At 54.2% G+C, this 133317-nt stretch overlaps 45 protein-coding genes across 45 annotated transcripts in view; 23 read left to right on the top strand and 22 right to left on the bottom strand.

Annotated features, from left to right (window-relative positions):
• The window catches only part of A1O7_00573 (uncharacterized protein), a gene marked incomplete at both ends in the record, with an annotated part of 3174 nt that extends 35 nt beyond the window's left edge, over nucleotides 1–3139 (bottom strand). The window contains one exon of the mRNA XM_007754614.1: nucleotides 1–3139. This exon is cut by the window's left edge and continues 35 nt beyond it. Within this exon, the coding sequence (XP_007752804.1) occupies nucleotides 1–3139 (3139 nt within the window).
• Nucleotides 3140–3538: 399 nt separating this feature from the next.
• On the top strand, nucleotides 3539–4140 carry A1O7_00572 (sorting nexin-3; the record flags this gene model as incomplete). The annotated part of the gene is made up of 3 exons (XM_007754613.1): nucleotides 3539–3664; nucleotides 3730–4054; nucleotides 4112–4140. 3 exons carry the CDS (start codon nucleotides 3539–3541, stop codon nucleotides 4138–4140), a joined length of 480 nt encoding a protein of 159 aa, XP_007752803.1.
• A 1850-nt stretch (nucleotides 4141–5990) lies between these two features.
• Nucleotides 5991–7751, bottom strand: A1O7_00571 (uncharacterized protein; the record flags this gene model as incomplete). The annotated part of the gene is made up of 1 exon (XM_007754612.1): nucleotides 5991–7751. One exon carries the CDS (start codon nucleotides 7749–7751, stop codon nucleotides 5991–5993), a length of 1761 nt encoding a protein of 586 aa, XP_007752802.1.
• A 3283-nt stretch (nucleotides 7752–11034) lies between these two features.
• A1O7_00570 (uncharacterized protein) lies at nucleotides 11035–14481 on the top strand (the record flags this gene model as incomplete). The annotated part of the gene is made up of 1 exon (XM_007754611.1): nucleotides 11035–14481. The coding sequence occupies one exon, from the start codon at nucleotides 11035–11037 to the stop codon at nucleotides 14479–14481; it is 3447 nt and encodes a 1148-aa protein (XP_007752801.1).
• A 6005-nt stretch (nucleotides 14482–20486) lies between these two features.
• On the top strand, nucleotides 20487–20774 carry A1O7_00569 (uncharacterized protein; the record flags this gene model as incomplete). Its single annotated transcript, XM_007754610.1, has 1 exon — nucleotides 20487–20774. A coding segment is annotated over one exon (288 nt), but the record flags the coding sequence as incomplete, so codon positions are not given.
• A 364-nt stretch (nucleotides 20775–21138) lies between these two features.
• A1O7_00568 (uncharacterized protein) lies at nucleotides 21139–22440 on the bottom strand (the record flags this gene model as incomplete). The annotated part of the gene is made up of 3 exons (XM_007754609.1): nucleotides 21139–21254; nucleotides 21302–22318; nucleotides 22374–22440. The coding sequence occupies 3 exons, from the start codon at nucleotides 22438–22440 to the stop codon at nucleotides 21139–21141; spliced, it is 1200 nt and encodes a 399-aa protein (XP_007752799.1).
• Nucleotides 22441–24433: 1993 nt separating this feature from the next.
• A1O7_00567 (uncharacterized protein) lies at nucleotides 24434–26697 on the bottom strand (the record flags this gene model as incomplete). Its single annotated transcript, XM_007754608.1, has 2 exons — nucleotides 24434–24714; nucleotides 24918–26697. The coding sequence occupies 2 exons, from the start codon at nucleotides 26695–26697 to the stop codon at nucleotides 24434–24436; spliced, it is 2061 nt and encodes a 686-aa protein (XP_007752798.1).
• Nucleotides 26698–27902: 1205 nt separating this feature from the next.
• On the bottom strand, nucleotides 27903–29589 carry A1O7_00566 (uncharacterized protein; the record flags this gene model as incomplete). The annotated part of the gene is made up of 2 exons (XM_007754607.1): nucleotides 27903–29532; nucleotides 29558–29589. 2 exons carry the CDS (start codon nucleotides 29587–29589, stop codon nucleotides 27903–27905), a joined length of 1662 nt encoding a protein of 553 aa, XP_007752797.1.
• A 278-nt stretch (nucleotides 29590–29867) lies between these two features.
• On the bottom strand, nucleotides 29868–32210 carry A1O7_00565 (ribosome biogenesis protein ERB1; the record flags this gene model as incomplete). Its single annotated transcript, XM_007754606.1, has 1 exon — nucleotides 29868–32210. One exon carries the CDS (start codon nucleotides 32208–32210, stop codon nucleotides 29868–29870), a length of 2343 nt encoding a protein of 780 aa, XP_007752796.1.
• A 299-nt stretch (nucleotides 32211–32509) lies between these two features.
• A1O7_00564 (uncharacterized protein) lies at nucleotides 32510–32974 on the top strand (the record flags this gene model as incomplete). The annotated part of the gene is made up of 1 exon (XM_007754605.1): nucleotides 32510–32974. One exon carries the CDS (start codon nucleotides 32510–32512, stop codon nucleotides 32972–32974), a length of 465 nt encoding a protein of 154 aa, XP_007752795.1.
• A 179-nt stretch (nucleotides 32975–33153) lies between these two features.
• Nucleotides 33154–33955, bottom strand: A1O7_00563 (uncharacterized protein; the record flags this gene model as incomplete). The annotated part of the gene is made up of 2 exons (XM_007754604.1): nucleotides 33154–33757; nucleotides 33810–33955. The coding sequence occupies 2 exons, from the start codon at nucleotides 33953–33955 to the stop codon at nucleotides 33154–33156; spliced, it is 750 nt and encodes a 249-aa protein (XP_007752794.1).
• A 367-nt stretch (nucleotides 33956–34322) lies between these two features.
• A1O7_00562 (uncharacterized protein) lies at nucleotides 34323–37289 on the top strand (the record flags this gene model as incomplete). The annotated part of the gene is made up of 1 exon (XM_007754603.1): nucleotides 34323–37289. One exon carries the CDS (start codon nucleotides 34323–34325, stop codon nucleotides 37287–37289), a length of 2967 nt encoding a protein of 988 aa, XP_007752793.1.
• Nucleotides 37290–38059: 770 nt separating this feature from the next.
• On the top strand, nucleotides 38060–39993 carry A1O7_00561 (imidazole glycerol phosphate synthase hisHF; the record flags this gene model as incomplete). The annotated part of the gene is made up of 3 exons (XM_007754602.1): nucleotides 38060–38182; nucleotides 38322–39827; nucleotides 39895–39993. The coding sequence occupies 3 exons, from the start codon at nucleotides 38060–38062 to the stop codon at nucleotides 39991–39993; spliced, it is 1728 nt and encodes a 575-aa protein (XP_007752792.1).
• Nucleotides 39994–41295: 1302 nt separating this feature from the next.
• Nucleotides 41296–42243, bottom strand: A1O7_00560 (1-acyl-sn-glycerol-3-phosphate acyltransferase; the record flags this gene model as incomplete). Its single annotated transcript, XM_007754601.1, has 1 exon — nucleotides 41296–42243. The coding sequence occupies one exon, from the start codon at nucleotides 42241–42243 to the stop codon at nucleotides 41296–41298; it is 948 nt and encodes a 315-aa protein (XP_007752791.1).
• A 504-nt stretch (nucleotides 42244–42747) lies between these two features.
• A1O7_00559 (ubiquitin thiolesterase) lies at nucleotides 42748–45132 on the bottom strand (the record flags this gene model as incomplete). Its single annotated transcript, XM_007754600.1, has 1 exon — nucleotides 42748–45132. One exon carries the CDS (start codon nucleotides 45130–45132, stop codon nucleotides 42748–42750), a length of 2385 nt encoding a protein of 794 aa, XP_007752790.1.
• A 504-nt stretch (nucleotides 45133–45636) lies between these two features.
• On the top strand, nucleotides 45637–48111 carry A1O7_00558 (uncharacterized protein; the record flags this gene model as incomplete). The annotated part of the gene is made up of 2 exons (XM_007754599.1): nucleotides 45637–45659; nucleotides 45747–48111. 2 exons carry the CDS (start codon nucleotides 45637–45639, stop codon nucleotides 48109–48111), a joined length of 2388 nt encoding a protein of 795 aa, XP_007752789.1.
• Nucleotides 48112–49167: 1056 nt separating this feature from the next.
• On the top strand, nucleotides 49168–50607 carry A1O7_00557 (AGC/PKA protein kinase; the record flags this gene model as incomplete). The annotated part of the gene is made up of 3 exons (XM_007754598.1): nucleotides 49168–49797; nucleotides 49851–50104; nucleotides 50154–50607. The coding sequence occupies 3 exons, from the start codon at nucleotides 49168–49170 to the stop codon at nucleotides 50605–50607; spliced, it is 1338 nt and encodes a 445-aa protein (XP_007752788.1).
• A 1082-nt stretch (nucleotides 50608–51689) lies between these two features.
• Nucleotides 51690–52112, bottom strand: A1O7_00556 (uncharacterized protein; the record flags this gene model as incomplete). Its single annotated transcript, XM_007754597.1, has 1 exon — nucleotides 51690–52112. One exon carries the CDS (start codon nucleotides 52110–52112, stop codon nucleotides 51690–51692), a length of 423 nt encoding a protein of 140 aa, XP_007752787.1.
• A 622-nt stretch (nucleotides 52113–52734) lies between these two features.
• A1O7_00555 (lectin, mannose-binding 2) lies at nucleotides 52735–53637 on the top strand (the record flags this gene model as incomplete). Its single annotated transcript, XM_007754596.1, has 2 exons — nucleotides 52735–53130; nucleotides 53191–53637. The coding sequence occupies 2 exons, from the start codon at nucleotides 52735–52737 to the stop codon at nucleotides 53635–53637; spliced, it is 843 nt and encodes a 280-aa protein (XP_007752786.1).
• Nucleotides 53638–54350: 713 nt separating this feature from the next.
• A1O7_00554 (histone) lies at nucleotides 54351–54900 on the top strand (the record flags this gene model as incomplete). The annotated part of the gene is made up of 3 exons (XM_007754595.1): nucleotides 54351–54360; nucleotides 54544–54789; nucleotides 54845–54900. The coding sequence occupies 3 exons, from the start codon at nucleotides 54351–54353 to the stop codon at nucleotides 54898–54900; spliced, it is 312 nt and encodes a 103-aa protein (XP_007752785.1).
• A 988-nt stretch (nucleotides 54901–55888) lies between these two features.
• A1O7_00553 (uncharacterized protein) lies at nucleotides 55889–59539 on the top strand (the record flags this gene model as incomplete). Its single annotated transcript, XM_007754594.1, has 1 exon — nucleotides 55889–59539. The coding sequence occupies one exon, from the start codon at nucleotides 55889–55891 to the stop codon at nucleotides 59537–59539; it is 3651 nt and encodes a 1216-aa protein (XP_007752784.1).
• Nucleotides 59540–60565: 1026 nt separating this feature from the next.
• Nucleotides 60566–61655, bottom strand: A1O7_00552 (syntaxin 16; the record flags this gene model as incomplete). Its single annotated transcript, XM_007754593.1, has 2 exons — nucleotides 60566–61583; nucleotides 61633–61655. 2 exons carry the CDS (start codon nucleotides 61653–61655, stop codon nucleotides 60566–60568), a joined length of 1041 nt encoding a protein of 346 aa, XP_007752783.1.
• An 855-nt stretch (nucleotides 61656–62510) lies between these two features.
• On the top strand, nucleotides 62511–62907 carry A1O7_00551 (calmodulin; the record flags this gene model as incomplete). Its single annotated transcript, XM_007754592.1, has 2 exons — nucleotides 62511–62604; nucleotides 62660–62907. 2 exons carry the CDS (start codon nucleotides 62511–62513, stop codon nucleotides 62905–62907), a joined length of 342 nt encoding a protein of 113 aa, XP_007752782.1.
• A 359-nt stretch (nucleotides 62908–63266) lies between these two features.
• Nucleotides 63267–64383, bottom strand: A1O7_00550 (uncharacterized protein; the record flags this gene model as incomplete). The annotated part of the gene is made up of 3 exons (XM_007754591.1): nucleotides 63267–63361; nucleotides 63424–63528; nucleotides 63582–64383. 3 exons carry the CDS (start codon nucleotides 64381–64383, stop codon nucleotides 63267–63269), a joined length of 1002 nt encoding a protein of 333 aa, XP_007752781.1.
• A 603-nt stretch (nucleotides 64384–64986) lies between these two features.
• Nucleotides 64987–66913, top strand: A1O7_00549 (replication factor A1; the record flags this gene model as incomplete). The annotated part of the gene is made up of 3 exons (XM_007754590.1): nucleotides 64987–65279; nucleotides 65328–66761; nucleotides 66817–66913. The coding sequence occupies 3 exons, from the start codon at nucleotides 64987–64989 to the stop codon at nucleotides 66911–66913; spliced, it is 1824 nt and encodes a 607-aa protein (XP_007752780.1).
• Nucleotides 66914–67701: 788 nt separating this feature from the next.
• A1O7_00548 (NADPH2:quinone reductase) lies at nucleotides 67702–68709 on the top strand (the record flags this gene model as incomplete). Its single annotated transcript, XM_007754589.1, has 1 exon — nucleotides 67702–68709. One exon carries the CDS (start codon nucleotides 67702–67704, stop codon nucleotides 68707–68709), a length of 1008 nt encoding a protein of 335 aa, XP_007752779.1.
• Nucleotides 68710–69691: 982 nt separating this feature from the next.
• On the top strand, nucleotides 69692–70891 carry A1O7_00547 (uncharacterized protein; the record flags this gene model as incomplete). Its single annotated transcript, XM_007754588.1, has 1 exon — nucleotides 69692–70891. The coding sequence occupies one exon, from the start codon at nucleotides 69692–69694 to the stop codon at nucleotides 70889–70891; it is 1200 nt and encodes a 399-aa protein (XP_007752778.1).
• A 1549-nt stretch (nucleotides 70892–72440) lies between these two features.
• A1O7_00546 (uncharacterized protein) lies at nucleotides 72441–72785 on the bottom strand (the record flags this gene model as incomplete). The annotated part of the gene is made up of 1 exon (XM_007754587.1): nucleotides 72441–72785. The coding sequence occupies one exon, from the start codon at nucleotides 72783–72785 to the stop codon at nucleotides 72441–72443; it is 345 nt and encodes a 114-aa protein (XP_007752777.1).
• Nucleotides 72786–73684: 899 nt separating this feature from the next.
• A1O7_00545 (uncharacterized protein) lies at nucleotides 73685–75196 on the bottom strand (the record flags this gene model as incomplete). The annotated part of the gene is made up of 1 exon (XM_007754586.1): nucleotides 73685–75196. One exon carries the CDS (start codon nucleotides 75194–75196, stop codon nucleotides 73685–73687), a length of 1512 nt encoding a protein of 503 aa, XP_007752776.1.
• A 456-nt stretch (nucleotides 75197–75652) lies between these two features.
• On the bottom strand, nucleotides 75653–76759 carry A1O7_00544 (uncharacterized protein; the record flags this gene model as incomplete). Its single annotated transcript, XM_007754585.1, has 2 exons — nucleotides 75653–76372; nucleotides 76406–76759. The coding sequence occupies 2 exons, from the start codon at nucleotides 76757–76759 to the stop codon at nucleotides 75653–75655; spliced, it is 1074 nt and encodes a 357-aa protein (XP_007752775.1).
• A 446-nt stretch (nucleotides 76760–77205) lies between these two features.
• On the top strand, nucleotides 77206–77538 carry A1O7_00543 (pre-mRNA-splicing factor ini1; the record flags this gene model as incomplete). The annotated part of the gene is made up of 1 exon (XM_007754584.1): nucleotides 77206–77538. One exon carries the CDS (start codon nucleotides 77206–77208, stop codon nucleotides 77536–77538), a length of 333 nt encoding a protein of 110 aa, XP_007752774.1.
• Nucleotides 77539–78367: 829 nt separating this feature from the next.
• On the bottom strand, nucleotides 78368–79522 carry A1O7_00542 (uncharacterized protein; the record flags this gene model as incomplete). The annotated part of the gene is made up of 3 exons (XM_007754583.1): nucleotides 78368–78423; nucleotides 78481–79050; nucleotides 79093–79522. 3 exons carry the CDS (start codon nucleotides 79520–79522, stop codon nucleotides 78368–78370), a joined length of 1056 nt encoding a protein of 351 aa, XP_007752773.1.
• Nucleotides 79523–80989: 1467 nt separating this feature from the next.
• Nucleotides 80990–82596, top strand: A1O7_00541 (uncharacterized protein; the record flags this gene model as incomplete). Its single annotated transcript, XM_007754582.1, has 3 exons — nucleotides 80990–81283; nucleotides 81344–81595; nucleotides 81673–82596. 3 exons carry the CDS (start codon nucleotides 80990–80992, stop codon nucleotides 82594–82596), a joined length of 1470 nt encoding a protein of 489 aa, XP_007752772.1.
• A 371-nt stretch (nucleotides 82597–82967) lies between these two features.
• On the bottom strand, nucleotides 82968–84848 carry A1O7_00540 (uncharacterized protein; the record flags this gene model as incomplete). The annotated part of the gene is made up of 4 exons (XM_007754581.1): nucleotides 82968–83497; nucleotides 83556–84321; nucleotides 84386–84410; nucleotides 84538–84848. The coding sequence occupies 4 exons, from the start codon at nucleotides 84846–84848 to the stop codon at nucleotides 82968–82970; spliced, it is 1632 nt and encodes a 543-aa protein (XP_007752771.1).
• Nucleotides 84849–87042: 2194 nt separating this feature from the next.
• A1O7_00539 (uncharacterized protein) lies at nucleotides 87043–89367 on the top strand (the record flags this gene model as incomplete). Its single annotated transcript, XM_007754580.1, has 1 exon — nucleotides 87043–89367. One exon carries the CDS (start codon nucleotides 87043–87045, stop codon nucleotides 89365–89367), a length of 2325 nt encoding a protein of 774 aa, XP_007752770.1.
• A 3095-nt stretch (nucleotides 89368–92462) lies between these two features.
• A1O7_00538 (uncharacterized protein) lies at nucleotides 92463–93498 on the bottom strand (the record flags this gene model as incomplete). The annotated part of the gene is made up of 2 exons (XM_007754579.1): nucleotides 92463–93076; nucleotides 93138–93498. The coding sequence occupies 2 exons, from the start codon at nucleotides 93496–93498 to the stop codon at nucleotides 92463–92465; spliced, it is 975 nt and encodes a 324-aa protein (XP_007752769.1).
• Nucleotides 93499–95100: 1602 nt separating this feature from the next.
• A1O7_00537 (uncharacterized protein) lies at nucleotides 95101–97536 on the bottom strand (the record flags this gene model as incomplete). Its single annotated transcript, XM_007754578.1, has 1 exon — nucleotides 95101–97536. One exon carries the CDS (start codon nucleotides 97534–97536, stop codon nucleotides 95101–95103), a length of 2436 nt encoding a protein of 811 aa, XP_007752768.1.
• Nucleotides 97537–98201: 665 nt separating this feature from the next.
• A1O7_00536 (uncharacterized protein) lies at nucleotides 98202–99287 on the bottom strand (the record flags this gene model as incomplete). Its single annotated transcript, XM_007754577.1, has 1 exon — nucleotides 98202–99287. The coding sequence occupies one exon, from the start codon at nucleotides 99285–99287 to the stop codon at nucleotides 98202–98204; it is 1086 nt and encodes a 361-aa protein (XP_007752767.1).
• Nucleotides 99288–100477: 1190 nt separating this feature from the next.
• On the top strand, nucleotides 100478–102211 carry A1O7_00535 (uncharacterized protein; the record flags this gene model as incomplete). The annotated part of the gene is made up of 3 exons (XM_007754576.1): nucleotides 100478–101572; nucleotides 101625–102025; nucleotides 102076–102211. 3 exons carry the CDS (start codon nucleotides 100478–100480, stop codon nucleotides 102209–102211), a joined length of 1632 nt encoding a protein of 543 aa, XP_007752766.1.
• Nucleotides 102212–102561: 350 nt separating this feature from the next.
• Nucleotides 102562–103542, top strand: A1O7_00534 (uncharacterized protein; the record flags this gene model as incomplete). Its single annotated transcript, XM_007754575.1, has 2 exons — nucleotides 102562–102932; nucleotides 103002–103542. 2 exons carry the CDS (start codon nucleotides 102562–102564, stop codon nucleotides 103540–103542), a joined length of 912 nt encoding a protein of 303 aa, XP_007752765.1.
• Nucleotides 103543–104327: 785 nt separating this feature from the next.
• Nucleotides 104328–105632, top strand: A1O7_00533 (uncharacterized protein; the record flags this gene model as incomplete). Its single annotated transcript, XM_007754574.1, has 1 exon — nucleotides 104328–105632. One exon carries the CDS (start codon nucleotides 104328–104330, stop codon nucleotides 105630–105632), a length of 1305 nt encoding a protein of 434 aa, XP_007752764.1.
• Nucleotides 105633–106605: 973 nt separating this feature from the next.
• A1O7_00532 (adenylate cyclase) lies at nucleotides 106606–112885 on the bottom strand (the record flags this gene model as incomplete). Its single annotated transcript, XM_007754573.1, has 2 exons — nucleotides 106606–106860; nucleotides 106922–112885. The coding sequence occupies 2 exons, from the start codon at nucleotides 112883–112885 to the stop codon at nucleotides 106606–106608; spliced, it is 6219 nt and encodes a 2072-aa protein (XP_007752763.1).
• A 1549-nt stretch (nucleotides 112886–114434) lies between these two features.
• A1O7_00531 (uncharacterized protein) lies at nucleotides 114435–117531 on the bottom strand (the record flags this gene model as incomplete). Its single annotated transcript, XM_007754572.1, has 2 exons — nucleotides 114435–116663; nucleotides 116719–117531. 2 exons carry the CDS (start codon nucleotides 117529–117531, stop codon nucleotides 114435–114437), a joined length of 3042 nt encoding a protein of 1013 aa, XP_007752762.1.
• Nucleotides 117532–118965: 1434 nt separating this feature from the next.
• Nucleotides 118966–120315, top strand: A1O7_00530 (uncharacterized protein; the record flags this gene model as incomplete). The annotated part of the gene is made up of 1 exon (XM_007754571.1): nucleotides 118966–120315. The coding sequence occupies one exon, from the start codon at nucleotides 118966–118968 to the stop codon at nucleotides 120313–120315; it is 1350 nt and encodes a 449-aa protein (XP_007752761.1).
• A 7251-nt stretch (nucleotides 120316–127566) lies between these two features.
• On the top strand, nucleotides 127567–129213 carry A1O7_00529 (uncharacterized protein; the record flags this gene model as incomplete). Its single annotated transcript, XM_007754570.1, has 1 exon — nucleotides 127567–129213. The coding sequence occupies one exon, from the start codon at nucleotides 127567–127569 to the stop codon at nucleotides 129211–129213; it is 1647 nt and encodes a 548-aa protein (XP_007752760.1).
• Nucleotides 129214–133317: the final 4104 nt, after the last annotated feature.

Raw genomic sequence — 133317 nt, 5'->3', positions numbered from 1 at the left:
AATTGTTCCAGTCTGTGAAGAACCCAGGTAGTATCCGGCACTTCTTACTTGTCAACTGTTTTACTCTCGTAGAAGCATACACGTCGACAACAGTCTTAGTATTCGCTTGATCGGCTTTGACCAGTGCCTTCACAACGAGTATGCTGGACAAACTGGCCACATTTGAATGCGCATTTGAAGATTCAAAGCCTGCTTCCTCGTGAAGCGACCCAAGGACGTCAACTGCATGTTGTGTTTGAGAACCAGACTGAAGCTCAGGAGCATTAGGTCCTTTACACCGTGAGCAGAATTGCTGAATGATATTGCAAGAGCGCTCAGCCAGTTGTTTGATATGGGTCGTTCTTGCAAGTTTCAGTAACGGCAGGAGCAAGTCGATGGTCAAGGGGTTTTGCTGCTGGTGCCTGAAGTACGAATCGATGAGGTCCAGGACACGGTTCTTGAAATTCACAATGTTTTCCTTGGCATCTCTTGCATCCTTCTTCTTGTTCTTCGGATGTTGCTCGTTGCGGGCCCGGAACACTTCGGCGAGCTTCATGTCCAGCTCCATCATCTGGTCATCGTCCATATCCTCGTCGGACGAGGTGTCTGATGCAGCTGCGAGGTCATCCTGGTTGAGGCTACGGGTCCCCAAGGCCGAAGCGAGCGCGGCATCGAATTTTGCAAGTTCCTCATCCTCCTCTTCACCAACGGATTCTTCGTCCGAGCCTGACTCGTTGTCCGTGTCCTTGTCAGAACCCTCGGATGCTGGATTGGACTCGACTTCCACGTCAGAATCGAGTCCGTCGACATTTGAGTCCGTGTCGGATGCTTCGCCGTCAACCATGTCAACATCTTCGGCTTGAAACATCTCTTGCTGACCCAACAGATTCTCTTTTGTTTCAAGAACCCGACACAAAGCTTCGAGGCCATCGCCGGTAAGATTCGGCGCGAAAGCTTCAAAACTCTGGATTGTAATGCGCCTCAGCAACTTGGATGGTCTAGACGCGAAGCTGAGGAGGATTTCCACAAACGCATCCGCCGGTTCTCTTCTGTCAATAGGCGACTGACCATTGGGCTGTCTCGCATCCCATTGACCATGATACTCAAGCACCTCCTGTAAGAGTTGGACTGCCTCCGTCTCGCCGCTATATATTTGAAACAGCAGCATGCAATACAGCAGTCGCAAGGCTTCATAGAACGACAATGATGGGACCTGGGCTTGACTTGTCCGTAAAATCGAGGTAGTCTGCTCAGCCGCTGAGGTCTCTCTGCTTTCCCGCGCAGTAGCAGACAGTTTTTGCCAGGCGGTCTGCACTATTTCCTGGACATCATCGGCGAAGGAGGTGGCCATGTCTATTCCCAGGGTCTCTAGATGATGGACATGGGAAAGAACAGTTTGCAAAACCTGGGACCCGAGCGATCCAAGCTTGAGTGCTTGCTCGAAGCCTAGATCGAGACGTTCTTTCGCAAAATGGCGAGCCTGTGGCTGGAGAATTAGTTGAAAGTCGAGCGTCTTGGTGGAATTGATTGCAGTTGATGAGACGCAGACTTCTCTAAGCCATGACTTGAATATCCCCATAACCAGAGTCCAGTCATCTTCTTCAATTTCGCCCGAGCTTGTCCACTGCGCTTGTTCCCATTGTCGAAGCCTAAGCGAAACCATCTTCCACTGTATCGCAACCACCGTTTTCTGTAGAGATAAGGTGGTTTTGCCGTCTTCTTTCGGAGACATCTCTGTCACGAGCTTGTCAAGGGCGGAGTTGGCATGGCCAAGCACAAATGGGCCTACGGCGTCAATCAAGTTGTGCAGAGTTTTGGACTTGGTCATTTGGTCAAAGTCGCCATAGGAGACACTTTGCAGCAGAGCCTGCATGTAAGAAGCGGCGACAATCCCAGCATCGGGCCAGGGCGCAGGATCTGTTAACCGGCGTTGAACGCTTTGAGTCACTCTCTCTGCGGACTTCTTAAGAAGCCGCTCTGAGCCTTTGAGTGCATCAGCTAGGCGCCGGGTCGCTTGTGGAGTGAATGTGTAGAGCAAAACCTCCCGAGGCGCTGTTTCAAACACCTTCCTCCACAGGCCGAAACCCCAAGCCCTGCGTTCCGCGCTGGCTGATTCCGCGAAAAGGCTCTCGTCGACGACAGTCTTCCAGAACTCATCGAATGCGAGCTTTTTACCTTCAGGCGTGGGCTTCTTGCCATTAGCTCCCTTCTCCCCTGTGCCTGGTGAATTCCTGAAGACTTCTGCAAGAACCACATCCCAGGCAAAGTGAAGATTAGCGGACCATCTAGCTGAGCCTTGAGCGCTCAACTCTGAGCTTTGCGGGCCTTGCTGGGCCCGTGCGTCCTTGAGAATATCAGCAAGAACCTTGACATCTTTTCTCGCCAATGGGTCACGGCTCTTCCATGCCGATACGGGCAGCCTCGCCTTGGGAAACCGCCTTGTTACCGCAATCCATATAGCAACTCCTTCGGGCGTTCGTATAAGCTTATCGGCGATCAGCTTCTCAAGCGAATGCACTGCTAGATTCTCCGGCAAGTTATTGTGTTCGTGCGCGATGCAGCTGTATAGTACCCAGCCACATTCTTGCCGAACCCATGGCTTCTTGTGAGCTAGGCTGCAGAGCAGCTCAAGTAAGTGATCGAAATGGGTTTCTTTCCCTTTCTGAAAGAGAAGATCCGACTTCAAGATGGCCTCCGCACCAAAGACTCGCCCGAAGTAATGATCGCGCTCATCTTGACCGGAAGTGCCTTTCTCCGGTGCACTTTGAGATTCAAAGATGTCGATGATGGCCGATACAGGTATATTTTGCAATGAGTCTCGAGTAGACGCGAGTTGAGAGAGGAGCTCGGTGAGAGCAATCGAGAAGCCCAGGCGAGCTGATTTCCGGCTACTGCAAAGGCCGCGAAACAGTCGGGTCAAGATCGTCTTGGTTTGCTCGTTGCTGGTGACTCCAGGCTTGTATGCTTTGGTCAGCAAGGTGTGGGCGGCCGCCAGGCGGACATTTTCCTGCTCGTCTGCAAGATCATTGTAGACTTTGACAAGCTCGACGTCCACTTCTCTTTTTCGCTTCTTTGACAAGTGGCGGGCCGCTTGCTCACTCGGTATGGTGGTCTTCCCTGGCTCAGTGCCAATATCCCTCTTCCGCTTTTTTGACGACATATCTGGCGGGTGTACTTGGGAGAGGAATGGCGATCTCTCGCATGCAAGAAAACTTCACGTAAGAAAAGTTGTACATTAAACGTCCCGAAACGGCTACTGTGTCTTGGCACACTAAAGTGATTCCGGCTTTGATGCGGGGCAGCTGCTGTCCAATCAGGCTCACTTGCCTGACTGTCAGGCGCGGGCAGGAATCTTCTCGACGACAGGAAGCCTCGAGTGACAGAGGACAAGAAGCAAACCACGTCCATAGTGACAGTCAGCACAAACAGCTATCCCGCAGACTCCTTCATCACATCTTTCACACAAGGGTATCGACACATAACACCACCACCCCGGCCAACGCACGCGACACATCACCTTGTTCAGCTGCCCGCGTCCCTCTCTGCAAACCCCACAGTCATGCAGGCCTTACCAGAGTCGCGTCAACAGACTTTCGAGGAGATCTATGGTCCTCCAGAAAACTTCCTAGAGATAGAAGTACGCCGAGCCCTCATTGCCTCTGGTGGACAGTATGGGGCGAACTTCGTTCGCTTGTAGTTACACGGCCCGGCACACCCGTTCAGAACGATACTGACATTTGATCTAATCAGGTCAAGAACCCACAGACTCACGGCTCCTCCCCGCGGAACATGTACACCTCCTACGAGATCCATACACGTACCAACATTCCCGCCTTCAAATTGCGTCACTCTGTCGTCCGCCGCCGCTATTCCGACTTCGAGTACTTCCGCGACATCCTCGAGCGAGAGAGCGCTAGAGTCACAATTCCTCCATTACCAGGCAAAGTCTTCACAAACAGATTCTCGGACGATGTAATTGAGCACAGGAGAGAAGGATTGCAGCGCTTTCTGCAAATTGTGGTGGGACATCCACTGCTGCAGACGGGGAGCAAAGTTCTTGGGGCTTTCATACAAGGTATGATCAGAGTAGCGATGCGGCCGACCGAGAGAAGCTGACCCCAAGCACACATAGATCCGAATTGGGACCGGAATGCTTGGTGAGAAGCCAGGCGCAAGCCCCGTTCAACCCAACACCGAAACAACTACCAACCAGGGAAACAGAATGAGGAACGACATGACGAACAGAATCAGGTCTCAGCAGCTGTGAGTGAGCAACGACAGGTCGATGCGCGATATGAGACACTACCAAAACCAAAAGCCCTCCTCCCCAGGCTCCCCGTGTTTAGGTGGGGTGCGTCTTTACGCTAGGATTTCTTTTCAATGCCTTTCCTTTTGAACAAAATTCAAGGTCGGTGGTATCCTTTGTTTGCTTGGCTCGTGAGGTGCAAAGGAGTTATCAAGCTTGTGATCATTAGGAAGTGCTGTCCAGGTTTGCAATTCCAATTGGAATATTGTCACTGTGCAGATCTATCTCGAAGACGACCCCGGATTGGTGAAGATTGCAAGTCAGAAAAGCCCCTGCTAAAGTTGAAATGGCGTGAGCATGTCAGCCCACTCCGACGGCAGACTCAATGCTAACCAAAGCTGGCAAATCAAGGACACTCAAAGTGAGTCCACCAGGACCTGTCTCATCTGAATTGCTTCCCATTCAGTAAACCGCAAACTTTTCCAACGTTCCCGTCAGCCCGTCAGCAGTGTACAATACTATGAGTGACTCGATCGCACTGTCTGGAAATTCCAGGTCCTATTTCCGCATCACAATCCTCACATCATGGCTCTGCGCCCTTCAATGCCACTGCCATCAGGTCACATCTATCTCTATGCTTTCTTAGGCCATCTCATCCAGCTATGCATGCGCAGAGTAGTGATATCCTAGTCGTTAGATCACTAGCTATACGGACCTTACGGTAAATACTCGCGTGTTCTCTCACGCATGTGGCTTGAATACTCGAACCCATAGTTTCTCTTCTCTCGCACATGTATCTTTAATACTCAGACTCACGGTTTCTCTTGTCTTGCTTCGTGGCTTCTCACCAGGTGGACTTGCCAGAATATGGGAGCGACCTCGCCCATCGTGCCTGAAAGGGAAACGGTGTTTTCATATCGAAACACTACCTAGGTACAGTTGTAGAAAAGCCTCAAGAGTGTGTGAAGATGATGATCAGTCTAAACTATCCGGGGTCGTTGAGCGGTCTCATATAGAGCCTCTCGGAGCTTGCCATCAGCAAACAGCCACCGGAAAGGATGTTTTGCACTGACCAACGGAAAGTGAGTCGTGTTGAGGCTCTTGTCTTTCAACTACACTTTGCACAGAAGAAAGGCGCAGACGAGAAGAACAAGATGAGTCCCAGCCCGTTTATTCGCCGCATCTCCTCAAAGCGAAGGCCTTGAGCCAAAATAACAAAACTTTTCCCGTCCAATCAGCCAGGCCCACAGCAATGCATGCAGACATGCTCTCTCGTATCAAAAGCCCGTGTCTATCTAAACAGATGTATTTACCAGTCCCATGCTTCCAGCGAAATCAACAAAAGGGGTATCATAAGAAGCCAGCAAGTTTTCCCTTTCCATTCCCGATCCCATCCCCATACATGTTTTCCTTGATCCTCGAGGCCGTCAGACATCTGTGCATGTCCTGCGTGTCCATCCCAACATCCGTCCATCATGAGAAAGCTGTAACCAATAGGTGCAAGAAAACAATGGCAGCCAGTCCGTGAGACCCATTCAAATTCCCAAATTCCAAAGATCCCTCCAATATCCCGTCACCAGAGGTAGCATAGAGCCTTCCAGGCAAGAGAGATCCTCCCAACGACCGTGAGCCCCTTAGACTGGTTGGCCTCCGATCCAGAAATGTGTTGTGTATTAGTCAGAGATTAGTCGGGAGATGTCAATCCGGGGCACGGCGCTCCATCTTGTGTATCAGCAGACTTCTGGGCGACTTTCTGTGTGGCGCTTCATATCCCGATTTCGTCCCACTCGTGTAGGGGTGGCAGCCGATTATCCTCCCAATCCATATCGTCATCGACTTCAAGAGTAAAGCTCGGTAGCGTTACCCCCACTTGCTGGTCTCTTTCCCTGTCCCTGTCCTTCTCTTTCTCGGCTTTCTCCTTAGTAGGCTCCATATCCATGTCGTCGCTACGGAGCAGCATTGTCAGTGAGCTAGCGGAGGTCGACGATTTCACCTTGCCACTGACTGCCCTCGTTGAGTTTGATGTGCTCGCTTTGACAGGCATTGCCGCCGTGATGCTGTTGTGAACCAACGACGGCGGGTTCTTGGCTGCAGGTACAGCACTGGCCGGGTTAGGAGTATCAGGAGTGCCTGCGGAAGAAACTGCGAGCTTCTCTGCCTTCTTGACCTCCGATCTCAACGGCGCAGTTTCAGCATGCTTGTACCCATCTGGAAACTTATTTCTTATTCGATCTCGAAGGTCAGTAGCCCGTCTATGCGCCAGGTCGAGCTCAGGGTCATCGTGAATTGCAGTCCACTGAAATCCATGCCTGGCCACACCCTTCAGTAGGCTTTCATCTTCGGCGACTGTCCAAGCCCGGCGCTTACGGCGCTGTTTCGGAGGATGGCCTTGTTCAAGGGGTGACTCACCCTCCGCGACTTTCATTGGTGAAAGCGAAGGTCCTTCACCTTCCATGGAAGCGGTTTGTTCTGGGACAGTGATGGTGGTGCTCGCATTTGTTTCTGACCTGGGAAACGAATCATTGTTCGCACAGACACGATATCTGTCTTTCAGGTCGACCGAACTCCGTTCGCTGAAATTGAACGATGGATCATCAAGTATTTCCTTCCACTTGCCCCTCCCATATTTCTTCACACCAGCTAGAAGATCTCTTGTCTCACTGTCACTCCACTTCCGGCGGGCACGGCGGGGCTTGTTGTCTTTCCAAGGGACCACAGAAGGAGTCAATGGCGTAGTGGCTGGGACAGTTTCGTTGACTGGAGTTGGTTGCGTAGCTACAGTTTCCTGCGCAGAGGGTACTTGTTTCTCAACCACCGTGGCAGGTGGAGCTGTCCAATGTGCTGAGTCTGGATCCGACTCAGTCAGCATATCCTTGACATGGATTTTAGAAGTGGTCGTGGAACGGGGAGCAGCAGGTCTGGAGGCAACGTCGATAGATGGTAGAAGAGCCGCAGATGGAGGAGGCTCGTGCAGTCCTGTGACCATAGCCGGTAAGAGAGGAGCAGGCCTGTTTTTTCGGTCTTCCTTTTGAGCAGGACGCGGGAGATGCCTTATCATCTCAAGAGCGACAGCCTCGCCGTCAGCGTCCAACCTCAACCGTTTCTGAGCATGGCCGTGTTCCAAGGGTGACGGAGCCTGTATAGGCGACTTCTCGACTACAGACAAACTGATGAAGGAGGGCAAGTGGGTAGGGACCATGTCCGGGCCGTCATTGGCTTCCAGCAGCTCACTGATGGCCAGATGCGGCTTCTTGGCCTCCCTCGCCAGAAGCACATCACTGGGAGTGATCTTAGGTGCCCGCCTCTTCTCAGAGTCATCTTCGCGAGGACCGGTGCTCTTGGTTGCTCTGCTGTTGCTGTGGATGTTGCGCGCAACAGGCTCGAGAGGTAGAGGAATATTTGCATGGCGACTTGGGGCAGGGTTTCGAAGAGGAGCAATATGGAAGTCGGTCAGTGCAGGCAAATCGGTGATCTGAAATTGAGGGTCGTCAAGGAGGCCGGGTAACGGCTCGGTAATACCGTTCATGCTGAGTGTGGAAGGTCATCGCAGATTGGGAATTGGCGAGGCGGGAGTGAGAGAGAGGTGAATAGAGATGACGAGTGTGAAGCGCATTCGTGCGAGGGAAGATGTATTTAACGTCCCCTCCAATCACATTGGGAGGGTAGAAGCAGGTTGATGGAGGCTTGATGGAAAAGCTGATGGGAGTGAAGTCAATAACGAGGATCGCCTGCGGCTCGTGATGCTCTTCCCATGAAGTTCATGACGCTGCGACGAAGATCAAGTCGGGAGTAATTAACGAAAGCCGTCCAGGGTTCCGGCTCCACCTGATAGGAGCGGTACCGAAACTCGCAAAGTAAAGAAAGAGCTTGGCAGGAAGTTCCCCGACAACTTGTCTACAGTGGATCAAGATGATTTTGCAGGGTTCTGTAACTACATCTCGACTTGTATCCATGCTGCGGCCGTCTTACACCAGACAATTTCACCATGAATCACGAGGAAGAGAAAAAGGATGTCAGTGTGGCTTCTTCGGTCCACCATCAGGTCGCCCTTCGGAACCCTCGATCAGTGCGTCCTAGCTTTAGACCCACACACCCTCAAACGATTTACGATCGAGAAAGATCGCCTGTGGTGATTGAAGGGCAAGCAGCCAGGTTTGGTACACCAGTCATCGAAGAGCTGCCCGATAAGAGATGTCGGCCGCCTCGCGACAATCACGTCAATAGGTCCCCAAAATTCTCGGACCTCGTACTCGTGTCTGAAACAGCAAGCAGTTGCCGTGTCCAGCAATCTCGTCTCTGGGCGGCAGTTGCGCGATGGTCAGACTGGTGAAGAAAGATCCGCTCCTGTGATGGAATGGCTGTGCAGATCCCGAAAGATCTCGGAATACCTGATCAGGGAGCTCTCCTTGTAAGCCCCAGTTCCTCCCGCTCTGCCTACAAACGGCTTGATAGACGATGGCCCCAGGGTAGGCTCAAATATGTCCTAGGTACGAGTATGTACGTGCTCACCGCTGCTAACGAGCATGGCTGTACGAGTGACTGTCCAAATGCCTGAAGGGCCGGCGTCCCTCGCTTCCAATAGCTTGGAAAGGGGCGCGGATCGAGGTGCGGGAATCGGAGTTCAAGTTCCTCGTTAACACGAACTAGTGGCATGCCACACCACAAGCTCGTCCGCATAAGCAACATCTGGGAACGCCATTGATGCTTGTAGCTCTCAACGCCTGAAAGGTTCAATTCAATATCAGAGGCAAAACCCCCCACGTGGTTGCGTTCCTCGAACCTGTTGCACAGTTCCTGGCTCAAGGATGGAATGTTTATTGACGGTCGTCCAGCTGAAAAACAACTTTTATGATGTAGTCGAGGAGTGTAGTTTTTGCGCTCCGAATGCTGACACTCGGCCTCGGTACAGAGTACCTAGTCTGCATATGCCGGTCCCAATCCTACAGTCAACGCAGTGTGCAGTTGTACCTCGTACTAACCCGTCAGCCCAGGAGGATCAATGTCTCTATGGGCTGTTCAAGTCTTTGCTGTATCTCTGGCAACTAGGCATTCCGCCTGGGTCTTGTGGACTACAGCGGTTTCGTAGGTTTGTCGAAGTTAATGCCGGACAGCTTGAATCCTGAAGCTGCAGCCCACCGGGAGTGGTGATGGATGCTACCACGTGACCATTAGTTGTAGCTTGGCACAGTCCATGCGATATCGCGCAATATGAATAGGTGCATCAGACACATACGGAGTACAGAGAGTACTGATCTTGGAGTCTACTGACGAGTGCAGTTGTAAGAGTAGCTGTAAGAGTCTGTCGACGACGACGAGCTGGGCTAAATGCGGCTCTCAGGGGCTATTTTCCGGCTTCAACCAATATGGTCCGCGCAAAAATGGGCAGCACGGAACAGCTCACGGGACAATTCACAAGCACACAGGCGCTCGGGCCAAGCAGGTGATACTGGATGCCTCGGGGTCAGACTCCACATAGAGGTACGAGTAGCTTTGAGGTAGAGCAACATGGTTGGCTGCGAACGTCGGGCGCCAGTGTTTCAGGTTGTCCATCACAACCATCAGCCTCCAGTGCCAGAGGAGTGCGAAGAACTATTGCATGATGCCCTCGTGCTTTGCTGTGAGAAAGCTCGATTAGTGCATGTCCATGCGAGTCTTGCACTTCCTCAGTCACGTCCGGACGCTTGGAGTTCAGGATCATTGAAGGAAATTGAGCGCATAAGTGACACACAGAAGTCGTTTCATGGGGAGTAGCTTGGATGGGCTCGGTGGTTTTGAAAAAGCGGGATCAGAGCAACGATAGGCCACAAGGACATCAAGGGCCGCCGGGCAGCTGGCATAATCCTTCTTCGCGGCTCATTCCTTGTGTCGCCCGTGTCCCATTCCGGTAACAAAGTCGTGCTGGGGCGAAGGACATCGCATTGGAGAAAACTTGAAATGCGAGCTGCCACTGGCCAGCCAGCCTGCAAATGCCAGGTCTCGTCGACCTGATTTTCGTTATGGCAATGATCTGTTCGTCCCTGGCGGGTTTGACGACACTTTGCGTTGGAGGAAGAAGCGCAGTACTAGGTACATGCAATTACTCGTGGAACTGGCCTCGCGGGTGCAGCTCAGCAGCAGAATCTTCAGAAGGTAAAGGTGACTAAACCGAGACGGTGCTTGTGCGTCGAATAGTCGAGGTTCTTCCCCGTACTTTGCATAGCAGCCGTTGACGTGTGTCGCTCTGCATCTGCGCAACCCGAACCTCACTTTACCTTTACTTTCGCACTTGTGCCCCTAATCCATCCACCAGACTGCTGCTTCATCTTCCTGCTCTCTTTGCCCTCACTTACGTTTGCATCTTCGACCAACCCCTAATTCCCCTTCAGCCCTGGAGAGCTGCTTTATTCACTTCTCTCTATTCCATCCTTTGTGTTAGTACGGCAGTCCACAGCCTCTCCTTCTCCAACCCGCGCCCGACCGCTCTTAAAAGTAATACCCTGGTTCCCGAGCTGCTCTCCTCCCAGCACGAACGACCTTGACGCGACCCGGGCCTTGAATATACCGAGTGCCTGCTCTCTCTCCTTGCGCACGGCAGCCCAGCTGGTATAGCTGTGACTGCACATCCTCGTCCGCCGCCTCTCCGAGCTGATGGTCAGACAACCCCTCGTGCATCTCAATATCACTCGGAGCACACAACGTTATACGAAAGATTGACACTTACTGCCCTATTCGCTGAGGCCTTTACGAGAAAGAGTTGGCTCTATACATAATTTTTCGAAGCAGTACAAAAATCTACTTGATTACAGTCCGCGGGCTTCTGAGAGCTCCCCATGGCTCCTCCCACCACAAGGCCAGACGGGCCTCTCAATATAAACCTTTCGGGACTGTCACCCATCGCCGAGCCTCCCCAAGTGCCCACCAGCAAGTCTCCCTTCGGGAGCTCTAAATCCTCGTCTGGGCTGGCTGGCTTGTCCAGTGCAAGAGTTGGAGCTGGTTCTCCTCTGCACGAACAGACCTCACGGCTCTTCCCCAAACGTACCCGTGAACTACAATCTCAGACTGGTCTGACCCCGAACATCTGGGGCCCTCCTACCAGCGGCACTTCCACACCTCTCTTCGAGATTCCAGAATCTCCTAACCAAGATGGCTTCCCCGATCTGGTGCCGCTCACAGAGACTGGAATCAACAGCCCGGCGCGGCGAGGTCGTGCAGGCACTCTTCCTTCGCGGATCTCCCCAGTTGGGACGGTGAATGGTGTTAACGTCCTGACCTCCAAGACCTCTCGTCCAACGCCATCGACCAGCCCTTTTCGACCAGGGTCCACTTCCGCTGCCGAAACTGCGTTCTACTCGACTTCTTCCAACCAAGCGAATCCGGCCACGTCGGCACTTTTGTCCAGACTTCGTGCGGGAAGCATGCCTCAGCGGGCTAGTCTGCTTGGCAACTCAGGTGCCTTTGGCTCAAACACCTTCAGTTCTGGTTGGGGGACAAGAACGCGCGCGGCCACCCTAACCAGCATCAGCTCCGCCGAGGATCCCACGTCCCCTCAGCCATCAGGATACTCCAAAGATGGCATGTCCGACTCAGGGGTACGCACTCTCGATTATCTTGGACTTGCCGAACCTCCTCACCAGTCAAGATCTGATGCGTTGCGTCAGGGTGCAAATGACATCGCTCGTTCGCATGATACCAACCTGCCAGACGTGTTAGGTTTTGGAATGCGCAACTCAAGCCGGTTCAGGTCCTTCTCGGTCAACACACAATCCAAATACCAAACCGAAAGCCAGGAAGGAAATACCAGCTTTCCGCTGTTGCAAAGCGGTACCCTCACGCCCTCGGCGGCTGCAGCACTCGAAGCCGAGTATGAAATGGTTCAGGAGAAGGTCCGCCTACACAATCAAGCAGTTCAGGCCTTTGCAGTGAACGCTAGCGCAGCGCGCCCTAGAGCTCGTACTGCTGGGCTTGTTGAAACTCCTCAACGTACCTCGCTCCGAAATTTCATCCAGCAACCTGCAGATAGCATCGACATAGGTTTTGATATCCAGGCCTCAGACATGCTAGAGCCACCGAGCCTGACAGACTCGCTGCAACATCTGGCAATTGGTGAAAATATGCCCTTGTCCTATGAGGGTTTGGATGACCCTGATGTGCAGATCTCTCGGTCCCTTTGGATTGGATCGATTCCCAACTCAACGACCATGTCCTCGCTGGACGCCATCTTCAGTCGTTATGGCCCTATAGAGTCGACGAGAGTCCTCACACACAAAAACTGCGGTTTCGTCAACTTTGAGTCTGTCGAGCATGCCGTGCGTGCCCGCCAGCTGCTCAACGGAAAGGAGATCTTCCCGGGAGCCGGACCCGTTAGGATTGGGTTTGCTAAGGCTCCAAATGCGTCCGTGTCCATCACGCCTGTACAGAATGGTACACCACCTCCAGGATCTAACGGCAATACTGAAGCAGGACCATCGCAGCCTCACGATACTTCTGGCAGCCCTACGGGCTCTATGCACGCGCAGGGCGCTCTAAATCTGCCGGCTGCAGACAGGCTGACAGAGCTGCAGCCGGATATTTTACAAATCGTGCTCGATTTTGGCGGCCAACAATCGGACCTTGCAGGCATTTCTGCTAACATTGAGAGCGCCATTCGTTTCAATCGCTTTGAGAAGGAAATTCCCCCTATTCCAGAGCCAAGCGCTACAAGGATGTACGACGCTCCTAGACTACGGGATATCCGCAAAAGAATTGACAATGGCGCTTGTGGATTGCAGGAGATCGAACAGATTGCCATCGACATGCTCCCTGAAATTGCCGAGTTGTCATCGGACTACCTAGGCAACACTGTGGTGCAAAAGCTCTTTGAATACTGTTCTGAACAGACTAAAGAGCAGATGTTGACGCGCGTTGCTCCCCATCTTGCAGAAATTGGAGTCCACAAGAACGGTACCTGGGCCGCCCAGAAGATCATTGAAGTCAGCAAGACTGAGACGCAGATCCAACTGATCGTCGACACCCTCCGTCCGTACACAATACCTCTCTTCCTCGATCAGTACGGCAACTATGTGCTGCAGTGCTGCCTTCGGTTTGGACCACCTTACAACGACTTCATCTTCGAGACGATGCTCAGCCAGCTTTGGGAAATTGCTCAGGGACGATTCGGCGCCAGGGCAATGCGGGCCTGTTTGGAAGCTCACCACGCCACCAAAAGTCAGCAACGTCTGATGGCCGCGGCTATTGCGCTGCATAGTGTCCAGCTCGCTCAAAACGCCAATGGAGCTCTGTTGTTGACCTGGCTGCTCGATACCTGTACCTTCCCCCACCGACGCTCGGTTCTGGCCCCGAGGTTGATCCCCCATCTCGTTCAACTCTGCACGCACAAAGTGGCGTATCTCACTGTGCTCAAGGTCATCAACCAGCGAAACGAGCCTGAAGCCAGGGACATGGTGCTAAAGGCTCTCTTCTTCAGCCCGAACGACACCGTGCTTGAACAGATCTTGTGTGACCAGACTTCCGGAGTGACGCTGATCTTTAAGATCTTGACGACTCCTTTCCTTGACGACAACATGAGGCCGGACGTGGTTCAGAACGTCTCGAGGGTTTTGACAAAGATCAAGGCGCAGCCAAACCAAGGCTACAAGAGGATCATGGACGAAGTCGGCCTATCCTCAAGGCCCACTCAACCTCCAATGCAGCAGTTCCCTGCGCATGGGCATCCTGCGAACGACCGCGCCCGATCTATGGCTCAAGCTCAACAGCCGCAGGTGCCTGCACACGGCTTACCACAGCAGACCTTCCCTCAGCGTCAGTACAGTGGGACTTTCGGGCCCAGTGTCAACGGCAATAACTTTGAAAATGGAATAGGACCTATGCGGACTGGATCAGCCGATTCATTCGGCTTTTCTCCGTACAACATGAATGGTTTCCAAGCGCAACAGCAATATTCGCAGCTTCCTTACCAACAGATGACGCCTCAATCGCAGTATCAGGGTTTCCCTCCGACCGCACCTCAACGGAGCAACAGTGGATACATGCCAAATGGATACAATGGATACGCCACGCCTCCTTCGGCCGTCGACCCTTTCCGCCCGGTGGCTAACCCATCTTCCTCTCCCCTTTCTTTCTCTGCTCAGATGAGTCCCGTTATTGGATCGAGTGGTTTCCCGCCCCAGAATTTTCTGCAGAACATGCCATCCAACATGTACAATTATCCACAACAACAATATTTTGTTTCGTCGCCAATGCAGACCGTCTACTCAGGAGGCCGCGGTCGAAGAGGGTAAATTATTTCTCCCTACGACGATGCAACACGTGCTGATGGACTTGCAGGAGATGAGCGCCGTCTCAACGCCGTAATTCGGCTGTCTCAACTCAACCGAAACGCCTCACGCTTGTCGATGTGGTTCTTTGCTTGTCGCTCGCTTGCACGAATTTCCTTCCGGATCAACCATGGCATTTCGCAAATCTCGCAATTTCTGGGAAGCTTATACCTTTGTGTGCAATCTCGTCCAAGTGGGGGACAAAGAGACACTGCCAAGGGCAAGGTTGGAGTTTATCAAGCCAAATTAGGAGAGATCTGGCATCGCCTTCAAAGTCGATCAGTGGCCTTTCTATGGCATCCTTGTCTGTTGCCATCTGCATCCATGCTTACGACGGTCGGCCGACCATTTTGACGACCGTCGACTGCATATTCCCTGCTTTCACTCCGACACACCTAGCTTGTGCTCTGTATAACTACAAACACTTCACGGCAAACCGGGGCAACTCATGGGGACCAAAGGCTTGGCCACAGGGGCTCGCACACCCCAAGGAGTCAAGCCATCTTTTGGCGTACAATTGTCATTTTATGCCTGTGTCTCAGGTATATTGGGACTGTTCCAGGTGTTGGTTTTGCGGCCTGGCTGTGGATGAGTTGCGTGTAAGGCGCGTGCTGCGTTGATTAGAACTTTTAACGAAACAGGATTTTGCGCATTGGGAAAGGTCGAGAAAAATTCAATACAAAAGCTTCACCAGCAGTTCAGCTCGAGGTACCGTTATTGCTGCGTAGGCGTGTAGTCCGTGCCAACCACACAGCACCTCGCATATCTCGTACGCATGGTCGTTGCAAGGATTGATGGTGTCGTGACTTTGTTGTAACCTACAGGCTGGCCCGATGCTCTACGGTCTACAAACCAGTTGATCTCGGTATCGATGGCGGCTTGGAAAGGGGGTTCGTGCGGATGTGCATGGGACGGGACAGGTTCAGGGACGTGTGAGAGCGAGAGCGAGACAGCGTGTGTGCGCGTGAGTATGTGAGAGAGTCAGTGTCTGTGTGGGAGAGTATGCGTACATGTGGGAGCATAATTGCAAGACTAGATGATCGCTGAAGCGTACTCGTCTAAGGAGAAGGACTTACCTATGTAGTGGTATGTCCCGTACGCGTAAGCTGTGAGGTAGAAATGAAGAAATATGTGTTGCCTGAGGAACAGTGTGGTATAATTGCACAAAGTGTCGAGCGGTGCTGACGATACAGGAGTATCAGACTCTGTTCAGCCCCATACTTAGTATGGCAAGTAAGGCAGACTCTCTCCTTAGGCATGACCTATGCATCGCTCACGAGCAAGCGAGTTGTCTGCCTGGAATGTACTCCACATTGTGTTACTCTCCATGTATCTTCTCAGCACCGCCTCAGATTGTTCTCCCCAGGCGACCCAGCCCCATAGCTAGCGCTCGCGCTCACAACTTGGTCCACCCAGGTTGTACTGCTTCTGGTTGATCTCGTATCCCGAAGGCTGACGCCCGTGTGTACAACAAGATCGAGGTCGCGACACGAGTCAGAGTCTCTGCTCGCGTGGACTAATCAGTCGTACTTTGTCAGCTTGACTTGTCATAGACTCTGTTGATGATGTCCTTCCATAGGTGTGATGCATCTCAACGATTGGGGATTTCGGTGCGTTGACCATGTATAACATGGCGTGCAACATTCTTCATCCCCCTCAAGCTCCGGCAATATTGTCGCCGCTCCGCCTTCTGGAGTGGCATCCAGGACCGGAGGGAGCTTGTGCCGATGGACCTTCAGACTACTGCGCTCCTGAGTGTGATGGATCGGCTTGATACAAAAACACGTCGACAAGGCTGTGGCAACAGTTGAAGGTTCTGAGCATAGGTTCAACAGCGTTTTCCTGGTAGTCTCATCAGCTTCAATTACACGGCTTTGCCCTCTGCATCCTAGCCGTCGATGAGAGTTACAAGGCCACTTGTTTGAGGCGGTTGTCAGACTTTGCTGTGCAGCCAGCTAGCCACATCCATCACAGTTGTCGGCGATCAAGCCATGGAGTTGTTCTAATGCTCGCCGGCATCTAGTCCCCAGCTGGAAGCGGACTCCAGACGGATCGCTGGAAGCCCAAGTTTCACAGAGGCTTCCAAGGCCAGACATACCTTCACGGCGTCAAACTCTTCAGCCGGATGTGGAGGCACGAATTGCAAGGGATTCTTCACGCTCGGTAGTCTCTTTTCAATATACGCGGTAGGCATGTCACCAGCAGCAAGGGAATTTGTGGATCAGGTATTCCCAGGGCCCCTCTTTCACATCGACAACAACCCAAAGTCCCGGTCTCGACTCGCGGACCATATTTCCTCCTGCTCTCTGACGGCAAGCAGCCGCACAGGATCGGGAGCGAAGTGCCTGCTGATATGCTGTTATCAGATTGTTGCTACTTGTAAGCATCACATTCGAGGTGGTAGGCATGAATGCTCTTCGAGGAGAGTTGATATTCGCATGTCGCTAGTGACGAAGAGCTCTGCTACCGCCACACGAGGATCAGAGAACCAAAGGGACTCGCATGTATGACAGACGTGACGACTCGGGCTCTGTGCTTCTGAATCATGCGCAGGCTTACTCCGTACTGGGAACGAGAAAGTTGCCAGCTGTCAAGTGCTTGTCAGAACATGCCCCTTGTGTCCATTCTGGTCGAACTCACCTACCTCCTGAAGGATGCTATGTGGGTCAGCTGGTCTCTGAACCATGCTGGCCAGGTTGATCTGCTTCTAGCTGCGTCATGGCCGGTATTGCAACTCTGGAATCTGTGCGGACAAACTGACACGTCACTGGAAGAGTAGGCAGTGGTGGGAACGTGGCTGTCCTGGTGGTCTATCTGGGCATGACAACATGGAAGGAATAGCCGGCTGCTCCTTCGACGGTCTAGATCCCTTTGGCAATCATTGGGCTTGGAGAATCGAAGGTGGAATGGAGATCGAATCCAAAAATTGGTTCGCATCAAAGCCTTCCGCATCTGTGTGCCGCACACCATCTCAGAATCGAGGCCTGGCGGAGGAGAAGGCTGGGTCAATCTGGTCGAATTTCAACGAAGTTTGGTAGGAATTGAGGAATGTGACCCTGAAATTGCTAGCTGTGACTGGAATCAAAAGCCACTAATTTAGACCGCCATACGAAATTCAGTCGGAGCTCTCGCGAACATGGTCGTATCGACTCTCGGTTCCGGACCGTGCGTCAAACCCATGTCGTAGGCTAGGAAGTTCAACCATCTCTGCAGCGCAGATTTTCTCCCAAGGAGGAGGCGGCAATCGCAAAATGACCTGTCACATCATGCTAAACAAAGAGGAAATTTGCCGTCTCGAGACTCCCAGAGTCGCTAAGCAGAATGTGAATCGCGCTTCCTGGTGCCAAACCATGCAGGCCTGTCGGGCTAAGTGGCCGTCTGACCTTCTCGACCCCTTGTTCCCACGTAGTTGGCTGGTCGAACCGCCTGCGCTGAAGGGGCAAACAGACGCAAAAGCCAGACACGTCATTTATTGGTGGTGTGTCAGGGGGCATAACCTTGCATGATGGTATAGGCACGGATGGTAATGCTCTTTGACGTTAGCCTTAGCGAATCCGAAATCCAGCTGCAGGACGATGAGAAAAGATTTCGCGGCCTATCGTAGTGGATAGGCACATCCCTCTCTGTACCCAGACATCACGAGGTCTTGGTCGCCCAACAAGTCCACCTAGTGCCGTTGCCTGGTAGGGCATTGTCAAGACAGTGGACAGCAAAGAGAGTAAGACGCTCCGGAACCATACCAACGCCAAAAAGCGACCTTCCGCAACTATGAACGTCCGAGCTTGACAAGAGTAAAATTGCCGAAATAGGAGGGAGAGATTCCAGTACCATGGTTGTTCGAGCCGTAAGTAGAGTCGGGGAGCGGGCCATATATCAGATTCGTATCTGCGTCGACAACGGGAGAAAGGGTAGGCGGCCCCCACACAGCAAGCTTAGCAAGAGAAATGAAGATGCGTGCTCGCTAACGCGAAAATCAGCGAATCTTCGTCATGGGGCCAATGAAAGCACGACTGGCGAGAGCCTGCATGGAGGTGCCTCCGTGAATCGAGCTTGCTGAGGAAGGGCCGTTGTGAAGGCTGAGGGGTCTGAGTCGAGGATACCTGGTAAAAGGACTCTGGTGGGTCCTGTGCAGAAGCACAAGTTAGATGTTATGAGCAAAGGGCTAGATCAGTAGCGGGTATGGCCACGGACAATGGTGGCGGCATCGAGACCCATACAGAACCGTAGCCGGTTGTCTCCACGCTCTGAAGAAATCCAGCGGGAACGCCTCACAGTCCCGCGTTTCGGTTTGTGCGAATCTGTTCGTTCAGGACGAAAAGCTGCTTCTGGCTCCGCACCCACTCCGCGCACGGCCTAATCAATTCGAGCTCACGCATGGTAACCAATAACGAGGCTGAGTTTCCCCTCTTTGATCAGACACATGCGCTCCCAGCACGAAAGCTCTGATTAATGGCGCCAGCGCCGGGGTCTTCCATCGGAGAACGGCCTCACAAAGAACCCGGCAGCAATACATGTAGGACAGCACCGGGGAAAGAAGTAAATCGCGAGAAAGTGGCTGCCAAACTCGGATTGAGACGTGGCAGACGACAGCAGCTGTGCTAGTGTGGAGCTACCCACGCCACAGACTTTCCGAGGAGACCACTCGCACTCTTGAGTGCTTGGGCGCTGGTCTTATTGAGCCAAGCCGTCTCTGGCGCCGTCCAAGCCTGGCAGTTGCTGTGTCGAGAGTCGTCATGAGTCTGTGTTCATCACAACTGCACACCTGATGGGGAGGCTAATCTACGCTTAGCTGAGCTGCTGCAGTAGTGCCACGTGTGACCAAGTGCTGCTGCGAAGCGCCTAAATTGTGGAAGATCTTTGGCAGGGAGCATCCTTGAGAAGCCAATCAAGGCCGGGCGGACAATGCGCCATTGGCGTCTATCGGCAGCGGATCCGGAAGTGGTTCGACACTCCTGCACGGGTTGGCTTCTCTCCATTGGCCGATCCAGGTGAACGCGACCTCCATCCACTCTAAATAGACCTGAGCACCGAATTCTCGAATTCGGCACCGCATCACGGTCTCTTCTGCAGTAGCGCTGGAGAAAAAGAAGGTCTTTGTCATTGCCTCCTGGTGTAACAGTACGGAGTACGGGGTAGTATCAGTGCAGATGCTTGTTCTCCATCCGACACGGCCTTGTGGAGGCATCGTCCTAAGCATCGAACCGACTGGGTTATTGGCATCACCTGTGCTTGGAGCTTGAATCATGCGGATCTGAACGCGTGGCAATCTTGACTCGCTGGATTGACAGCGACCTAGGCCACCGGGCGCTGGTCTAGCACCCGTAAAGATCTGCGGCGGATATGTTTGCATTGCGATGCCAATTGCTGAGCTTCTCGACACGCCCGTTTCGGCCACGAGTGAGGGAGTTTGCATGCGTTGGGCTCCCTGTCGAACAGGTCGACATGCACAATCCCCGTGTATGCCCCAAACAATTGAGCGTCCAGCAGGACAAGCTTGACCGCCCGATTTATGCGCGGGGGTCTCCACTTGGCTCAAACATCGGATGTGGGTGAAATGTGAGAAAAGTCGGCGCAGCAACTGACTTTTTAAGCTTAGTGGCAACAGACGGAAATGGTTGAACACAGGCCTCGAGCAAGACCTTGGAAGGAACATGTTGTTGGCACCATTCTGGTGTTCGACCAGACTGTCGGGACAACTTAAGGCATATTAAGGCCAGAGCTTTTGGCACGGATGCCGTCTATACCGTCCCTCGAAGCGTTTGCTCTCGACAAGGCACACTGAGTATATCTCTTCCCCTCCGAATTCTTGCGTTAGCGTAAGTTTCCTCTCATCAAGCCAGGCAGACGTAGGAATGTATCTCAACACGCCCAAGACGAGTGAATCAGCTCGGAGCCAATCCCCTCCCAACCCAATGCGGATTGCAACAATCTTGAATGGTCTGGAGAAAGACAAGCAGCGAAGAACTGGTCGTCCTCGGGCACCCTGCAAGAAGTACGACTCAGAACAATCCTATTGGATTTGGTACCACCGAACGGATCTTGGTGAAGCTTGGGATGAGATAGAACAAAAGTTCGATCTCCAATTTGGTGAAAGCAGGAAAAAGGGTGGGCTCCAGTGCAAGTTTTATCGGGTGCTCGAGACACACGGTGTAGAGAAGGTGAGAGCACAAACCAGGTCGGCGCACAAGAGGCTTGGGTTCAAAGTTGGCAAATTTGGCGTGGTGCAGAGAACCACCAAGCGGTATACTTGGATGTAAGTCATCTTCATCCAGCTCGACAATGCTGACGATGTCGTAGGCGGCCGACTGACCAGACAAAGCCTCCGCTACCCTGTTTTGCGGACAGGCTGTGGTAGCCGAGAACGTTCAACGTGCTTGGCGAAGTAGTTGCTTCGTCAAAAGATCGCTGTATCAGCCGGTGTCCGCTGTATGTTCGGGTGGCAGCTTCTGAGCGTTTGCTGTGTGCGTGTAAGACCATCTGGTCTTTCCATGAGTTGAATCAGTGTTGCTGGTGCGGCATGTCTAGCCAGTTGGGACCCCCAGTGGAGAGGGCTAATCATGTTTACGGCGGCGTGATGCTTTGGTCCAGGCACAGCTGAAGGGTGGCGTGTCATCAGCCATATTAGTCGTCAAACTCATGATCGGATCCATACGCCCGATACTTGTACGCGTTATAGCTGAACTCATCGTCAGACGAGACTTCATCTTCTGGGTAATCGTTGGCAGGGTTGTCCTCGGCTGCGTGGTGTCAGTGTTTACGGATCAAGCAAAGGTGCGGTAATCACCGTTAGAGTCTTCTTCATCCCAATCAGTCTCGTCCTCGCTGTCGACGTACTTTTGCCACAAATCTTCATCTTCGTCGTCGATAACAAGAATGCCATAATTGGACTGAAGGTTTGTAGTGTCACCTGGATCGCCATCGTAAGGTACCCGGACGTAAGTCTCGTAGATGTACCCGTCCTCCTGATCGCGAGTGGTCATGGCAACGTCTCGAGGGGCTGGAGGAGGTGAGACAGGGCGCTCTTTCGGAGGCTCCGCCTCGACTCTGTCCTTCAACTCTGGGTCGAATTCCATTGCGAGAGCAGCAAGCTCGTCTGCCAGTTGATCAGAGTCCAAGTCCCAGGTGCTAGGATGGTCTCGGATGGAAGTGCCGTTCCTTATTGTCTTGGGCCGTGCTTGAACAAATGTGTTCGTTGGACTTCGCGTCAACGCATTCAAAGTATCGAGAGTCGGCTCTTCGCCTTCTTCTGGTATTGTGTGTCGTGAGCTCTCCTCCTTCGGCACTTCCAGCATCTTGTCAACAGGTTTACCACGATATAGAGGATTCTGCTCATGGTCGAAGACCGCTCCATGTCTTTCAATGAATGTGGCAAGAGGAGGTCGGATAAAGTGTTTGGATTTACGAATGCCACCAGCTGCGTGCGGACTTAGGACTGATGATATATGACGGGCGAGGTGGAAACGACGAGCCTGATGTGCTGGCTGGCTGCCAGTGGGCGTGGGAGGGGCCGATTTGCTGCTCGTATGCGCACTGGGTGTTCCCGGTAACTTGTGCTTCTCTTCGTCGGTGGTTTCAGCTTTTGCTTCGGCAGCTATCTTGGCCATGGAAGAATCCTCCTTCAAGCCCTCAAGCGCTGTCAGACGGATTGGGGGGACACCGGGAGCCAGAGGCTTTGACCACACAGCTTGCGGCGTCGCCGTATCCCGCTGGGAAATAGGTGCAATTGTATCATTTCGAAGACGCTGGAAATAGTAGTCTGTCACCCGCCGCTTCTTCTCTGTGCCATCTCCCCGCTCCAGGTCTGGAAGGGGCGAGTTAGCAGTTTGTTCCACCGGGGAGCTGGGAGGGAGTGTTACAGAGAGTCTCGACCGGTTCTTCCTGCCGTCTGCGCTTGACACTGATACGCTCCGGAGGAAGCGACATGACTGCGACGGGGAAGGAGGGACGGACGGTACTATCTAGCGTGATAGACCGTTCGGAAGATAGTGATACTATTTGAGTTTGAGATTCTCGCGCAGGCGACGGCTTGTTTTCTCGCTAGGGCTAGGAAGAATTACACTACGCCGTACTCCGTACGTCCAGTAAAGTTCCCCGCAGCAGTACGTAACCGCGTCGCGCATGTGAGGCGATTCACTTTCACCTCACTGTGGCATTACCGTACTTTACCCGACCTTTATATTAGACACCCGTGGACCTTTATGTCATCCCCCATTTCTAATTATCTTACAACGAAGCGATTCAATATCCAGTCTTCCATCGCTGAGTCAGTGTCGCAAACCCAATTACCTCAAGCATAGGAGGCAGGATCTTTAATGGCAACATCGCATTCTCATCCGCACTCATTGCAGAACGTCCACTATGTGCGCTGTGATAGCTAGTGGCACTCATCAATGATGGACACCGGTCAGGACCAGCTCATTGCAGCTTCTACATTTCCCGGGGCTATTCTTGTTCGTGTTGGTATCACTTCTGACGCGTCCTTATCCGCTTTCGCTGAGCTTGAAGGATTAAGTAAACACCTGGGTGACACCTGCAATATGATCATCCGCTCGTTCGCTGTCTGAGGCTCAGGACTCAACGATATCACCATGACAGCTGCTCACAGCAACACCACGATTCAGCGAGGCGCTAACAGGAAGGGCTTTTAGTACCACAATAGACCAGGGTCTTCAGATGCCGAACCAAGTCACCCACAGCTAGAATTCGGCCATACGCTTGCCTCGCGAGCCATGACAGCCATTTGTCCAATCCTTCGTTTCAATGCTGATTACTGGTCTGTCACCGACAAGACCAATGTCACTTAACCACAAATGGGGCACGACGGCAGCCAGCAGGCACCACCAAAGCCATGTTCACTTGTTCCTGTTACTCTTACTGATGATCTGTTACAGCCCTGACCAAAGGATGTCATTCTATATGCATGGTATGCATTGAAGAGCGGTCCATGATGGTCTACGTCTTGTCGAAAGAGAACTGATCCACCTTTCCGCATTCAGGCTTTAGTAGCTGGGCTCGTGCCTCGGTCACACTGCTCGACTCTTTCCTTACTTGGTGGTTGAAACGTTTTGAACCAAGGGTCCGAAAGGCGATCTCGGGTGAGGAGAATTCCCTGCTCCCTATCACGTTCGATGAGGGGTTACAGTTGCGCAGGCTCGCGTAAAGCTGGGAGTTTGATACAGGAAATGCCCGAGGGCTGCGATTTGGAATCCATCAGAGAGCCATGCTCGAGCCATGTTGCAAGTGTCAGATGTTATCAGACCGACCCAGCATCGAGAGGCCGGTTGCTCTACCTGAGCAGATGGGAAATTCAGTAAACAGCCGACACTCGGAGAAGATCCTAAGCGTGCGGCAGCACTCGCACATCATTACACTGGGTCCGTAGTTACCTCTCTTGTGCACAGGGAGTGACGAAGAGGTCAGTTCGCAATGAGCCGCCTGAGTATCTCCACAGGGCGGAGGTCACCAATATCAAGACGCTATTTTAATCACCCGGAGCCTAACGAACTCCGCCAGCTGGGCAGCGCTAAGTTAGCCTGACTGAACAAGAGAGCACATCGGCGCTGCACAGTTCAGTAACTTGGAGATTCCCGCTAAGAAACTTTGGCCCAGCGGTTCTGATGCTCAAGTCAACCTCCGCTGAAGCCAACGTCTGCTACGACTTCCAGGTTGGTCACGATCAAGTTCCGGACAGCACCATGGCTCTCTGCCATGTGTGCACGGAACGGAAGAGAGGTAAGGACTAGAAAACTGGACGCGGCGCAGCATAGCACGGTACACGCGGATGACTCTCGGTCGTTCGGGCCCAACATCACGCCATTGCCCTACCATACGTTGCACTACATTGCAGTGCCCTGCGCGTAATCGACCGGCGTGCACGGTCCATCCACAGCTCTGCATGACTCACTGTAGTGAGAGCTCACACGTCAATCCACCGGCCCATCCACTTCTCCACGACAGCCTTGGCCTCATCCACGAGCCCGAGCTCAAGCAAGACCTGCGTCGCGGCGCGGACACCGCTCTCCAATGCACTGGCGATCCAGGAGCTCGTGTAGGATGTTCCCTCGCCGCCCATGACGATGCCCTTTTCCGTCTTGAAGAAGGCGGGGATGAAGGCCTTGCGCATGCCCACGTCCGGGCTCGCCCAGGAGATGGTCTCGTATTGGTCGAGGAGCCAGCAGCGGCGGTTGTAGTTGCCGGCTGGACAGGACGCTGTTAGCGGTTGAGTACGGAGTACTCGTGACGAGTGCAGAGATAGGTGAAGGGATAATGAGCGCTGAGGTATATGAAGGGGAACAGGTGAGTGGGGAAAAGAGGTCAGCGAGGCCGCAGCATCCCTTCCCTTGTCTGGTCTGACGGGATACGAAAGAGCACAAAACATAACAAAAACAACTGCAACTCACTGTACTGATCATACACGACCTGGCCGTGGATCTCGGCCATCGCATCCACCACGTACTGCACGTGGACTTGCTCGGGGATCGAGGGCCATCGCAGGCCATCGTCTCCCGAGGTATAGCTGGCCAGCATGACCCCCGGGCCTGTAGAGTTGATATCATAGCTCGGGTAGCAGATGCTGCCGATGCCGGGAATGTCGGTCGTCGTCGAGCAGGACCCGTAGATCGGGTTCTCAAAATGCTCCCAGAAGCGCGTCTTGAACTGCAACGCGACCTTGCAGACCTGCGTGTACGTGTAGCTGTCGATGGCTGTGCTGAGCAAGTCGGAGAACGCGGGCAGGCGCCACGTCCGCACCAAGGGCATCGGCACCGTGACCACGGCGAGATCGTAGCTCGCGTTCTGAAACGTCCGGTCGAGAGGCTTGGTCTTCCATTGCAGCGTTACCCGCCTGGTCGTCTCGTTGTACTGCACGCGTTGGATCTTGCGGTTCATATGCGTGACCCCGTCCACGAGTGGGTGGAAGGCGCTGGGCAGTCGGGTCAATCCGCCGTCGATGGTCCGCCAGTCTGTGGCGGAGAAGTACATGCTCTCGTACAGATTGTCCCAGAAACTCTCGCTGCCGCTGTCGCCGATGCCGACAAAGGTTTCTTTCAAATCGTACCCGAGCACATTGTGCACGTAGGCAAATTCGGAAAAGTCGTCTCCACCACGGCCATTCAAGCCCTGGTCGAGAAAAGTTTTATGTGCCCGGTAGATGTTCCGGGCCATTTGTTCAAGGAAAGTGGCATTGTTGTAAACTGCATTAATGTCCGTATTCACCTCCTCGAGGATTGGATCATCTGGCCCGCTGTCTTGAGGCCCCAGCAGCGAAGCGTTCGCACTGACTTCAGACAGGGTCGGTACTTGGCCGTTGGGTTTGCGTGCTCCATTCACGTAGTACAGGCCGTTGGGCGAGCTCTGGTACCACTTGATGAAGTCGACGGTGAAGTTGGTGTTGTTCTTGTTGAGGTTGTTGACTTCGGCGGCAAGTTGGAAGACGATGCGGTGGTCTTGGATCTGCACCGTCTCGTTCGTCTCGGATGAGGTGTAAGACAAGGGGAACCGCATGGGGCCCATCTCCTGGTACTGTCGGTCGCTTGGGTCGCCGAAATATGCGGTGTGGACGCGGCCACCGAGGCGCTGAGCGGCTTCGATCAGAGACAGATTGGTCATGCCGGACTGGTTCAGCGCCAGCCAAGTCATCAGCCCAGCCATGCCAGCGCCCACGATGGCAACCTCCTTTGATTTTGCTACCCGGACATTGACAGCACTGATCTCCGAGTTCTGCAGGAGAGCCACCCCATCGAACCAAGGCCCTTCGGCATCAATGCCGCTGGAGTTGTCCATGGCGATGCTGAAGTCTTGCTGCCGCTTTTTCAGGCGTCTCCGCGTGGTTTTGGCGCTTGCCGAGATGGAGACTGGAGCGCTTCTGCCCACCAAGCTTTGTCCATCCCATGCTGACAGGCAGTGTCCTGTGGGAGCATACTCCGGCACCTTCCACAGCAGCCGATCATGGTCGCGCGACTTGGAACGAGCAACTAGATGGTGGGCCTGTCCTGGCGTCTGAGCGTCACATGGTCCATAAGTGTAGGTCACCTCGAAAGAAATAGGCTTGTCAAAGGAGACATGGACGTTGGCCAGTCCCGAGTCAACGGTTCGCTTCAGGTGCAAGTGCACAGGAAGAGAAGCGCTGGCAGCAAGCACACAGGGCAATAGCAATGCCGCGAAAAGCACGCGCCCAGCCATTCCGAATCCAGAACAGAAGGGGCGTCCCGACGAGCTGAAGAGCACACCATCATTCTCGCGGCCGACGACCACCGACTTTTGTACATGGACGCACCACCTGTCTATCACCTGGTAGCCTCTATAGTCGGCAATCCCGCATTGCCGGTGCGGTTGCCCTGTGGCGGTGTTTGATCACTCGAGATACTGTAGTCGTCCATGTCCGATATGAAAAAGCAATCTGTGATTCGTTCAGATTAATAGGTTGCATAGACGAGAGATATGGCAGTTACCTGCCACATCGAGCAAGAGGCGTGCTGCCACGGCCCATGCCTATTCCGCTATGCGTCCTTGTGTGCAGATCGCGTTTGTGGGATCTTGTCAACCTGCCAGCTGGCGGGCTCGCTAAATCTGGTGTCGCACGGCCGATGACCGGACCCTGGGGGTTTTGCCAGTCCGAGCAGTGAGTGGTATGGAGCGTTCAAGATCCAAAGAGCGTTGAGCAAGAAGTTCGGCCACATGGGTATCGTTTCTTCCACGTTGTTCGGCGTCGAAATCATGGCGAGCGCGCCAAAGCTTCGCTGCTGCATTGCCATCTGGACGGATGAGAGGCTCTGGGTGACGACCAGATCAAATGTGCCACATGATGGTAGCAGAATTCTGTGGGGGTCCATTCTGCGGGCTTCGAGAACGGCGACGCAGATTTACCGAGCGACTGAGGGCCTCCATTCGTACGATAAAGCTGCGGAGAAGGATGCTCGTCGTTCGATGGAGGAGCTTGACAGCAGCAGCGGTGAGCTTGTTACCGGAAGAGGCCATCAGTCAGTCTACACCGAGCTCCTACTGCACGAATCCCCGCATTCTCGTATATGCAAGTCCCACCACCGGGCCGAGTAGATCTACGACAAAAGCAGTAAGTCATACGAGCACGAGGTACAGACCGTGGAGATCAAGCAACCCTTCAATGCAGGCGCGTGGGCAGCCACTTGTTCCCCTGCCGTAATTCAACTTGGTCATAATCTTCATCATTCTTCCGGGGTGTTTTATGGCAATGGGTGATAGCCGCTCAAATTAGTACTGCGATGCAGACACCCACTGCTGTTCTCCCAGAGCGAATGTCTGCTCCAAGTTCACCACGCTCAAATCCCGGCGAACCCAGTCTATGCATGCTCCCTCGATCCATCGGCCGTTGCCTCGTGCCGTGCCAACGTCGTGGCTCTCGATCTTGTTCATCCGTCATTGCTGCTCGGTTGATTATTCGTTGTCCCAGCCTCGCCATGTGGCACCGCTTCTGCCACGCGCTGTCTCTTTGCATCAGCCCCATCTGTGGTGACTGCGGTGACATGATGCTGCACATTGCTGACATCTCCTAGCGGCGTTCTCTTCACAGCCTGCAGCCCACGATCTCCTCCGCCAAAATCGCTCAGATTCGGACCATGGGTTGCATTCGATTCCTGCGGCCCTCGCCTCGTAGGAGGTCGATAGGCCGAAGTGCCTGGCGCCCGGATACCTGGAAATTGTCCATTGGCTCCCGGAGCGCCTACTCGTCTGAGTGGCTCTGCTTGAGGAGTCACAAGCTCCCTTCTTATGGGCGTGGTGTCTACCGATAAATCACGCTTTAGGGGAACGGACTTGCTGTGGTTGACTCCAGATGTTTTGCGAATCGACGGGCTGTCAGCGTGAGGATTGAACCTGGGCGCAGCGGCCGGTCCGCCTCCAATCACGTTGTTGTTGCCATCCAGACTGTCAGCGGCCTTGGCTGAATAGAAGCCCAGGACTTGACCTGTCTGTGGAGGCGAAGACAGCCGAGGCACATTCTCTGATGGAGGTCGAAATTCTGCCGCCGGAGGCCTTGTGGCCGGACCAGACGGAGCTTGTGCTCGCTGGCCTGGCAGCGGCTGTGGTATCACATTGGTTGGAGCGGAGATCTGGGCTGTCCTTGAGGCCTCGGGTCGAAGGCCTGGCGGGCGAGTTAACTGTGGCTTTGATGGTGTGGTCAGATCAGCTCTTGGTGGCGGGAACGATCGCTCTGGAGCGGAATTAGCTGACTTGCGTGTTGGGTCCGCCGGTTCTGCTGGCAAAGCGACCTCATCTGGATGACCCATGTTGCCTTCACTGAAGTCCATCTCCTCAAAATCTGCCAACTCGAAGCTGTCCTCGAATTCCGGGGTTTCTTCTTGTGCGGGGATAGATGGCTTCGTCCTCGCCGGCTCTGAGCCACCTTCTACTGCGGCAGCAGGTAAGATTCGCTTGACTTCGTCCGGCTCTTTCTTAGGCGCAAAGTCTGCATGTCGATGCAGCATGCTTTCGTCCCATTTGGTAGCCCCAACCTTCAGTTTGGTGACTTTCTGCAAGTAGGCCTTATCGTAAACGCAATTTCCCAAGACGTTGCCAAAGTTCCTGAGTGCTCTTTTCAGTCCATCTGTAGTGCCCTCCTTCTTCGCTTTTTCGAATGCCGCAGCTTTGCCCTTGCAGTTGTCAATCTGGCCGTAGCCAATGTCTTCGTGGTGTGTGCCATCTTTAAGCGTAACTCGCACAATCACTGACAATCCGAGGGAGATCTTCCCGGTCTGCGGGTTCTCGTCGACAAAGTCGATTTGAATGTTCTGGATTGAGCTACTCCAGCCATTGAAGCCAAAGACTTCGTTGGCAAGGCTGATGGCCTTCTCAGCCGCAAGATAATGTACTTTTGAGCCACCTGGTCCTGCTCTTGAGGAGATATATTCTGGCCCAAGCTGCCTGTGCAGTCGACTCTGTAACGTGGCGATTTCTTGCGCGGTATATTCTGTTATCCGGAGAGGTTGTTCTTCGAACGGATTGCTTGTCGTGCTGCCATTCGGCTTATGCTGGTCGCCAATCCTGTTGGAAGTCAGCCGATATCCACTTTGACAACCGATCTAGCACCCACGCTGGCATGGTCGAAGCATGAGAAGGGACGCTGCACGGTATACCTGTGTGCGATTGCTACGGCCTAGGCGGATAGTTCACTGGCTGAGGTGGAGGTGAATGCAACAACCGCAAACGACGCGTAGGCAGACGCGTCGGCACGACCCGGGCACACGCCTTATCACGTGAGTAGAATTCTCTGGACCCTCGCCTCCAGACAGTCACACAGCAAAGTCAACTAAGCAATTGCTATGAAGTACTCCGTACTCAACTGTTCTTGATCTACTGATCTTCTCGCCTGCACTACCTCAAGCAACCCACAATCTACATGTACCATCACCACCGGCACTTACAAGCCACGGATGCTGAGGGTGCCAGTCCAAATCCATGACTCCTAACCCTCCTGTAACCTTATGTCCTCGCAATACTTTGAGTGGTACAATCTGTGCATTACTCATCATATCACTTGTGACCTGACCGTGGAAGATTTGGATACTGCCATCATCGCTACCATCTGCGAACAACGGATATCGATTCGTCGCCGGGTGGAAGCGGACTGACCGAATCGCTTTCTCATGGAAACGGAGTGTCTTGTACGGACGAGGTGAGAGGTCGAGATCCATCCAAAGCAAGCGGCGGTCGTATGAGCCAACTATAAGGTTATCTGAGCCAGCCGTGGAAGAACTTGTCGGGTGGATATCGAAGCTGCTGATCCAGCGTGCACCAGGTTGGATGATTTTCAGCAAGGACTGCCTGGTCAGATCATATGCTCGGATCACTCGTTGGTTTGCCACAAAGAGGATCGGCTTGGTCGGATGGAAGTGTGCAACCTGAGGAGTGCCGCCACCCTTCAGCCGCTTGCGGAAGGGTAATTGCGTTTGATGTTTGGTGATCGTGTGAATAGCAATCGCTTGGGATGCTGGAACTGTGGTAGCCGGACAGATTGTAACAAAGTGATTTCCACCAGAGTGGAAAGACAACGTCTTCGCAGTATGGCCGAGGTGGATGACCACAGCCACACCTTGATCTCTTTGGGAAGAGGGTGGCCGAGTCCACTTGACGGAAGACGATTTCGGAGTGGTATTCTCGGAAGTGGCATATCCCCAACCGGCATCAAGGACAGCCTGAGCTGCTTCCGCGTCATGTCCACTGTCCGTGCCGAGTCGAGGAACGCAGAGGTATATGTCGTCTTCGGCACAAGCCGCTAGAATGGGAATATCTGTGCCAGGACGCCACCGGACCACGTTAACCGCAGCGTCCGACGCCAATTGAGCAGACCAGATCTCTCGAGGAGGCTGCAGCGTCCAAACCTTTGCATGCCCGTCATCACCACCAGTAGCCAGAAATTGTCCGGATGGATCAATGGCCAGGGATCGAACACGACCTCTGTGACCATGGAAACGTCCCGCTTCATGTGTGGGGAATGGTCGGAGTTCGTCGGGATTGGGCAGCTTCGGCAGCAGTGATTCTGGATCGATGTTGAGCTTTGTTCGACGGACTCGAGGTGCAAGGTAGAGGTCGAGACACCGCTCGAATTTCTCCTTGACGAATCGATCATAGCCTGGCACTTTACGTAGTGCAGCGTGGTCTGTGGGCAGGTAATCCCTGTCTCGGTCTTCCTCGTCTGTTTTCTCCCACGCCTCTTTTTCTTTCTTGTCTGGCAGATACTCCGGTGGCGGGTGGTATGACTCGTCAAATCCGGGAGGTGGAAGCTTTGGAGCAGGCATGTGCATAGCATGATCAGGTCTGGGTTGTTCGTCAGCCCATATGTCGTAGTTCTGTATGCCTTCATCTTGCTCCTCTTCTTCCGTAGGAGGTTTGTAAGGCAGAATGCGACCTTCTCGAATCGCTCGGACGATTTTCATGACTCGTTTTTGCTCGTGCTTGGACGGCACGAAACGTCTCTTGGGCTCTGGCGCTGAACTGAGTGGCATGATTTCCGTCTTGCTAGTGAACCACTCTACAGTGGGCTCATAGGGATCATAGCCATCAGCGGCGACCTCATTCATCTGCACCTTCTTCAACAGCTTCAATTCTTCTTGACTGAGTTCAAGAGGCTTGCCTGTAGCAGGGTCTGTAAGGCCAGTCCATCCCTTGGGGACATCAATGGTGTCAAGGAGTGCGTCCAATGCTTCTCCTTTTGCTGGCCGCATGATTTTCTTGCCATTGATGTTGTAGCCGATGTGAGGATATGAGTCGTAGAATGAGAGGGGAATATTGCCGATAGTATTGGCTTCATTCTCCGGGACCGAATAGTCTGAATCATCGCCCGGATCTATCTCAGGGTAAAGGTATCTGTCGTTTCCATTGGCGTCCTTGACGATCGTGTAATTGGCCTCTGCCTTCTCTTCGCCTGTGACCGCCGCATTCCCGACTCCTGTTTCCTCTGTTTGCGTTTCGCCCTTTCTCTTCAGGTGCAGCAGATCGCCGTTGTCATCTGAAGGTACTTCCTCACTTCCGAGGGATATCGCGTCACTGTCATCTTCTGCGCCGGTACTCGCATCTTCTGCTTCGGAGCCACTGGCAGAGTCGTCGTCGTCGTCGGCAAGGATATCATCCAGGTGTGCAAAGTCGAACTCGTCACCTGAGACAACCGCAGCGTCTTCTTCGACGTCTCGTGTGACAGCTTTTCGTTTCTTCGAGTCTGCCATTTTGCTGCTCTGTAGTTTACTATCGTAGCTGTGCCTACGTAGTTTACTATCGTAGCTGGTAGGCACAAGGTCCAAAATTTCGAGGGACGCTGCGGTTGCGACCACGAAAATTGTGGAGACAAAGACGGGAACTTTTTCTGCCAGAGCGGTGTGCAGCAACTTTCCACGCTACACTTTAGAGTCAATTCAGCTTGAACTCAGCTTGAATTTCGGTGACTTTTGGCATATATCTGTCGCCATTGTTTGCGTTTCGCTCGGGCTCACTGAGACTCGTTCCTATTTCATCACTGACGCTTACTATGGGCTCTCTTAAGACGCCTTTGGATTATGTTCAAGCAGGCTGGGCTCGGGTCCAGGAAAATTCTCCAGTCTACAAGTTCTTTTTCTCGGATATCGAAATCGTTTCTGCTGAAAATGGCTCGATGGTTGCCCGCCTGCCTGTCTCTGCGCACCTTCTCAATTCCAAAAGCGGCCTGCATGGGTCGGTTTCTGCCACCATTGTCGATTGGGCAGGAGGCATGGCCATCGCAAGCACTGGCATGGAGAAGACCGGAGTCAGCACAGACATCCACGTATCATACGTCTCGACCGCGAAGTTGGGCGATGTCTTGACCATTGAGGGCAAGGTCAGTCGAGTAGGAAAGAATCTGGGCTTCACAACCGTCACGATCCTGAAGGGGGAAGGAGAGAACAAGAGCGTGGTTGCCCATGGCACTCATACCAAGTACATCCTTCGTGATCAGCCACCGAGCCAGAGCTCGTGATCTTATTACCCGGCATCTTCTTTGCATCAGGCAGCAACACTCCTCCATTCTGCTATGATTCACTCGGATGTCGAAGAGCAAATACGTCACACCTACGCTTTAGATCTCAGACGATCAAACATACATTCAGTTCGGTATGAGAATTATGGTGTGGTACAGAGACAGAACTGGTTCGTCCATCATGCAATCAATCGGCCCTTTGAAAGCCATTCTTCCCATACACCTCCAAGTTGCTTTGCCAGGTCTGCCGGCGTGCGGCCTTCACTGTCCACCAGGGTCCTAATGTCTGGCTCATCGTTCCTGTCTTCCTGCTGCAGGCCAAGACCTTGCATCGCTTGGAGAACGATAGAAGGAAACTTCTCCCATTCCAATTGCGAGCCGAGCGCCAGGAGTAACCAGGCTACCTCTTCTTGATCGTATCGGATGGCGACGTGCAGCCCTGAACCATCGATTCCTTCGAAAGTACCACGATATCTCAAGATATCATCGATCTCTTCGTATTCCTCGCCGTCGTCATCTTTCGAGTCTTTGATCATGTGAATTATAGCATCGATATCACCCTCCCGACAGAACTCCAGGTATGCATGTCCTTTGCGTTCTTCAGGATAGGCCCGCATATACGCTTCCTCGGTGGCAGCCGGGAGTATGTCATATTTTTCTTGGAGGCCGCCTTCGCTCCGGAGGGTGACCAGGACCTGTTGCGATCCACTCGGAGAAAGAACGGAGATGTCTTTGTCGCAATTCGGGCATTGTGTGATGGTGTACGACTCTAGAAAGCATTCCCTGGACCATCTGTTAGGGATGTAGTTACTACTAACAATGGGGCAGTGTGTACCAATGATAATGACAGCCGCAAGTCAATTCGACATCATCTGGGACGCTCTCAGTCTGTGCTGGTGCCTTTGTTTCCTCGCTGTCGCTATCTGGCTCGACCTCGATGAGCAGCGGCTCCTGGCAGCTTGCGCAGAGTGGTTCGGCCATTCTCGTAGTCGCCGTGCTGTTAGACAGAAAATATCATGTAACCGACGTTCTGGCTACGCGAATCCTCGAATCAAAAATTGCCAATTGCGGGCAGAACTTTTCTGAAAATTGACAGGGATGTGGCGTGTGTCCACGCGGCGATCACGAAGATTGGGCCGTGGGGCGCCCCCTGCCGCCCCTAGCTTTAGCGCGTGGCCCCTAACGGACATCTCGGGCATGTGTTCTTCCAGCCCTGAACTTCATCTGCGATGCCCCGAGAGAGCCGAGCTTACACAGTATGCGGATCGAAAGTGTCTTGTCTGCCCACGACAAGTTGCAACGCCTTTTCCATCGGTGCACGCAGGCCGCGCCATGAGCCAGTGCAACTATGGAGAAAAGACCTAGCGCCATTGAAGTCACGGAAGGCGAGGGTGGCCGTTCCGAATCCTCTCCCGCCGTCCCCAAACATTCCTCGACGCCGCCTACACTATCTACGCAGCCGCTGACAACTTCTGCTATCATTGACGCTACCCTCAAATTTTTAGCAAACGCGAGCAATGAGACTCTTGGAGCCTGTGCGGTCGGCCTATGCGCTTCGACTTACCTCGTGCTTGGTCGCGTTGGCTTAGTCCTGATCGGCGCAGTCGGGGGCGTCGTTCTTCACGCTACCTGGGAAAGTCAATATGGAGGCCGGTCGCAGGAAGAGAAAGCCGAGCTGGACCAGCGCAGGAAAGAGTTGGGTGTGGAAGTCGCGCAGAGAGTGCTCGACTGGCGGGAGAGGAGGCCACCACGAGATAACGAGAACGATCCCAACGAAGCCAAGATACTCGACTATTCTGACTTCGAGCCTGAGACCAGAGCGTCGCTCATCAACTTCACTGATGCTGTCATGCGAGACTATGTCAGATGGTGGTATAGCCCTCTGCTTCCGAAAGACCAGTCCTTTCCAGCAGCTGCCAGAAATACCTTCACCAGCTTCGTTCTCTCCTTTTCCAATCATCTGTCGCGCAAACGGGCTGCTGAACCCGTCCTCGACTTCTTTGCCAACTCGACCTCCATCATTATCGTGTTCTTGAACGAGCTATCTACCGCCATCAAGGCATCGTCGAATCAGGATGCCGAGACGGCCATCAAGACATACCTCCAGTTCCAACCCGAAAGCAATCTAGCCAATGTTCTGAGCAAGGATCAGCAGGACCGAAAGTTCAACCTCGTGGCGGATGACATCTTGCAAAACTTCCTCGACCCCAAAGCATACAACTGTCCTCTGGTAAAGGCTTTCCTCCGGGAGGTGTTGGCAGGCCTTGTCCTGGAGACCACCGTCGAAATGTGTTCGAAGCCAGAATGGATAAACGGCTGGATTGTGTTTTTATTGGAGCAGGGAGAGCCTGAGATCATGAACGCTATAGATGCCGGGGTGGAAGACATGAGCGAAGCTATGTCCCACACAAAGGAGAACATAGATCCCGGGAAATCACACACTAGACGGGTGAGCAGGGCGGAAGAAGCCATGCAAGAGGCGATGCGTGAAGCCCAACGGCTTAATGAGATGATTGCCGAAGATGAAGCCCGGCGGAAACGTGGTGTGCCTGCTAGCGAACCGGAAGAGACGAGTTCGGTGGCGACAAACGACGTCGGGCTGGCCACACCCACCTCTTCTGATAGTGACCGGAACCGCCAAGCAGAATCGTCACTCGACACATCCTTGGTCTTCGACAACGACGGCAATGCCTATTCGTCGACGAGCCCCAGTCCCACCAAGGAGCAGGCTTCCTTTACGAACTTTGACCAGATGATGGAGACGGTCTCTAATGTTGTGCCGCCCTCGCCTGTGTCGACAGCTCCCGCACCTGTTGAAGTCATGGTGGCGGTTCCATTGACCCTACACAACGCATCTATCACCATCTTGGACCTGGGCGACTTGAACGAAAAATCAACCTTCCGCCAGAGACCCAATAACGAATACCTGCTGCAAATCGAACCAGCGTCGCATCGTTTCCCCGGCTGGATGGTATCACGCAGATATCCCGACTTTGAACCGCTCCACCAGACCCTCACAACGATAGCCCGCATCTCTGGAGTTCCCGAGTTTGGTCAGAAGTATCCGAACCTGCCGACCTGGAGAGGTCAGACAAGTTCCACGCTTAACCAGAGCTTGGAGGCGTACCTGAGGTTTATAGTCAGATATGAGCCACTGGCTGAGACAGAGGCCATGAAGAAGTTCTTGGACAAGGAGACTGGTCTACAGAAAGCGCCTGCGCAGAGCAAGAACGTCCTCGTGCAAGGGGGCGCCGCGCTGGAAAACGTGGGCAAGAACTTCATCAGTGTGCTGGGTCAAGGCGGAAAGAACATCGCTGGCGGCGGCAAGGCTGTACTTGGAGGTGTGCAGGGTGTTTTTGGTGCAGTGGCTACCGGAGTGCAGGGTGCGCCGAAGAGATTGATCCCTACGAGACCTAGCCCTGCGAGAACTCCATCCGGGCAGCCGTCGATCTCTACTCCGAGGTTCAGCCAAGAACTACCCAGGCAAAGCTCTGATAGCATAGAGTCCAGACCATCACAGTTGCCAGCAAGACCAAGCGTTGAAACTCCAAATCAAGAATACGCTCAGTCGCCAATCAGCCAGAATGGTTCAGCACGGCAATCGGAAGAGAGCATTTCAATGCCTCCACTGCCGAGTATGATTTCAGATGACTATCAGCCCTCATCTATATCAAAGCCTGCGACACCGCCACGACCTCGGCAGGACACGATCACTCCGACAACACCTGCACCATCCATGAAGCCGGAGGATGTAGTGTCGGCGCTTGCCACGAACAACGCTGCCAAAAAGGCTCCGTCCCGAAAAGTCAAGAAGGATATCCCCATCTCCGAAGAAGAAACGCGCATCCTGATTGAACTCATTTTCGCCATTCTGACTGAGCTGTACTCAATGGGCGGTGCCTGGTCAATCAGGTTGTCTCTCCTCGGTGCAGCCAAGACGTTTCTTCTACGCCCGAACAATCCACAGCTCGAATCCATCCGCACACTGATCCAGGAAAGTGTCGTGGACGCCAACTTTTCTGATAAAGGATTAGCGACTCACATCAACACACTCCGATACAATACTCTGCCTACGGCGGAAGAAAAAGCGACTTGGCCCAAGGAACTGACGCCAGAGGAGAAAGAAATGCTGCGCATAAAAGCCAGGAGACTGCTTGTTGAACGAGGCATGCCGCAGGCCTTGACAAGCGTCATGGGCGCGGCGGCCAGTGGAGAAGCTCTAGGCAAGGTATTTGACTGTTTACAGGTCGGAAGTGTTGCCCGAGGGTTGATATTCGCGCTTATGTTACAGGCTATCAGGGCCACGACGCAATAGTACGAGGTGATATGTGATGCTTCTAGAAATGAACGGCGTGTGGATTATGACAGGCAACGAGGCAAATGTACAATACAAAGAGCGGCTGGCGCCGCGAGGGTGGTGTTGTGGCCCTGGTCCTTGTGGTCGTGAAAGTGTAGTGGCCCATAGCAATTCAGGAATGCTCGAGGGCCGAAGCGGGGTTGCGTTACGCGCAAGCTGTCGTGTCTTCGCAGGACGAAGGTGTAGAGTCAATGCAATGCCGTCGATAGGAGTCATACGTGTATATGAGGTTACAGGTAGGAAAGGCCTGCTGGCATTCACCTCGCCGGCCGTGCACAGCTTCACTCACATGACACTTTCACGTGACAAGCGCTAATAGAAGCCCACAATTAAGATGCAGCGGGCAACTCTGGGTGGTGCGAATTTTGGCCAATGACGTCGCTCGAGTTTTCTGTTTGCTTTCCGAATGCGGGAGGAATTATTAGCAAAGTAGGAGATAAAATTGTTAACCAGCATGACAACCATCTCAACTTCTCCTCCCCCCCCCCAAAGCCCACCACGTCGTCTACCCATAGCGCTATCCCATCTCCGATTCCCGAAAGATAGGGTCAGTCTGGCTTGCCGTCGCTCTCGGTCGAACCATTCCAAGCCTAGTATCCCTACACCAGTACAGGTCGACGGAAGATGGGGAAGGCCTGAGTCATATCTCTATCTTCCCCCTTCCTCCCTCAAACTTGCCTCACCAGCCGTCGAGGCAGCATCTTCATCTGTTGTGATCTGCCGACACGATGCCGACTGTACATCTGCTCGACTATGTCGCCGGCAATATCCGCTCCCTTGTCAACGCCATTGAGAAGTGTGGATGGGAAGTGGAATGGATTAGAAGCCCCCAGGATGTTGAGAAAGCGGAAGTAAGTTTCCCTGGTTATTTGTACTTGTGCTTCCGGGGACCCGGCAACGGCCGAATATCGATGCTTGGGGAGCCTTTCCTTGTCGTCCAACCTCAACCGCCTGAATCACCAACTCTAAACCATAGGTGCCCCTCTACAGAAAATCATCCTTCCCGGCGTTGGCCACTTCGGCCACTGCCTCAACTCCCTTTCATGTGCTGGCTATCTTCCCGCCATCCAAAAGCACATCACCGCCGGGAAACCTTTCTTCGGCATCTGCGTGGGTCTGCAAGCGCTGTTCTCAGGCTCCGCAGAAGCACCTTCTGTGCCGGGCCTCGGCCTCATCCCAGCGTCGTTGACCCGCTTCTCCGGAAGCAACAAAGATGGATCGAAGAAGTCTGTCCCCTGTATAGGGTGGAACGATGCATCTACTCTCCACCACGACCGCGATCAAGACCATCAGGGTGAGGGGAGAAGTTTCTACGGTTTGAATCCAGGGAGTAAGTACTATTACGTGCATAGCTACTTCGCTCCGTACGTAGCCGGTGAGCTTGAGGAACAAGGCTGGACCGTCGCCACCGCGACGTATGGCGAGGAGTCGTACGTGGGCGCGATCGGCAAGGGAAACATTTTTGCCACACAGTTCCATCCCGAAAAGTCGGGCGCCGCGGGATTGAGAGTCATCAAGGCGTTCCTCGAGGGCAAAATGTGGTCAGATCCCATCCGCGCTTCATTATCTTGCACTGCAACCGCGAGTAACGGGATTCCGCCCAACGACGCAGGCACAAACGGACTCACCCGGCGAATAATCGCCTGCCTTGACGTCCGCACAAATGACCAAGGTGACCTCGTCGTCACAAAAGGAGACCAGTACGATGTTCGGGAGAAGACGGCCGGGTCTCAAGTCCGTAACCTGGGTAAACCAGTCGAGATGGCACAACGCTACTACAACCAGGGAGCCGACGAAGTCACGTTCCTCAACATCACATCCTTCCGGGACTGCCCCATCACCGACCTACCGATGCTCGAGATCCTTCGACGAACGTCCGAGACGGTCTTCGTGCCACTCACAATCGGCGGTGGCATCCGAGACATGGTCGACCCAGCCACGGGGAAGACCGTATCAGCACTGGACGTGGCGAAGTTGTACTTCGCCTCGGGGGCAGACAAAGTCAGCATAGGGAGCGACGCAGTCCTTGCAGCTGAAGAATATTATTCCGCGGGCGGCAACCTCTCAGGCAGGACGAGTATAGAGACCATCTCAGCGGCGTACGGTGCTCAGGCCGTGGTCGTCAGCGTCGACCCGAAGAGGGTCTTCGTCTCGTCACAGTCCGAAACCGCCCACCATACCATCAAGACGGACGAACCGGACGCTCAAGGCAGGGGACACGTCTGGTACGCATGCACGATCCGAGGCGGTCGCGAGACCCGCGACCTCGACGTCGTGCAGCTCGTCAAGGCTGTTGAGGCAATGGGCGCGGGCGAGATCCTGCTCAACGCCATCGACCGAGATGGCTCGAATCGCGGGTATGACCTTGAGTTGATCGATATGGTCAAGAGCGCAGTGACCATTCCGGTAATTGCCTCCTCCGGGGCCGGAAATCCGGTCCATTTCGACGAGGTGTTTAGGAAGACGAAGGTCGACGCGGCGTTGGGAGCCGGAATGGTAAGTGCCTGCTCGATTGTGTAACTTATTGGGTTCACACTAGCTGACAACGTTTTCTCGCGCATAGTTCCACCGCGGCGAATACACAGTCATGCAGGTCAAAGAACACCTCGGGCAGGCCGGGCTGTTGGTCCGCCCATTTGAAGAGTTCGACGACGGACGGTAAAGGTCGAAGGTCGAAGCCGGGGGCGAAGGCGAGGTCCGAGGAATAAGTGGTGAGCCAGATATGCCCAGGGGTTCCCGCCCGGGGCAGAACGTACAGTATCGAAGAACGGTACTACCGTACCGTCCTCTGTCAATCTCCAAGGCGCACCTGCTTCTGCTTCAGTGCTGAGCACTGTGCCACAATCAGAGATGGGGTCAATCTGATAGGTGGGTCAATGTGATAGATGCGATCAATGTGATAGATGCGATCAATGTGATAGATGCGATCAATGTGATAGATGCGATCAATGTGATAGATGCGATCAATGTGATAGATGCGGACAACGCGAGAAATACTTCCAATGTGAGAGATGCATTCCACGTACAGCCTCAACTAAACCCGTCTGAAGCATCTTTGTTTGTTCCCCTCTCCCCATAACCACTTGGTTGCTGCAAGTAGACATGGGACAAGTTATGCGCGGGAAGTGCTATGAAGACAGACCGGGCTGGGGAAGATAGGAGGGGGCAGGAGAAGACAGGAGCGGTAGAAGTTACTTGAAGAAGCTGTGACTGATTCGCTCCCTCGGGACAGCTACATGCTGTAGTTGACCCGATATCCATGTATGCATGTCGTGCAAGAAATCTACCTTGGAGTGAGGGCCATGTGGGTGTTCTTAGAGCTCCACTGCACCGGCCCCATTGCGTCCTGAACTCAACACTCCGGATGACTTTGTGTGAGTCCGGATGAGTCCGTGTGATCTGGACATATTGGTAGTAAGTGAAAAGCAGCAATACATCGACTTCTCCACCAACAGCACCACCACCACTGCGATGCTCTTTGCGATCGCGCATCTTTCATCTCCTTGCCTGTTATTCCACGGGGTATGTAACAGCTGTACTCAAGCTTGCTTTTAGACCTTCCTAGCCTTCAATGGCTGGTAGCGTTGTCATCATTACTCGTAAACTCGTGTCCGCAGTTGTCTGCCAGCCTCCTGTGTCCTTCGGTGGTTGGCGATTGACGCCCTCAAACCAAAAGAAAGGGTTCTCCCAACTGCTCGTGTATGGTAGAGAAGGTTCCCTGGACATACCGGATGCGCACCCCATACCTCCCGACCATAGAGGAAGGCTGCCAATGCTTGCGTCGTAACGTGGTCACCATGAGGCTGTCAATGCAAAGGTATTTGCCATTGCAGGTCAAGCTAGACAGTATCTCTCTCGACAGTCATGCTCACATGCGCTTTGCGCTTGAGCCACAACTCAGCGCAGGGCATGAAGGAGTAAGGTTGAGCCCACACGACCTGCTTCTGCCTCTCAACGCGGGAACTCAAGACTCTTTCTTCTGATTGCGGAAAGCACGAGATCCGGGGTCTTGAGCCATGGCAGTGAGGACGTCGAGCATATTCTCCCGGGTGTCCCGTGTTAGTTGATCGACGTCGGCAGGAGTAAGACCCTTTGTGGGAATCGGATCAAGCACTGTCTCGACGGTCAGCCCCTCGACCCGGTTAAAAAGATCATCGTCCCGGGGACGCATCCTACCTTTGACTCGTATGGTGCCGGCATTAAACCTCTTCAATTTCGGACTCAACACTGCACTATAATTCTCGGCTACGACGGGCACGATATCCACGCCTCCCTGAACCGCAAGATGGAACGCTCCCTTCTTGAACGGCAGTAGCATCGGCTCCAGAGAGTAACTCCTTGTCCCCTCGGGGAAGATGACCACGCTCTGTCTCTTCTCCTTCATAGCTTTTGCGGCGCCTTCGAAGGCTTTCATGGCGGCGGATCTGTCCACACGGTCGATAAAGATAGTGCCGCTGAGCGTCATAAACCAGCCCAAGAAGGGGATGTTTCGCAGGCTCTTTTTCGCAGTGACGGAGCAGTTCTTGGGCCAGATCCAGCCGAGGAGGAGGACGTCGAGTTCTGTCTGGTGGTTCACTATGAAAACCGCTGGGCGGGTGCTGTTCAAGATCTGTTCTCCGTTGTCCAGGATCTCAAATCGTACGCCCAGGGTGTAGGTGCACAGATTCTTGAAGGCTTTGGCGGTAGTCCACTGCCCGTAGGTAAAGTGCAACCCAAAGAGCCTCAGGATAGCAGATGCGATGGTACCGTAGGCGGCGCAAGCGATGAGGCTTAGGTACGCAGCCATGGTACGGGCTAAGAAACCAAGAATCGGAGGCGCGCCGGGGAGGTAGGTATGCAGGGCGAAGAAGGAGAGCATGATGAAGACGTAGAAGGAGAAAAAGTAGACGGTCCAGCGCAGGAGGAAGAACATGGCGGTGAAAAGTGGTAATCGTTAGTCAGAGGATCGAGGAAGACGGGAACGAATATAGCCGGCTCGAACTGCTAAAGATGAGTCAAGGAGAAATGAACTCGAGGTCGACGACATGCGTGCAACAAGCTCGAAGCGAACAGTGTGACATGCAAAGAGTGGTCACAAGGCACAAGCACGAATTTCTTCTGAGCAGCTGGAGACGCAGAAACCCCACGTAATTTTTGGTGGGCGGAAGGACGCAGCCTTGTTGGAGTCGTCAACCTCGGCGCTGACGTCATGTTGAATGGATTTAGATTCCGACGAGGCTGAGGATGTCTTCCACCAGCCTGAATCTAATTAGCCGAGCCTGTTCTATGCCATCCCATGCTATGCTGGTAGCTATTTTCTTCGTTGCGGAGTTCCATGTTCGTTAAAATGTCCTGTTGCTTCTCATAAACTGTTCATGCTCTGCCGGGTCGTAAGCCAGTGTCTTCTTGTCATGACTGGTGGTCTCAATGCGACGCATCAGTCCTCCACCATGCGGAAGAAGTAAATGTATGCAAACTTCTTCATCTCATCCACGTCCACCGCCTTGACCACTTTCTCATCATTAAACAGCACCCAGTGCTTGTCTTTGTCCGTTCCGGGAATGGCTCGTCGAATGAACGCCACATAATGTCCGGCGTGGATGCTTGACCCTTTGTGGCATACAATGCTCTGAAGTTCGAACTTCGCAGGGAGTTGTTCGCTTCCGGGAAGCGTCTTAGATTCCTTCGCAGCAGTTGGTGCGTCTTCACCAAAATCGCCTTGATCATCGGGATGGCTAAACACCCAATCTAGAGCTCGGTTGACGTCGCCATTGCACTCTCGCAATGCTTTTCGTGCCTGCGGTGCACCGATACCCATATCCCCAAGCTGCGCAATCTTGTCAGCATCATCTGCTGAGCCACCGCCCGCCCCGCCACCGAGATCCAGAGGCTGATCGATGTCTGGGTCGTCCATATGCGAGAAGAGCCAATTCATAGCAGCCTCTGCATCGGCATTGCCAGTCGCATGGAGCGCCTTTTCGCATCGGTTTCGAGGGAAGCCCATAGATTCAAGTTGGCCGAGAGCTTCTGCGTTGGGGGTAAAGGCTGCAGCCGACGAACTAGAGCCACCAACGTCTGCGTCTTCTGGCAGCTCCTCCTCAGTTGGCTGCAGACCTGAGGACTTGTAGGCACTCAGATCGAACGCCTCATCCGTTACCTGAACAGGGATATCGAGTTTTGTCGGTACCCAGTTGATGATCTCAAAGCGAAGAGGATTGATCGCCAAGTTCTTCGGGAAGGTTTTGAACTTTGAGGTCTTGGTGAATCCAGCCTTGGACCCGCAAGCAGGACAGGTCAACTCCACAGCAGTCGTCGCAGTGAAGACGTCCAGACACTCTTTCAGCGATATTGGTTCAAACTCGGACCCTTTTGGCTCATCTGCTGCACCGCTTTGGCCGTTAACAGCCTGCCTTCTCCGCACGGGCACAGGAATCGAGATGTTGTCCTGTTCATCCGTTCGGTACCGGACGCGCTTACAATTCGAGCACTGCAAGCGCTGCTCCATGACGAAGCGAAAAGATTGCACTGGGTCTTGCGAAGATTGGGAGTTGTTGGATATGCTGATATGTTTGAAGAGGTGGAGCAGAAATTCGAACGCGTCTTGTTGTCTCATGGTCGAGAACTCTTCATGGTTCCGTCCGATGAGATGCTTGAACATTGCAGGTGAAAGACCTTTCTGATGGGGCACTTCTGGATCATCCGGCGAGACATGCGTGTTGGTCTCTGGCCGTGAATATCGACCAGAGAGCACACCATCAGCAAGCTTACGCAGCTGGGTCTCCAGGTCTTCCGCTGGTACTTGAGTGGTCGGTGGAGGTTCGTCAGGGCGATAGTATCGGATTTGAAAATCGGGCAACGAGAAGAGACATTGAACGGCACTGTTGAGGTAGCAGCTATTCCCGATGTTCTTCAGGCCTGTAAAGCCCTGGCCGAACAGAGGGGACAGCTCCTTGCCGTCTTCTGTGGTCATTGAAAAATCCCATTTCAAGTTCTGCTCAACTTGCATCTCCATTAGACTCTTTTCGGTCTTCTCACGTTCTGCAATACTGATGCCCCAATGGGCGAGATGTTTGGCCAGTTCTGTGTCCACCCGTTCTTCGTTGCACTGGTAGCAGTAGACGTCGGCATTACCTTCCGGAGTGATGGAACCAAGCTTGACAGCGACAGCGTGTCCGCTCTCTGTCGCGTGAGCCAGTCCGTGAGAATTGCCGCCGACGCCACCGAATTGCGCTCTGCCGCAGCCTAGATTTCCACACTCTAAGCAGAGCCAGAGGTTCTCTTTTAGCTCACACCTGGAGCATGAACCCAGGTTTTGTGACTCAATCTGTCTGCCCGCCTCTTGCTGGAGGCACAGGGTATGTTCGCAGGGTGTAAACTCTTGCTCCCACGCTTTGACTTCTTCTGATTTGGCGAACGTCATGGCTTTCATGACCCCGTTGACAACTGCAGGCAGGTTTCCTAATGACCGGTCCACATCTTGAATACCACACGCATGGCATTTGACTCTGGTCGTTGTATCGTACTTGTCCTCCTCCGTTTCGGCAGCGATTGCAAGTTTGGTCAGCTTCGGAGGAGGCTCATCACGCTGGACGTGTTTCTGGGTTCGCTTGATGTTCAGCACCAGAGGGTGGCTCGTCAGAGAGTAGTGAAGGAGAGAGTGGTTGCGGTCGCCAGCACAACCTCCGTTGAAGCAGCTTAGACAGACGTCAAGGCCAGCTTCATCGTCTATAGAATCAAAACACTGCGTACAGTCTTCACGGTAGACACTCTGGTTGGGTCTCGGAGGACGAAGGTCCTGGGACTGGGCGTGTGGACACGCCATGACGAGACTGAAGGAGCTAAAAACGTGGGTTGAGAAGGTGAGAAGCAACGGGAGAGGTAAGAAAGGCGACAATGTGAAGAAAGGCTTGAAGACTTTAGTAATGGGCACGAGGGCAAGAGTATCCCCGCCGCATGAGACAAGGCTTGGGAAGGCTAGCTGTGCCACTGGCAAGGCTGACGTAGAACACTGCAATTTGGTTGGTTGATGTCTGCAGCTCATTAACGCCGTAAACTCCTGGCTTAGGCTTAGCCTGGACCCCTCAACTCCCGCCTGTTTCGGGCTAACATCACTAACAATCCTACTTGTCGTTTACAGAGGTCGTCGCTTCAGTCCACAACGGGTTCAGGTCATGCAGAACGTCGTTGCGTAGCGCCGTCACGTTCGCAACTTCAGGACCCTGCAATGGCCACGGTCGCACTCCCTCATATGGACCCGGTGTCCTGTTCGGTCATTTTCTGATCATCTTTGGCCCATTACTCGAGCGCCGAGGGCACGACACTCAGCATGGCTCTATTACAGAATGAAGAGTGAGTGAATTGGCTTGACTGCCGAAGAAGATCCCGCAGTCAACCGACCGATCTGAAGGGAGGGATTTCCGCTAACCTCCACCACAGCTTTGCTATATGGTATCTACGGACGTCTTATTTGGCCAGCGCCAAGGACGGGATCGCTGAGCGACTGATCAACGTCAACTCATCAATCCTTAACACACCTGGGTTTCGTGCAGCTGGCTGGTCCGCTGACCCCATACAGCGGACTTATTCTCCTCCCATTCCGACATCTGTCAACACCAACTATTTCAAGGAAGGTGCGGACCTTCAGCAGCTGAACTCACTTGATGCCGAAGAGGATGAAGGTGGCCTCGTTACTGGCAGAACTAGCAATGATACGATCGGGCCCGCACTCCATATGAGGCGGCGGAGAAGGAGAGAACAGGTGGAGGACGACGACAGTAGCGATTTAACTGATGAGTCGGAAGATGAAGGCGATGGTGGCCAACGCACTATCCAGCAAATCCGGTTTGCAAAGATGCCTGCTCGCAACCGTGCAGACTCATCCCCAATCCACGGTACCGATGGAGACGGTGGAACAACCTCGCCGAACAAACCAGCAATCGACAACAGGCGCAGGACCGGTTCGCTTGGTGCCGTTGAAGCTGTCAAAGCCCGCGCCAGGCGTGACACTACAACGAGCAGTGAAATGTCTTCGGAGAACGAAGTCGATCCAGCATATTTCCAACGCCGTCAACTGACCGCGGGTCGAACCTCCAAATCTGCTCCGCTTCCTGGCGAAGACCCCATCGGTGTAGGTGCACAAGCTGGTCAGCACGTAGGCCTCCAGGACGACTCCGATGCCGAATCGGTCGGATCTGCCATGTCTTCCGAGTTAGGGGACACCATGGACTCGGCATCTCTGCTCAACACTTTAGGTGACCCGAATCTGAGTTCTACACCGTTGGGCAGTTTAACGAGTTCGGCACCTCGCTCAGTTCAGCCCGGATCGCCTAGAAGACAGAGGACAATGTCAATATTGCATGAGCTACCGCCGCCACGGCCCATAAGCATGGTCCAGCCTAAAAGTCTACTTTCAGCGGCTCTTGGCGCACAGAAAAAAGGCCCCAGCAACCCTTTGCAAGCGTTCGCTGGGCTCTCTGGAAAGGGGACTCCAAATCCTCTGTGGATCAAGATATACGCCCCGTTCTCGGAGGATCCCGAGGAGCCATTTGAAATGCCGCTGGCTCGGACATCCAAAGATGGCAATCCTATCATAGTTGCGGAAGCGATTGGCCATGCTCTTTGGAGGTACCAGGAGGAAGGGTTGAAACCAGCGCTCACTCCGGAACAACTCGATGTCAATAAGTGGACGCTGCGAATGGTGGAAGACGGAGAGGTCGACGAAGACTTCCCTCCGCTTGTCCGTACCAGGCCCGTGACGGATTTTACTGACAATAACAATCGAGCGGGTAGAGGCAGGAGCAGGGGCCGGCCTTTTGATGAGTTTGGTCTTGTCGAGGCATCCGCTTCTCAATACGAAGCTAACAAGAAGGAGACACCTCAACTCAGACCTCTCGAACAGACAGAAGCTGGCCCCGTCATCACAGTCGAAGGGCAGGCTCCACAGCCCCCAATAGAGCGTCCTGGCACTCCCAAAGGAGGAGTGTCACGAACTAATATCCTCCTTGCTGGACAACCTTTCACCACCGCTCTCACCAATGCTTCCTTGACCCCTGCAGATCTTCCTGCGCCCGCGGCGCCGCAGGCCACCCCTCGCATGGGCTCCACGAAACCCCTAAAGGTCCGATACCTCAACCACGATATGACGGCGCAGACAATGATGATAGAGACATCAACCGACAGCTACATCGCTGAAATCTTGGACCATGTGTGCAAGAGATGGAACCTTGAGAAGGCGGGCTTTGTGCTCAAGGTGGCTGGCACTAACACCGTGGCGCCGCTGGACCGAACGGTGGAAGCTTTGGGCGTGCGATCTGAGTTGGACCTCGTCCGGCGGCGGTTCGGAGCCGGAGTCACATTGACGGGATCACCTGGAAGCTCCTCACCCAATGCGCCCCTGTTGCTGGATATTCAGGGCCCGACAAAGAAGAACAAGAGGGGACAACCTATGCAAGCTTCGTCGTTGAAGGCAGACATGCTGTCGAGCGCAAGCAATTTCAAAAAGTATTACGTGACGAGGAAACAGTTAGGAGGTTTTGCACAGGGAAGTCAAAGAGTGTTGGTGTTTGACGGCGACATAGTCCATGTCATGCCGGCAGACAACAGCTCCAACGCCAAATTCAGCTCGATTGCATTCAACGACATCTTGAAGTGCAAGGTCAGCTCCAAACATCCGAAGCTGGTTCGAATCGTGGTCCGAAGAGTTAACGAGTCCAAACGATACGATTTCGAGGCGCGGACAGCAGGTGAAGCGCAGGAGATCGTAGATGAAGTGACCCGTGAGATGAAGTTGGCACGAGGGTGAAAGTGGTCCGATGTTTACCTCAGCGCCGGTGAGCTCTGCGTCGGAGTATCCGCTTTTACATAGTACGGCCTGGTGCCGCGGCAGATATCATATCGTCGAAGCCAGCGGTCAGACTCCGTACTCCGCGTTCCTCTTCCCAGCCAGTCGGCTGGGTCCCTCTGACCTCGTTGGCGGGGTCAAGATGGCTTAATCCGTGACATATGTGGCTTGAAAAGAGGAGTGGAGGTGCACAGACTGGAGGGCCAACAGGCGGCCTGGGGTACCACAGTGGTCATTGCTGGCTCTATCCTCTGGATTAGGCTTGTCTTATGGTAATGGTTCGTGAAGAGTGTCACCAGTGTAATGCAAGAGAACCGGGCACGCTTTGCTGGCCAGCTTCCCCGCGTCTCGAGCCTGCGTTCTCGTCTGTGTGCGAACAGCATAGGCACCGTACGAGTAGGAGGGGAAGATCTTGTCTGCTCGCCACGCATATCTTGATCGCGGACTGTAACCCTGCTAGCACCGACGCAACTGCCCGCTCGTCACTGGTGCCCCTCGTCGCCAATAATATCACTAACAAGCCTACAGCTCGGCCTCTTAGTACTCGTAGCAGTTGGGAGCAAGCGTCGTAGAGTTCAAAGATCCCGCCTCAACTTGCTTCGAGCTGCAGCTCTCATCTTCAACCTGTATTTCTCTGTGATACAAACCTAGCTGCTTATGCTGTGCTCTCCCTCACTTGTTCACCCAACTCACCGGTTGCACGATAGCTGATATCTTCCTCTGGACTGGCTTTAGTGGTATTGCGTCTCGATTGGAGCTTATCGGCCTGCATTGCAGCTTCCCAGCGGCCAGCCGTTACCCGACCGAATTATCGACGGCCTGCGTCGATAGATCCTTGATTTGGCTGTCGCAATTGCTGCTACCCCTCCCCACCTGCTCTCAGGTCGGCCTCACTCCATTCCACGTTCCACGTTGTGACTCGGTAGGCAGTCCTGACGGGCCTCGAAGCTCCTTTTGAAATCACCTATTGTTAGCATTCCATTCTCGGGGAACCGTGCGCTCCCCTACGTCAGCCAAATGCCGACCTTTGGAGGCCTGCTCAAGAAAAAGAAGACCAAAGAGTCTGACGACAAGCCCGCTCACCAAAGCGGCGGCAATTATCAGCCGATTCAATACAAATCTTCGCACAAGACTGACACGTCGTCACCGTCATCAAAGGCCACTGGCACCTCCGATGCTCCCACCCAGTCAACTGCAGCCACCACTACCGTGACCACCACCTCTACCCCCGACCCCCATGCCAAAACAACTGAGAGCAACGGCGGAGTGAACATGAACTCCGCACCTGTTGTCAGTCCTTCGGGGGGCGTGGTGGACTCCAAAGCGGTGCAAAGACAGACCAAGGGCAAATATACACTCACAGACTTTACCATTCAGAGGACATTGGGTACCGGTAGCTTCGGGCGGGTGCATCTCGTGCAGTCAAAGCATAATCAACGCTACTATGCTATCAAGGTCTTGAAGAAGGCCCAGGTGGTCAAGATGAAGCAGATCGAGCACACCAATGACGAAAGACGCATGCTGCAGCGAGTCAAGCACCCTTTCCTAATCACTCTGTGGGGAACGTTCCAAGATTCCAGGAATCTATATATGGTCATGGACTTTATTGAAGGTGGTGAGCTGTTCAGTCTCCTTCGGAAGTCGCAGGTAATGCCGCACCCTGACCCCTGCCAGACCACCACTGGTACTGACCTTTGAAGCGCTTCCCGAACCCTGTCGCCAAGTTCTACGCCGCCGAAGTCACCCTAGCACTCGAATATCTGCATGGTCAAAATATAATATACCGAGACCTCAAACCTGAAAACTTGCTGCTCGACCGGCATGGCCACGTCAAGATCACGGACTTCGGTTTCGCGAAAGATGTACCTGATATCACCTGGACTCTTTGCGGTACTCCAGATTACCTCGCTCCGGAAGTGGTAGCCTCAAAAGGTTATAACAAGTCAGTTGACTGGTGAGATACTCGTGTCCCTATCCTCCTTGGGAGATACTGAGGCAATTAGGTGGTCTCTCGGTATTTTGATCTTCGAAATGCTGTGTGGTTTTACCCCATTCTGGGACGGCGGCTCTCCCGTCAAGATCTACGAGAACATCCTGAAAGGCCGAGTCAAGTATCCTCCGTACATTCACGCGGATGCTCAAGATCTCCTGGTTCAACTCATCACAAATGACCTGACCAAGAGGTTGGGCAACTTGCATGGCGGTCCGTCCGATATCAAGAACCATGCATGGTTCGCAGAAGTCACATGGGAGAGGCTGCTCAAGAAAGACATCGATGCGCCCTACGTACCTCCAGTGAAGGGTGGCGCTGGCGACGCTAGTCAGTTCGACAAGTATCCTGAAGAAACAGAGGAATATGGCAAGAAAGGAGAGGACCCGTATGGTACCCATGAGTTGGCCCTGAATGCCGAAGCTGACCTGTTTTACAGATTCGGCCATTTCTTTGTGGACTTCTGATCGCAATGTGTCGAGGACAGACTACTCACCGAGTGGTGACCGATGCGACCGAACCGGGAAGGCTGAACAAACGAATGCGTACCGCCAATCGGGTATTGATGAGTATATGTATTGAGTGCTACGCAACGAACAGACAAAAAGGGGCTTGGATTCGGGTTCTCCTCCCGTGAGAGCAGTTTTGGTTTTTTCTGCCGCGAGGTTCACGACAGCGGACTGCGGCCGTCGCCTTTGGTCCCATCCCAGCAAGTTCTTGGGTGTGGTAATGGCGCCGGGGGTTTCTGCGAAGTTTGGTTGGCCGCAGCGGTTGTGGGCGGCCGCTCTTGTCTGAACATCAGTCGGTATTGAATGAGGCATGGGGAGCTGCCAACGACCTATTTATGATTCCTTAAGGCCATATCGACAATCATACGAGGCACTCAACCAGTGTACGAGACCAAGACCCTCCTGAATGCGTCGAAGTATTATTACTGCACGCTTGCAGATTATGAATTTGTTCATTTCCAAGCGCAAAGCCCACGACACCAAGTCAATGCGAAGTAACTGGGTTCTGAACGGATATTCATATCTGCCTCCAAAGTCTATGAACGCTTTTGCGTTCTTGGATAGCGAGCTAATCCTGCCCTCATCGCAACGTGAGAGGAGTTATTGTACATAAGTGACCAGAAACGCTGGCTAAGGCGTATCCTTTCACGAAGCATATCCTTGACCTTCTGTCACCCCCAGCTCTGGTGGTGAGATGACTAATGTACATTTGTGTTGGATGCCCACCTAACGGCACATTCCTGAGCGAACGGGTCTCTGACGAAATCGTGGATATACTAATTCGAAGAGGACCGCGGCGCATACAACTGAACCGGCCAGGCACATCGTACACGGATAAGGAGGTGACTTGATCGAAGTCAAGCAATCGGGCAAGTCCACTTTTCGAAGCTTGACGGCAACGTAAGTCGCAGATATCCTGGAAGAGGTGCCGCTGAGTCCACAACTTTTGCTCGTCCAGGGCTTGGCGAGGCTGGGGTTAAGCGTTCGTATGCGACGGGTACACCGACAACTTGAGTCGTCCACTCCGCTCCCTATTTCCCTCAAAAGAGCTCCTTCCCACCTCCTGCCTGCGCGCCTGCCCCTCCCAGACCAGCAAACGCTGCACTCTCCTTCTGCAACCGTGCTGTATACGTCCTACTCGTGACGTTCCAGGCATCAATGTATTTCTCCATACACGCCGTGAGACATTTCTGCTCGCCGGAGCTGAGACTCCCGCCCGGAGAAGGCACGCATTTCTCAAAGCAGTTTGTATTGACGTTGGAGATGAGTTGCTTGGCGTTGCTGACGTTGCTTTGTTCCGTGATGGCTGATTGGATGCGTTGGAGAGTTTGTGTTGTCGAGGGCGACGAGGATGGAAAGGAAGAGGAGAGCGGATTCGTGATGGTGGGTGAAGAGTCCGTCGAAGAGTTGTTGTTTTTGTCGCCCGAGGACGAGGAACCGCCAAAGAAGCCGCCGAATGCCATGATTGCGGGGCTCGAGGTGTGGCGCGATGAGGACGGTGTGTGCAAGTGTACTTTTGTGGTCCGTGAACGTTGGTCGAGCTCTTTATCGAATATATTTCTAATTATGTTAAGGCAAAGGCCGGAGTGCAGATGCAGGTGGTTTGCGTCAATCCATCGTGCTGACTGCATTAGGCAAGTATGCCGCAGAAAGGCCACAGGCCGATTGGTGGAGGCAATTTACAGGGGATTGTGAGGCCGTTTCTGATGGAGCACCACCAATTGAACACGTTTGCAATCCAGTAACGACGTTCACAGTCTACTAGTTCCGGAGGCGTGACTTTCAGCGAGCGGGTGTTCCTTGCCATGCGGCCACTGTGACATTCATTCTTCTCTCCGTTCCATTGACGTCGGGAGCACAAACCCTCAGCCTTGAAGTGGCCATCCAGCATGTGGTCCTCATTATGGCTGTTAGCGGCATGTGCAGTTGGCACGCGGGCAGCCGTCGAGGCAGATCCAGAGATGAAGAGCGTCGCTGTAAGCTAGCCTGCGATACATCCATCCGCGACAAGTGGTGTCCAAGGCTAATAGTATTCTCTTCAAGCTGCGGACACATAGTCTCCAGTCACCATACCTCGACTCCGACATGTCCAGCCGATGGTTCGATTTTGGCGGCGACACCATCGTCCGCACCGACAAGTACATACGGTTAGCCTCCGACTTGCCTTCGCAGTCAGGCTGGATCTTCTCACGAATACCCCTCACCGCGACCAATTGGGAAGTCGAGTTCGAGTTCGCGATTCACGGGAAGGGACATTTACATGGCGATGGGTTCGCGCTGTGGATCACCAAGGACAGGGCACAGCCAGGCAACGTGTTTGGACACAAAGACCAATTCGAGGGTCTGGGCATATTCTTCGACACGTACAAGAATAATCGGCCAGGCGTGGTTTTTCCTTACGTGATGGGCATGCTGGGAGATGGGAAGACGACATATGATGCCGCGAACGATGGCAAGGCGAATGAGATTGGCGGGTGTTCGGTAAGAAGGGCGCACAAAACAGGATTTTCCCGGACGAACTCTGACTGACTGGGCACACAGGCACGAGGACTGCGCGGTGCAGCAGTACCGACAAAGGCCAAGCTGACGTACTTCCAAGACAAGTCCCTCTCGTTGCAACTTCAATACAAAGCACCTGACGCTTGGATCGATTGCTTCAGCATCACACCAACCGCAGACCAGCCGCTCAAAATGCCCAACACCGCGTACCTGGGATTCAGCGCACATACGGGCGAATTATCAGACAACTTCGACATTATCAGCGTGGAGACGAGGAATCTGTACAGCCCTGTCGCGGCGCAGAGCGGGCGAGACAAACATTCTCAGAACAGAGCTAGTGGGAGGGGGAGAAGTCCGCAGCAGCAAGGTGGTGGTTGGGGTTGGTTTTTCTTCAAAGTGCTACTGTTCGCTGGGGTGGCGGGTGGTGGCTACGTTGGGTACAAGAAGTACAAAGAAAAGCAGCGTTATGAGGGGTTCAAGGGGTTCTAGGGGTCACTTCGTGAATTGGAGCATGAGGTCTCGATGAACTCACGTGTACAATGATCGGTCCATCCAAAAGCCACAATTCCGTGCGATTGGTTCAGCTCACCAGCGGCTGAATGATGGATCTTGAGATGATCTACTGCGTACAGCTCTGTTACCGGCCGCCCGTCCAAGGTCTCCAGCGCTAGACATAAGAAGCGTGCAAGGCCAAAGCTGACCAGGATCTCTAAGCCTCGTCTGAGCGTGAACCTGAGAGAAACTGGCAATCATGGTCAGGTGATCTGTGATCTGAATTGAATGCTCCCCAGTCTCTGCGGCCTGCACGTGAATCAGCCACTTGCGCTAGTCTGATCCGCGGACTAGCCCCGCCCGAAACAATGCGAGATATCACGACCAATCAGAACCACGCATTCGCTCTTTCGATGTGCTCAGAAACAAGTGCTGCTTTCCAGCACGTCTTTTGCCTGATCTTGTGAGGCGGTTTTCTGGTGAGGAAAATCAACTCTGAATCACTGGCAGCCGCCAAGCCCAAGTTGATCCCGCCCGTCGCTCCTGCCCTGCTCTTTCGCTTATATCCTTCCTTCTCCTTCCTCTTTGTCTTTCCTCTTTCTCTCCCCTTTTGCCCACTTCTTACTGCATCCTCAGCTTTGAACCCATCCACCAACCATCATCAACTTCTTCATCCTTCATATCATCATCTTCAGTACACCACTGCAACTATGACTGGACGTAAGTTCTTTCCTTTACGCGTCGATGGTTGCGATGATTGCAGTTGCGGTCGCCTTCGCAGCTCGCCGTCGCGTCACCTCGTTTTCGATCTGACGCAGGCCACTTTCCGCCCCCAATCCCCGACCACTTGTACAATGCAACAACACCTGCATCATACCATGTACTGACAGTCTTCTTATACAGGCGGCAAAGGTGGCAAGGGTCTCGGCAAAGGCGGTGCCAAGAGACATCGCAAGATCTTGCGCGACAACATTCAAGGTATCACCAAGCCTGCCATCCGACGTCTCGCTCGTCGTGGTGGTGTCAAGCGTATCTCGGCCATGATCTACGAAGAGACCCGTGGTGTCCTCAAGTCGTTCCTCGAGTCCGTCATCCGTGACGCCGTCACCTACACCGAACACGCAAAGAGAAAGACCGTCACCTCTCTTGGTATGTTGACACTACAATATGCCTAGCAAGACGATATGACTAACGAATGTTCAAGATGTCGTTTACGCCCTGAAACGCCAAGGCAGAACTCTCTACGGTTTCGGTGGTTGAACGCTTTCTTTTATACGGGAAGGCAGAACGCTGCATGGTTTCCGTGGTTGAGCGCTTCCTCAGCACGAACGACACCTGTTTACTAGAGCTGCTCCACAGACTACATTGGAATGGATCATGGTGCTTACGGATGATGAACATGGCGCAACTGGGTTTTCTGTATTCCATGGGCAATTGATTGACATTGGGTTTCTGCAAGTGCATGCAAAGGACTTGCAACAACAGATCTGCCTTGTGCTCAGCAAAGATGCAACTTGCGCAAGCTGGATTTGTATCTTCTGAGAGAACTTCTACACAAGACAATTGCTACTACTAGCCATTGATTGTAGCACCAATCAACAATCGAAACAAAGTGAACTTCTCTCTTGCTACCTCTTCCGCACTCTCTAGACTTTGACCTCGAGCGTTTCGTAGGTTTGTTGGGGCGCAGTGGCGGTTGTATTGCTGAGAGGCGAGACAATGGTGGCTCCTAGGCGAGGTCGGAGGGTGCCTGTTCAACCTCGATTTCATCACAAAATGGCTTCACCCTCAGCCTAGGGCCGCAGTGCAGTGAACATGGTATATGCACGTTGTCTTGTGAAGAAATACAGGATCAGTTACTCAGTACCTGCTGGCCGAAATGCACAGGCAGCAGTATCGCCGAATCCTATGCGAAGAGCGAGTACGGCGAGCCAGTCGGAATGGCGCCTATTTCGCCTTCTCTGGGCTCCAGGCGGCCACCCGGGGGCCTTGTTGTGTGGCGAATATTGGCTCCTTGCGCCGAGTGGACAGGCAGCAGCCTTTCCACTGCTTCCGATATACCCAAGATTCACCCCGCCTCCATCTCCGGGCCCTGCATGAGCGTCTCGTTGCTACTGGCGTCGACTTTTCCAACGATTCCAAGGGATTAACCATCGGCAGTCTCGTCGCACACCACGTCTTCGACATGAGGCAGTAAAGCAAGTCAAGGATCGGACAATCAGCAGGCGTCGACAAGGGCTCTGTAACCATGTTTCACCGGAGGGGTACCTATCTCCAGCGCCTGTCCAAATTGTACTCGGACACCAAGCAATCGTATGAGAGCGCGAAGGTCACGCCAGCCGCGGCTAATGTCACCGATCTGCCCGAAGTAAGAGAGCTGCGGCGCGACTTTCAAATCCAGCAGGACAGATTGCTAGCATGGGGCATGCACTGGACCGACGTCGGTGCGCCGTACTCAGCACAAGGCGATGTCGACATCGACAAGAAAATCGATCAGGCCGGGCTCGGTGAAGTAGTGGCGAGCGTCATGTCGGAGATCAAACGGTTACTGGAAGAGAGTGGCAGACTTGAGCATCCCGAGCGGTACGAGATGAAGAAGTCCGGCCGAGGACCTGGCTCGAGTCCCGTCGCCCAGCGAAAGGACTGGACGAGTCACGAGGTCAGGACTGGTCGGACTCTGCTTGACCAGCTGACCACCTGCATCGACGTTCTGTACAGCCTGGAGGAGTCAAGGAGGGCCGACGAGAAGGGCAGTGATGCGAAGAGAGCAAAACATGCTCACCCACTGCCTGCTCCAGATGGGACTGACCATGCCCACCTCTACGACCATCCTCTACACGTGGACTGGAACGGACTGGAATTCAATATTTCGCATTTCCAGGCGGCTGATCCGCCTCCATATGATCCAGCCGAGGGCTCAACACCCACGCGAGAAAGGTCGATCGCCTATTTTCGACAGGGGGCCTGCCCGGTACTCATTGACTTCCTCGCCGCTGACTGCCCACCATATGTGATCGGCAGTGCAGAGGATGTCTTTGAGCTTCATGAGCTGGGAGAGAAACTGTGCAAGAACCGCGACTTGTCTTGGTGCGGCCACCTGAGACTCCTTGGCTTTACCGTCGACCCCAATGGACCTCGTTGTGCGATGGTCTATGCTTTGCCCGAAGGCCATGATCATAAGACCTTGCAGCAACACAGGACCCTTGCCTCCCTGCTGGCCGCTAGCAACACCCAGGAAGGATCACAGCCGGCTCTTGAAGATCGTTTCCGTCTGGCATACAACCTTGCCCTTTCCATCATGGGTTACTTTGCGCAGGGCGAGACCCATCAGTATGTCAACAGCAACAACATCTTGCTTGTCGGGACAAGAGAGCACATCCACCATTCCAGCATGCCACGGGAGCTGAGGTCGCCTTATCTGCTCCAATCTTGCCAGGATTTTCTGTCGCGACTACAGGCAGAAGAGCCATTCTCGGCAACCATCTACCGGCATCCAGACCATGATATCCATGCATCCGAAGTGGTCCCTGCCTACGACATCTATAGTCTGGGATTGCTCTTCCTGGAGATTGGCCTTTGGGTTCCACTACAGAAACTGTGGAAACCAAAGTACGACCGCGACATCTTCATGGAGAGAGTCCAGCGTATATACGCAAACAAGCTCGCCCCGAAATGTGGGAGCAAGTACATGCGCGTGGTCCAGAAATGCTTGCAAGCTCCAGATGAGCTGCAGTATAGGAACAATTACGAAGACGCGGGGGCGTTCCTGCTTCAGGTTGCAAAGGACCTCCAGCAATGCTGCATCCTGGACGAGGAAGGACCTCCACCTGTTTCTGATATCGAAGTTTTCGAACTGTTGATCATCGAACAAATGGTCAAGGCCGAAGAGAAAGCAGCAATGGAGGAGAAGAAATTGCCATCCATGCCCGGGAGTTACGACGAGGTCCAACCCGAGCCCCCCAAGCGAAAGAACTCCAAGCGCAAGGCAGAAGCTATTCACCAACAGACGCCGCCGGCCGAGAAACCTCTGCGCAAATGGCCTGACGTCGACATCCCTCAGCAAGACTTGGACCAGTGGAATACCATGGTCATGCCGAAACTCGGCAAGATACTTGAGCATGCTCTCAAGGACTCGCCTGAATCGTCCTGCAGCCTGAGTCTGATGATGTTCGGGAGCAGACCGGAAAGTGCAAAGACGACCATATGTATACAATGTGGACAGATCAACAAAGTCCGTGATGTCTTAAGGAAGAAGTTCCGACCCAAAAAGGGCTGGGGAGTCGTCTTGCTCAATGGCGAGGTCAGAAGAAGCGGCACACGGCGAAGAAGAAAGCCCCGGCGATCCGGCTACGGCTCGCACAGAGGCCCCAAACCTCTGGCTCGAAGGCCTCTTGAACAGAAATACCAGGAGAAGCCCACCAGTGGAGCCAGCATCGGCGCCTTCAAGGACTGCGAACACCTCCCGCCTGTTTCCTTCGGCGGCACCATCCTCGTCGACGGCGAACCCTACGGCATGACGGTGCACCACATGCTCGACATCCCCAGCGATGATGACGAAGACGACGATTTCGACGACGACGTTGTCCGGCGTAGTGAGGACCCCCAGCCTCGCTGGGCCATGGCGCCCCCGCGTAAGATGCCCGGCCAGTATGATGCTGCAGCGGATGTACGTTTCATGCAATCCGAGGAAGACCTCTCCCACTTTTCCGACCTAGCCATATCTGACGAGGACTTTGAGAATGACAGTGATGACGGCAGCGACGCGAGCACGATCCGCCCCGACTACGCCATCATGGACGCAGACGGCAACGAGTTCTGGTTTCTGGACGACACGCCCGAACTGGAGGATGACGACGGATCCGACATATCGTCCTCGTCCTCGTCCGAGGAAGAAGTAGACGTCGACGACGACGCGGCCTCGATAGGCGATAAGCGAGGCATAGCGCCGTACTCGGACGACGACCTATACGTGACGCAGCCCGCCATCGACGACGTGGACGACGACTTCTTCCCTAGCGAAGAGGATCGCGACGACGACCACCTCGCCTCCCACGCCTTCGGCCACGTCTTCGCCAGCAGCGGCATCCGGCGCGTCAAGCGCGACGCGATGAAACACGAAGTCGACTGGGCGCTGATCCGCGTGCAGGAGGACCGCCTGAAGATCGAAAACGCCATCGCCGACAAAATCACGCCCTCGAACCCTCCCACGGCACGGAACCGGCAAGTCTCACAACCGGCGCAACGCACCAGCAACAGCAGCAGCACCATCCCCGTCCTCACGACCATCACGCCCCTTTCATCCCTGTCTGGCCTGCGCGTCCACTGCCGTGGCCGCAGTAGCGGCTTCCGCCGCGGCCGCATCAGCCAAGCCATGTCTCTCGTGAAAATGCACGGGCGGCAATCCTTCTCCACGTCCTTCTGCGTCGAAGGCGGCTTCGGGATCCCCGGCGACAGCGGCGCCTGGGTCTATGAGCCCCTGAGCGGCGGCCTGTGCGGCCACGTGCTGGCGTGGGGCGAGAAGAGCAAGACGGCGTACATCGCCCCCATGGAGGTGCTGTTCGAGGACATCAAAAATAGGCTCGGCGCCGAGGAGGTCGAATTGCCTGTGCCTGAGGGGTTAGGCAAGCCTGTTGCTACTTCCCGGGGGAGCGTCAAGGAAGACTCGGGCATCGGCATGGAGTCCGGGGGCGAGGACATGGCGGGTACGTTGCGGGAGATGAGGATTGGCGATGATAGGACTCCGTCGTCGGGGGGAGCTCCCGGCAATGCTGCTGCTGCTCCTGCTGCTGGTGGGGCTGGTACTGTGCCTCCTGCTGGTGGTGGTACTGGCGCGGCTGGGAAGGCGAAAGGAGTCGTTGGCGTCCGGCCCCTCAGGGTCATGGCTGGCGCGGTGTCTTGACTGTTGCTTGGCAAGGGTTGCGAGTGGTCGTGAGTGTTTGAGTTCTTTTGGTTTGTTTTCTCACCTTTTATATTTTTTTGTATATGGTGTATCGTTCATATTGTGCCGACGTAAGATGCCAATGCGACTACATGTCCACGATTCGAGCATCTACTCAGATACCCTCGCTTGAAAATACAGGACTTTGTAATGTCCCGCAGGCTGAGCGCTCATGGTATATTTATGGTACAGGCGATGTGTTTCCACAAGTATAGATAAACGTCCACGCCTCTATCACGCCTCTATCATGGTCTATTTATCGTATAGGTCATGTGTCGTGGCTCCAGCTCCAGCAACAGCTCCAGCCCCAGCTACAGCTACAGCACATGGAAGAAAAAAACGACTGAAAAGGACGACACCAGTGTCAGGCATGCCTCAGCAGGTAGTGGACGTATTTCGTGTTCATTTCCCAGCTGGGCAAGAGCTCGGTTCTGGTTGATACATCCATCTCTATCGGTCTACGATCAAATGGGATGTATTTCTTCTTAGTCACAACGACATCCAATGTCAAGAGTACTCTAGTCCACAATCAGTACGGGGTACCTAGGACGACCTGGGGCGCAGGTTAGACTTACATAGAGCAATGTGACAAGGTAATCTGCCTCCATGCTTGCAGGCCATGTCTCCGCCAGCAAGCTGCATAGCCACTGTCCGTTCGAACAGAGACTCCTTTGCGGAAGTCTGGATCGGACATTCCATCTTCAAGGGAGCCGAGTGCCCGCCTCTTTAGGTATCAACGATCCTTGGATTTTGCTTGTCCAACCACACGCCGGCTGATCTTTTTACGTGATGAGGGTGGGCTCCTTGAGTTGCCACGACCCCCGTACTATATAGGGGTCTCGCGTCCCTTTTGCCTCAATATGGTGAAAGATACCACAACTGTGGCACCATCTCAGGTAGGCTTGGCGGACATCTATCGCTCATTTGTGCTCGGTCACTGTCGATAGTAGCTCATAATAGTGTTGTGCTCGCTTTCAGCATTTGACTTCAGGGAGGAGTATCTGGTGATGCAGGCGGAGCTGCAGATGGTGCCTGAGCCCTCCTCTTCGGCTTGATGAGCAGCAGGACAAACATGCCGACCACGAGGAGGAAAAGCAGCAGGAGAATCTTCCGCTTAGTGTTACGACGTTGGTAGTTAGTCGCGACGACCAGCTCCTTCTCCGCCCCTTTCACATCTGTGGCCATACGCTCGACATTGTAGTCAATGCGATCGAGCATGGTTCCCTGGTCGATGACCATGGCTTGAAGGTCGCGGAAGATATCTGCCAGTTCAATGATGCCCTTGGCGATGTCGTTGATTTCCTGTTCCCGCTGGGCGATGGCGGCGTCATTCCTGTGCAGCCGTTTCTGCGCCGTCTGTTGCAAGGCGGACTGGCCCAGCCGTTTATCCACTTCGGACTCCATCAACGCTGGGTCGGAATACGGATTCTGCACCGGGGTCGAGGCTCGGCCGATCGGCGATTCGAAGCCGCCCAGTTGCCGCAGCTTGTTGAGATAGTTGCTCTGCTTCTTCCTGAACGTTGCGCTGACTTCCTGGACCCGCGAGGCCAGAGCGACTTGGATGTTCTTCGCCATGACCTCGTCTCCTTTCTGCAGGTTGCCGGTCCGACTCGCTTCTTTGACCATGGTCTCAATGCGCTTGATGGCCTTTTGGCATTCTTGGAAGCCTCGTGTGATCTCCGTGGTCAGTTGCTCGATCTCGCGCTCCTCCTGCAACTTGACCGAGTCGTCTTCAAAGCCTGGCAGGACGTGCTTCGAATGCAGCTTGTCCAACTTGGCCGCCTTCAGGGTGATATCTTTCAGCAAGTCCCCAACCTCATCTTGCACGTCAATCCATCGCGGAGGGAGCAGGTCCATCTCGATCACGGCATCGCCATCGTCGTATGCGTCTGTTGACATGAGACCGCGAGTCTCCTCCGAGCCGTGGTCGGCGAAGCCATTGCTTGCTGGGAATCGGGGTTTCTTCGCAGGGTGGTGTGAATAGGACTGTCGATAGGATATGTAGCTGAAAAGTGTTAGCGCAGCTCGTGTGGTGTTGGGGGCTTGAGCTATACAGATTCGTGCGGTCTCTCCACATGTTCGAGATGTGGTGAAGTTGACGGGCTTCAGGTGCGACTGTCGCCTGTCGTCTGGAACTCAGCTGCAGTCGTTGTCATGGCGCGTCAAGGCACGGCTAGATCAGAGGTTGTCCAAGATCACTGCTTCAGGATAAGAACATCTGAAGCAACCTGGAATCCTTGCGTCGGAAGAGTGTTCGCACCAGTCGTAGCTGAAGGACATGGACGACGCAGGGCTACAGGCACCCACCACCTTCCAGGAGCAGCCACAGTTGGAAGTGGCCGGGCAGGAAGAACATTGATCCGGGCGAGGGATTCGCCGCGCTCCTTCGAGCCTCCAGCGGCGGGCGGCCTCAGCGGCCAGTCAAGGTTCGAGGCTCCTTTTACAGAGAACAGCGCAATTCAATTACGCCGCTATTTCAGCTGCTGTGAAATACTGACTCTTTTCCGACGCACAAAGTCATCCATAAACAGCTTCGTATACTGCGCGCACTCGAAAATCGTTCCCGGCCACCATCAAACTCAATTCCCGCTCAATACACTTCCATCATGGTACGACTTTGGTCGAGATTGTGGTTACAATCGTGAAACCTCACTCTCCTAGATCACCCACTGACACTTGGCTGGGCACAGGCCGACTCGCTGACCGAAGAGCAAGTTTCCGAGTTCAAGGAAGCCTTCTCTCTGTTCGTATGTTCGCATCGCTCCGGTATTGACGCCATCAGTGCTGACACGCAGGCTCGCAGGACAAAGACGGTGATGGTATGTCCTCCTATGCACAGTCTCTCCGCGCCGAGGCAATTACTCGTCATCTCTAGAACGGCCGCTGACACGCACTTCTAGGGCAAATCACAACCAAGGAGCTGGGCACTGTCATGAGGTCGCTGGGCCAGAATCCCTCGGAATCTGAACTGCAAGACATGATCAACGAGGTGGATGCAGACAACAATGGCACCATTGACTTTCCAGGTACGAAAAGAAGGCCCCGCGCGTGTTATGGATGTTGGCTGACGGATCACGCCAGAGTTCCTCACGATGATGGCGCGAAAGATGAAGGATACCGACTCCGAGGAGGAGATTCGAGAGGCGTTCAAGGTGTTTGACCGAGACAACAACGGCTTCATTTCTGCCGCCGAGCTGCGCCATGTCATGACCTCAATCGGCGAAAAGCTCACAGATGACGAGGTGGATGAGATGATCCGGGAAGCCGACCAGGATGGCGATGGTCGCATCGACTACAACGAATTCGTACAATTGATGATGCAGAAATGAAGAATGACGACAACGACGATCCATCGCGGAGAGGGAGGGCTGACGGCAGAGGCTTTGAGAGCTGGATGAGCAATGGGCGGGCGAGACCGGGCAGCAGCCGGAAGTGCTAGCGGGATACAAAGGCATCGTTTTGTTCTGTGCTTCCAAAGAGATCACCTCTGAAGCGATACAGGTTTACTGGGAAAGCGGACCCTACAGCACTAATTGAGCAAGAAGGCATTCCACAGCTGCTCCTCAATGCTACGACTCTAAGTGCACCGAGTTCCTCATTGTGTTCATGCTACGGGTATCATTTGTTTTGTCGTCACCATACCGTTCAAACAAGCAAGGAAGCTGCGTCAAACTCCAGTGTGATAGCGTCAGTGCGCCTTTAGCCAGTTGAGCATCTGCCGGAAGGCTGTTTCTTGAGCTTGCTTGATAGCTGGCGAATCGTAGTCTCCGTACACAGCGAATCCTGTTCGATGTCAGCTTTTACAGGGTCGACAACGAAAACCTCTCTCGCAGGTTGAGACTCACCGTGTGGCACTTCTGGATATATACTGACTTCGTGTTCGACGTTGCTCGCTGCAAAGTATTTTCGGCCGATCTCAAGCACCTCTTCAGGAAACAAAGGGTCGTTCTCTGGAACTCGGTCAGCAGTCGTCCCGTAGCAACTTGTGCGTGCTTCGACTCACCGACACAAACCAGCATCAATGGCGCCTTGACAGCCTTCATGTCCTCCCTCGTCACCAAGGTGGCATGAGCGACGGCCCCTGCCTTTATCAGTGGACCTTTTTGGGCTGACCCTGCTTCTACATCCTTCGCAGCCTGTCCCTGCGGAGCAGTCTCCTGGTGCTCTCCAGCAAGCATGACCACGTACTTGCCTCCAAAGCAATACCCAATAGCATAGATCCCTTCACCGTGGGCCACAGCATCAGCATATTCGTCCTTACATGTCTCAATCACCTTCAACAAAACAGGGAGAACCTTCTCGGGCGTCTGTCTGGCCAGCCACATGTCTACCATGAATGATTTGGCTGTTTCGACCGCACCAAGCTTGATCCTCTCTAGGAGGCCTGGGCCCTGCGGCTCCACCGGAGACGAGAGTGTCGCCTTGTTGGAGGTCGGCGCAGAATCACCCTTGAATTGATCGGGCATGATGACAACAAAGCCCTCTTGAGCGAACATATCTGCTTGGATCTGATTGTTCGTCGAGTGGACACCCGTGCCTGGGGTGAGTAGGAGGAGAAGCTTCGCCGGTGTGTTGGGATAGTCCGCTGGTTTGGAGATGTAGACGTCTATGTCGGACATTTTGGACATTTCTCCTGATGGTTGCCGGTCCGAAGGTGTGGGTCGGTCCGTCACGCAGTGCTCACCCATGCTGGGTCCATCCTGGGCTCTTGAGTCCTGTGCTGAAATGAGCGTGTGTTCAGTGTTTGCTGCGTCCTCCATGGCATCGGACTCGGGGGCTTTGGTTGCTGGTTCGGGGCTGGACATGGCGATAGCTTGATGCCTGGACGTCCGAATGTGACGCTGGAGAAAGTCCTATATTGTCACCCTGGCTGTGGCTTCCCTGCGGTTTAGTGTATTGTATCTCGGTCGCACGTGACACCGATTCTGATTTCTGTCCGAGAGAAGAGATCAACAGACCACCTTTGAAGGACTGCACTTTGGTTAATTCAGACGATCTGAGGGATATACCCCGCTAAACGTGGGTGCTAAGCATCAACAACGAATGAATCGGACGTTTGGGGATTTCACTACGTCGACCGCTTTTGAGCAGGCATCGATCCAAAAGGCACGAGTAGACGTACCAATGTGATCAAGGTTGTCCATGCGAAATAGTATTGAGGACCGTTGGACACAACGTCACTCGTTGGAGCAGTGGCGGTCCGTCGCTCAGGCTGCACAAGGCGGCAGCCTTTTAGTGGGCCACTTTAAACGCGCTCGAACGCGTCGCGAAGTGGCGGGGGTTTTGTAATTCAGTAATTACTTTCGACGTTGCAGTCCTGCCGACAACAACATTGCCCTGCGAATCCTCATTGTCGTCAATCTACACCAAAGCTCGTCCCCTGGCATATCGACACCACCTTTCCAGCCATGAACAATCCCGCTGATGCGCTTCGGCGTATCGATGCTGGTTGCCTTGCCGACATCTTTGCCGACCGTCCTGGAAGAGTCAGCAATCCCGTGGTGCAAGCAGTCCAGATCAAGCCCATCGCTGCTCAAGGTGGTGCTCAAGAACGTCACAGAGTCATCTTCAACGATACCAAAAACTATGTGCAGACAATGCTTGCTGTGCAGGAGAATAACCTCATCGAGGAGAAGATTCTGCGCAAAGGAGTCCTAGTTCAACTGCTGGGCTATTCTGCCAACAAGGTCAAGGCGAAGCGGTATGTACTATTCCAACTCTCATGGGCAACGCTAACGGCGATATACAGTATCCTCATTGTCACCAGAATCAAGGTCCTGGAGGAGTATGGCGAGCACGAGAAACTGGGCAACCCAGTACCATTGGAGTTGAAAGAAGAAGAGGAAGAGAAGCCATTCAACACAGCCATCACGAGCAACGGCTTCTATGGCAAGCAAGAGTCGCCAAAGCAGAGTCGACCTATGCCAACTCACGCTAAGCCGTCGTCATCAGCGCATGCGAACATCTACCCGATTGAAGCGATCTCGCCATACTCAAACAAGTGGACTATCAAGGCACGATGCACGAACAAGTCTGATATCAAGACATGGCACAACCGGAACGGCGAGGGCAAGCTCTTCAGTGTCAATCTGCTCGATGAGAGCGGCGAAATTCGAGCCACCGGCTTCAACGAGCAGTGCGACCAGCTCTACGACGTGTTTCAAGAAGGTGGCGTGTACTACATCTCAAGTCCTTGTCGGGTGACATTCGCCAAAAAGCAGTTCTCAAATCTCCCAAACGACTATGAACTACACTTCGAGAAGGAAACCCTAGTTGAGAAGGCCGAAGAACAAGATGGCGTGCCCCAGGTCCGATACAACTTCACCTCGATTTCAGACCTGCAGTTTGTGGAGAAGGACACCACTATCGACATTATTGGCGTTCTCAAGGACGTTGGCGAGACATCCCAGATCACGTCCAAGACCACCAGCAAGCCCTACGACAAGAGAGAACTGACGTTGGTCGATAACACCGGCTACTCTGTGCGACTGACCATCTGGGGGAAGACTGCCGCCTCATTCGACGTCCCACCTGAATCCATTGTGGCTTTCAAGGGTGTCAAAGTGTCAGACTTCGGCGGACGCAGTCTCAGTCTGCTGAGCTCCGGCTCCGTGAGCGCAAACCCAGACATGCCCGAGGCACACAAATTGAAAGGTTGGTTTGAAGACCAAGGCCGAAGTGGCAACTTTGCGACACACGCAAATGTTCAAGGCACCGTCGGCCCTGGGGCTGGTTCTCGTAGCGATCCGTTCAAGACCATCTCGCAAGTCAAGGACGAACAACTGGGCATGTCTGAAAATGCAGACTTCTTCTCCGTCAAGGCGTCGATACAATACATCAAGCAAGACAACTTCTGCTACCCAGCATGTCGGTCAGAAGGATGTAACAAGAAAGTCTTCGAAAGCGACCCTGGTCAGTGGCGATGCGAGCGATGCGACAAAACTCATGACAAGCCAGAATACCGGTATATCATGTCCGTCAATATCAGCGATCACACCGGCCAATTGTGGGTCAGCTGCTTCGATGAGACGGGCAGGATGATCATCGGCAAGACTGCCGATGAGCTGATGGAGATCAAAGAAGTTGACGAGAAGAAACTAGCCGAGCTATTCTCGGAGGCGAATTGCAAGACGTGGAACTGGAAGTGCAAGGCTAAACTCGACAGTTTCCAAGAACAACAACGGTAAGAATGGTTTTTCATAATGCACCGTCGGGTGAGAGGCTGACATTGCCTTCAGAGTTCGTTATCAAGTGACATCAGCAGCACCTTTGAACTTCGTGGTCGAGTCACAAAAATTGATCGAGCTGATCAAACAATACAACATCGACGACTAGGCAGGTCACGCAAGCGCAACGTATTTGATGGAACTGCTGGAACGAGTGCCGAAGGCCGATTTGATATCTGGATGAGTACAGAATACGAGTACCATGAACGCTGAAACCACAGGCTCGGTTGGTATTGCTGCACCTTGTTGGCTGCCTGGCTGAGCCTTTTGCATCCGCAGGGAGAGTACTGCTGGGAAAGGCTTTGCTTTGCCAGGAACATGTACTCCGTATGTTAGCGGACGGTGTGATTGACGACGAGCAAATCCGCCGGAAATGAGCGCGGAAATGCCTGTCGAGTAGGAGAATTGCGTCATCAGCAATTTTTCTTACTACCGACCGGTCCGGGCACTCAACGGGCAACTCACGGGCAAGGGTCATCATAACCCGAGTGCATAGAAGCTGGGAGTGAAGTCACATGTATTTCGCCTCTCCCTCTTGCATGATTCTCTGTTGGGTTCACAGGCCAGTTCTGACCGGGTAAGCATAGTTTCTGTGCACGTTCTGTCTTGTTTCGCCTGTCCGTCCTTCCGAGACTGTGATATCTGCGCCTTCGAATGAACCACATCGCGGCTGCCCGTGCGAAGACCACATTAGAAATCACGCAGCTCGCACGGCTAAGGACCGGATATTCTCCGTTCGCAGTAGCAGTCCGCCCTCACACAGGCTCGGCACGTTCGTATATCCTCCAAACAAGGCCCAGGACATTCACGGTCTTCTCTTCAAAGACAGCAAGCCCCGCGACCATCGGCAGAAGGTCTCCCCGCTACGAAGGGCTAACAACCACAAGCGTCCGTACCATGGCAACAATGCGCGCAGTCGACATCAGGGGCGGCACAGGCGGCATCTCTTCGCTCTTCATCAACGATCAGATCCCCAAACCCACGCCAAGGGGTTCGCAAGCCCTCGTCAAAATCAAGGCGTTTGGCCTCAACAGAATGGACCTCCTCCAGCGTGAGGGCAAATACCCACTGCCGCCACAAGCCGGGCCCATCATGGGCGTCGAGTTCTCCGGCACCATCGAAGGCTTTGGCGGAGATCCCGAACGCGGCTTCAACATCGGTGATGAGGTGTTCGGACTGGCCTACGGGGGTGCCTATGCCGAGTACATCGCCGTGAGCACGCACATGCTGGTGCACAAGCCGAAGGAGCTGAGCTGGGAGGAGGCCGCGGGCATCCCGGAGACGTGGATCACCGCCACCCAGGCGCTGTACCTGGTCGGCGAGTTCAAGCCCGGGATGAGCGTGCTGTGGCATGCCGGCGCGAGCAGCGTGAGCATTGCCGGGATCCAGCTGAGCAAGGCCGACGGCGCGTCTGCGATATACGTGACTGCGTCGACGAGGGAGAAAATCGAATTCACCAAGTCGCTGGGCGCGACCGAGGGGTTCTCATACAAGGACGGGGATTGGGCGCAGGCCCTGCTCAAGCATACCGACGGCAAGGGCGTGGATTTGATCGTCGACTTCATCGGCGCCGGGTACTTCGACCAGAACCTCGACGCCGCGGCGCGGGACGCCCACATTGTCAACCTGGGCAATCTGGGCGGGAACGTGGTTCAGAAGCCGGTCGATATCTCTCGCTTCTTGCGCAAGAGGCTGCGGTATGAGGGCTCGAGTTTGAGGAGTCGTGATGAGCAGTACCAGGGTAAGCTGCGGGATATGCTTGTCGAGCATGCCTTGCCGAGATTCATCGACGGGCGGTTCAAGGTCATTGTCGAAAAGGTGTTCAAGATGGAGGACATCCAGGAGGCCCACACGCTGATGGAGAGTAACCAGACCATGGGCAAGTTGATCTGCACTGTGGGCTGAGCGGAGGGTACGAGGAGGAATCCTTCCAGTCAGTCAACTGTACATACACAGCAAGTAGTGCATCTATAGCATGTGTGGAAATGTGGAAGAATCGAACAATGATGCTTTATAAGAGTCTTGCATGCCATTACTGCTGTTTGGTTTCTAGGTGAAGTAGTATATGAAAAGTGTCGCCCCCAAGAATCTCATAAGTAACGTGTCGATCAATTCGGGGCACCGATATATGAAGTAATGCCTATTGCTCAAAAGGGTGATTTTCCTAAGCACCAATCGAACTACCTCGTAAGAGGTACGGCGGGTGAGCCGCTGTTTTAGGGGCACGAGGCTAGGCGCCGTACGGAGGACTTGGCTGAGTAAGATGGATTTGCAGGCAACGCGCTGTCTTTTCGCAAGCATGGCTGTCGAGTGTGTCAAGGCAAGATAGGGACCTATGGTCTTTCTGTCGGGAATATATGGTGAAGGAGTGGGGCCGATTCCGGCTCTCGTGTGACCCATTCGTTCTATCCTGAGAAGACCAAGGACCTAGGATTCGTCCGTACACAGGCGAAGGCATTGCGCTTCCTCATTACCTGAGCGGATTGACAGAGTGACTTTCGATAGTCGAGGACCGCCAGGCGGAGAGGCCGTGAGAGGCTGCCGTGGAAACGAAGCTAGGCCGAAAGTGGTTTGAGACAACAATGACATCAGGTGGAGGGCCACCAAAGCCGCAGCCTCGCCAGCCTTGTCAGCCCAACCTCTTCACTTTCCACCTGCCACCACGAATTTACCACTAAACAGGAAGCCACTGCACAAGTCACTCTCCTGCCAAACGTGAGTCCTCAATCCAACTTGCTGCTCCGCTGTTCTGACACTTTCCGACTTTCAACGAGCACTTGAGTCCTAGACATCCCTCACCTCAAGATTCGATATAGTTGAACTACACAACCCCTCCACGCACTGAGCACCGTACGATCGCAGGAGCACTGTGCTCCGCTCTGCCACTATGGCTCCAGTACTCCCTCACATTGACATTCCCGACCTCAAATTTTCCTCACTCGAACTCGATGCACGCTCAACAAAGGCAGAAGAATCACCCGTCACTTCTTTCCTCAAACGAGATGTCTTTTCTGCTGGCATCGACAATCCCTTCCTACCCCGGAGTGATGACTCGTCACCAATCCTCTCTCCGATCGACACATACCATGTTCTCGCCGCAAGAGATGCAAAGCCCACGGCGGATCCCAATCCAGGCGCAGGATCCGTCGACCCCAACGACATCAACATGAAAGGCATCCAAGCTCTGTTTGCCATCATCGGAGCTGCCTTCGCACTGGGTGCGATCTGGTTCTTCTTCTGGGCCAAAAATGGTGGCTTCCAGTGGCGAAAGGGTGACTGGGACGAATACAAATCTACGGTTCTGAGACGAAAGGGCCCCAACGGTACCACATTGAGCAATGCAACTAAGAGCACCATACTCGGAGGCGGCAGTGTCGTTGGAGACGGCTACTCGGACAAGGACACCGCTAGCAGGACAGATGGGACCATGTCAGAGGGAATGACCGAGACTGGGACCGTCATGTCCTCCGAAGCACCTATCATCAAAGAGAAGCAATCCAGGAAGAAGAAGAAAGAGACTGCCAAAGAGAAGAAAATTCGTGAGCAGAATGCTGCAGCTTGGGAAGGCGGCCATGACGATGACGTTCGTGCCTATCGCCACGAAAAAGCTGCACGTGTGGGAGGTCTCAACAAGGATTCAGACGCTCAATTCTATGGAACAGATTACAGCGAGACCGACCGGACTGGCAGCGACGTGTACAGCAACAGCAGCAGCAACCCTGTACCCACTTCGCGTCAACCCAGCCCCGACAAGCGCACATCTCGCCGAGACTTTTCCTACAGCCAGGAAGAGAGTTTCAACGTTTCGCATCCTCCGCCTCCACCGGTTCATGCTCCTTCCCAGGGGCCTCGTCCAGCCAGACACCAGTCACCAGAGAAGAACCGAACCGCCCAGCGTCCTATCCGCCACGTGCCTGGGTCTATTCATGTTCCTGGATCGTACGCCGAGCCTCTAGATTTCGATGTCCAAAGCGTTCAAAGCCAGAACACCAAGAGCTATCACCATCCTCTTCCCAGCCTGAGTGGTCAGCCACAGCCGAAGGCCAATGGATACAGACGAGACAGACGAGACACTCTGGATGACTGAGAGGTCTGCCGGAAAAACCGTAACACATCCGTGGTATAGATTTTTTGTCATGGATCAAGGAATGACTGTGGGTTGAGCATACGAAGCGACGACCACACTCGAATTGTACTTAGACCGTACGGTGTATGTAAAGGGATGCTCAAAAGGCATGGCAAGGCACGGCACGGCGCAGTATCGGAGCTCAACTACGGGGATATGGGCATGGGCATGAAGGGAACGAAACGGAAAGGCAGGGCTAGGCACTGAACGACGGGACATGACTGGTACAACATAGGTCAATATCGAAATGATACCACCATGCACGCGGATATCCCATACTCCATAGACTAAGATCGAACATACCGGGTTCACGGTATTCAACCACATAAGTAAATCATTCAACGACCGCCCCACTGTGTGCAATGTTATAAGTTCCGCGGTCGCTGCATTGCCGGTCTTTGCTTCATTTCCCAGTTGGCGACCGTGGCTTCATCCTGGATATGAACATGCATACGGAGTACTCCGTAAAGAAAAACGGATATGAAGATGAAACCAGGCAGAATTTCAATTGCACTGCCCCTTCTTTGCTCACTCAACCAGTCCACAATCGTGGCTTCATCCCGATGTGGAACATGGATAGCACTATAATAAATATCACGAGTATGAATACCTCGTACTCCACACGAAGATTTAATAAGGCGCAAAACGTCCGTTGCATTCTCCCTTCTTTGCTCGTTAATCGGTCCACAACCGTGGCTTCGGCCTTGATGTGAACGTTATTTAACAGGATTACGAATAATAAAGATGGATACGCCGTACCCGCGCGAATGCATGTCCAAAAAAGCACAGGGCCAGCAGAATACATGATCCAAAGGGGACGGAAAGAGAGTCAGAGAATGAATGGGTGGGATCATATGCGGCGGGAGAATACAGCCGGAGTAGAGCAGCGCAGAAGAGGGCAAACAGAAGACATGATACGGAAGACAGAAGGGAAGAAGGGAAGACTGAGTGGGTTATGCGCGAAGCAAGAGATACAGTGTAAAGCCAGGGTAACGCAGGGCAGGGCAGGGCAGGGCAGGGCAGGGCAAGGCCAGGGTCGCGTGTCGAACGGGTCAATGTCAGGAAGGCGGAACGTCGAAACTCGGCTCTCGTAATATAGGTAACCATAGCATTCCTCGTGTACGTACTTGCTTGCTTGCTTGCGTGTGCATGATGTGGTATCCTGTCCAGTCCTATCCCATCCTACCCTATCGTACCCAACCAATTCAAGCAAGCAGTACTGGAAATGGAAACAACGCCGCCGTCGTACAAAAGATCGCAATAGAGCACCGAAGAAGGAAAGCAGCTTCGCTGCTAGCTAGGTCAGTCCACATGGTAGTGGTAGTTCCTTTCGGCACCATTCCCGCAGGTTGCGAGAGTGGCGCCTTGTCTGCGATATCACCACCGGAACTGCTAAGGGATCGTTGTCGCCTAAGCTTGAGTGGAAAATCAAGTCGAGTGTCGAATCCTAGCACAATCGCACATCGCGTCCTCTGGCTACCAGCTCGCTTTGACAGTCGCGCTTCTTCGCCTAAGCCTCCACGGTCTTGACTTTCGCGGTCCTGCTATTCTTGCCGTCCGTGCCGCGCATCTTCTTGGTGCCCGCCGCTTTTTTGGCCGGCTTGCCTTCGATTGTCCCCTCGATCTTTTCGACCGCGCCCTCGACCTTGTCTTTGACGCTGGGCTTCCTTTTGTGGGTTGTGTTTGCGGCGCGCTTCTTGGTCACGCCTGCACCTGTGGCGCTCTTGGTGGTCTTCGCCTTTGTGCCTGCGGTCGTGCTGGTGGCGGGAGTCTTGCGCTTGCGCGTTGGCTCGGTGGAGACGGTCGCGAAGACTCGTGGCTTGGAGTTGCCGGTTGCGCCGCGTGTTTGGGCCATTTGGGGGCTTGGGTGTCTCTGTTTTTGGTGGTTTGGCTTGGTGGCGATGGTACTGTGTAGGTCGTCAGGTTTGGGCGAGAGTTGAAGAGCTACTTATGTAGTAATGTCAGTTTGTGGGCTAGGTGATGTGCAGCAGATGTGTGAGAAAGCGGGGGTGAGCCCGGGAAACGGTGAGGCAGCCAGTGAGGAATGTGGTGATAACTAGCGGGAGCACTGTCGCACTTATATATGCTTGGGGGAAACGGAAGATAACTCCTTCGCGACACCAGATGAGTCACGCGAAAGACCTAAATGCAGTGGTGGAGGGTGAGAGTTAGGCAACAAGCTCGAAGGTGTAGTCGAGGCATCGGCGATAAACCAAGGAACATATGTACATACCTGGAGATGGAGAAGTCGCGACGAGCTCAAATTTACACGTCGAGTCAATAACGACAAGGCGACCGGTTTCCGCCCAATTTCGAAGAAAAGTAAGGCGTGGTGATGGCGTGGTGGAGGAAGAGGTCGAAGGAGGTGAGGTGGGTGGGAGTTCGCCTTTTGAGCTGTCGAATTGCGAAACCAATCCAACGCAGCAGGACAATCGGCTGATCACAACATCACAACACACTCGCCCTGCTCCCAACACACCATCAGACATTGATCCTTCTCATCAGCCACAGCCAAGTATCTCCTTTTCTGCCGTCCGCTGTTTCGTAATTCGTCGGTGGTTTGTGTCTCGTCCGTCTATGCTGCTTGTGCTTGATTTGGTCGGTGCAGCTCATCTCCCGCCCGGTCGCCTAAGCGCCACTGTCGCTCGGCGCTTGGGGAGCCAGATAACTCGCGTCTCTTGAACCCTCTCGACGCGGCAGCCAGTGGACGACATGCTTTGGAGTTTTGACGCGACAGCCCGATATTTCTAACCTTCAATCGTACCAATCTTTGAGCGCCAGCGATCGATCGTCCACGGCTGGACCACCTGCAAGACACAGCGCATTACGCACCTCCCATTCCAACTCGGCAAGGGCTCGCAGCTCCGTTCCAACAAAGAAGCCCCCAATTAGACCGTGCAGCGTCCCAGCCATGATACCAAAGGTGCTCAGTAAGACAAGTATAAAGGCCACATAATTCCTGGGTGACCACCACACCGCCACGAAGCATCCGATCGAGGTCAATGACGCGCCGACAAAGTGCAGGACACCGTACCGCCGTTGTCGGCGTTCTCGCAGTTTGTACTTTTCAACCATGCGAAGAATGTCCTTGTAGAAGTCCTGGCTGACTCGCCCCTGCGTTGGAACGGCAGAGATGGCCCTATCAAAGTCCTTGTCGTCGAAACCCGCTACCTCTAGGCTGGGGTCTTGGGTGTCTGAGTCGTTCAAAGCCGCATGAGCTTCGACCTTGGCAATCATCGACGGTTTCGTGTTACTTCTCTCAACGGTCGCCTGCACTGCAAAGTGGTCGCTGAGTGAGCATAGTAGGGTCGGATGCCTTTCGGTAAGCGCAACTTTCACATCAGCGACTTTCCACCCATGGCCTAGCCCACTGAAAAAGATATAATCCAGACGCTTGGCCTTAGGATCCAAGTCGGATGCTAACACTTTGCGATCATGACCCTGTGCCAATTGTTTCTGATGGGCCTTGTCCCACCGCCATGTGTTCAAGACTGAATCGCATGTGTGGCCATGTTCTTGAAGGCTAGTTTCCACGGTCGGAGTCTCTTCTTCATTCATGCGCTTCCGCCGCTCCTGCTCAGGTGGGTCGATACTGGCACCAATACTGCTTGCAGGTTTCATCGCTCGCCAGACATCTTGCACGCCCGCTCTGCTCTCCACAAGGACATGCGCGAAGCTCAATGGGACCATGTTGAAGTCTCCAAGACCAATGACCAAGCTACCTCGATCCGACGCGGCGCGCATGAGCTTAGCTATTTCCCAGGCCTGCGCCGTACGGTGGCAGATGTAGCTGTCGTTCGGCTCTCTCTCGTAAGGGGCATGCAAATGAGTATTAAACACTTCAATGTTGACACCGCCGGGCAATCCAATCGTTGCACATGCCACACCCTTGCCAACAAACCAGTCACCTCGAAAGAAAGCCTGGGGTCGACCATTCAGAGGATACTTGTGCATGGAGGATTCTTTGATTGGCCAGCGACTGAGGATAGCCAGCCCGCCGCCGAAGATACCTGAATGATAGAACTTTGCATATGGAAGTATAGACCGGGTGCTGTCTCGGATCGACAGATAGTCGTGATACGTCCAGCATTCTTGCAGACCGACAATATCGAGTTGAGGAGTATAGGTCGCCAGGCGATTGCCTATTTCGGATAGCCGCTCTTTCCTGTATTTCGAGATGTACTTCAGTCCCCAGCAATTCAAGGTCAATATGTTGATTTTTGAAACGCCGGACGCCCTCTCAGATCCCTGTGTCTGCAAAGCCATATTGAAAGTCGATCCTGGTGATGTGCGGGATCTTAGACGGTCTTGTAAGTCCTGCTCAATTGGTAACGCCAAGGCGTGAGTGAAGCTAACGAACGCTGCAGGGTTGGTGGCATCTTTGGAAATGAGCGAAGTCAAAGTTAACATATGATGGACGATGATGCAAAAGATCCTGCACCCTCACGGAGAGGAATATTACCAGCGGAGGCACCGAGAAAGCTGGGTGTGCTGCACGTCTCACACCTGCAGAAAGAAGATGAAGGAATGAAAGAAAAGTGTCACAATATCACAGGAAAAGAGAGCCGGTCTCACGTGATATGATGACATAATACCCCGGAGGGAAATCACGCTAACCTCGGATGGCACTAGACTACAGTAGATACTGGTCAAGCCCAGGGAAGATGTGGCGTGCGGACTCGCCAGGGGCGACAGGAACGAAGTGAGATCTTTCGTGGGTAGTCAGTAGATAACATCATCCTCTTGTCCCCGTTCAAGCTCCTCGCCGCCGTGGTCATGCTCGTCACTTTTATTGCTGCTCGTTGGCCTTCCCGCTTCAGCCTGCTTTGCAGGCTCCTGATCGTCGTTGGATGATCGAAGAGTTTCCTCGGGCACAGGCCGGTCAACGTTCATCTTATCGTCGATACTGTGGTCGTGACTCTGGGTTTCGACGTCCGGGCCTCCCGTCTTCTCGTGCGGCTTTTCGTCTCCAGATTGGCGGCCCTCGTCAACATCCATTGCACCACCGCGACTCGTCGTCGGACTCGGCGGTAGCTCTTTCCTATCCTTTTCTCCATTCGATCCATCTGCAATATCGTCCTGTTGTCGTTTTCGCTTCTTTTCTTCGAAAACTTCGACTTCGCGCTCGATTTTCGCTTCCACATCTACCATCTGCTGCTTGATTCGTTCGATTTCCATGTCGCGTAATTCCCAGGGTTTGTAGTACAACTTTGGTTCAGCCTTCGTCTGCAGGAACCCAGCCATGGCGCGCATGTTCCTATGCCGCATTCGCATGGCTTCTTCGTCCCACTGGAGCTGTTCTTTTCGCCGTGCGCGGTTCAATTCCTCCCGTTTTTGGCGCGCGGATTCGGCGATCTCATGCGATTCACGCTTTAGCCGTTCCCTTTGTCGGAACTCAATCTCTTCGCGGCGCGAACTGACTACGCCCGTCGACGTGTTTGACTTCGGAGCGCCGCTCGCGGAGGATCTGCGCACAGGTTGGGAGGACTGAGAGAGGGTGCCTAGTAATGCGCCAAACAGGCGCCGGTTGCGCGACTTGTCTTGCTCGAGGCCAGAGGTCTGCCGGCGGCGTGGTGCAGGGGGTGACATTGCACTTGGGGGCCTTGGCGCACTCCTGTCTGTGGTTGGGGAGGATGCGGCGGCAGGGAATACTTCGCCATCGTTCGATGCGTTGGATTTCTGCGTGTCGAGTCGAGGGCGCTTGTTTGAATCTGAGCTCTGAGAGGCGGACGACTGACGTCGTTTCAGCGAGCCGTTCTGCTGTTCTTGTTCCGGCCGTGGTTCCTCGGGGATGAGGACGGCTGAAGATATCATTGTTGATTCTGACATTGGGGCCCTTCCACAGCAGATCAAGAGAGTGAGTAGATGATGGCCGAGGTCAGGACAACACCCAGTCGCCAGCAGGGTCAATGCCAGTGGCTAGGCTGAGCACATGGCTTTGGGGAGATCATGAGCAAACATCGAATCACAAGAGCAGGAAACCCTCGGCGATCTTGTGCACGTGCTAGTCTTGGCCTTTGCGGGGGGGTTGAGACTGATTGGTGGGCTGAATTCTGTCCCCCTTGGAAGACGAGGCTTAGAAATCTCCACGCGAGGCTGGCCACCTCGACACTTCGATCTTGTTCTGCGCCGTCTCCTTGACCGTATTTGAACACTTGCTCCTTCTCTTCCCGACGTCGCTTCTGTGCCATAAATACCGCCAGATCGCAGCGGCCAGAAATAGAGTTCGATATCTCCGCCTCTGTATACCCACCCACTTCCGTCAAGACTTTACGATGTCCCGCCACCACCCCGACTTGGTAATGTGCCGCAAAGCACCCGGTATCTCTCTGGGCCGGCTCTGCGACAAATGCGACGGCAAATGTCCCGTCTGCGACTCCTACGTGCGACCCACCACTCTCGTTCGCATCTGCGACGAATGCTCCTTCGGCAACTACCAAAATAAATGTATCGTCTGCGGCGGCGAAGGCATATCAGATGCGTTCTACTGCTTCGAGTGTACGAGACTGGAGAAGGATAGGGACGGGTGTCCGAAGATTATCAACTTGGGCAGTTCCAGGACGGACTTGTTCTACCAGAAAAAGAATTTCAGGAATCAGCAATATTAATAAGAAATCAGAGTCTGTGTTCCCTCTTAGGGAAAAGTCACACAGAGTACCTACGGCTGTCCGTGGACCTTTTCACGATAAACTTCTCGGCTTCCATTCACCTTTAAAACGGGATTCAGCGGGTTATCAATGCGAGGGACTTCGGGTCTACAGCCGCACGAGCCAATAGGCAACCGCATTTCCAAGTTTCAGCCCAAAGAGGCAGAAGGAGGGATAGCAGGCGGAGTAAGAGAAGTGGTCACTATTACACCGCAAATACGGCTTACACCATGAACCGAAGCTGAATTTGACGAGTACCAGGCGGCGAGTCCTGCACCCAAACACGGCCTTGGAGATATCCGGCTATCAGCACGGAACCGCGTCAACCTCTCAGTTGCAGAGAGAATTGAGACTTTGGGACTTCTTCTCCACCAATGAATTAGGCCGATCTCAGCGAGTCATTCGCTGGAGAAGGAATGTCCGTCACAACATGGTAGTGGTGGCTGGCTAAGACGAACAGGGACGTTTCAACACTGATACAGGAGCCTCCACCAGGACAAGGCCAAATGCCAAGAAGCAACGAGGAAAGGAGGTCAGGGCACACTCATAAGTGAGCATGATCCGCTCGGTCATTGCTCTCATGGCGGTTGGATGAGCGTAGTAACTTTGATATACCGCTCAAATCAGCATTTGCCCTCTACATTCTTTCGTGTCTACACCGTCGTTGCTGCGTAATGCTCATAATCATGCAGCATAATGCTCGTACAGCAGAAGCCTCGGCCGTCGCTAGTGTCTTTTTCGTGCTCTCCGTGTGTCCTGAAGCCTCAATCCATGCACGTGTTCGCTCTGCTCACCTCTTCCCTGGCCTCTTCGGCCGGGCAAACCCACTCCTCGGCGTCGCGGTTCCTGACCCGGGCGCCGGTGATTCTTCGTTATCACCCCCAACAATACCTCCCGCAACACCCGCCGCGGCCGTCAGGGCCTTCACCTCCTCCTCTAACCTACCGCCGCCCAACTCCTCCGGATCACCGGCCTCTAGCCTCTTCACAATCTCCACTCCTTCCCAGCCTGCAAGCTTGGTCATGCCCAGCCGCGAACTCGCGTGGATCATTCTCTCCTTGATCTTTGACGACCCGGGGCAGACGTAGATGAAGATACTCCCCGGCACGCCGGGGGCGTTGTAGAGTGTATAACTCGGCTTGTCGGTGGGGATGTTGCTTGCCACGGAGGCGGGCTGCATGCCCGTTTTCGAGGAGACAAGTCGGATTTCTTCCGTCGGTATATCGATTGAGAAGATAGCAACCTTGCCCTCACTCGCCGCGACGTCCTTGAAGACGGATAGAGCGGATTTAGCCTCGTCGCTGATCTTCAAAGCATTCCTGCCCTTTCCTTCTCCCTTTTTTCCGGTCATGAAGTCGGCGCCCGAGCCACCTTCGCCCATCAGATCCCTGCCGCGAGTGCCGTGGCGTTCTTCTTCTTCTGCGCGTTTGACGGCTTGAAGCTCCCTCTCCTCGACGCTCAATAAGCCCTCGTCTATGGCGGCTCGCGCGGCTCCTGCAGTCGGAACACCGCCACTCGCAGCAGCGCTCCCCTTCGCCCGCTCCTCCCATTGCGCTGGATCGAGGATCTCTTCCCTTTCTGTGAGGAAGACTGTTTCTGAGAATTTCTCACTCCCCAGTTCTCTCATCAGCGTGTTTCTCGTGCTTGCAAAGAGAGTTTTTTGCCGCACCGGCGCTCGCGAGGGGATGTATGTGATTGCGACGAGTTCATTGGAAGAGGGCGCGCGGCGGAGGAGAAGAAACAGAGGCTCTGTGGGTGTCAGAAGGGAAGAAAGAGTGTGGATGCTGTTGAACAGGCCAGAGTGAGAGGACGGGAACGGTGTGGAAGGCAGAGGTTGTAGAGATTCAGAGACTATCGTTATAGGGAGCGCGAAGAGACTGGCGTCCGAGGTAAAGGTCTGAAAGGCGGATTGCAGTTCTGAGGAGGCTGTTATGCCAGACTGCATCGTGAGAGACGGCTGTTGGAAGGAGTTTGCGTGGATGGTATGTGCGGATACCCTGAGGTACGACTAAAGCGAATTCCTTTGACCTCACTGCTGCATGTCAGGGAACAGCAATAGCAATATCGAAATTCTCTTTGCTGCGTAGAGCACTACTGTGTACGAGTATCCTGCGTGGCTGCACAGTATCTTGCCGTCTGGTGCTGCGTATGGCGGGGTCTCCGCTGTGGAGTCAGTAAGCCTTGAGTTGCAAGGATGTCGGCCATTCACTTCGCCATCCTCAATACACAAATCCATCTCGGCTCGCCATGAGTCCATGAATGCCGACTCGAGACTGCGGAAACGCGTCCCCCGATGTCCCTGCCTCGCCTCTGACTGTACTGTAGTACGGGGCCGACGCTCGCAGATCCACGATGAGATCCCTCATCTTTTTCACAGGCTCACCGCTCTCGTTTCCAATAGACCGCGCTGACATCCGGTTCCAGCGGCACAAAGGTACAAGCCTTCGCCTTACGTATGCTCGGCCTATTACCGTCCGCTGTGCCATAACCTGGCAGAGAGCGGCATACATGACTGTCAGCGTTGGTGAAGACTGCCTGCAGTATATGTTCCGCCAGTGTGTCGCACTGCGTCCTCTTTCTTACATCCTGTGAACAACCTCTACAGCCCTTTCGTGTCCTCAGAGCAGGGAGATGGCTCCTGGAAACAGCGCAGCACTCGATGTGCAGCATGCCTCTTCTCAGCGTGGCCGCAAGAGAAGTCGATATACGCCCCATGCCTGCCAGCGATGCCAGAAAGCCAAGGTTCGCTGTGATGGACGCCTCCCCTGCTCCTACTGCGCTGCTCGTGCAGGAGAGTGCCATTACAGTGTTCAGGCCCCACCCAGCTTCCAGGCTCACGTGTCACAGTCACAGTAGGATCACGTCTAATTTCAGGTGAGCAATCGCTGAGGTTGATAGGGACGAGCAGAACGGCTTCCAGGCAGAAATCGCGACGCTGCTACGAGAACAAAACGAGAAGCTGGATCTTCTGGTCAAGAGAACAGCAACCGTTGAGGCAGCATACGAAGTCCCCGGGAAGAGCGATGCAAGCACGGCTGTCGCTGTTCCGCCACCCCGGAAGCAGCCATTGCCACTTTTTCAGACCTCCACCAGCGCCTTCTACTGCGTCAACGTGGTGAAGGTGGGGCTTCAAAGCCTTGGTCCCGAAACCTCGCTGGAGCACAAGCTTCCCGCTGCTGATGCTTCGGCGAAGACGCGACCCGCATTATCAATCATCCATGGAGAGGTGGTCAATGGCGAGTCGAATGACATAAGCCCGAATGAGCTTGATGAATCCGGAGATGCAGCATTGTGTAGCAGCACAGATGGTCGATATGCGCATTCGCACGCGAAGGTCGTCGATGCCCTCGACGAGCTCGATCATGACCTCCTTCTAAAAGCGGTCCGAGCATTTGCTGATTTGGAATCTCCAATGTACCCTATCTTGGACATGGCAGATATTGCACGAAAGGTGAAGAAGTGCGCCAGCGCGGGTGCAGCCTCTTGCGAGCGTTCTGCCCGAAGAATGCACCTGTCTGACGAGCGTGAGATCAGTAAGGATGATCTGGCCATACTCAAAATGGTGGTGGCCTTGGGTCTCCTTGCAGAAGGGGAAATCCACCAAAAGCTCGCTGCGACGTTGTTCGACTCTGTCCGTTCACAAGTGGAGGCGATGATCTGGAATGCCGCTGTTGACTTGAAGGATCTAATCTTGATGACACTCGTGGTATGGCCCAATTTTGGATGCTGAGATCTAAGATGGAATGGCTAACCATTGACATTGCAGATTTTGTTTCACTTCCACTGTGGGAAATGGCGGCTGGCTTGGAGATTCCAGGGCAATGTAAGCCGAATCATCCTAGAACTGGGCTTGAACAGAAAAGCGGTCCTTGATCGTTCGTTCCCCGAGATCAACAGCCGAGTGCAGGCGATCAACACGATCTGGACCATTTTTGTCCTTGAACAGCATCTTAGTTATGCTTTGGGCTTTTCCGACGCGATGCCCAATCTGCGTTTGGAGGCGAATTTTCCCCAGCCCGTAAGTTTGGGTCTCTCGATGGCAACATCTTTGCCGGGCGAAGCCGCTGTCAGCTCGTCGCTAACTTCTTGTCGAAGGTCGATGCTCCATTTTTGACACTAATGATTGACTACGCGTGCATTGGACGACAGTCATGCGATGCCTTGCTGAGCGACAAGGTCCTCAGCCCTGAACAATCGGCAACGTGGCAGGACGACTACGACTACTTTCGCTACCGAGTATCGCTTTGGGCCATGCGTGCTTCTGAAAGTTTCACAGACGACAGCTTGAGCCCGGGAATCCAGATGGTGCGCACAATCCTTCACTTGCGGGCAAATCACCTGAGAATACTGGTCGCTCGGGCTTTTTTGTGCTCGAGCCTGAGACAAGCCGCCCCGTTGAATATCTGGACGATAGTAGACATCACAGCCGATACGATCCAAGTTCTGACGCGCCTAGACCCCTGCGAAAAGGAGTACCGATTTCACGAAGCGCAATTCAACCATTTCTTGGTGTCGGCCTTGGATATTCTGCTCTTCGCAACCACCCACAAAACGTCAGGCGTGCAGTCACCGTCAGCCAACGGAGAGGCGCTCTCGATCCCACCTGAAACAGCCCAAACGGCTCTAAAGGGCTCCAAACTTGCCTTGAACCGCCTCCGTGGCCTGGCTGAGTATTCAACGCAAACGAAGCACCTATGGGATCGTGTACGGGTGATTGCTACGCGTCTCAATCTATCCGAACACCTCTTCCCAGAGGCATTGAAGGAACAGATTGCAATCCCTGCACAAGCTCCCAGGAGGCCGTCTGCGCTTGCTGACGCATCTGTTCGAGCTGCGCTGACCGTGGATCATTCAGACACACCAGCTCTTGCCCCTCTGAACGATCTTGACGACGAATTCTTCGCGTTTCCCTCCGGGGAGACGACCCCTTGGGGTTTCCAGATGCCATCCTCTTCAGTCCTTGACTTCGATTGGACCCAAGACTTCTCCACGATACTCAACACCACGTGGATGTCATAATCGGAGGCACAAGACACCCGTGACGGTCAAGGGAAACAGCTGGATTTTTCCTGGACCCGCGAATCCCATCGAGCTATCAAGGCCTTGAGATGGGAAGGATCTGACTGTCACTAGCTGCTTTGCTCGCTTTCTCACGACTATCAATCTCCGCCATAAGTTGAGTCCCGAGTGGCTATGGCGAAATTGATGCTCGAGCAGATATCACAAAAGGACTGGAAGCGGTGATTGCCTACTCCTTCAAAGCTCAAGCCACAAAACTAGGAATCCTTGAGCGGACCACTTCTATTGGAACTTTCGAGTTCGTCTATCCATTTGACGTTCTCTAACCGTCTACGTCGTAACGGAGTCTAGAAGAGATCGTGCTATCTCGCTCAGTGTGAGGCCACAATCAGCGTGTCCACAAAGTGCCAATACTTCTTCGCACACATCTTCCGGAACCTCTTGCCCCAAACGGTCATGATCAAAAAGCTGCAGGTGCAGCCAATGAACAGGAAGGCGGTCCCGATAAAGGTGTTTTGGACACCGCTGGCATTGATCCAAGGAGTGATGCCGTACGCCATGCCATAGCCCATGGTGTTGCGGATGACGATAACCAGGATGAGGGTCTCTCCCGCAATTTCCTTGAAGCAGTCGACATTGTAAGCCAGAGATGTCGTCGCGCCTACCACGATGCCGAACTGGAACATGGCCAAGCCAAACATGAGCCCCATCCAGTGGACACGGTGAGCAGCACCCACACCCCAGAGGATGAGCCCAGCCGCCGCAATAATGCCGGATGGCACCAGGACCCAGAGTCTCTGCTCGGGTTCACGAACACCATTATTGCGTCTGGCGAGGTAGAGGGTCACCTTGTCTGCAATCCAGCCGGCATAGACCCAGCCGAGCAACGAACCGATGAGGCCTATAGTTCGTCAGCATTGCGTCCATACAATGAGCAGGCTGAGATGCTGTCCACTTACCGGCTGTATAGGACAACCCCACCATACTGGATGAGAAGTGGTACGGTGCGCCTCCTAGGATGAATGCAACCGTCCCGTTGCCGACTTGATACAAGCAGAGCGAGGCGCCATACAGGAATCCCGCCCAGTCGACATTAGGGAAGAAGAAGAAGATCATCAGCGGTCGAACCATCATGATGAACATCTGCTTGTTGGATGGCCGCTGGGGAAGCAATCGGAAGAGTGTAAGTTTCTGCCAGTAGGTCTTTGGTGGGGAGCGGACAATGTCGCTGGCGGCGGGTGAAGATGACTCGCTCATCACAGGTTCTCCAGCGACTTTGGATTCGTTCTTTTCCCCTACAGCTTCAGTCTGCGTCGTCTCCACCGCGCCGTTGACTCCCTCGATCGCCGAGCGGAAGTAGATGGTTTCTTCCATGCCGAAAAAGATCACGAGCGTGCCCACGGCGGCCACGATAGTGCCGAACCAAATGGCAGCCCTCCAGCCGAGCGAGTTTGCGATGAACCCAGCCAGCAAAGGTGCCAGGGCGTTGGAGCCGAAGAGAAACAAACAATAAAGACCCATGTAGTTTCCTCTTTCGTGAGCGAAGAACAGGTCCGGCACCGACACCTCAGGCAGGGACTCGACGGGCGCGACGAAGAAGCCGATCAGGATGCGATGAGCATACCAAGCGCCTGTTGAAGTTGTGTAGGCCGTCCACACCATAGGAGGGATGCACAGCAGCGAAGAGATGACGTAGACTCCGCGACGGCCGTACGTGAGTGCGATCTGGCGTGTTCATTATCGTTAGCTTTTGCCCGATGATTGGAGGTTCGTCGTCCAGGGGACTTACAGGCTGCCAGAACAAGCAGCCCCAGCTACAGGAGAATCAGCAGTCAGCACCACGCAAGCACAAGCACAACTCCATTCGTTCATCACTCATGCATCCATGCGTTCAAGCAATCATCAACCCAGCCAGGTAGGACGGCAGTGGCCAAAACTCACCCGGCGAACAAGAACATCAACCCCGTCCCCGTGTTCAGATCGGCCAACGAAATGCCCGTCTCCTCGGAGATGTTGGTCAAGATGGAATACTGCACCGTCGTGGGGATGCCGACACCCAGAATGTAGGCGTACACCATGCCGATGTTCCAAAGTTTGCGCTTGCGGGACCAGTTCAGGGGGTCCTCCGGGTCGGCGCTGGGCTGGGGGTGCAGCACGATGTGGCCTTTGCTGTCGTGTTCGCTGGCCTCGAGTTCGACCAGGTGGATCGTGCCGGGGACGTGGTCCCGGAGGGACTGCTCGTGGGTGGTCATAGTCAGGACGGCAGGTACACGACTGGAGTGAGTGATTGCACAAATTGAGCGACAAGCCAACTTGACTCTTGCTTTGCCCTCCCTGTGCTGTCACGTCCTGGTGCGCGAGATCCACGCTGCTTAAGTACCCTGGACAGCTCTCTTGCTGGATTGGGACTCCATCGCACGACAAGCCACTACACCTGAGAGGCGCAAACATACATACCTGCATGCTGATAGACGAGTGATGGAAAGCCTGGCCATAGATAGGCTACCGCAGCGTTATCAAGCGACGATAAGACAAGGCTGGCCGCCTACCAGTAGGCACACGCCAGCTTCCAGGGGGACGAGACATACAACTTCTGGTCCGGAGTACGTACCTACATTTACTTGACCAGTAGTAATGGGGCTGTCGAGTACAGAGGAGTCGAAGCTCTCTTGCCTTTTTGAGTCGAACGTGAAGACCGAACACTAAATGGCGGGCCATTGCCGTACGATCGACATTCCCTTGCCTATGTCTAGACGCGCGTGAATGGTGCGTGTGTGTGCGGCACTGGATGCTTATCCTGATCCTTATGCGCGTGAGTGGCCCTTCAGGATCGGCGTACTGTCACGAGGTTGACCACGCGGTATGTACTTACGCTAAATGCCGAGTCTGGCCAAACGGACAGGCAGGGAACAGGGAAAGGAAGAATTACTGTATTGACGATCCAACCGCTGGACAAGCTCGATCTTGGTCGAGCCGCCATAGGGACAGGTTTCGAGCAAGCACCCCAAGGTAAAATTCATTGCTGGAGTGCTGGTCGTCCCGCGATCGTACTCGCTGCTTTCGTGGTGTCGAGAACCGGTCACCTCAAGACGGAGGGCGTAGCAGGTGGCAGGGGCAGATGGCAGGTGGATACCAACTCAACTCAGTTACCTGTTCGGGACCATTGATCTTGATCCTGTTCCTATTCCTGTTCCTGTTCCTTGCACATCACGTCGCATCGCAGTGGTACTGGCACCGTAGGGAGTGTTATTTCCTCACTTATCTTGCCTACCTGTTCGGGACATCAGCATGCTTCGAAGACTGGGCAGTCTGGGCAGTCCGTTATCTAAGTTGCGCCTCTGGGCTGGGCACGTAAGATACGGGGGCCATACTGTGTAGCTTGACTTTGCGCCGAAGGGCCCCATGATCCTCAAGGGGTGGGGGTTTCATGGCATGGATATCACCGCCGCGGTCAATTAGATTGGACTGGATTGGATTGGACAGGATCGCACCGCACACCACAGGGCGCGCACATGGCCTGGAGTCTCCGGTATCTGTCTGTGCTAACCGGCCGATATCGTGGCGTTTGCATGGGACTCCAATGGCTTGGAATAGGATGCCATCAATGCAGTGGGATACTCCGCACGCGATAGACGGTAATTACAGTATGCCCCTGGCACTCTGCCTGGATAGGTATCTTGCATTCCCGAACATCGCTGATCAGCGGCCCATGGTTTGGGATGTAGCTCGTGGCCCTGCGCTTGGGGACTGTTAAGTTTCGGCCCGCGATTACTTGTACGGAGTAATCGCGGTACAACGCTCGTGCTGGCGACGAGGGTTCGACAAGGCTGTATGTAGGTTGTACGAAAGATTTCACCTTATCCTATCAGTTCCCATTCCTGACCCGTCGATGTCCATCCACCCTACCACTAGAAAGCCATTGATTACCTATCAAACCGGAGGATTAAGACTCGGATTGATACTGATACCGACACCGACGGAGATTGAGATTGGACTCTCGTCCTTGGTCCTGTACAAGTCCTGCACGGAACCGCCAACTCAGGAAGGCGAGATGGGAGGATACCATTGACAGACCGATTGAGTGATAAGGCTGGGATGCATTGCTTGCGAGGCATCCGGCCCTGACCAGCATTAGATACCAACTCAACCACCATCGACTGACTTCCCAATCGCTAATGTGGACGATATAACTTTCTAGGGTATATTAGCCATAGCTACACTGAAGGATCATCATACCGGTATCGTCTGCATCACCATTAGGAACTCATCCACAAATTGAGCCTCACGATCTACTATCGACACCGGTCTCTGTAACCATACCGTCACTCACGGGACAAGCTTCATTTCTGCTTTCGGCACGATACACGTCCACCACGTATGATTACACCATCTGAACATCGTGGGAACGACAAGGTGAGTGAACGGTCATAAGTGAGCGTGATCAAAATGACCACAATCGACACAATCGAACCGCCACCCCAGGACTACCCCCCCGAAATCACCGGCTATGCAGACCCTTGGATCGCCACTCCCGGAGAGGAGGTCGCCATCAAAATATCGTGCACCGAGCCCGAATACTCCCACCGCACCGTGCGCGTCATCCAAGGTGTCGAGACCGAACACTCGCCTCTCAAAAAGCTGGAGCCCATCACGCAGATCCCTACAGGCACGGCAAAGGGACGGTTCCAACGCGCGAGACCGGGTTCGTACGCCGTGGTTGACCCAGGGTTGAGTGGCCCAGCCAGCGAGTCTGGCCTCCACGTCTCGCTCTTCTTCCAGCCGCATCTCCCTGCCGCGGCACACCACCAGGCCATTGTCTCGACGTTGAATCGGGGTGCGAACCGCGGCTTCGCGGTGGTGATCAACGAGGGGGGCGTCGTGGAGGCGTGGATCGGCACCGGTGATGCCGTCGAGGTGGTAGACACGGGGTTCCGGCCCGCGCGGCAACGCTGGGTCGAGATGACGCTCACGCTCGACGGGATGGACTGCTCCCTCGTGCTTCGGCCCGTCGCGTATATCCTGGAAAAGGCGGGCCCGGTGTCGATTTCACGGGCCAGGCTTGCGGGGCCTGCCGTCTGGGTCTCGCCGGATCCTCTGCTTTTCGCGGCAACGTATGATGGCGGTCCCAGTTCTGGTGGCCGCAGTCGACGAGCTGCGTGTTTCTTCAACGGTCGCATCGATAGTCCGACCATCTCTCAAGTGGCGGGTCCCGCCAAGACCGGCAGACTCCTGGCCAAGTATGATTTCTCCTGCAATATCGCCGAGGACACAATCCTAGATGTCTCGGGGAACAACCTGCACGGCGTGCTCGTCAATGCCCCGACCAGGGCCGTCACAGGCCATGACTGGGACGGCAGCGAGGTCGACTGGACGAAAGCCAAGTACGGGTATGGGGCCATCCATTTCCATGAGGACGACCTGGACGACGCGCGATGGGACACGGACTTCACCATCAAGATCCCCGAGACCGCTCGATCCGGCATCTATGCTGTCGAAGTGACTTCGACGAACGGGGAGACGTCCGATATGATCACCTTCATCGTCCGGCCCACGCCGACCACTACCGCGGCCGTCGGTGCAAAGGTGGCTTTCGTCCTTTCCACATTCACGTACCTGGCCTATGCCAACGAGAAGCTCTCGGACACCAACCGCTCGAGCGCGATTGAGGTCGCGCCAGGCTTTGACGTCTCTTCCATCCGACGCGACGAGGACTACGACCGCCTGATGCGCCGCACAGACCTCGGTCTCTCGAACTACGACGTCCACAACGACAACTCGGGCGTCGTCTTCTCCTCGGCCAAGAGACCCATCTTGAACTTCCGCCCGGGGTACGTCATGTGGGCGTTCGAACGGCCGCGAGAATTGAGCGCCGACTCGATGATGATCGGCCTCCTGGAACGGCAGGGGATCCCCTACGACGTCGTGACCGACCACGACCTCCACTTCCACGGCGCGGCAGCTTTGGCGCCGTACAACACCGTCCTCACGGGTTGCCACCCGGAATACCCAACTTTGCAGTCCTACAACGCGTACGAGACCTTCGCCCGCCAGGGTGGCAGTATCTTGTACCTCGGCGGCAACGGCTTCTACTGGGTCTCCTCGGTCGATCCGGCCCGGCCGTGGCGTCTCGAGGTCCGCCGCGGAGATCAAGGCGTCCGCTCGTATGCCCTCCCTGGTGGCGAACGGGTGATGAGTCTCACAGGCCAACAAGGCGGCCTCTGGCGCTCGCGGGGTCGTTCCTCACACGGCCTCTTCGGAGTGGCCTTTTGCGGCGAAGGAACCGGCCCAGGCGTGCCGTTCAAGCGCAATGAAGAGAGCTACGACTCCACGTTTGAGTGGATGTTCAAGGACATTCCTCCCAATCAGCAGCTCATTGGCGAGTATGGTCTCGGAGGTGGCGCCAGTGGCGACGAGATCGACTCCTTCGACCTGCTCTGCGGAAGTCCCGCGACCGCGACAGTCATCGCCACGAGCACAGGCCATTCCGACCAATTCGGGATCGCGCCCGAGTGTACTGTCTTCCCTATCACGGGGACGTTGGGGACCCAGACCAAGGAGATCAGGAGTGATCTCGTCTACTACGAGACGGACGCCGGAGGGGCCGTGTTGTCCGTAGGGAGTATCAATTGGTATTGCTCGCTGGGGTGGGATGACTATGCGAACAATGTGGCCAAGCTGACGGAGAATGTGATTAGAGAGTTTATGCGCAGAGGACGCGGAGGGCTCAACCGAGATAATAGCCCGACGAATGTAGCCGTGTCCAAGCTTTGAGGAGGATTTCGTTACAGCCCAGTGGCGTTGCAAATAGAGTTAGTCAAGGTGTCGAGGAAAGACAATGGCTGAGGTAGACTTCACAAGAGCAAATGTCGTGAACCACATGTTCTAATCCTGGATATCAGATTGCGTTGATCCCGCCGTCTCCAGTTCCGGAGTTAGTCTGATACCCGCGGGTGATATCTTACGGTGAGGATAAGATGGACCTCAGCGACATTTATTGCTTTGATGGAGGAAGCAAGAGTTGTTTGTCCGAGACCCCCCACACCGTCGAGAAGATCGAGCCCGTCACGACATGAGATCCGTGCTTCAAGCTCCTGTTCCCATCGACAGAAGCTACCTGTCCGTGGCTTCGACCCTTGAGTCCGATCAAAGCACGACGCATTCTGTCAAAGCAGGCTTTGGTTGGCGACCATGAAGTCTCCTTGGTCCTTACACTTGGGACTGTTCACGAGTCCATCCATATTGGGCCCCCGAATCGCTCCTGTTAATTGCCATCCAAATTGGACCAGCTGTTGTCGGCGCACCATCCTTCACTCGGATGGCCCAGAAGTCATTTGTTGCTTCGAAATCGAAGACAAAGCGTAAGGCTTGAGGAATATCCCACGGTTGTTGCCCCATTTAGGGCCTTTTGAGTTCTGTACGAGGACTTGACGTTTCTTGTCGTCGAAACCAACGGCGAGCACCCTTTGTCAAAGGGAGTATTTGGGTCGAAGCTGAGTCGGCAAGTATTCGAGCGGCGTATGGGGTGTGGGCAGGGAGTCTTGCCAGAGCCTTCTGGAACGTTCTAGACATCCTCAAGAATCCACGTGTCGCGTGTCTCGTCGAACGATTCTTTCTGTGGCAGGTAGAACCAGAAGGAGAAAGCCACAGGAAACCCTTCGGAGAGGCATCTCCGGAGTCTCTCGAGAGTCGATTAACAGATCCCTTACTTTGTCCTTCACAGTCAATTTCTTGTCGTACTCTTCTGCGCGGTCTGCATCCAATGTCAAGTATTTGGCACTCTTGTGCTTTCAGAGCATCCTGACAAGCGATACCCTTAGGTTTGCGGTTGACAGCATCGTTTGTAAGTTTTGCGAACTCGATCTTGGCCTCCTCGAGACCGAGCTTCCTGTCTTTGATGCCTTTTTTGATGCTGTCGAAATCCGGGAATGGGCAATACTTATCAACACACGTGCCGCATTTTGCCGACACCTTTCATCGCGCCCCGCATGTTAGAACCTGTGTCCTTGGCATCAGAGAAGTTGTCACCGTAGCCACCACGAGCAAGCCAGTATATGAACAGCCTGGAGGGGCCCTCTTCACCTCACGTCGCAACATGACGACCTGCTTTCTCTTCATACCAGAATGCGGCGGCAGTAGCGTTGCCAGTGCACGGATTCGTCTTCCCTTGGCAGTAGACGACAGGTACCACTGACTTGGCATTATCACTTCGCAGGTCCACGACGGAAGGAGGTGCCTCAGGCTTGGGTACATAGTACTCGTCTCTGGGATCGAAAATGTCGAAGAGAGCACCACCGGCAAGTGGCAGTTCTGGGGATGTCTCGTCATCGGACATTGCTTGCGTGGAACAAATGAGCGGCTTGAGTCAATCATGGGTTCTGATGCGAGAACCAAAGCCTGCATGTAGCGTTTCAATTCTTCGTGGACAACCACGAGAACGTAGCTGAGAAACTCCATGCTACAGATCAAGAACTGCTCCTGTGCTACGGGGTGCTTGCCGGGATTGGCCGGCCTCCCATCTCGATGAGATTGCCTTCTGATGTGCATCCCGTGTGGTTGGACAGACGTGTATGCAAGGATTGAATTGATGGTGATATGGTCTTCGTGAACGCACGTAGTTGTCTCGAACGGTCGCTTTACTGCACCCACTCGCTGTCGCTTATTGATAGACAAGCCAAACGTATCACTCGTCTGTCGAACGGACAAAGACACACAGGGGACGGAATCCAACCGGCCCGATGATGGACAGCCTACAGGGAAGCGAGAGGTGTAGGCTTCCGCCCGCCACGAGGCTCGGCTGTTACGTTTGCCACAGCAAGCAAGGGCATCGAGATCCGAATGGCTCGTAAACACGAGCGGTATTCTGAAAATTCCATGGTGGAAATCGCGCCCAGTCGAGGGTCAAATCTTGGCATAGCTTACTTTGGGCTCCTTAGCCTCCGAGCCAAGCTGAAGTCGTCGGCTCAACGGCCTCCGTACGGAGTGCAGAGTATTACTCTACGATGAGCTCAAAGTCACTGACCAGTGGACGCCTCAACCAGGATGTCGGTCTACACAGCAGAGTAAGCTTTGGCTGGGCGAGGGCTCTTCTGACTCATTCATTGATGGTCTGGACGATCTTATGACCTTTTCCATGGTGTCGAGTGCTTTCTCTATGACATCGCTGTGGCCACCGGTGCGGCTATAACTAGGTGCACACACTGTCGTTGATGATATTGACGTCGAGGAGCTCATCGGCCACGATGTATTCTATCGTGAACGCACAAATCCATCTGACGACGATACCGCGCACCTGCAGAGTCGAGGCCATGGTAGTGGGACAGCCGCATCCCGGTTTCTGCCTGATACACACGTTCGAGACGTGTACCGCGATCTGAAGGCGGCCGGAGAATGAGTGTCCGAAGTGACTGTTCTTGCGGTTTGCCAACTCTGTTTGAAAAGCGGCGACCTCTTACATACGGGTTATGCCTCTTCGGTGGTGAGGAAAGACGTGAGCCTATTGGAGCCAGCACCACTTCCCCTAATCTCTAGTGCCGTGTCTCCGCGGCTTGCTCTGTGCAGTGGTGCTTCTACAATGTGTACCTACCTGGTCCGAATCACGAACTCAAGCGCGTATAGCATGTCAAAAGAAGCACCATCAAGGCTTGAGACGTCCAAGCGCAAGCATATCACATTCCAACCATCTCCGCAACTATCAAAGCATCTACTGTATCTCGCAGTCATAAAACTCCCTTCCGTACACGCTACAGTACGTAAAAAAGTACCAGACCAGAGGGCGCGATATCCAAGACAGGGCCGGTACGTGCAAAAGGTCATGTGCGTGCTCCGCTCCTTGCAAATGCTCGATGCTACCCGACTGTGTCTCCGTTTCACTCTTCGTATTTGCCGCCCACAAACGCCAGGTTGCTGTCCTCCAGTTTCTTCTTCAGGAATTCATAGACGGTGAAGGTCACGGCCTGCCCGGGCGCCACCCGCATGACTCTGGGTGTGATACCCTTGTAGAACGCCCTTGCTCCTTCTTGCTTGAACATGTCACCCGAGATGCTCACTATCCGCGATATTGCAGTCTGCCCCGGCTCAGCAGGTGTCTTCTGAAGTCTTGTCTTGATGGTGTCGATGGGTGCGTTGGAGAACGGACCCATGGCCCCCGAAATCAGCCCAATTACTGTTGTCTGATAGCCCGGCAGGTTTTGGTTCTCGTACTGCGGCTGCAAGCGTTGGAGCCACTCTTTCAATTCGGTATAGGCGGTGAAGTTGACAGCCTGGTTCGTGCCCTGGCGAAGAGCGGTGAGAGAGACGCCGCGATAGAGAGCTCCGACGCCTTCCTCGCGGAGGACGGTTACGAGGGCATGAGGTGCGCTTCGATATTTGGGCACATCGAGAGGATCAGAGAGGGAGTGGTATTGCGCTTGCATGCGGATCTTGACGACTTCCATGGGCGTTACGACTGCGACTGCTTCGGTCACGCCAGCGGCCAGTCCAGCTGTTCAGACCTAGTCAGCAAATGTTGACGCCATGTCATTTCCAAAAGCACCGCGGCATACCTAAAAAGGTCGCTTGAGAGCTCACTTTCCCATCCTGGTCCGCCAGTAACTGCTTGTACCACTCGTAACTTGTGAATCGAATGGCCATCTTGGGGACGATACCCGTGAGAACGGCGCCCAATCCCTTATACAGGCCAAAGACCGTTTCCTTCTTGACAATATCTCTGCCGGTCATCAAAAAGCCTCGCTTCTTCGTACCAGGCGCCCGACCTCGCCGTGACAGCTGCATTCGCACTTTGATCGTGTCGAGAGGATGGCACACGAGAGCTTCCATCATGCCTGCGCCGCCACCAGCAATGAGGTTCGTGGCGGCCGAGGCCGGCTTCTTACCGCCTTCACCTTTCACGCTTTTGGCCGACATACTGGGCTAGAGCTCTCGGCAAGGCGGATCTTGATGTCGTGTTCATGCAGCGCGGTGCAGATTGGTAGCGATGCTGGTTTGGAAGCAGCAACAGGTATCGAGGCGCTGATGGAAAGATGAGCTCCTGGACTCGTGTGAGAGCTTGCTGGGCAGCTAGGAGCGTGAACAAGTATTTTGAAACTGTGCTATGACACAAGCAGATGCGGAGACGAGGAAATATGATGCTCCCAAGCCCAGCGCCAATGCTTTAGCGAGTGAGGAGGGAAGAGACGATCGTGACGAACAATACCAAGAAGGTACCAGCACACCAGAGTGAGGTCAGATTTCGCATACGTACAAAACCACGAGGAATGGAGTGAATCTTATGGCAATTCAGGTCTAGCAGCTGGAAGCCGTTCCAATCCGAGACATGATCGAAGATTGGACCTGCGAGACCGTCGACGCGTTAGAGGAATTGTGTGTTTGTCCCTTTCCGCCGAGGCACGAGGCAATGGGCAGCAACAAGCCGAGCCCGGACAGAATTTCGTCATGCCCAGCCAACCTGCAGCTCAGAAGGGCAAAGCTTCAGTGAGCTTCCAGGCACCACGAGACAAGGACGAGAGGAAGCTTGGACGAAAAGAGCTCAAGAGTCAGTCGATTGTCACTCGGTGGGGGGTTTAGGGCAGCTGTCTGACGCATGTGGAGGCTCGAGGAGCGACCACGGAGCTGGCGCTGAGTTGCGGGGAGAAATGGAAGAAGAGGCGGTGCCTCGGCAAATCTGTTGTTCCTTTTCCAGTCTCCAGCCTCCCTCGAGCCCGCCAAGCCGCCAGCAGCCGCCAGCAAGCTTCGTACACACCATCTCGTACACAGTACTCGTACTCTAGAACCAAAAACATCTGTCTATTTCTTGCGACGTGCAACGCCTTTTCACGAGGCACTCAAGATAATGGCATTCGCAGACCTGCAGCCACTGCCAGGGCTTGTGCATGCACACCGGAGAATTCGATGCCCCTCTACGGCTCCGAACAATAACCGAGCCACCGGGATTCCGTTTTCGTACCACTCGTCCCTGCTACAAGACAGCAGCTTGACCACTCCGAGATCTTCCGATTGCAGAGCCCCATGGCTGCGACTTGTACTTGCCCCGTATGCCGTTTAATCACGAACACCCGTGGCAAGTTCGGTCTGGCTCCTGGTATCTCGTGCTTGATGCATGCCATCGCAACGCCGGATGGGAAGTGAGCAGATTGTGGTCTTTCGTTCTACCAACCCAGCTCATATGACCGTAAATGCATTGCAAACCTCGCCGACACGAACCATTACGGCACACCCAGTGCTGGTTCCGTCCCAATGGAATTATAATGCATGGTCAACGATGAACGCGAGGAAGTATCTCCTGTCCAATCTCCGTCGGAGGCGCCTTCTTGGACTTCACAATCACTGACTCAGGACGTGACACAGACGTGGCCAGGCATCCAGACCTCGACTCACCTTTGAAACATACAGCTCAGATTCTGCTGCACGACGCGTCGAAGGATTGGAAGTATAGTACACCATTGTGGTCGTGGGTGGTGGTTGTTAGATCCTGTCTTCTTGCCCTTCCCTTTCCTCTTCTCCGTCCTATCACAAATGCATCCCTCTCACGTCGCTCAAGATCAATTCTGCGATGGGCTCCGTCAAAGTTTCATCCACACTTAAACTCATCAACTTCCCAATTTTGATATTAATCGCCCCCTCCTTGTTGTCCACAATACTCCAGATCCTGTCCTTGATGTCAAACTCCGTCTGGTAATCCAGCAATAACTTTTCAATGCGCTCCCTATGATCGATGACACTCAGCTGTGGGTCGGTACCCAGTGAGATGGTAAGGGTGTATTTCTCCTTGTGAAGTGCTGGAGGCACCTGGACCAGCATTGAAGGGGCTTCTGGGAACTTTGAGACGATGATGTTTGTGTCGCTGGTGCGATCTTGCCCATCGACGGTGACCTTCAGATCCTGGGGAATTTTCGCAATGGCTAGGAAGCGGAAACTCCAGGTCCGACCTGTCACATGGGCAGTGAGTTCACCTTCTTCCTGTTTGTACTGGATGAGCGAGCCACGCTCGTTGGTCGGAGGGCTCTCTTTCTTGACTTGCTCGGAGTCATCCGCAGGATCCTCAAGCACAGAAGTCTGGCCGTTGCGTCCAACGACCACCAGGACCTCGAACTCTTCAGGATTGAGACCTCCGTTCCCGGGTTTCTCGTTTGCATCTAGCGGAATGATGCTTCCTTCATGAGCCAGCACGGGGATCTGACAGAGGGGTCGGTACATGTTCAATTCCCTGTTTCCATCATAGACTGTACCTGTGAATATATCGACGTGCCGGTGCATCGGCGGCAGCCACACCTTGACATGGCCGAGGTTGGTCCTCTTGTCGCGGGGTTTGACAATTGGAGCCACAATCAGCTCTGAGCCAAAGAAATATTGGTTAGGAACCTGATATGCCTCACCACGTTCCGGGAACAACCAATACATCGGTTGAATGAGTGGCTCGTCCTCGGTTGAAGCCAGAACGTTGCGGGTGTACAGATAGGGTATCATGCGGTGGCGGAAACGCATGAAGCTCTCCATGATCTCTTCGCTCTCCTTGCGGTATGACCAAGGTTCCTTTGACGACCACCTCGAGTTCGACGAATGTAGCCGGAAAATGGGGCTGAAGACTCCGAACTCTATCCATCGGGTTACGAGTTCGTCGTCGCGTGAACCGCCAAAGTGGCCGCCGAGATCGTGGCTCCACCATCCATACCCGATGTTGGAAGCTGTGGCCGTGAACTCCGGTTGAAATTCCAGGCTAGCCCACGTCGTGATGGAATCCCCTGAGAAGCCCACTGGGTATCGATGACTTCCGGGACCGGCATATCGAGAGAAGATGAGCGGGCGTTTGCCGTCACGCGCGTTGTCGAGGAAGTGGAAGTGATTCAGCAGCCATAAAGGATCAACACCCGGCACTTTTGTGTGAGAGCCTTGCTGCCAGTCTATCCACCAGAAGTCACATGCCACGTTTTCCACGTTCCGGTGGAGAATGTCCAAATATGCTTCCATAAACTTGCGAGTCGTGGGATCGAACAGTATGGGATTCTTTTTCGACGTGTCGTGGCCCAAGAACTTCACCATCTCCTCGTACGAATCCTCGTGGTGGTGAATCCCGCCGTGTGGATGATCGTTCAGTGTTATCTTCAAGTTCCGGCTGTGTATCTCACGTCCAAAGACAGCGGGGTTAGGGAACAGCTTTTTGTCCCATGTGTAACCCGTCCAGCCAGCGTGCGGAACCTGAGGGTCATCTACCATGTGCCAATCCATATCCACAACTGCGACCGACAGGGGGATGGCCTTCCTTTTGAACTCGTCCATCAAGCCGATGTATTCATCTTGATGGTACTTATAGTACCTCGACCACCAATTGCCAAGGGCCCATCTGGGTAGCACGGGCTGTTTGCCGCTGACCTTGTAAAAGTCTCTTATGGCACCCTTGTAATCATGCCCATGACAAAACAAGTAGCCATCGATGCGATCCCCAGGGCGTCGACCAGCGACAAAACCTTGGCCATCGAAGAGCATTGACTTACTGTCATCGAGGGCAGCGTACCCGAATGTCGAGAGTACGCCGGTCCCGACATCACAACGCCCATCAACTTCATCCAATGTTCGTGCTGTTCCGCCCAGGTTCTCTCGACTACCGTGGATAGGCTCGACGCCATACCGCCACTGTGCGCCCCAGAGCGTAATCTTGGCGGAAAAGCTACACAACAATCCACTCGGACTGAACCGCTTCTTGTCGTAGCTTAGGTGGAAATGATCATTGATGATCTCGAGCTCGTCCGATCGGTCCACGACCTGAAATTTGGGCACTGGGAACTCCCGATTGATAGCGAAGGTAGAGGCGCGGTCCTCGAACTCGCCATCGTAGGACCACTCGTAGCGGAGCAGGCGGTCAGTCAGAACTGTGAAGCGGTAATGGGGACCAGAGACGATGGCATCTTTGTGAGCGACTGGCTTGCTCTCAAAATGGTAGTGCTTCATTTTGACAAAGGCCCTGCTCGTGATTACAGGTTTCGAGAAGTGGACACGACAAGAACTCAACACGAAGCTCATATAGGATCCGGACCGGTGACTGAAAAGTGGTTGTAGTGTAGACGCGGCCGAAAGAAGAGGCGGTCACGACACGCTCAAGCCTCAACTGGCAGATACTACGAGTGACACAAGCAAGCAGTCGGAGTATTGCTCGGTGAAACGAATCACTTGACTGTCGTGGCCGCCTCGCTGTACAGGAGCTCTCCACTTGGCCATGCTGTCATCCCTCACGCCGATCGTGTTTACCTCACAGAAGTCACAAAGTTGTCATATGAAAGTCATGATGAAATGAGAGGACAGTGAGAAAAAGGTGGTCTCTGGACCAAAAGCAGCCTGGCCCCGCACCCCCGGATATGACCGCCGCGAAATGACAAACACGGTTTAAATGCTCGCTAAATCTCATTGACTTCAAAGTCTCCTCCGTGTACTTTCGAGGAGTAGTGGTCCATCTCAAAGATTCATGCGAGCGGTTGGCTTATGGTGCTGGGAAAGAGTCAACATGCAAGGCAAGATCTGACTGGTTTTGCACTAGCTAGGCGACGTTGAGCCAGCTCAGACCCGTTCCCAGATACCTACCGGCTCGTCGTACGCGTCGAATACCTCATCTCTTGCTTTCACAATTTACCCTCCCTTTTTCTGCCAAGAAACGGAAACACCTTTCTCTCTAACCACTCGCCGATGATTTTGTTACAGTCCTCTGGACGTTCCCAGAGTGCCCAATGTCCCGCATCCACCTCCCGTCTTGTCAATCTCGGGATCCGCTCCTCCATCTTCTGCGCCATAAACGGCTTCAGCGCTTGATCTTTCTTGGCCAAAACAAACAGAACTTCCATGGACAGTGTCAGATCTTTCTGGGCCTGGGGACCTGTCTTTGTGCCGCTCGCGAAGAAATCCCGCCACTCGTTCATGTAGTTTACCTCGCGGTTGCGGTACCAGTTGAGGGGCCCGTTGACGCCATGCCTCGCGTACTCAGTCACGTAGTAGTCCATTTCTTCATCGGTCAGGAGCTTGGTCTTGCCGATTCGGGCTTGCTTGGCTAGGTCGATGCCGACGTTCGCGTCGAAGGCGACTTCCTTGGTGTCGGTGGTCCTCGCCCCGAAGAGGTTGTTGAGGAAGTTACGAATCTCGGCCTTTGATTTCACGGCCTCTTCGATCTCGCCGGACGCAAAGTGCGCTTGGTAGCCGAAATTCGGAAGGCGCTTCTGAATCAGAATATCCAGCGGTTCGTATTTCTCGTTTGGTGGAAAGTAAGGCGTGCAGATTGAGAAGACGGCGAAGATCAAGGACGGATAGTACTGCGCGACGCGGTACACGATGCTACCGCCCCAGTCGTGGCCGCCTAGGATGATTTGGGAGAGGCCGAGTTGGCGGGCCAGTTCGGCAATGTCGTCTGCTGCGCGCCTATATGTGTAATCTTGGAGTTTGAAAGGCGGTGCGTCGGTGCGGCCGTAGCCAATACTGTCCGGTGCAACGACGTCCAAGCCTAGTTTTGTCAGGAAGGGGATTTGATACCGCCAGCCCATGCTGAGGTCTGGGAAGCCGTGGATCAAGAAGATTGTCCCACGCTTGGGCACCGAAGGTGACGCTGGGCTGAAGAGGAGGCCATACGTGTATCCGTTCAAGTACGCTGTCAGGTGGGAAATGCGTTGGTCGCCATGTACTTTGATTTTGTCGACGGTGAAGGGTTGATCGGGGGCCATAACGGGCAGTGAGTCGAGCTCTACAGGCTGGTGGTTCCTACGGGTCCGGTCCTGCTGACCGAAGAGTACGTCGACACCGTAAGGCGGTCCTCGAATTTCTTTGCGTTGGATTTTGATCCGAAAGTTGTCTAAATAGTGCTCGAAGACCGCCCTGTCCGCACTCTGACGATAATGATTGTACCTTGCTCGCAGAACGTATTCGGATTTCCTGTCTTCGGCTCACAGCCAGACTCGGGATTCTACCGGTGTTGACGGCTAAATAAGCTTGGAGTGCTCTTGCTCGTGCTTTCTTTTGTGGCAGCGGCTGTGTAACGAAGTGCGATGGATTTGTTGGAGAGGGGTCGATGAGGTTGATGAGAAATATGTCTCCTCGTATACAACTAGTACTTACCTTGGTGCTTGTTTAATTATACCATTACAGTAGCTTTCTGCCAGCGCTGGGCCGAGGTTCAGGCCAAAGCGAGCAGAAGCTCGGCCTCTGCGAAGCCCGGGGTCATTATTGGGCGAATGACACGCTCGAGAGCCGCTGACTTAGCCGACTGACGGATAAGTTTGTTCGCTGTCAGTTTCGTGTGAAATGAAGAGCCACAAACCAAAGATGAAGACCTCTGACAATCACAGAGTCGCCCATCAAAACTAGCGTCAACTCTTGGCACCATCACGTGCATTGCTTTGGGCATCTTTCACTTTGTCTTCATCACGGCCTCATTTCGTTTCATCTCACACGATAATCATGCTTGGGCGAGTGCAGCATACACCGTGACTGAAGACTATCAGTCCTTATTGATGACGCCGACCCTTACTGTTTGAACCTCTCGCCACGTCAGCGTCGGGAAAGGACGAAGCCTTGAAACGCCCTCAGCGACCAAATATGGCGTGATGGAAGCCCCGAATGAGCAATCCCCATCGCTTCCCGTCAGCCTTGTTTCGCGGTCACTTACTGGCGCGACCACCGCCTAAAATGTTGTGATAAGAATCCTCGGTATGTTTGCTTTTTGACATGTGTCCATCGGGCCCCCTTTTTGTCAGCATGGAACTCTCGGTGCGCCAGTACATGTCGCCCTGAGCTGTTCCTGTACACCCTTAGCCTTCCCTCAAAAGCTTCAAGCTCTAGCCACTGCAGGGTCCCTTGTCGCCCTAGAACTGTACACGTGTATTTGCGAGGCAGCATTCGTTCCTGAAGTGGTATCATGTCTCTGGAGACGCACGACCTCGAAACATCCCCTTTGTTGTCGCCTGTTGGCTCTCCGGACAGCTCACCGCGACAATCGATCGAACACCAGCGCAAAGCAACAGTCCTCGACGAACGGAACATTGAAAACGATGTCCTCCCCGAAGAATCTACGGCTGGCCGCAATATTGGCTGGGGAAGCGCGTACGTCCTGGTGATTTCTCGAGTTATTGGATCTGGTATTTTTGCCATGCCCGGGACGATTGTGCAGAACGTGGGAAGCCCGGGCTTAGCTCTGGTACTTTGGATCGTTGGCGCGCTGGTTGCATGGGCTGGTCTTGCCATTGATATGGAGTACGGTTGCATGCTACCTCGATCAGGCGGAGCGAAGGTTTACCTGGAGTACACCTTCCGCAAACCGCGATTTCTTACTTCAACCATGGTCGCTGTCCAAGCTGTCCTGCTGGGGTTTACGGCCAGCAATTGCATTGTGTTCGCCAAGTACACGCTGTTTGCGGCAGGCGTTACTCCTGGGGATATCAATACCAAACTCCTGGCAGTTGGGCTGCTGACGTGGATTACAATTGTCCACATCTGTTTCTACAGGACCGGTATCTGCATCCAGAATGTTCTAGGGTGGCTCAAAGTCGGATTGATTGTCTTCATGATCTTGACCGGCCTATTCGTCGTTTTGTTGCGACCTGTTTCTTCCTCCAGCGCCGCTCCCAGCGGACCAGCAGGCACCAGCTCCTGGAATGATTTATGGGCGGGCTCAGATTGGGCGTGGAACACCTTGTCGACAGCTTTGTTCAAGATTTACTACTCCTACGCAGGACTCAGCAACATCAACAACGTACTGAACGAAGTCAAGGACCCCATCCGAACCATCAAGTCTGTTGGTCCAGCTGCGTTGCTCACAGCTTGTATTATGTATATTCTTGTCAATGTCGCATACCTTGCGGTGGTACCGCTGGAGGAAGTCAAACAGAGCAGCGAGCTTATTGCAGCGCTTTTCTTCGAGCAAGTATTTGGCGCCGGTTTCGGCAACGTTTTCCTCCCACTGGCTATTGCTCTGAGTGCAGCGGGAAATGTCATGGTAGTTACTTTTGCCCTGGTGCGTACTACTTCTTGACGATGGACGGCTACCTCGCTAACCTACGTCGCAGTCCCGAGTGAACCAAGAAGTTGCAAGGCAAGGCTTTTTACCATACGCGGCACTTCTGGCGTCTTCAAAGCCATTTGGTACTCCTATGGGAGGGCTCATCGTTCACTATGTACCGTCGACTCTAGTCATTGCCATACCACCCTCTGCCACAGTCTATGCATTCATCGCCGATGTTGAAGGCTATGCGGGATCGTTCTTTGGTCTGGCGGTCGCTGCTGGCTTGATCCTTCTCCGCTATCAGAAGCCAGACCTGCGACGACCGTTCAAAGCTTGGATCCCAGCCGTGTGGCTCAGACTTCTGTTGTCCGTGGCCTTGATCGGTGCTCCATTCTTCCCTTCCAAGAAGGGCCACTCGGACGTGGACTTCTTCTATGCGACCTACGCACTAGTAGGGATCGCCATGTACGTTGGACGCCCTTCTGCAAGAAGAGCATCACTGACTGTGGACATAGACTCCTGTTTGGAGTTTGTTATTGGTTCGTATGGACCATTGCTGTGCCGCGTTACCGAGGTTATACACTGGAAGAGGAAGCAGGCATATTGGACGACGGGACGACCATCACGAAACTTGCCCGCAAGGAATTATAATCAACGCTGTGTATTGATAAGCCAGCAAGATACCGATTGGAGCGAAATGAGAAATACTGGAAATGTTTCGTATGCCCGACCTACGACCCTCAGCGCCTGAGCCAGTTGGAATGTGCTAGACACAGGCTCATGCAACGTCTGCGCTCCGATTGGCGTTGGGCGTCATGTATACACGTTCTCGATGACTTACCCCACACCGTATCTGGCCATCGCGTGTGAGCACCCCAGGATGGCGTGCTATCTGACAAATCAGGGAATAGCATAGCATTGGCCATAAGTATGGGGTCGCCCTCACTTGAGGCGGTGGGCTTGGGCTATCGACATCAGACAAACGGGAGCAACAAACAACAATGGCACAAGCAGCAGTCCAACAGCCCGGTGGGCACTCTACCTCGTTCGAGCCTTTGACGGCCCGACTGCAGGGCCCTTCCAACACTCAGCACGAGAAGCATCATGTCCGCACGAGCCTCAACTACTACAAGGATCCTGGCGATGGCAGCGCCCCCCAACCGTCCTATATAGGCAAGCCCGAAACGTACGAGAGACCGGTCGAGCCGCTGGAAGTGACCGTCACCGACATCCGAGGCGAGGAGAAGAACTATAACCTGGACAAGAACGGATTTGAGATCTACCGCCATACAAGCGTCGAGAAAGACTTTGTCGACGACGACCAGATCAAGGCGCAATACTACCCAGAAGTCGAGCAGCTTCTAAAGGACGCGTGAGCTGATTCTGGATTTTCTCACTGTGTATTCTGACTGTTGCTTGCTGACCGTTGCTCCTCTGACAGGACGGGGGCCTCCCGTGTCTTCATCTTCGACCACACCATCCGTCGGGCTCCCAAGGACCGTGCGAACCCGGCAACGCTCCTGCGTGGACCAGTAAACCGCGTGCACATCGACCAGAGCTACAGCGCGTCCAAGTCCCGCGTCCCCCATCACCTGCCCGACGAGGCCGACCGACTGCTCCAGACTCGCTATCAGATAATCAACGTCTGGCGGCCTATCAAGACTATCCTGAAGGATCCGCTGACCGTCGCTGATGCTCACTCGGTTCCAGACTCGGACCTCATTGGCGTGGGCCTGATCTATCCAGACCGAAAAGGCGAGACCTACACAGTCCGCCCCAACCACCAGCACAAGTGGTACTATTTGTACGGCCAGACGCCCGAGGAGGTCCTCCTGATCAAGTGCTTCGATTCGAAGCTGGACGGCCGAGCAAGACGGGTACCACACACTGCGTTTGTCAATCCCGAGACTGTCAACGAGTACTCGAGGGAGTCGATCGAGGTGCGCTGCTTGGTTTTCCACGAGGATCAGCCAGCCGAGTGAGTGGGCCAGTGGTGGGGATTTGTTAGCTTCTGTATCCAAGATAAGCTAAGTAGCCATAATCTACCTCGCACGGATGGCGCACCGTGCAGCATTGATGTACCCAATCCGGCCGAATCTGGACTGTCACCGTGAACCTGGTGTACTTTGGTAATTGTTGTCGCGTCGAATCGCCGCTCGGGTAACGGTGCCGTAACCCGTTTGACGCCAAGACCCGGACGCCTGAGCCAAACGCCGCACAGCCTCGTCACATGATCGGGCTTGACTGCATTGGGCCCGGCACTGAGGCGTCAGCCACAATTGCTGATCCGCCACGAGTCGCGGGACCAAAATCAGTGCCCCGCCTTTCACTTGCCTTCCCTCGCTTCTGGCGACCCTCCACCACAGCCAGGCTCCCTGGGCGTGCAGGCTGCAGGCACTGCAGGGCAGTGAAGACGCTGGTCGGGTCCACACGCGGGGCTCAAATTCTCCTTGGCCCTCCGCGATCCTCCCGATGCCGTCATCTGATAGTACAGTCTCACGATTACGAATGAGTCTGCCTTGGCTCTCGAACGCTACTCGGACGGTTCGCCGCAGCACGAACTTATATTAGTTCCAGTAACCCTGAGGTCAAAAGGCGAACAGGCAGCCTACATATCTCCCGCGCGTCCAACCTACCTTCCATCTCCCCACACACGCGCGTGTGTCCCTTATCCTTCCAAGAAACGAAGTGAAATATTCTGGATAGCTGATATACACAGACACACACTTTACCTTAGGCACCTCTCTCGGGGCACTACTTAGCTGCAATGTCATACGGCCCTCCGCAGGGACCGCCTCCAGGGCAATACGGCGGACATGCTCCTCCTCCTGGACCTCCGCCAGGCCAAGGCTACGGCCAGGGCTACAACTACGGCTACCCCCAAGGCCCGCCCCCACAACAAGGTCCCGGCGGATACCAGCAGTTCGGTAGCCCTGCCCCTCCTCAACACGGGAACTGGGCCGCTCCCCCAGGCCCGCCTCCAGGACAGTATGGCGGACCACCACCTCCTGGGCAGGGGAATTGGGGTCCTCCTCCACCTCAAGGACCGCCGCCGGGACAATATAACCAGCAATACGGTGGGGCCCCTCCATTTGCACCCCCAGCGCAGCCCTCCCCAGGCTACATCCCCGGGGCGGCAGCGCAGGGCGACGCGTCGCGCGACGCAGACGCCCTCCGCGCGGCCATGAAAGGCTTCGGCACGGACGAATCGGCGCTGATTCGGATCCTCTCGAAGCCCGACCCGCTCCAGATGGCGCTGCTGCGCAACACGTACAACCAGCGCCACCGGCGCGACCTCGAAAAGGACATCAAATCCGAGACGTCGAAATACTTCCGCGACACGCTCGTGGCGCTCGTCCAAGGCCCGCTCATGCACGACGTGCACAGCGTGCACGAGGCGATCAAGGGCCTGGGCACCAAGGAGTCCGTCCTCAACGACGTGCTGCTGGGCCGCTCCAACGCCGACATGCGCGCCATCAAGCAAGCGTACCAGCAGACGTTCCGGCACACGCTCGAGGCCGACGTAAAAGGCGACCTATCTCTGAAGACGGAGCGGCTGTTCGACATGGTCATGTCGGCAACGCGCAACGAAGAGTCCACCCCGGTAATCCCCCACGAACTGGAACACGACTGCTCGGAACTGCACCGCGCCATGGACGGGCGCGTGGGCACCGATCAGATCGCCGTGTGCAGCATCCTGGCGAAACGGTCGGACGGACAGCTCCGCGCCATCGCCCACCACTGGCAGCAGAAATACCACTCGTCGCTCGAGAAGGTCATCGAGTCCGAATTTTCGGGCCACATGAGGGATGCGCTCGTGCTGATGGTGCGCCGGGCCACCGACCGCGCCATGTCCGACGCCGTCCAGCTGGAGGACGCAATGGCCGGTGCCGGCACAAAGGACGTCTTGTTGGTGCAGCGCGTGGTCAGGGTCCACTGGGACAGGATGCACTTGGACCAGGTCAAGAGGGCTTACGCGCATCGGTATCAACGGGATCTCATCAAGCGCGTCAAGGGAGAGATCCACTTTGACAAATACTACGAGGGCGTGCTGGTTGCTTGCTTGTCGTGATGGGCCGGTCCCGTTGAGATCACGCAACGGTTCTCATTAACATGTAATGGTTTGGTCGAGTACATAGGCGTTCAGCGTTCTGGGGCTTGTTCAGCGATCAACGCACCGGCACCGGCACCGGCACCCGCACTTACACTCGTGCGCGCAAGATGCTTGTTTTATTTTTACGTCAATCCCTGGTGTTGAGCCAGAGGAATACCACACGCTGCAACTCATTATCAAAGCTCTATACGTTGGCTGCCTTGCGGCCATTAGTTCCCAGTCACGTCCCATGGCCACCACGTCTGGCATGCGAACGAATCAACGAGTTGAGGACACGGAGACCCAGGTCCATTTACAAATACATACATTGTCAGATGCTCATGGACGGTTCGTCGGTTACTCTAATTACTCATTGCGTCGCTACGCGGTCGATGGACGATGCATGTCGTGAAGAAAAGGACAAGATATATCATATCATATCGTAACACCCATCCCTTTGGAAAGCCCCGTGACATGATGATGAGACCGACTGTGCCGGCCACCGCGCTGTTTCGCAGCCTTCCCTTCCCAAGGCCAATGCCAATGCCAATGCCAATGCAATCGATCGATCGATGGACCGCCAAACAAGTCCAAGTCCAAGGGCCGATTTCCAACTTCCAACTTCCAACTTCCATCCCCGCCCTTTGCTTGCGTGACCCAAGCTTGGATGGTCAGTCCTCCAGTATGTTGTGCAGATACTAAATAATACTTTAAAACCCCCAATGTGCGCGCGGCTCGAATGAACGAATAGTAGGTATGTGCAATGCGTCAAGCTTCGTAACGGCGTCCGTTTGTCCCTCCCCTCCACCACCCCTGTTCGTGGCAGATTCGGTCATCAAACGCCCCAACCCAAAGTGTACGTCTCGACCAGACGTTGGAGTTCCCCCAAGACGCCCGGTAATCAAATGTGCGGGAACAAATTTGTTCCTTCAAGAACAGCCCCATGCTGGACCTACCAGCCTACCTTCAGCCGGCAACTCCCGGCAACCTCGCTCATTCGCTCATCATCCGCTTCACTACTTTCGCCTTGACTGCTTTCTTCGGAGGTCTCTGGCGTCTTGATCTCACTCCTTCCCGCCTTGACCTCCGCGAGGAGGTTGGCCATCTCACTCAAAATCTCTCCAATCGGCTTGGCCTGCTCAAACAGGCTGACACCCTTCTGGAAAGGCTGATACATGTGTCGGAGTTGCAGAGTGGTGGCACAGGCCTGTAGCGAAAAGGTTAGCATGTGTTAGGAGGTTTGTGGTACAAGGGCAGCCAGCACTTACCTCAACCCGTGTCACCTGATGTTCCAGCAAATTCACCATGAACGCATCGCTCTGCACGCCACCGCGCTCTTTCATCCTGGTGAGCAGGCTCAATTCGGGCTTGTGGAGTCGAGCGGCCCGCTCAGGCACTTCCAAACAACTGCACAACATCTCCAGCCGCAGAGCGATGTCCCAGAGCTTCCAGACCTGGTCCAGTTGCAGGTCCTTGAGCTGGCTGTCTTCGCCCAGAGTCCCTGGCTCACCACCGGGTGGCACCTTGGACTCGACTCCAGGGGAAATCCCAAGTCGACTTGCAAGAGTCGTTGGGTACATCAAATAAATGTACTCGGGGTTTTCTAGCCCTTTCAACTTCTTCTCGCCCAAGTCTTTGACTTCGAAGCCTTGGCTGCTCAATTGGCGCAGTTCGCGCCGGATCTGGACGGACAGAGGATCGTCATTGACTGTGTCCTCCGATCCCATCGAATCTCGACGGTCATCGTCGGCATAGCTCTCCAGAGTCCTTTGCACCTCGGCGATGAAGTCACTGCTGACGGTGATTTGCCCTCCATCTGCAACAGCAGACACTCGAGCAGCCTTGTTGACCATGGGACCAAAATAATCCATCCTTCGTGTAATAGGATCTTGCTCGCACACTGGCCGGCCCCAGTGTATACCCATTCTGACTGAGAGCCCGCGGTAGATGGTGTTCTGGTCTGAATCCAGCTTCTCTTGACAATGCGCGGTTTCTAAAATCTCCTGTGGCCAGGGCAGTTCGAGAAGATGACTTTGACAGCTGAAGCACCAAAGTAAGGCAGATGTCACCGTTGGGAACGACACCATGAAGGCGTCTCCTTCGGTCTTGACTTCGTAGCCCCCTATGATTCGAAGCTGTCGCCGCATGAGCTCATTGTGCATCATGATTGCCGATCTCATGGGCACGGGAAAGAGCTCCCAGAGTGCTGTCGAGTTCTTGATGTCAGTGAAACAGATCGCGACATCGCCGACAGGTGGTTCCGGTTCTTCGAGTCGGGCGAGCCGCGAGTCGCCGACAAGTGTTTCGCCTTTGCGTCGAGCTTTCCGTGAACTCGGGAAAATGGCTCCCTCATCAAGGCCCAACTCCTTTGCCATGGACAAACTAGTTCCACGGAAGCGGTGGTTGCCTCTCTTCCGGAGGTCTGAAATGCCCAGCACCATAACCATGATCTTGTCTCTGGCTCCAAATGCCATGGCCAGATCCCTCAATTTCTGCGCGGCAAGCATAAGATCGTTCTTTTCTGCCCTCGCAGCGTCGACTGCCACATCGACAGTGACATAGTCCCAAAACTCTTTGGTAGCAATGACGATGATCTCGTCCGACTCTGTGATCTGATAGTTGCATGTATGCGGAGCGGCAATGACCGACGGCATGTGGCTGTAATAGCCAAATGCACGGCTCACCTCGAGGACGTCGTTGAGTCTGCCCTGCCTAGAGACATATCCTCCCGCCTCTCGGATCCGCTCTCGTTCTCCTGCCTCGGCTGGGTCGTGCTTGCGTGTAAGCTGCCGATGTTGGCCGTTGGACGAAATGAGAATAGCCTCAATATCACCAACATTTGCAACGTGGAGTTCTTGCCCATTGACGTACAAAACTGTAGCGGTGCCACCCGAGCTCAGATCATCCGGGCCTAGAATGTTGGCAACAGTGGAGCCTCTGTGGCCATTAGCCAGTCTGTGCTCCTTGGTGTCAAACCCGCTGCTGGCAAAATTTGCCATGTCCTTGTTGATGGTGAGGAAGGTCCTTCGGAGAGCATCGATCGGTGTATCTTTCAGATTCTCTGCCTTTTTCAACTCCTCATAGAAGACGGCAGAGAAGTTTTCGTGTAGATACTTCGCAACTCTCGATCCGCCGCTCGACATTGTTTGACCGTCAAACATTGCGATCAAAATCTCACTCTCTTGGCCTCTGAAATTCGGCTTGAGGAGATCAAGGGTTGCCAGATGTTCATTCTTGCCGAGGGTGTCTGCCATACCGTACATCAATGCTCCGACCAACGAAGCCGACGTTCGTACACGGCGGTCTTCGTTGTCGTCTGGGATGGTATTGGTCAAGAGCGTCACGTCCATGAGACCCAAGACCCGGAGATATTTGAGCGTATTGAAGCTGGTGAGATCTGTGGTTTCGTCGCGGGTCACTGCGTGGAAGTGGTTCTGGTTTTGGTGAGTGGCCGGCTTGATCTCAAGCCTCTTGTTGGCTGAAAAGTTGAGGTATTTGAGGTTGGTGTTGCGATTCCAGTTCCAATCATAGGGCCAATTGGAAACATTGTACTTCAGTGAGTTGCTTCCCACGTCCAAGGTAGACAGTTTGTGCACGTTGCACAACTCGGCAGGTAATACTTGGAACCGGTTCGCGTTCAGATGCAAAATCCTGAGATTACTACTCTCTTCGAGATCATCGGAAGGCAGGGAAGTCAGCTCGTTGCCAGACAGATAGAGCTCGCTGAGCTGAGGCCAGCGACGAAGTGCCCCCTGTGGAAAGTCGTCGAGCTCGTTGTAAGACAAATTGAGGACGCGAAGCTCCGGCAACAGAACTAGCTCACGGAAGACGTCGTCTTCCAGGCGATTGTCAGCCAAGTAGAGATATCGAAGTGATCCAGCAAACGTGTTATGGAGCCTGGCGGCCGAGATGCTGGAGTCTTTTCTCGTTGCAGTCGACATCGAATATTCTGTATTTGTCCTAGAAATGACAGACTGCTTTCGGTGAGCACTAAGCGATGCAACTGAATTCTTTCGTGCACCGGGCGAAGTACCAATGCTCATCATCCCGGACGACGCTTGGCTCGGTCGCCGTGCTTGAAAGTCTTCAAGCTTGCCAAGGTCGTCAAAGCTCGGGGAGGTCGACATACCGGGCGTTGCCGTCGGCGTGAAGTCCTTGTCGTTTGGCGGTGGAGCCGCATTCTGCTTGGGGAAGGTTTCCAACACATTCGAGGACAAGTTCAGCGTCTCGAGCTTCCGACAATACCAGATCTCTGGTGGAAGGCTTTTCACATTGCACTCTCTCAAATTCAGGAACTTGAGCTCACCCAGATTCCCAATGGACGGGGGGACGATGTTTAGCGGATTCTTGGCCATGCTCAAGAACTCCAGCTTGGTCAACCGACCAATCTGCGACGACATGTTTGAGAGGTGGTTCTTGTCCAGGTTTAGCTTCTGGAGGTTTGGCATGTAGTCGAACATGGTCTCCTTGAACTCAACCAGTTTTGCTGAAGCTATGTTAAGGCTTGACAGCGTAGGGACGGGTTGGTCCAACTCGAAGGAGGTGATCGGGCAGTGGTCTACGACGAGAACACGCAGCTTTGGAAACGAGCCTTTGAACGTGGTGATGCTGTTGTGACCGACGAGAACCTGTTCGAGGTTGGGCAGGTTTGTTATGTTGTCGATGTTTGTGATTGCATTAAACCTGGCGTCGATCTCTTTCAGGTTGATCAGACTCCGGAACGATTCGTTGAAGGGACCTTTCAAATCGTTGTTGGTCACCCAGAGTCGCTCGAGCGTGGTCAACTGCGCAATCTTGGGAAGCGCAGAAAGCTTGTTGAAGCTGATGTCAAGGTCAACGAGGGACTTCAGACTGCAGATGTTCTCCGGGAAGGTAGTAAAGTTGTTGGAAGAGAGGTTGAGGCTGCGAAGCTGACGGAAGTATGAGAAGTTGGGTGGCAGCTGCGACAATTTGTTGTTTGCGAGCTTCAGGCTCACAAGGCCCATCAACCGGTGCAGCTCAGCATGCTCCAGTTGTTCCAGTCGATTGTTTGATACATCAAGCACAGTCAGCCGGCTGGCCCAAGCCAAGCTGGGAGGTAACCGCCATACTTCGTTCCCGGTAAACTTGATCTCGCGCAAGTTGATGCATGCCGTGATAAAGTCTTTGGGTACCTTTAGTGCAAGGTTCCGAGAGAGGTTGATGGAGATGATTTCCGATGCCTTTGTGTAGAGGATAATAGGGATTGTGACCAGTGACTTCCCGGACAGATCCACATGGCTAAACTTCTGCATCTTGTTGAATGCCGGATCTTTGTCAAGGCCGCTGCCATAACCCGTCTGCTTCTCGTGGCTGAATGTGAATCGGATCAGGTAGCTATTGTCTTCTCTGCCGACATCTTCAACGCGGTCCCTTTCCGTGTATCCAGCCAGGTACAGGAGCTTCTTCTGCATAGCCACAGGCCGTTCTCCTGAGCCCAGTTGTCTTGAGAGCTGGTGTTTGCGCATGACAAGCTGGTAGTTATCTATGGAGTCGTGCAGCACCGATTTCTTTGCAAGCGACTGAAGCACTTCTCCAACCGTGGCATTGATCGACATGGACAAAGTAGCAAACGTGCCATCTGTTCTGAACACACGCATGAAGTAGGAGATGCCGTCCTCTTCCTGAATGGCGGGTAAGCCATCGTCGGTGGCCTCTGGCAGACTATCAAGCACCTCATCCTCCTGGCCTTTCACGGCCCAACTGTCTGGAGCATCCCAAGCAGGCGCCGACAGCTCCGACATTGGCGTGGCTGCAGATTTCCCAGCCCATATCCCTGCTTCTCCAGGAGTTTTAGGCGCAGCTGGCTGAGAGACAATATCCGAGATATCATCAAGGTTGGTGTCCAGGCTGAATATTCCTGCTTGCGATGGACCTTGGTGGCCACTTGTCGATCTACCCTTGTCAGAAGCCTCGCTCTGAATGCTGGGACCGCGATGCCTAGTCCGATGGAACCTGCCAGATTTGGATGAGGCTGTCTGGGTCCGATCAAGCTTCGGAGAAGGCTCGGATGGTTTGATTGTAGATGCACTATCCACCGAGGCGACGCTCGTCTCTCTGTCCCTTTTGTTGTCAGCGTCCGAGGCGGCGGTTTTGTTTGACGTGGCTCTGGGCTTCTTCGGCTCCTCTGGGAGGCGCACGGGCTCGACATTGGTCTTTACGGGCTCTGGCTGGGGCGAGTGCTTGTCCTTGTGCGATTTGGTGAATTTCGAAAACAGGCCTCTTTTCTCTGACTTCGTGGACGTCTCTTTGCGCGACGAGGGGGCCGGGCTGGCATTGCGTGCCAGTGCTGTAGAGGAGCTCATTGGGGTGGTAGCCTGGGGGGTGTTGCGGTAGAAAGCTAGATTGCTTGTGGATGATTCACGGCTGGTGGAAGGCCTCTTGGGCATCGAAGGAGGCGCTGCCTGGCCTTTTGGCGGATCCTCTTTACTTCTAGTATAGCGATGCCGGAACAGGCCATGCCTTTGAGATGACGCCGAGGAGCTGGGAACGAGCGTCTCATTTTGTTGTTGCTCTTGTTGCTCCTGTCGTATTGGCGCAGACCCGAAATTGGACACGTCCTCGAAGTTCTGATAGGCCCAAGGCGTGACGTCGCTGGACGGAGGCGGAGCAGGAGTTTTGGGTCGATCGTCCACCGTGTTCTGCGTCTGCGTAGAGCCACTCCGCTGGGCCGGCTTCTCCGACGAATTCGGAGGCGGCAGTTGTTCTGCCAGATTCGCTGTTGAACCCTTCCGCGAGTCTGTAGGATCCTCGCCAAAAAACCCCTTCAAACTTTTATGGAACCGACCATTTGCAGCGCTACTTCTTGAGCCCGTACTACTGACCGTCGTAGCACTCGCAATCGACGGCCGACGTGCATCACCATCATAGTCTAGAGAATCTGACATGTTCGTTCTAGCGGTATCGGGGCGCCTGAAGGAACCCTGTCCATCGTATCTACCAACAGACTCAGGGAAGTAAGATTGGTTCATGGACCGAGTCCCCGAGATTTGGGCCTGCGGATCTCGTTCCCACGGAGTGATATCGTCGTCGTGTGCAAGACGAGTCTCCCATGGTGCAACTTCGGGAGCTTGTATGGGTCTCGGGAGATGTTTGCGGCTGGCCGAATTCGAGTCCGCGTTGGTCCCGAATATGGCCATGGCTTTGGGGGGCATCGGGGTCGACTGGGAAGGTCTCGTGTCCCACGGTGCGATTTCGCTGTTTGAGGGCACCATGGTGGCGAGCAATACAAGAAGGACGGGATATGCCTAACAACAACACGTCAGTCCTACTTGTGCGGCCATGTCTCGTGCGCTCCCCGTGGTGTAGCACCAACAACCCACAGCGATTCAGCCCTCGGCACGGAAGACCTCAAGGCACGCCACCAGCAGTATAATTCGCGAGGTGAAAACAGCGAATAGCTCGAGCTGACCGCCTGATCCTCGAGCTCTGAATCTCGTTGCCCGAGGTATAGATCCTACTCACAGAGAGAAAGGCGTACCTTCGTCGTTCATCAGCACCAATAACCTTGATGTAACCTTTTGTCCCTCTGGCCGAAGTCTTCAAGTCATGATTATCCGCAATGCTTGTCCACTATGCTTCGGGCGCAAGATGTTGTCAGTACCATGCTCAAGTGAGGCGCAGTCGGCCGGTTATGAGTCGAGACTAAGACACCAGGTACGCTTTCGTGATGAGACCTGCTGAGGGCCTCCGAGGTAATGGGAGGATGGTTATATGGCTTCGGAGCGGGCCTCGATGTGGCTGGGTATATCCAGACGGGGCTGATCCAGCATTGCCAGTCGTCTGCTCGCAGTCGCCTCACCGGTCGCCTGGTGGTGGTGGTGATCGGTCGCTGGATTGAAACTCGAGTGTAGGGCTGTCCACGTTGTAGAAGGGCGTAGTGACGGCCCTCAACGGCGGCGGGGGTCGCAGGCACCTGAAGTTGCAGGTTGACCGTGAAGGCGACGATGAATTGAGGTCAAGCGGGTGAAGGTGGTGATGGCTGCTCGTACCATGGATGCAAGGTGTGGAGATCGCAGGTCAAGTGCGAAGGGACTCGAAGGTGAAGATGGGGGGAGCCAATCGACAGACAGGGATCGGATGCGGTCCAGGCTGCCTTGCCTAAAGCCTTAATTAGCCTTATGCCCTCGCCCGCCCGCGATGCCGACCAGGAGCCCCTCATTATTCACCTAATGTCTTGTGTAGAGGCTGGGATGGGGGTTCACTCTTCCAGCACGGAGTCTGGGTAGAGCTTGCCGAACAGGTACGGACATCAATCAACGCAGAGATCTGGAGCTACATACACTCCATGCATGCATGTCTATTCCGTAGCCAAAATGCGGGTGCAGGGGTGATCGATGCACGCCGGTCAGCTGTTGGTACTGCAGGCAAGGTCAACTACTGGCATGGCCTGTGAGAGATAACATCGGCGACGTGCTACAGCACAACGTCGTACTGTACTATCCCCGGCAGCAAGCAAGACGGATTTTCATCTCGTGATGCATCGCCCTCTTCTGACTGGTGCTCGGCTCCGCGCTTCCAAGATTTCATATCTGGGCATGTGGTACCGTCCGCTTGGAGCTGCCTCGCCGCCAATGCTTCAGAGGACAGGCCATGGATTGTTGTTCATAAACTCCAAAGTTTGATTAAAATAGTCGGTCATATTACGTGCCCACCTTTCGCTTCGCATACATTGAATACAAGAGGCATCTCCGAAGCACATGTTTCCGCCATCCAAGTGTCTGCGACTCCGCCAATGCGCAAAAGCTCGGCGTCCGGAAAGCATCAGGCTGCAGACAATGTCTTCTTCCCATTACCTCTGAACCAGAGCACATCCTTCCCCGACGTTGTCATCATATCCGCAGCAGGTATCGGCGAGACTGGCGCTGAAGCAGACGTAGGTGCCTGAGTAGTTGCTGCCCCCCTCGACAATCCCTCCCTGCTGTCCAACGCTCCAGTGCTTCCCGGACTATTTGCCGAGCTGTGCCGGAAGAAGGCTTTCCATGCAATTTTACTCCCCACGCCGGAGCTGCTATCCTTCTTCTTCTGCTTGCGTTCTCCCTCGAATTGGCCTGCCGTGGCGAAATCGGGTTCCACCATGGATCGTCCGCCAGGAGCTGGCGGTGCTGGAGCTTGTGCAGGCGGCCCAAGCGACCGCGATGATCGATAAGACCAGCGTTGCGCCGAGTTGGAAGAGGCGGTCGACGCAGCTCTTGAGTGAATAGGGCTAGTGGGAGTCCACGAAATATTCTCAATAATTTCCGCGACCGGGTCGACCTTGAGCTTGAGCTTTGGACTGCTTGTAGCGGAAGGCGGAGTTCCACTGGGACTACCGACTTGAACGGGGTCAATCTTGCCGTCTTGCTTGGTCGATTTCACCTTCGATGGCCGGATCGGTTCGGCTGTATTGGGACCCCCAAATTCCTTGGGTTTCATGCAAGACTTGGTGGTTATGTCGGTGTGATGCTTGGAGGAGTCATCAAGCTGGTTGATGCTGGCGAGAGGGGCACCTTTCTCTGTTACCTCGTTCGCCGTAATAGGCCGAGGAGGCAATTTGAAGGTCTGATGGGGGGCCTCCAATTCCACCGGCCCGTCGTCTTTCTTGGGCTTGACAGTAAGTGATTTCGGTACGACGGCTTCCAACTCGGCCACGAACTTTGTAGATGAGTCTGTGCTGGGAGAACGTCGGATAGTTGACCCTTTAGGAGCCAATTCAGGGTTCGCGGCGGGATTGAGGTTGCCGTTAACCATAGTTTGCTCACCAATCCGCCTCTTTGGGTTTTCGTCATCCCTTGCTTCAGCAACTTTCTTGCTGATAAATGGCGTCACTTTGGTTTGTTGTTGGCGAAGAGGTCCAGTGCCCGTCTTTTGTTGAGCTCGGCCAACTGCTTGACTCGAAATTGACTCCAGTTCCACCTTGTGATGTGCCGCCGCGAAGATTTCTTCCGCCACGGAGGCGGGATCCACCGGAACCATTGCCAGAGACGTGTCGATAAAATATCTTGGCTCTGATACTGAGGTTAATATCGTCGTTCCAGCTTCTGGAAACTCTGGTCCAGGCTCGCCTAGGCTTGACATTTGGGACTGAGAGCCTTTTCTGGACGAGGACGAGGACGGCCTTTTTTCCTGTGCCACGGGCCGACCAGTGTCTGTGACAGGCGCCGGAAGCTCGACAGGAGGCGCTGCCATGGCCATGACAGAGGAATGCAAGGTGAACGCCGGGCCCCGGATGGATGAGCGGCGTGTTGCTGGCGTAGATGCCTCATGGAGCGAGGCACGAGCTGACCTTCGCGGGCCAGTTGGAGGATCTTTAGTAGAGTTCAGACCGGTCCTGCTCTCCGGAGTAACGAAGCCGATCGAGGGACTCTGTCCTTGGGCGAGGGAGAATCCAGCCTCGCCTTCAGACATTATGGGTGATACCAGCTTTTGCACCGGCGTACCTTTGATGCCGGCCTCTGGGGTGAGCAGCAACGAAGAAATACCGGGAGATTTCAAGAGATTGCTTAGTGCGTGTGGATAATAAACACTGGATATGCGATGGCTTGCTGTGTCCTTCGACCTCAGACCCAGGGTCATACTAAGTCGATTCTTGACCGAGACCGGCGCCTGCCGGAGCGCATCTTCGGGTACATCAGCTGGAAGTTCACTAAGTTGTTGCTCATTAGATCGGATGAGCAGCCCGCCAACGCTAAGCATACGCTCCGAGGCATGCTGTGCCATGTCGAACGCTGCCGAAGCGGATGATAATGAAGTGGCGGTATAATCAGGCCTCCTGGAGTCCGAGGACTGCGGCGTTTGTAGACCCATAGACTGCGTGTGGGAGATCATACCGTGACTCGAGTTCTGACCGGTGTTCGGTCGACTGGAGAAGCTGGTGAGTTGTGTGCTGCGAGATGAGTTTCTGGTCGACTGTCGTCGACCGGGTTCAGTGGGTAGTGGTTTTTGATCGACTATTGGTCCAAAGGTGGATGGTGCACGGCCAGCCTGGGAGGTTATGTGCCTGGGTTTCTGAGCCTGAGCCCGCTAAGAGTGAGCATGTAGCCAAACGCACAGCAAGATTCAGCCTCACCACAAGATTCCTGCTGACCGCTGCAGCTCGTAGCTGCATCTCCGAGACGACCTCTGCGAGCTTCTTGAGTGACCCTGCCAGTTTGTTTCCCTGCAGATGCAATTCTAAGAAGGCCCGGCGCCACCCTTCAACGTTTCCAAGCATCGCAACAAGGACAGCCTCGTGCTCAGGCGAGTTTCTTTTCCACGTCGAGGTCAAATCGGAGAGATATTTGTCCATGACATTGGTTGCGTCGAATCCTTTCTGCACGTCCTTTAGTGCGTCCTTGGCTGCTTTCTTGGTTCGGCTGATGACATGGTCGATCTTCTCGTTCCCTTCGAGAATCGATGCTCGGAAAGCGCGGTCCTCCAGCATGCGGTCAAAGACGTCTCCGTGTGAAAGGGGAAGTTTTAAACACCGTATTCGCTCGTGAATGTCGCTTTGTGCCAAGTCAAAGTCCTCGGTGGTTCGTTCCAAGAAGGCATCGATATCATCCACGTGAGATTGCAAGATCCTCATCACCTCGTCTTCCGAGATTGCCATGTGCTGAGACAGCAGGTGCATGCCGAAGGTCAATTGGGCCACGAGTTTCCATAAAGGGTGATATTTTTCGCCAGCTTTCTGTTTCCAGCGGCCTGCAATAACTCGCTGATAGGTAGGCGCCTCAAGCAGCATACTCCTCCTGACCATAGCGTCGGTAGGTATATCATCAGCCACCTCATCATTTATTGACTCCATCATGGACTCTTCGAAGGGCAGCTGTAACTGCGGCACCGGATGTGAAGGCGGCGGCACAATTGCCTGTCCCCCATTGCTGATCTTGTCTATTGACATTGTGGGCGACGTAGCCGGTGCTCCACTGCAGACAGATGTCAATCCGACCCCAAGAGCACGGTTATCATTCCGCAACCTTTCGGCCTCCACATAAATTCATGTTCACAATGGCTCGCCCTTACAGCCACAACGCTCCTATATCATTCGTGTCGTCCTGAAGGCCCCCTCTTTGCGGACCACACACGCAGGCACCGGAGCAATGGGACTGAGGAGACGGCGTCGCAGGTCGAAAAGCTGGAAAAGGCCGGTGCAACTCAATCCAGCTCACACGTCTCAGCTGTTGTGTAAGAGTGGTGACAATTCTTCGAGACGATGGAGAAGGGCCTGCACGCGTAGAGGTGCTTCGACAATCGCGTAGAGCAATTGCAGGCTCTGGGTAGGCAATGGTCGGTGCTCTTGCCGGCACGGAGTCTTGACTGATGGGTGGACACAGGACCAGAGCCGCGTCAGATGTACTGAGCTATTCGAAGGAATGACGGACGCGAGGAATCGAATCCCGTGGTCAAGCTGGCGTGCACGCGAGGTACGTCCACTGAAAGGGGAGATACGGGGTAGCAGCTGTGGTAAGTGCTGTCTACCGTCAGTGTGAGCAAATCTATGTCAAGCCGCTACTCACGGAAATGTCTACGCCTGGCCCACCACGATCTTGATGGCCTGACTGCGCCATGTGGGCGATTCTGGAACCGGGTCTCATCGTCTCAGCATTCACGAGCAGCGTGGGACTTCGTGCACTGCTCGAGGACAAGAAAAGCAACGGAGGCACAACCACAGCAGAGCCAGGATTGGCCAGATCCATGTGCGTGAGTGATGGTGAAACTAAGCCTGCATTTCGCCGTGGGCTGCGATAGGTGCAACAAATGCCCGGCATGACGCTAACAAATTAAGGAAGCAGCTCATCAGTGGCTCGAATCCACTTGGGCGACCAGGGACGGACGGAAGCTTGCCGGTGATCTTTAATGGCTTGATCTTGGCGGATGCTGATGTTTGCGCCAGAACAAGCAGGTGAGGTGCTTGAGTGGAATAAAGATCTCAGGGGGACATTTATTCAACCGCGGCGCTTTGCGAGGAGGATGTGATGTGACGCCGTGGAAGGGTTTTTGAATATCATTGTCCGTGCTGCTGTGGTGGAATTGCCTACGGAGATTTTGCATCACCACTGCTGGGAGCCTGATTGGTAGCGCCGCCGCTCCGAATCTCGGGCGCGATCCCAAGCGAGGAGCCGGTGTTTTGGCGGCCCAGTGGCCTAGTGGTGCCCATCACGTCCATCGACGTCCATCCCACCCCATCGCAGGAGATGGATGGCATCGCTCATGGCCCCCGCACATCGCAGCATACGGGGGGTACTGTAGTAACTTTTCAACACCGTTCACGTCGCTTAGACTTCACAATTCAATAAAGCCCAGGACTCCATATCGGGTTCGAGAATCATTGAGAATGTCGCCAACACCGTATCCTCTTTCGCCCAGAGAAGATCTGCTGCGAAAATATCAGCACGTGTCATTGCACGACGTCCCTGTTCCTGCGGCTGTGATCGACATTGCAAAGGTAAAGGCAAACTGCTCTGCCATGCTCAATGCTGTCAAAGAGCTGCAGGTCAGCTTCAGAGCCCATGTCAAGACTCACAAGACAGCGGAAATCACCAGGTTACAGGTTGGCCAAGACTGCCAAGATGTGAGGCTCATTGTGTCAACCATCGTCGAAGCAGAGCAATTGGTGCCCTTGATGCTGGACTACCAAGGCCGGAATGCAAAGGTCAACGTCTTGTATGGTGTTCCCCTGGGGCCCTCACATGTCCAGCGACTTGCTGCTGTGGCTGCTCAACTTGGTAAAGGGTCGATCGCTGTGATGATCGACCATCCAGCGCAGCTGAAATGCTTGGTAGAATTCAAGAAACACGCGGGCTTCCCTGTATTGGTCTTTGTCAAGACAGATGCAGGCTACCACAGGGCAGGCCTGGCTCCCGACTCGAATGAGATGGTGGACCTGGTGCGGAGGGTCAGCACTGCTGAAGAGCAAGGTGATTTGATTCTGCTCGGATTCTATTCGCATAACAGCCTGAGTTATGGCGGCAGCTCCCCCGATGATGCCATGGACATGCTCAAGGTCGAGATTGACGTCTGCAGGCAAGCTTCTCAGCACTTGCGCCAGAGTCGACAGACGCCGCTTCTGGTCTCGGTGGGAGCGTCGCCAACTGCTCTTTCTCTGGAGAACATCCTACCCTCGGCATCGGCCTCCACTGCTTCTGCCAATGCTCTCAAAGAGACCCTGCAATTGACCAAGTCCAATCTCGAGCTGGAAATTCATGCCGGCGTGTATCCAATCTTTGATCTTCAACAAGTGGCCGCGTCCAGCCGTCACTTCACCACCGATCCGCACGATATCATTAGCGTGTCTGTCCTCGCCGAAGTCTGTTCTCTATATCCTAATCGAACTGAGCACCCGGAAGCCCTGACATCGGCAGGCTGTCTCGCACTCGCCAGGGAGCCTTGCAAAGACTACGATGGCTGGGGTGTAGTCAGTCCTTGGAATATGCCGAAACACTACAGCATCAAGAGAGACGAGCGCGTAGTTGTCAGCCGCATAAGTCAGGAGCATGGCATCTTGGCTTTTGAGCAAGGAAGCATTCAACGGCATCTCCCCCTCGAATACGGACAAAAGATCCGTATCTGGCCCAACCATGCCTGCATCACTCTCGCAATGTTTGGGTGGTATTTTGTCGTCGATTCGGACACGGATTCTCCCGACAAAGTTGTTGATGTCTACGCAAGATGGCGCGGTTGGTGACCGCCGGGCGACTCAGTCAGAGGGATACTGAGGCGATATCGTTTGTCATTCGACTCATCAACAACCTGTAAAGAACCAGGCCTGAATGTCCACATCCCAGGACTGGCTACACGATCCAAGCACTTCTTGTTCCCTGGACCATCAGCTGCTCCGAGCTATCCTTTGTTCATCTTCACAATCACCGGAAACAACGTAAAATTGACATTGCATCCAGGAAGTATGGAATACTTTGAAAAACAGCCATAATGACGACCATCCGAATTACATTCAAGCCGCTCCTAGCCTTCCGCATTGCGTCCGCCGGAACGCGCATTCGAGGGCCTGTGCTGGCTCCTGGTCCTTGTCTGCGAGATTTCAAGAGGATGTCAGATCGTTGAGCAGACATGTTTGAAGACCAACGGATGCAGTTCCAGCGATACAAGAGCGTATTTAGCCCCGGTCCCTCAAGATGTCGGTCAAGAGAGTCCGTCGTCGCCGTCTTATCTCCGGCACGAGGTCTTGACGAAGTCCATCTTGGCAAGACTCAGAGGCCAGCTACATACGATGTTTCGAGTCGAGATGCCACAACTGTTCCTAGAAGTCAATAAAACCGTACCGGGAAGCCAAACAGCTCCCAGACTCGATGTGCTCCCATTCTGCACACTGTTTCGTACACGCCTCAACCATCCCTTGGCCTTGCTTCCACACTTAGCCTGGACATCGACTTCTTGATCTTCATGCTTCTGCTTTCGCAAGATGAGGTCGAGCAACAAGTCCAGGAGAAGCTCTGATGCAACTCAGCTGAGCTGAGACGGAGCGAACCCAGCTCTTCACCTCACATACTCAGCCCTAGGAGCAACGATGAGAGCAGTTGGGCCACTGGCGGTGCGTCCAAGCCCTCTGGGACACTGTCCAGAACCGAGATAGGGTACGACTGCTGTGACGCCGTCAGGTTCCCTCCAAGATACTGTAGCGGCCATTGGAATTCCTGTAGTCTTTCTGCCCTTCTTCAGAGGGTACTCGCATGCCAGCCCTCCATCCGCAATGGGCCGTGATCTCGGGCAAGCAGGGACTTCAGAATGATCGGCCCTTCTTCTCAGCACGCATGTAGCGATTCTGGGCTAGTGAAGAACCCAGCACAGAGTGTTGCTGGTCTCCGTCAGCAGGAACGGAGGGACGAAGGAAAAGGAGGGATTTGGGATGTCCGGGTATGACATAGGCACGTCTGCATTTACTGTGGCGGGCAGTCTCAGCCCTGTCCTTTCCTTGTTATGTCGTTGGTCCTCGCATGGCGAGGCAGGAGCTGTGTACTGCATAGATAGTTCATAGCTCTGAGAGCTTTGCTCTCAGGAGATAGACAGTCAGAGATTGACAAGAGTTTACGGTGCCCTACCACATTTACCTTGATAGGATACCATGGCAAGACAAGAAAAGGTAGAGTAATCATTTTTGGCTGACCTGCTCACGGTACTTACTTCTCGTCCAAGGACACTCGAGCTGCAAGTCCCGCTTATGCGTATATTGATAGCCAGTTGTAAGTTGGTGGAAGAGTACTGCTCGACGCGACAACTTTGCCGTTATCTATGGCATAGCATGGCGTGGTCTGGTGCGCTGAAGGCCCAACCATCACGCGGGGGACGATTGTTCAGGGGCATCGTGGCAGTCCGGTCTTGGATGTCCCGGAGAAGGTCGAAGCTTTGCACGTTCGCATCAAAAGACGTTCATGCGGCCGGCACCACGAACACTAGCAGTCAGGGACGAGAACGGACCCAAGGCAACACAGGTCAAGTCAAGTCAGCTCAGCTCAGCTCAGCTCAGCGACCTAGTCCAGAAGTTTTGCAAGCGGGAAGGGCGGGTAAAGATGTGCAGCAACCACTCAAGGCCTGCCTGCCCACCTTGCCGATGTAGTCAGTTGCGCGCTCGCACGCGGGCCGCACGAATAAAGTGAAAGAGCATCCATCAAGCCGGTCCAGCGCGTTTCGGGCTTGGTTGTCAACATCGCTTCGAACGAGCTTGGGAATGTTCCTTCACTGTCTCAAGTCATTAAGTGAATGAGTGAGTGGGCCTGTCTGGTTTGTGAAGGTATGGGCATGAGTTAGCGATGAAGACGAGAGGCCACGGTCTCACCTTCGCCTCATGTCGCCGTCTCACGCACCGTCACAGCACGCAGCAGGAGTAGAGCTGCTAGACGGCTTGGTCTGTACTGTATGCATTGCCTGTCAGACAACCGGAGAGTTCACTCGGATAGAGTCTGTATTCTGTCCCTGCACGGCCCGAAAGCCAATTCTGACTTTCAGTTCAATCTCAAAGTCCCCGGAGGAGGCCTTGGGCGGTTCAAATAGCACGTGAAAGGCGGGAGAACCCTCACATGGGACAGATTGAGAGTATCTTCCCATCTGCAGGGACGGTACCTACAAGATGTACATTCCATTTCTTCGCATCTTGGCCTGAGTTGACGCCGGTGGAGCTTACTTGAACTTCGCAGCGCCGGCGGATACGGGAGAATGGGGACGGCAGACGGCAGGCATGTAGACACGGGACAAGGGAGGTTGCATGTATGTAGTTTGTACAGAGTACGGCGTACGGTAAGCGATATGCGGTGTCTTTGAGACAGCCCAAGAGGTGCTGGATTCAGATCCCGACTGCATAGGGATTGCCGCGAGGGCCATGCAGAAACGGGAAGCTGCAGGACGGAGGAGGCACAACGGCCCCAGAGTCAGCCGACCAAAGTGACGACAAAGTGACAGTATGCAAAGAGAGGGGGGAGGCGAGGTGTGGTCGGCACTGAACAGTCGGTGGTGGTCGTCGAGTCTTGGCCCAGAATTGTGGAGGATGGGCGATGTGAGCATGTCGAGATGGACGAGTACGGGGTAGAGGAGCTTGCGACCCCTACACAGTAGCTCAGTTCCGGTGACTAGCTACCGCGTGGGAATGAAACCCCGTGGCGCCAGCAGCGGGAACAAATACCCGTTGAGGTTTGCCCACAAGCTTGGGAAATTCACCATCTCCACATTCTCGCCTTTCAGGAAAGCGAGTCACACATGCCGAGCGCGAGAATGCCATGTTGGAATCTTCGAGGTTCACTAAAAATTACAGTGTGCGTGGTTAGTGGAAAAGGGGGGAAGGGTGGCGACATACGAGGAGATGACATCAGGGAGCATCATGGCCTCGAGAACCCCCCTTGCCGGGGTAGGGCAAGCATGCAAGTGGGCAAGCTCAATCAGCATCCCAAGTGATGGGCAAAGGGGACGGCGCAACGCTCAACGCTTGCACCTGACATTAGTTGCGATTCAAGGGGATCTACTGTCTCACAGCAAGTAGGCAGTGGTCTTGCAAGACAAGGTCACGCACGACGAGTGTGTGCTGATCGGCCGCTGCACCGCTGAACACCAAGGAGTTCCAGCATGCTGGATGGACTATCAATATAGCGGTCTTGGTCGAGCGCTAGTAAGAGCCCCATGTCCTGTTCATATCCGGAAAATGGGGTGGAAGTCTTTTCCACCTCGTCACATCGCTCGATCGCTTGACACATCGCTGTCGGAGAACTCACAAGTCGGTCAACGGGCGCTACTCGAAGGCGGGGGGCAACCAAGAGTGATGGTTGCCGATGAGCCTTGTTCGCCGATGCCCAGTCAGGCCAGGACGACTATGATGTCCTGATGATGGGTTGAAAAACACCTTTCGTCATGTGTGCAAAGGTCGATAAAAGGTTTCGGATAGGAGAGCCTGGTGAGTTTTAGTCCTCGTAGGCAGGAGGCCCTTCCTGCAGGAAAGAATATCCGACTTGGGCTTCGGATACGACATCAGACGCATTTGTCGCATGTGAGATCAGATCGTGGTCAGATCCAGGGAAGTCCAATTCTTGGGGTACAGGTGTCAGCCGGGGCTTCGAGGCACACACTTGAAAGAACACAGTGTTGTTGTATCCTTTGCTTGCTGTGCGGATAGCCGTCGATACTCCAAAAGCATGGAGTGTGAGCAAGCTATTGGTAAAAGGTTCAGGTCTAGCACGATATGTATGAGCGCGGATAAACCCTGGGATAAAGCTTTACTGTGTAGACGCCTTCGGGGTTGGGGCGAGCGGATGATATGACCCTTGCGATTCTGGCGTGCATCATACGGACTACAGTATATCAGATACGGGGTCCTACGTCGGTTCCCTGCAAGACCACCCCTTAGCCTTTGACAAATGCGAAACAGCACTACGGGATACAGTGAGCGGATTGAATGGAGTTTAGAGGCGTGGGTCAATCGAGCCCAAAGGTTGACAGAGCGATGTGCATATCCAAGAGCACCGAGACATCATCTCAGGACCTTTATGTAATCAAGATGGACGGCCAAGGAGAGAGTTTACACAGTAAGAACTAAAATCGCCCACGGCAGTGGGAGAGCGAGAGCATTTTGGTAGTTTTGGACTCTCGTATGCGGCCATGTCGCACGAATGGGAAGTCTGCAAGCTCTCGGACAGAGGGCGGTGTTTACTCCGTATTGTGTGCTCGAATGTGCAACTCCGAGACGCTCCGCTGATCACCGCTGGGCGATGGGCAACATTGCCCGTGATGTGGGACGCCCCGAAGAGCTACTCCGTATACGAAATGAGTGTACGACACAACTGGGGACAGCTATCAGATGTCCGGCAGTTTTCAGCAGTTTTCCGCCCGAGAATCCGTTTCTTTAGTGAAGTCGACGGTCATGGCAATCAGCGACCGTACCAGGTATAATCCATTTGACAGGAGACGTTGGCTCGAGCTATCACAGAAGCGAAAACTTGGAAACTGCACTTGTTGCTCGGTGCCAAAACCCGGAGTTGCGGATTGCGGGACCAATTGTCCCGCCCGGTCAGACGGGGAAGTACCCCAGCGGTCGCTAAGAGTCCGACAAAGGTGGGAGACTCTGCGAAGTCAGTGTTATGCGTCAACCTTTGCGGAATCGGCATGGTCTTCTTCCTTTTCGAGGTCGGGCTTCTTCTCGGCCAGTTGATCACTTGCTGGATCTGCAGAGTCTGGGGAGCTGTTAGCATGACCAATCTGGATGGGGGAGAGACGTGGGGAAACGACCTTGATGTATGTTCTTACGAGTGGGTGATCACAAGCATTGCGAGACGTGCGAGCACAGCCAAAGTATCTTGAGGCAATCCGAGCCGACGAATGAATGGGTCATTCGGTTGTTTACCGCAACAGAGGCAAACGCCCCGATGGTTAGGTGCTTGCGGATGCTGTTGAATGGACGCCTCTATGTAGCCACGTAGCATGGGAGGCTCGTTCCCAACTGTGCGCCAACACTTTGAAACTCGAGCAGGATGCGAACATTACCGCGTGGCTTGGAGGTGGCCGCTTCAAAAGTCCGTGTGGGTGTAGGGGGTGGATGTGATGCACGAAGTCAAGAACCCCATACGAATGGCATTTTGATAGGACTTAGCTTTTGCTACTGGAGTATCAGCGCCGCGCAGACGAAGCTTGAAGATTAGGGGCTCTGCTGAAGCCGGACCTCTTCGTTGCCTTGAGTAGCGACTTTCCAGCAGCACCCAAAGTCATATAAGGCCCTATGTGCACTGGTGTCCAGAAGTCAGGCTCTCGAATCTCGTTATCGAGTAACATGCCCCGAAGCGTCCGTGCTCGCTCACAGGTCAAGCAGTCGGACGCAAGAGGAAGGGATGAGCACATGTCAAGCAAGATTTTCGAGGGGAGTTCCACGTGCTGAGGGAACAATTGTCCAGGTGACTCGGTTCCGAGCCACTCACAGGGTTTGTTGTGCACTCTTGACGCGCCTCCTGGGGAGCTTCGTTAGTGTCGACGGGGAACCGGGAGCCGCAGGCCCTGCGGAAGGGTGACATGCTCACTTACCACACGCTCAGGTAATAGTCGTCGTGCCGTGGCTGGGATGACTTTTTCGGCAGAATTCAAAATTCACCATCGCTTGCCCAATGATAATGGGAATTATCCCTTAAATTCACCGTGATTCAATTCGCCCCAGTCGAGTCAGCTGCCTCGACCGTGTCTGGCACGGTGCACAGTAGTATCCTCTAGCATTCTGGCTCGCCGAGCTGTCGGTGGAAGTACAGTCTGGCGACACAGTCCCTAACACTGTTACCGTGTACGAGTCAGTCAGTCGCTTCTCGAATTCGGCGGCGATGTCGAGGGCTAGATGTGTGGCTGAGGCAGAAACAATCCTGGCATGTGACCCGCAAGACTCCTTCCAGGCCTGCAAGCTGCGTCGCAGTGCCACCTGTAACCGTCTGGTTAGCGGCTTCCTATCACTGCTGCAGGACGGACGAGGTACGAATCAGTGGGTAGGACAGATACCGCCGCCGAAGTAGCACTAGTTCCTATGGGCTCGGGGGTACCGTGAACACAAAAATCCCGGCGCCCAATTGGTGCCTGGCACCAGCACTTTGGTGCCTGGACGAGTGTCAGTTGGGGCTGCGGTAGAGAGTGCTCCGGGCTGTGATGGACCTCTAGGACCGGCATGTGGAGCAGCTGTTTTAGCGACCCCCATTTTCCCCAGAAGGAGCCATAATTCACCCCCAAGCGCGGACCGATGGGTACGTGTCCTGTCATTACAATCGCTTTGCCCTTAGCACTTGTTTTGGCCATGGTCGCTGCAAACGTCGCACCCCTTGGAAGGGCGAGCAGGTCTTCTCCCACTTTTTCCCTCGTGTCTCGAACCCTGCACCTCCACTGGCAAGATGCTCGCCTAGTCCCTTTCCCTGGCTGGGCTTCTGCTGTTCCCGGAGGTCGCAAAACTGAAAGGTCAAGTTGGGGGTCCCTCTCGAAACCTTGTCCACCCGAGCGCCGGGTTCTGTTATCCACCCCCTGGTCACTTTTCGTGCCTTGTGCCCTGCTCCTGCAACTCACACCTTTCAACCCTGGCGAAGTTGCACCTGCTCTCCGGCTTGTCGTCCTTATACCGTCCTTCCCCATCCGCGAATCTCCATCACCATTTCTCCCACACGTCTCTTCGGTAACCGCGCTCCTACACACCTCACCACCATATTTTCGTCCCTGGCACGCATCGTTGCACACCCTTCGACTGACCTTGAGAGACTGTCTCGATATCGATTTGCAGGGAAATTCACCGTCTGAAAGCGTCCCCATTGATCGGCCCGAGGTCTTCGTATTGCGTCACAAGCCGATCCCACCAAATTCCCACCCGTTTGCAGACAGCACCTTCACTGTCTGCGACTCTACTTGATCCTCCGCTGCGACACATTTCGGCGCCGACTCACTTCCTGCTTCTTCCCCTGCGGCTGTACGAATCACCAGCTTCGTCGAAATGCCTTCGCGCTTAAATGCGCCCCCCGTACTGTCCCTCGACAGGGGCAAGATGCACCACATCGATCCCTCCAACGCCTGCAGTCTCATGGCGATGTGGTCGATCTTTTCCAAATGCTCAGAGACATTAGAAGAAGGCCCACGGTTAGAGAATCTGAGTTGGCGGGTTTGGTCCAGAGAATCCTTATGCGTCACTCCCATCGACAACCCACCCCGGGCGAGCCAAGTGCCTTCACTCTCGAGCTCATGGTCTTCGAGTGACAGCTTGGCTGAAATGAGGTCCATACCAGTGAAGATCCGACACAGATCGAAATCACCCTCCCAGCACGACTGCGCCAGCTCCCTCTCCAAGTCTCGACACCTGAGCCCCGTGACACTCGAGAAAATAGTGGCTACGATACAAGAGAAGACCGATCTAGGCCCTTTATCGCCATCCCTGGAGGCCAGTCCTCCTTTCACCAAGTCATTTTCAACCGGGAAAGAGACTCCACCCGGGTCAGAGCTGGGGCCCCAGCCAGATCATGCGGTTCAAGTGAAGAACCTTCAAGACTCCACCGAATCATGCCTTTCCACCACCACCACTGCAACAATAAGTACTCAGCGTCAGAGCGAGCACCGCGACTCTGACACCTCTGTCTCCTCCGACGGACTCATCCGAAGCGGCTCCATCGTTCACGGGTTCTCGCCAGTTGCATCCTCGTGTCGTTCTCGGACGATCAGCTCAAGTCTCAAGCCCGTCGCTTCCACGAAGCTCATTCCCCAAGCCAAGAACGGCCTCAAATCGAAAGCCATGTTCACTCTCGGTGGATCGTCCGAGGATGATGAGTCTTCCTTTGAGCAGCGAGTGCTTTCTGTCAAGGCTGCCCCGCAGCGAAGCTCCCTGTCTCAAAGCTTGAGCAGACAGAACTTGTCCGGAGGCAAGAGTCAGCTTCAACCAAAACGAACCTCGTTCAAGGACGTTATTGCGCAGCGACGAATTCAAGAGGACGCCGAAAACGACGAAGGCGCCATCGAAAGCAGCGATGAGGAGGATGACACCGACGAAGTCATGGAGTCAGCCATTGACGAAGACGAGGAAGATGCCGATGACTGGGAGGACTCAAATTCCGACGACGGAAAGCCGTCTCAAGAGCCACATCTCTTCCGAAGGGTCGAGAGTCGACCTGACCTGGTCTCACGTCGCTCCATGTTGACTTTGGCTCTCAATAAAGGCCAAGGTGGCCTTGCTCACGCTTATTCCCAACCTGCCCTATATCGGTCGAGGAAGTCATCTCCCCCACAAGGACCATCGATGGCAAACTCACCTGAAGACGAGGATGGCATGGTGATGCACACATCAAACCGACCGCCCATCGCCGTCCCACCTCCTAGGTCGTCCAAATCACTGGCCCATTCACCCAGAACAACCAGGATCCATATGTTGTCGACAGAATTGACCGAGTCCTTGAGAAGACAGCTTCTTTTGGAAAGGAAAGTTCAATCTAACGCGGCTAACGCTTTCCTCAAGCGAAGCAGAAACGCTCAATCCATGGCCAACCTCACAACCATAGGCCGAGCAACAGGTGGTCCTGCGCCAGTCCTTGACACATCGAGAGACGAAAACTGGACTGTGGACAACACTTGGGAATACAACACCAAGGGATGGTAGCAGTCCACCTACACGAGTCTACTGTCACGCTTGAACTCTTTTTTTGGCTTTTAGCTTTCTCGTCTGCGTTCCGAGCGGATCATGTTATTAATGTGCTTTACGACCTTTTCCTTTCTGATGAGCGGGCGTGGAACCCATGCAAGGATGGTGTGGCCAAGCCCCATCCCATGTACAGAGGCGCATTTCGGACCTACATTGTGTGGTGGGAGGCTCAAAAGTGATTGTTTTGCTGCTAGCAAGGGAACTAGGTACATCCGACAGGACCTCACGGTCATCAAGGAGGCCCCTTGGAACCGAGTCGTGGTCCCATCAACGGGTAATTGCTTTGCTATTTCGACGACATGTACTATACTGCTGTATACCTGATAGCTCCGCCTACATACTTCGGTGGCAGTCTTGGGGGGAGGGCAGATGAGATTGCGGTCGAACGTGTACCACTACCATTAGCAGCCAATAATATCCGAGAAAAATTCAGTGCCCTCAGCTGTTTTCTTTCACGGATCATGATCATGCACAAAAATAATATCAAGTAACGGCGGCGGGGCTGATTGGACGGCATCCCAGCTGACCGGTCGTTGATGAGTTGTCCACACTTTCATGCATGGTGGTGTGCTCATGTGAGGACCTCGACATTTTCCAATTTGCCCGTGAGCCTACGAGGCCGGTAAGCTAGCTAACCGAACAGCACAGCCGTCCAGCCAGCAAAGCGTCCAGCGTCCAGCGTCTAGCGTCCAGCAGCCCATCCCGTCCGAGGCTTTGTGTGGCCTTCTTCCTACCTACCCAAAGGTTCCAAAGTCGCGAGTCCTAGCGCTATCTACAGTACTTTCACACCGCAAAGAGTAATTATTGTATGTAATTAACCCCCAATCTCCCTTTCCAACCTTGGAAGGCTCAAACACTGCGTCTTCCCAACAGGGAAATCAGAGGACGGGTGGATTACGGCACCGGCATCGGCATGTTTTAGCAAGTCGTCTCCAACGTGAGTAATCTACACACCTGAGTAGTAGTCCTGAGTACGGAGTACTATGTAAGTGAATAAGGGTAAATGAGTGAGTGCTGAAGGCACGCGGGTCATGAGTCATGGCGACCTACCTAGGTACCTAGTGTCTCTGGCCTCCTCGTACCTACGGTTACATGCGTAACACGAGAGCTTACTATACACTGTGTACTCTTATGTCTCTGTCTCCTTTGTCAAACTGTTCGTGCACCGTGTGTTTCCTTCCTGTATTCGGTACGTACGTGGTACAGGGTTCTGGAGCAAGAGACATCGGAAAAGGCGACGCGCGGAACAGATAACAACCTGACTCGACTGTGGACGTATCCTGGACGGAGTAGGGAGTACTCTGGCGCTGTGCGGGTACTGTACAGTAGCGAGGCTAGGTAGTTGGTATGTGCGTGAGAGGACGGAATGAGGTAGCCTTTGGCAGCTTCCTATTCCGACATGGTCCCATTCCAAGTCAACTCCCGGTGGGTGCCCGGTGGTGAACCGAGAGAGCGGTAACTCTACGGAGTACAACACACCTAGTCGCAATGCGGACGGGGGACGCGGGACACGGGACACGGAAAAAAGGTACCTGGTAGGTATACTCCCGCGACTCCGTGCTCCTGTCCGGTTATGGTGTGTGGGAGGTGAAGGTTGGGTAAAGAGGGCTGCCCGGTGACCTGAAGAAAAAGGGACCCGAAAGCTTAAAAGCCTAAACATCGAGTTGTGATTGAACTTAAGGTTGAATATTCGGGCGCCAGAATGCCAGTCACAGTGAAGTCCCGGGGCGGACATTTGTCCGAAAGTTATAATGGTCGGGCCTGGGCTTGGGCTTGGGCTTTCTCATGCTGAAACTCACAGACACCGGACTCGCAATTGCACGAAGGAAACGGATACACCGGACGGCAGGCAAGGTCCTGGGCTTCATGTCTTTATCTCAGGGTGCATGAGGCCGTGTGGACTACCTACGTTGTGATCATTTCCCCTCTCGCTATCACGAGTTTATCTCGTCATCAATCACATCTGCACCGTAAGTACCCGTGCTGTCCAGATGGGTGCCAGAGCAGGCAGCCTGGAACGTAGTCCGTCCAACGGCGCCAAGGCTGCCACCTTCTTCGTCCGGTTCGCGCTTAGAGTTGTCAAGAGCCGCGGCTCCGGGTAAATTACTAGAAGGCACATCCACACTCGTTCAGAGTACGGAATACACGGTTTGGGCATGCCTACGAGGAAGCCAGTAGTTAGCGTTGTGTGGTAAGCAGAGCTAAAGCCGGCGAGATGGATGAAGCGCGGTCGCGTTGGACAAGGGCCTCTGAGAGAACAAGCGTGCTGCTGACCTATGTACTTGATCTTGCTGACACTGTTATGGCATGCCAATACGAAGCATTATGTGCAGGTACCACACGCGTGTTGATAACGATGCTGGTGCTGCAGCCCAATCGAAAGCAGAAGATCGGATGGGGAATGGAAGTACGGAGTACACAGCACAGCAGATGATACTCCGACTGGAGTACTCCGTACTCGTACTGAACACGGAGTACAGAGTACCTGCCTTCTGATCATGGACGCAATGCAGGAGCTGTGGGATAGCCGCCTAGACACCCGGAAGTGGGCTCTTCACCTAACCATCGGTACCGAGGGCTTCCTGAAGCGTAGCGCTGCGAATGCAGAATAGAAGCCGTTATCCCAGCCATGTACTATACACTACCGAGTACCTCCACAGTCAACCGTACTACGAGAGCCCTTTCCTTTTCCGCCACGGGACGTCAATTGGGTCTCGTAAGTGAGTAAGTGAGGCGTACTGTAAAGAAAGGAGGTCACCATCCGACTAAGCGAGAACACCAAGTCTTCTCAACGCAATGTTTGGGACTATGTAGGCGAATCGCCTAGCGAGAGGTACCGCGGTACTTCGCCGCATAACACTCCTTACGAGTAGGGCACCCAGAGGTACCTAGATACTCCGTACCCTCCCGAGGACTCGCCATGATATCCCCTCGTTTGCCGGGTTGGACCCCAACGGGTTAAACCAACGAGTCAGTCGATTGCCGGAAACCCGAGACGTGCAGGGCGCGATCTCACGAGGCCTCAGGCATTACTCCGTGCTGTTGAATGTATCGCATGCAAGAAGAGCAACCTCACAAGGCACATTCGAATTTGAGCAAGGTGGTCAGGTGGCCCGAAAAGAAACGTGGAGAAACTGTGGAGGACTGGGCCAGCAGTTGGACCCAGCAGTAATGTGGAAAGTCCCGCCTTGGGACGAACGTTGTCCCCGGGAGGCCTAAGGATCTGTGTACTGTGGTACGAGTCTACACAGTAGAGTCGAGCGTCGAGAGTCTAGACAGCCAGAAAATCCATTGCGAGTCTCCTCGAGGTTCTGGAACGTGGTCAGTGATCGCACGATAGGGCATCTCTGGCCCTCGTCCAAGGCTGTATGTGTACTCCGTACTGTGTAGTGTCCGTTCATCAGTGGACCTTGGCCTCTGAAAGCAGGTACCACACATGTACTATCTACCCACCCATAGTGTGTTGGCCAGCCTTCTGCCCTTCATACTGACTGAAGGTCCATCAAAGGACGATCATCTGCCGAGCCCGGACCTTTACCTACGTGCCGAATCTGCAGTGAAGTTGGAGTCTAGGCCTTGTTGCCAGATTGCGGGGTGCATGAGCCCCAAATCCTAGACATGACTCTGGCCGGTGCGCCGGTCTGGGTACTTTGTACTCTGTGCTATACCGTGTCGCACGAGGTCGGATTAGGAAATAATTAGCACAGACCCGCATCGCGACTGTGTCTCGCAGCGATGAGGGCCCTACTTTGCCCGTGGTAATTGCTGGCTACTATCGTACAGGTAGCCTACCCCCATACACTACTCAGAACTGGGTACATGACGGTAGAGTGAGGCGCCTCCTGGTCGGGCCTGTGCCCCTGTTGAATATCCTGAAGCTCCGGCCCGGCTCAATGTGACTGAGGCGTCGGCGAGGGGAGCAAAGGCCAATCTCGAGGCTTCATGCAATGATCAGGAAGGACGTGTACGTACCCCAACCTGGTGCGGAGGGCCATCTCAAAGCTAGTTGCTTCGAGAACCACATCTATCTGCACAAGACAAACGGCGTATTTTGTCCCGGTC

Source organism: Cladophialophora yegresii (genome assembly GCF_000585515.1).
Source record: "Cladophialophora yegresii CBS 114405 chromosome Unknown aczIN-supercont1.1, whole genome shotgun sequence".
Taxonomy (NCBI): domain Eukaryota; kingdom Fungi; phylum Ascomycota; class Eurotiomycetes; order Chaetothyriales; family Herpotrichiellaceae; genus Cladophialophora; species Cladophialophora yegresii.
Note: the sequence above shows the minus strand (reverse complement) of the source record. Positions and strands in the feature narration are given on the sequence as shown.